Below are 144,179 nucleotides of genomic sequence, written 5' to 3' on the forward strand. Positions count from 1 at the left end.
GTATTTAAATATAAGGTAGTTTAGGAGGGAGGACACTAGCAGCTGGGTGTCAGGAAAGGCTATTATAGAAGTGATACTTGAACTGAGTCTTGAAAAAAGTAAACAACATAATACTTCTATAGTTACCTATATAGAATTTATAAAAGAAAGCTGCAAGTTATGGAAAAATATGACACAGAGAAATGCTGATATCCTTGAGAGGAAATTAATAAACTTATAGAATGTATTACATTTTGCTTATAATCCATTATCCCCCAACGTATCAAATATGTCAGTGTTGAAGCCATTGGCATTTCTTTAACTTACTGTGGTATTAGAGAAATGAAAGTTAACCATTTAGTGCTGAAATATTATAATGTAATTTTTGACTTCTCAGGGCTACATTTCCCTCACTTTTCAGATGAGGAACCAAGGTTCAGGAGGTGGCATGACTTGCCAAGGTCACCTATCTAACCAATGGCAAAGGTAAGACTCAAACTTGGGTCTCCTAACTCCCATTTTAGTGTTTTCTCCAACACAATGAAGGTGCTTCTCATTTAAAAGGTAGCACTGGGGAGCTTCACCCTTAATGTCATGCTGAGGTACCCAGAGGGAAGCTGCTGCTACTATTATCTCTGGGTTCTTTCTACTAGGTAACCTTGAGAGTAGGTTATATTGGCAAATGTTTAACAACCAGCTTTCTAGGAAGGGGGAGGGGAAACTTACAAGACACTTTAAAATTTAATCTGTATTACTAACATTTTTTCCTATCATTTCCTTAAGTTGAGACAATCAACACAACAATAAATCTAGCACTGATTTGTAGACTTTGCCAATTTCTGGGTTGTAAATGCTCACACTGAAAAATCAGCTTTCTAGAAAAGGTTCTAGCTGACTTCAGTACTACCTGAGGGACTCGGTTTGTATTGTCTCTCAATAGCTTCAAAAAGTCACAGTGAATAGAGCACTGGCCCTGGAGTCAGGAGGACCTGAGTTCAAATCCAGCCTCAGACACATAACAGTTACTAGCCATGTGACCTTGGGCAAGTCACTTAACCCCAATTGCCCTGCCTTCCCCCCTCCAAAAAGTAAAAAGCAAAAAAAAAAAAAAAGAATGCCTTGGACTGTTACTTAATTGATGTGAGAATATGTTTTAGCATTATAGATTTGAGGATTGGAAGGGATCTTAAAAGATCTAGTTAGCCATCATTTTACAATTACATTTTAACCCAAAGAGATTAAATGAGTTGCCTAAAGTCACACAGTTAGTCACAGGGCTACACCAGATATACAGGTCTCTGAATTTCTCCATTGGGATTCTCATTGTTCTTTCCATTATGCTATACTGCTTCTTACATACATGCTGTACTTAAATATATATTCTAATTAGACTATAAGCACTAGAGAATGGTCACCAAGCTTTTTTGATCACACAACTTACCAGTAAATAATTTTTTGAGCACACACCTTTTATATATATACTCATTTATAAATACATATTACTATTGTACTAATATATACATTTTAAAAATACATAATTGCTATTAAAAAGAAGATATAAAGAAAAAACTTTCAAAATATTTATTTACTTTTAAGAATATAGAATTCTTTTTCCTCTCTTATTTATACTATTCTTTTTAAGAGCAATGTAATTGAATGTTTCATTATTTTTACAAATCTTGGTTTAACAGTTTGTGATAGTGATTTGAAGATCTGTTTCAAGGTTCTAAGTTTAATATTTTCAGAAGTAGGAAGATAGGATTCACCCTGATTGGTGAGAACCCCTCAAATCTAGCAGGTCCCCCTCTACTATTTAGTATTCTGAATATCTTTCTGATATGCACACTTTCCCTCATTTTTCTTTTCTCAAATTAAGAAACATTTATTAAGAGTTTCCCATATGCTAGGCACCATGCTAAGCACTGAAAATACAAGTATAAACAAAAAGAAATACAGTCCTTGCCCTCAAGGAGCTTACCTTCTTTTTTAAAAAATTAATTATTATGGGGTGGCCAGGTAGCACAGCAAGTAAGAGCACTGGCCCCAGAGTTGGGATGACCTGGGATCGAATCTGGGCTCAGACACTTAACCCCCACCCAGAAACACCTGGCCGTGTAAACTTGAGCAAGTTACTTAGCCCCAATTGCTTTAAAAAAAATTTATTATTATTAGTTTTCAACATTCACTTTTTTAAGATTTTAAGTTCCAAATTTTTCCTTTCCCCTTATCCTCCCCCCTCCCCAAACTGGCATGCAATCTGATATAGACTATACATGTACAATCATATTAAACATATTTCCAGATTAGTTATGTTGTGAAAGAAGAATCAGAACGAAAGGGGAAAACCATAAGAAGAAAAAAACAAAAAAAGAGAAAACAGTATGCCTTGACCTGCATTCAGACACCTAGTTCTTTCAATGGACGTGGATAGTATTTTCCATCATGAGTCTTTTGGAATTGTCTTAGATCGTTGCATTGTTAAGAAGAGCTAAGTCTAACAATGTTGGACATTGAACAGTGCTGCTGTATACAGTGTAACACTGTATACAGTGTTCTCCTGGCTCTGCTCACTTCACTAAGCATGGAAGTCTTTCCAGTTTTTTCTGAAATCTGTCTGCTCACCATTTCTTATGAAACAATAGTATTCCGTTACATTCATATACCACAACTTGTTCAGCCAGTCCCCAATTGATGGGCATCCCCTTGATTTTCAATTCTTTGCCACCACAAAAAGAGAAGGAACTTACCTTCTAATGGAGGGAGACAAGATATAAAAGGAAGTTGAAAAGATGGGGAGGGAGAAGAGGAGAAGTCCAGAGAGGAGCAAGAGTTAAGCATAAAGAAGAATGAAGGGATGAATATGGTTGGCCTGGGCACTTCCTTAAAATGGAGGTACCAGGAAGAACTGACCAATCAGAGGAAAAGGGCTATAGGAGTTATTTCAAGATGCGAAGGTTAGAGGAATAGAGGCATCTTCCAGAGTGAGGAGGCTTTTTATGTTTCTCTTGAATCCTATGTTTGTATTTTAAAGTTTCTACACAGTTGTTTAGTCAGAAATACTTGGAAGTCTTTTGTTTCACTAAAAGTCAATTTCCCCCCTATAAGATTATGTTCAGATATTCTGGATAAGTTATTCTTGGTTGTAAGTTTATATTGCCTTCTTGAATATCATCCCATGCTTTCCACATCTTTATCATCGTGGCTGCTAAATCTTCTGTGATCTTGACTATTTGTCCCTTAGTACTTGAATTCTTTCTTTCTGACTATTTGCAGTATTTTTTTCTTTGACCTGAAAGTTCTGGATATGGGGTATAATGTTTCTGGGAATTTTTATTTAGTGTTTCTTTTGGGAAGTGACTAGTGAATTAATCTTTCACTTTGCCCTATGGTTCTAAGAGATCCAGGAAGTTTTATGATTTCTTGATAGGCTCTCCTTTTGGTTAAGATTTTAGGCAATCCAGTGATTTTTAAATGTTCTTTCCTTGATCTGTTTTTCAAGTCAAGTGTTTTTAATATGAGATGTCTAATATTTTTTCAGTGCTTTCATTCTTTTTTTTTTTAACATTTCTTATCACTTTGTGGAATCCTTAACTTTTATTTGGTCCATTCTAATTTTCAAGCAGTGTTGTTTTAAGGTTTTTTTAATCTCTTATGCTAAATTGTTAATTCTCTTTCAATTCTTTCTTCTATAGCTTTCTTCTATTTCCCCCTTAGTGCTCTCATTTCTTTTCCAATTATTTACTCTAGCATTGTCATGTCATTTATAAAATTATTTTTAGTTCTTTTGAAAAGATTATTAATATGTCTCTTCCAAGAATTCTAGTTGAACTTCTGCACCTTTCTCATTTCTCTTCCCAATTTTCCCTCCACTTCTCTTATTTTCTTCTTAAGGTCCTCTATGGCCTGTAACCAGCTTGTATTTTTCTTGGAATCTTTTGGTGCAGGAGTTCTGACTTCACTGTCTTCCTCCTGTTCCATGCTTTGATCCTTTTTGTCGCCAAAATAAGAGTGTAAAGTTTGAGTACTCTGTTTGTTTTGCTTCCTTTGCCTGCTCATGTCACCACCCAGTCTCTTGACCCCTGGGCTTTTTGACACAGTAGGATTCTGCCACAAGACAGGGGAGCTTCATTCCAAACACTGGGGTTTTCTCAGCTGCCGAAGGTATTAGTTGGGTGCCCTCTCTGAAGCCTACACACACTCTGGCAACCTGGACACACACCCCAGGAACTCCACCCTAGACCGAAATCCAGATCCAAGCAGGTTAAAGCAAGAGTGATTACCCCTCAGACTGGTTACTTGGTCCCCCTACACTCTGTAGGCCAGGAGCTGAAGCTGCCACGTGGTGGCGGCTGCAGCTTTTCAGTGGCTTCTCACCCCAGGGGAAGAGGCCTAGGCACTCCCAGCTACTGGATTCCCAAAGTCCACACTGCACTGACCTCTCACTTTGTCCTTAGCATCTATGTGTTGATTATTCTGGAAACCGCCACAGCTGCTGGTGATCTGAAATCCTTCCAGTTGCTGGTTGGTCAGGTCACCCTGGGGCTAAAACCTTGGGATGGGGCTGGGCTCGGCTCCCAGAGCTCTGTGCTTCCTGCCAGCCTGCTGGGCTGTCCTCAGAGGGAGGTTAGCTTCTTTGTGTCATTTTGTGGGTTCTATAGCTCCAAAGTTTGTTCAGAGTCCCCTTTAACATGAATTGGGGGAGGTAGAAGCCTGGAAGCCAGAGCCCCACAGAAGTCCTGTTTCTGTTCCACCATCTTGACTCTGCCCCCTCTCTAGTTGAACTTCTGAACTTGTACTGAAGCAATGTTTTTTCTCTGAGGTTTTCCCTGTAGATGTTTTGAAGTCATTCTCTTTTTCCAAATTTGTGCCTTGAAGGTCTCTGTCATTATAATAGTTCCTTATGGTGGGATTTTTTTTTTCCTATGTTCACTCACTCTTTAAGCTTAACTTCAGACTTTGTGTTAAGGCCAGGCTTTGTGCACTTCTGGAGAGAATGGTTAGGCTATGCTTGTTTTTGTTTTATTGTCTTCTTTTTTTTTTTTTTGATCATGGTTTTCAAGTACTCCAATAATTCTTAAATTACCTCTCCTGGATCTATTTTCCAGATCGGTTGTTTTTTTCCAACAAGGTATTTCACCTTGTCTTCTATTTTCTTTTTCTTTTTTTTCTTTTTGGAGGGGGGGAAGGTAGGGCAATTGGGGTTAAGTGACTTGCCCAAGGTCACACAGCTAGTAACTGTTAAGTATCTGAGGCTGCATTTGAACTCAGGTCCTCCTGACTCCAGTGTAGGTGCTCTACTCACTGCACCACCTAGCCACCCCTGTTTTATTGTCTTCTTGGGTCCAACTTCTGCTTTCTTAGATTGTTGAATATTGTATTAATCCAAGATCTCAGGGAAAATTTAGGCTAGAAACTTGCAAGCTTTGAATGTACCCAAAGTGGTCTAATCCAGGACAAAAGTGTGATTTTTATCTTTCTGTTCCAAGTTCCTGATTTGAGCGTGTCAGTTGACTATGGAACCACTCTCTGGATACACTCACAATCCCTGTGACTTCCCAGAGCAAATCACCTTTGTCTCTTCACCAGTCTCTTATATATACATATTGTCTCCCCCTTTTGGTACATAAGCTTCCTCAATATGGGAACTGTCTCTTTTTATTTTATACATTCTTTTTTTTTATTTTGAGTTCCAAATTCTCTCCCTCTTTCTAGACCCTCTCTTACCCATTGAGAAGGCAAGCAACATGATACCCATTATATGAGAAGTCATGCAAAACATGTTGGAAATATGTTTTGCACGATTATACATGTATAATCTATATCAAATTGCTTGCCTTCTCAATGAGGAGGGTAGGAAGGGAGGGAGAGAATTTGGGACTCAATTTTAAAAATCAATGTTGAAAATTTCTTTTACATGTAATTGGGGAAAAATAAAATATTAAATTTTAAAACTTCCATATTAGTCATGTTGCAAAAAAAAAGCAAGAAAAATAAAATTAAAAAATATGCTTCAGTCTACATTGAGTTCATCAGTTTTCTCTCTGGAGGTGGATAGCATTTATCAGTCAGGAGTCCTTTGATACTGTTGTGGATCATTGTATTGATCCAAGTAGCTAAGTTTGAGTTGATCATTATATAATTTTGCTGTCACTGAATACTACTGTATTAGTATTAGTATTATAGAACCTCCTGGTTCTGCTTACTGAACTTAGATACAGTTTATATAGGTCTTTCCAGCTTTTTCTAAAAGCATCCTGCTCATCCTTTCTTATAGTACAACCATTGTTTAGATCTGTCTTTATTTGTATGGAAAGTGTTTTGTAATTGTATTCATATAGTTCCTGGGTATGTTTTGGCAGGCAGATTCCCAAATATTTTATATTGTCTGTATTTGGTTTTTTAGTTGATTGTCTTGAGGTCTTTAAATATACCATCATGTCATCTGCAAAGAGTGATAGTTTTGTTTCCTCATTCCCTATTCTTATTCCTTCAATTTCTTTTCCTTTTCTTATTGATATAGCTGGCACGTCTAGTACAATATCTAATAATAATGTTGATAATGGACATTCACTTTTGATCTTACTGGGAAGGCTTCTATTTTATCCCCATTATATTACAGATAATGTTTGCTCCTGGTTTTTGATAGATACTACTTATCATGTTAAGAAAAGTTCCACTGATTCCTATGCTTCCCAGTGTTTCTATTAGGAAAGGGAGTTGTATTTTGTCAAAAGCTTTTCCCACATCTATTGAGATATTTTTAAATTATATGATTTTTATTGCTTTTGTTATTGATATGTAAATCCTGCTTATAAGTTTCCCAATATTGAATCAGCCCTGGTTTTGAGGTAATCTTTAATTTATACATTTTGCTAACCTTGTCAGCCTTTAAAGAAATGTTGATGTTTAACCTGTGAATTACATACAGTTTCTCAAAAGCAAATGACATTCACACTGATATTAATGAGTATGCAGGCTTGTAATGGGGACATTATATAAATATTATTTATTTTAAATCACAAACTTATACAAAGTGTTCCCAGAGGATGCAGCATGAACTGGGATTACAAAATGTATGTCTATATAGCAATCATTTGGAGAGAAATTAAGTTCCTTTATTTAAAAAAAGTTATTCTGTTATGCATTTTTCATATTTTATGATTTAAAAAATCTTAATCTCTAAATCCAAACAATAGCCAGTGGGTTATTTACCACCCTTTCCTTAAGGACTTTATTTTGTTTTTGGTTCTGATCTGTGATTTTGTCTGTGTAAGGAACTCCCAGTACAAGACAGCTAGCTCCCTCTATGAATGCAGATATGCACATGTTCTGCAACTTAAATCTTCATAAAGAGCTGTCCTGGGCACTGAGAGGTTAAGCAGTGGTCCAGAGTCATTTAAATTGGCAGTGAACTCAATTAAATTTTCAAAGGGTAATGGGAGGTGACAGAATATTTTATCTATGTTAACTTTTCCACATAGTTAGGTCCTGTGGCACTTTTACTGATATAACAGAAGCAACAACAAATAATTCCCCCCAAACCTCACCCATTCCTTCTCTACTCCCATCCCTCCTCCATTGCTGTCTTTTTGGCAATATTTGAAAATCCTGAAAGCAAAAGAGTTTGCTCAAGTAGAACAAAGAAGGATGTACAACAATTTTAAGATTTGCAATACAGCCTCAACCTGTACATTGAGGAAGAGAAACTCACAGGGAAAATTGAATGGTTTATATCAATCTGCTCACAAGGTAAAACAGCAAGAATTAGAAACCAGCTAGTAGGGATCTATTTCACTCCTTTGACTTTTTCTTCCCATCTCTTTGTTTAGAGAGGGTTGAGGCAAAGACATTTCTACCTCTGAAAGGTGGTGATTCAGAAGGAAATGGAGGAAATTGTAGATGAAAGAATTCCCAGATGAAGGCAGCAGCAATATCTTTAGCTGTCAATGAGTTTCTTTGCTCTTGCATTAGCAATGTCAATACAATTTTTGTTAATGTCAGTCTTCGCAGAAATTCTATTGGCTTGTTCTAGGAGTCAATCTCATTGCCCTTCTCTATGGCCATGTTTTTCAAGTTCCCCAGGATACTGCTCACCTTAGTCTAATTTTCTTCCTTTTTGTCTTCTCTGGCAACAATAGTTATCTGTTTAATGTTTCTACCATTGGCTCCTTCTTCAGCCCTTTGCTAAGGCTGACTGTCATACCACTTGTAGTCTCTGCCTTCAGTTCATGTTGCCTTACTAGACTCAAAACTTGTTGACTTATTCCAAGGGCAAACACAGAGGCCACAATACTTGCTGAGCTCTGTTAAGGTTTTCTTCATCTCTCATGTCTTTGTTTATTTGGTCCATACCTCCTTCTATGTGGTTCAGTTTTTCCCTATTTTCATCCAGTATAGTGATGGCCTGCATCCTGAGACTCAATGATTAAACCTGGGATTCTCCTTCTGCTTTCAAGGGATTCATCAATCATCTGGTGAGCCTTAGCTGAAGTTGTTCTATTGACAGATTATCCATGATGGATCAAAATTCTTGGAAAGCAAAGAAATAGAAACTGGTATATTCAGGTGGATTCCATGCTTTTCCCTTTCCTTCCTTAACCAGCACTTTCTGAAAGATGAGACCCATCAGGGTTTAATTTTTTCAGTTTAAACAGAAGATGTTTTCAATCAATCAATCAAGCATTTATTAAGTGTTTTCTATGTGCCAGGCATTATGTTAAGCACTGGGGATACAGGAGCTTACATTCTAATGGGGGAGACAGCAGGAAAACAAATATATGCAAAGCAAGTTATATACGGGATGAATAGGAAATAACCAACAGGGACAGCAGTAGAATTAAAGAGGGTTGGGAAAGACTTCCAGTAAAAGGAATTTTTAGTTGGGACAAGGAAATGAGGTAAGGAAGGTCCGAAGTAGGTAGAGATAAGGGGGAAGAGCATTCCAGCTATGGGGGACAGCCAGAGAAAATGCCTGGAGCGGAGAGATAGAGTGTTATTAATGAAACACCAAAGAGGCCAGAGTCACTGGATTGAAGAGTAGAAGTCTGGGAAAAAGGTATAAGGAGACTGAAAAGGCTGGTGGCAGGGGAGCTAGGTTATTGAGATCTTTGAATGCCAAACAAAGCATTTTGTATTTGCTCCTGGGAGCTACAGGCAGCCAAATGCCTGGATTATCAGAAAAAGCACTGGATTTGGAGTCAAAAGGACCAAGTGTGGTCTTAGATAAGGCACTTCATCTCTTTAGGCTCCAATTTTTTCATTTGTAAAAATAAGGGGATTGGAATAGATGACCTCTAAGACAGAGGGAGAACTAGGGCAGGGACCTAAGGCTGGGAAATTTGCCCCAGACCAGGAAATTTAAAGAGCAACTAATATAGCTCTTGTACTTCTCTAAGAATAAAGGTACCTGCCCTGAGCTGACGGCAAAGAAGGAACCAGTCCCCTCACTGCTATTAGCAATGGTGCTTCAGGGATGACCTCAAAGCACATTCTGCCTGGGTAGGAAGGACAACAAAGCCTGCCAGCTGATTCAGGGCAGCAGCACCCTTGGACATGTTGCACCCAAGAAGAGGGAAGCTCTTTGTGGGGTAAGGGAGTGAGAAGGGAGAACAGTGCCTTAGCTCTAATGGAGGACCATGGGGATGCCTTTGGTTCCCCCCATCCTTTTTTTTTCCCTCTTCCTACTTTTCTTCCCGTGGGACCTTGGAAGCTCCATAAACTTCCAGTGATGGTATGACCAAAAAGGCCTAAACACAGAGGTGGGGAACCTGTGGCCTTGAGACCACATATGGCCTGCTAGGTCCTCGGGTAAAACCTTTTGATTGAGCCCAAGTTTTACAGAACAAATCCTTTTGGGGTTTGTTCTGTTGAAGAGGGTATCCACTAAGAGGGTTAGGGTTGCTCTGGAGACCCCAAAATACCAACATTCCGGGTCCTGCTGAATGAATTTGACTCGAGTCTTCTCAACCAAAGAAAAGTAAAATTTATTAAAAGTTCACCTGCTTTAGGCACAGAGTAAGTCTGTGCTAGGTCATTCTATGGCGCTCTCCCTCTTCTATGGCATCATGTGGTGTGAGATGGGGTTTTATATACCGAAGTGGTGGTCTAGAGGAGGAGTTTGGGGAAAATCTTCAGGAGGAGTTAATGAGGTCAATGAGTGATTAAGGGTGGGCAGCCACCTGGAGACCACAAACAATGATGGGCTAGACCAGTTCAAGGGTGGGAAATCTAGTAACAGACTTGCCTCATCAAATGGAATGATTTATTTAATCAAGAGTCCAAGGGAGGTTCCCAGAGCCTGTACCTCAAGGACTCAAGGAGAGCTCGAGGGGGCTCCCAGACCCCATACTTAATCACTGTGAAGTTTGGATTCAAAGGACTGCACTTGAAGACCTACAGGGCTACATGTAGACTTGATGCCACAGGTTCCTCACCCCTGGTAGGGATTCCTTCTCAATTCTGCCTAGCAAATTGTTCTTTCTGAATAACTACAGCAGAAAGAGGGGCTACTCTGGAATCAATGATCAATTTGTTAATTCCTTACTATGTGCTAGGCACAAAGCTAAGTACGGAGAATAAAAGGCAAAAGCAAAAATAGTTACTGCTCTTAAAGTAGGCATGAATAAATCAATGACTGAAAGCAGTTGAATTTGAGAATTAGAAAGGACCTTAGTGTCCATCTATCTAATCTGACCCATACACAAAATGAATTCCCACTAGAATATCCCCTTCAAGTGATTGGTTAGTCTGTCATTTTTTGGCAAATATGACAGATAAAAACTTGACATCTAAAATATATAAGGAACTATAAAAAGCAACTAGGTAACTGGTTCAACAGATAAATGAACAAAGGACATGAACATATAATATTCAAAAGAAGTATCAGAAAATATTAACCACTTGAAAAAATATTCAACTTTACTAACAATCAAATAAGCATTAATAGATTAATACAACTTTTAAGGTACCACCACACATACCCATCATGTTGGCAAGAAGAAAGTGTGGGAAACATCCTTTGGGGATTATAGGACTTCCCAGGCAGGGTCAGGGAGGTAGCCTAGGATGAACTTCCATTGCTTACTACTTCCCTTCTTTATCCTTTAAAACAGGAAACCCCTTCTCACAAAAAGAAATCAGAAACAGTATGCAGAAAAAAAAGGTTTTTTAATGCTTCTGGCAAGGGAGAAGGTGTAGTACTCAGTAGGTACACACCCACATTGATAACAAGTACATACCTACACTGATAACAGAAGCAGGAATGAAAGTCTACAGGTTCTGTCTTTCCTGGTAGTCAGAGGGTTAAATTCCTCAAATTCCTTACTTTATCTCTCTCCCTCTCGCTCTATACACCCATATATAGCCAAATTCCTCAAAGGCTCCTCAAATTTCTCACTTGATTTTCCTCTATATGTTCTACATTCCCTTAATATATGCAGATGATATGCATATTACAGAGGTGTGGTAGTGAGGATACTTGAGACCTGACCAGGATCTGACCTCTTCTAAGGTCAGAGCTGTGTGCCAAACCTCCACCTTTCTAGTTCCCTCTGGCCATTGTCATAATTTCTCAGAATGCCAGGGTTTTAGTAAAATAAGATAAATGAGAGCTTCCCCACAGCTACTGATTATCTTCCAATAACTTTTGTGGGAGCAAAACAAGATACCATTATATCCCCTCTTACTACTGTAAGAACATAATTAGTCCTACTTTTCTGGAGAAATAGATGCACTGCTGGTAGAAATGTAAACTTGCAAAATCTTTTTGGAGAATACTCTGGCAGTACCCAATAAAAGTTACAAATAATACTCTGACCCAAAAATTGTAATGTTGGGAATGCACCCTGAAAGTGTTATAAAAAACAACAAAGAGCAAAATGTTAAAAGATTTTCAAAACAGCTTTTTAATTGTGAAAAACTGGAAGCAACTTAAATGCTCGACAACCAGGAATGGTTAAATTGTAGTACATTTATAAAAGAATAGTACAACCCAATTAAATAAAAATAAATATGGAAAGACCCTTATAAAATAATGCAAAGTAAAAAAAGCAGCATAAGACTGGAGTACATTAAAATCATATGAAGAACAAATGAGAATGAACAAAAAATTTTGATTGAGATTTAGAATGACTAGAAAGTGTTTTGCTATTTCATGTTGTAAAATTGTTCATTTAAATATAAAGAGACACTAAGCAATTTTAATTTAATTAATTTTAATGTTAGGCTTTTAAGACAATGTTTAAAAAACCCCTACCAATTTGGATTGTTTTTTCCTCAATTAGATTAAACTAATGAACTTTCTATTTTGTCTAGTCCACATGGTGTGGAGGCTAGGGAGGTGGTCTTGGAGTCACCTACTCAGTTTGTAACCCTGGGCAAGTCACCTAACTTCTCAGTCCCCCTAGGCAACTCTTAGAAGTAGTTCCCTCAGGGCAGCCAGGTGGCTCAGTGAGTAAGAGCACCTGCCCCAGAGTCAGGATGACCAGGGATCCAATCTGGGTTCTGATACTTAGCACCACACCCAGAAATAAATGGCCGTGTAACCTTGAGCAAGTTACTTAACCCCAATTGCTTTAAAAAAAAAAAAAGTAGTTCTCTCACCAGGGAACTCTTTCCACTGATAAAATTGCAGGTGAGGACAAAAAAAAGGGTTTTTGATATTACATTTTATTTTTGTAAATGGTATTTTATTTTTTCCAGTTATATGTAAAGATAGTCTTCAAAATTCATTTTAAAATAAGATTTGAGTTCCAATTTTTTCTCCCTTCTACCTCCCCCGCCCCCGAAAGCAATCTGATGTTATACATGTACAATCATGTTAAATATAAACATTAGTCATGCTGTAAAAGAAGAAACAGAACAAAAGGGAAAAACCACAAAAGAATAAAACCACCTCAAAAAGTTAAATAGTATGCTTCGATATGCATTCAGGTTCCATAGTTCTTTCTTTGGATGTGGATGGCATTTTTCATCATGAGTCTTTTGGAATTGTCTTGGATCATTGTATTGCTCAAGAGAGCTAAGTCTACCATAGTTGGTCATCGAACAGTGTGGCTGTTACTGGGTACAAAGTTCTCCTGGTTGTGCTTACTTCACTCTGCATCTATTCATATAAGTCTTTCTAAGCTTTTCTGAAATCCACCTACTCATCATTTCTTATAGCACAATGGTATTATTCCATTACATTCATATACCACAACTTGCTCAGCCATTTCTCAACTGATGGACATCACTTCAATTTCCAATTCTTAGCCACCACAAATAGAGCTGCTATAAATATTTTTATACATGTAGGTCTTTTACCCTTTTTTAATGACCTCTTTGGGATTCAGACCTAGTGGTGGTATCACTGGATCAAAGAGTATGTGCAGTTTGATTGCCCTTTGGGCATGGATACTATATTTTAGAACGAAATCCCAAGACTAATTATTTTTGGTAAAATTCAAGGTACTTTTTTTTTTCCCCTTAGAAAACAAATTGAATTGACATAAACTTAAGCTATTATTGGTGACACTTATGCCTTTCTAGTGTTAAGGGATTCTCTCCACCTTTTGGGAGATGTAGGCTTACCTGAGGGGGGAGAGGGGATAAATAGGTTGAGGAGGAAAGATTGCTTGATGGCAGTGGATCAATGATAGAAGGTGGAAATGACAAAAAGATCTATAGTATGCTAAGGAATCTGCTTTAGAATCTAAAGTTTAGATGACAGCAAATTCATATTCCAGGGAGTACAGATAAGGCCTGCTTAGAATAGCTTTTCAAAATGTAAAGCATTTCACATTAGAGGGAGTGGTAAAGAAAGAGGATGATCAAGGAAGAGAAAAAAGGGAAATATTTGTAATGCAGGGGGTCAGGATTTATGAGATGAATAAGAAAACTTTCCTCTTTCTGGAGAGGAGTAGCTGTTAAATAGGTTTGCAATTGTGAAAGCAGTCCTTTCTTACCTAGAGAGAGCAAGTAGCTGTTAACACAGTGGATGAGAGCATGTCTTCTTGCATTTCTAACACAATACAATAATTTCTAATACAAAACACCAGGTGGTTGAGGGTATTTCTACATTGCTAGTCCATCAAGATGATGTGAAATGATAGCATAACCTTAGGGGCTGGACCTACACCCACCTGGAGCAGGTAAATGGATAGTGGGGTGGACTGTGGGGGTGATGCCCTGACTTCACTGAAACCTGCTCGGCTAGATTGGGGTAGAAGTCACTGACGCTGTTCATCTTCGAGCGTCACCTTCCCTGGGGACTATTCCCAAGCCACCCCAGAACACCAGGCATCATACCTAAAAAAGGTGCTTAACGAGGGCACCGGGGTCCATCGAGGAATGTGCCTGCGGTTTAGAGTCGCAATCTGCCCTCTGCCTCTGTATTACCCTCTCTGGGCCCCAGTTTACTCATTTATAAAAGTGAGGAGAGTGAAAAGAGAAGGGATGCAATAGTTTTATAATACCTTGGAACTATCTGACCCCAAAAGGTTCCTCCCGGCCCTAAATCTACGATTATTAAAGCTTCTTAGCAAGCAGCTACGTGGCTGCAGTGGAGAGTGCCGACCCTGGGCTCAGGAAGACTCGAGTTCAAATTTGGCCTCAGACTCTGGGCAAGTCTTTTAACCCCCTTTGTTCCTCGTCTGTAAAATGATCTGGAAAAGGAAAATGCCAACCCATCTAGTATCTTTTCCAAGAAAACCCCAAATGGAGTAACGAAGAGTCAGACACCATAGAAACTACCGAACAACAAAAAACTTAACCCGACGAGCCCCGGGGGTAACCCGCCCTATCCGACCGAGGTCTGCTCTCGGACTCCTATTAGCCATAGGACTACAAAACAGAGGAGCCTGGGCAAAGGAAGTGACGAAGCGAGAGCGAAGCATGCTGGTCTGAGAGCGGCTGGCGCGTGCGCCCAGCGGGGTCCCGCGCTCTGCCGGCTCGTGCTCCATCGCCTGCCCGCGGCGGGGAGGCCGGGTGAGTGAGAACAGCTTCCGGGAGGCCTGGGGCCCTGCGCAGGATCGGGCGGCTGAGGTCGGAGCGGCTACCACCTCCAGAGGTTGAGTCTTGGGACTCGCGTGGGCTCTCGTGACCGGCGGGGTGGGCAAGATAGCTCCTTTTTATAGCTAGCATTGAGATTCCATTGAAAGTGCTTTACAGATACTGCATTTATCCTCACTCCCCCTCCCCTCAGGTAGGTGCTGTTGTCCCCATTTGATTGACTCGGGACGGAGGCACATAGCGGTTAAATGACTCTCCCAGGGTCACGCAGCCTGTGCCAAGGCTCCCAGGTCTCTGAACTCGGGTGTCTGAGCCGCCACCCGCCTCCCGCTCTCAGCGCCGCCTAGCGGCCTCGCCGCTTGGTGGCACAGGTTTGAGATAGGCGTTCTTTGCCTCGAGCTCTGACTAAAATGGAGCAGGGTCCCGAGGGCTTGGACCTGACCAGGGCCAACGGTCCGAGTGGCCCAAACGCCCCCAGCACCGTGTCCGGCACGTAGCCGGTGCTTAAAAGTGTTCGATGACCGACTGACCGGTGGGCTGGTGTTGGCGGCTTCGAGGCTACTCTGACTGAAGCCACACCTGCCCAGGAGGGCCTCGAGGGCCGCGGCCCCCTCCCTGTTAGTAATAAACGTGGATAAAAGTGCTGCACCTTAGTGTCCACGTAATTAGCCCCCATTCCGATTCTGGTGTCCAGAGAAACCGCAAGGCCTTGGGTTTAGGGCAGAGCGCTTTGCAGGCACTGTCACATTTGATCCCCACCACAGCCATATTTGTGGTATTTGCCCCCACCTTATAGACGAAGAAACAGGTGAAGCAAATTTAGGTGACTTTTCCAGGGTCACACAGCTAGTCCTCTGAGGCAGGATTAGAACTTGGTGCCTCCTTCAAGTTCAACACTATTGGGTCACTGTGGAGTGTATGATACATGAATGACATGATAATATATGACAGCAGGGCGGCCAGGTGGCGCAGTAACAGAACAGCGGCCCTGGAGTCAGGAGGACCTGAGTTCAAGTCCTGCCTCGGATGCTTGACACTTAAGAGCCGTGTGACCTTGGGCAAGTCACTTAACCCCAACTGCCCTCCAAAAAGCCAAAAAAAAAAATAGTACATGATAGCATAGTTGATATTAAGATGTTAGAGCTGGATAGTTGGCTATTATCCCGTCCAACTTCATTTTACTATCAGGCATTTTTAAGTGTGTACTATGTGTTAGCTCTGAAGATACATGTACAAAAAAATTGAAGTGCCCCAGCCTCTGGGGGCTTACATACTTAATGAGTCATATTTATAAATGTATACAAAGTAAATTACAAAAGGTCATTTAGGGGAGGGGGCAGTAGTAGCTGAGGGCATCAGGAAACACAGTTTTAGAAGTTGGCAACTGAGCTGAGATTTGAAGGAAACTAGAAATCGTATAGGGGTCATAGTCTGATGGTGAGATCTGGTTCTAGAGCCCAGGTCTGCTGGACCTGGCTGTGCTGGCTCACAGTGTACTTTTATGATTGTTCTCCAACTTCCTCATGTTTATGTGTTGTCTGCCTCAATTATTTGCAATTTAAGGGCAGAGATTAGACCTCTTCCTCTAGAACAGTGCTGTAGAACCCTTAAGATCTTACCTAATAGTGTCAAAGAAAGAGAAGAAAAATCCAGCAGGCTTCATATGGATTTAAATCACAAATTAATATTACCTGTGCTGTATTTTTAAATTTTGTTAAACATTTCCCAATTATATTTTAATCCAGTTCTGCCAGGAGTTCAGCATCTTGGTTCTTTTTTTTTTTTTTTTTTTGAGGGAGGGAAGGCAGGGCAGTTGGGCAATTGGGATTAAGTGACTTGCCCAAGGTCACTGGGCTAGTAAGTGTTAAATATCTGAGGAGGGATTTGAACTCAGGTCCTTCTGACTCCAGGGCCACGTGTGCTATTTACTGTGCCACCTAGCCACCCCAGCTTTTTAAACTGCTTTAGAACTTATTGTGAATTACTGATGTTCTTGGGGCCTTGAGTGGGCACAATAGGCATACGAAGTCATCTTGCATTGTCTTCATTTCTAAAATCTGAACCAGTTGCTGTTTGAATTGTTCTAGCTCATGACCATGAGTGAGTGGATGAAGAAAAGCCCATTAGAATGGCAAGATTATGTATATAAAGAAGTCAGAGTAACAGCCAGTGAGAAGAATGAATATAAAGGATGGGTTTTAACAACAGATCCAGTCTCTGCCAAGTGAGTATGGCATGGCTCGTTAGCTCTTTGAAATCAAGGTGCTGAATTTTTAAACTTTATTCCTACTCTCCCTCTTCTTCTGATCTATAAGGAATATCAGTATGACAGTATATTAAAATCTAAGCTTAAAAAATTAGAGTGATTATTATCTTTCTTTTCCTGGTGCATTGTACCTTCTGTGACGCAGGCACTATTTAATAAATGTCTGTTATTGAATCACAGGAACATTCATTTCCCTTCTGGGGGAGGGAACCAAACCCATGATTTCTTTGCTTTGAGGAACACCCTGTAAGGTGAAGGTGACTCCCTCTGCTAGTGCAGAGAAGGCCCCTTACCCCCATTGTTGCCTGGGGCAGCGAGAGTTAAGTGAATTGTGCAGAGCTCTGCAGCCTGTGTACTACACATGGCCATAGTGAGATTGAAGGGAGACTTAGGACTGACTAGTGTGCTTTGATGCTGTTCCTGTGAACTTTAGATGCTAGGGGCAGAGAATTGGGCCAAAAATTTTCAGGTAAAGCTTTAGAGATTTCTGACAGCTGACAATCAGAAATCCACATGTAGCAAGCAAGCTTACACTTAATATTCAGCACCTTCTGGCATCCAGACACTCTTCCCGCCATTGGCAATATGAGTACAGAAGTGAGGTTGACCATCCCTGTTCTCAAAAGTTTCCATTCCATCAGAAACAGCTCTCAATATCCAAATGGTACTAAAGCACCTTCAGGATCTATAATCTTGTGGCTATGAATACACCTGCCACCAAAGCAGATGACACTTATTCTGTTACTTAAGAAACAGTCTTTGAGAGTTTCTTTGTCCCCCCAGTTCATCATTTTGTGGTCAAGCTGGTAATGAACTAAGCAATCAGATAATGAATATTTGGATGAGTGATTTGATTTCAGTAGCACATCTGTTGCATAAAACATAGTACACCTGTTGTTTCTTTTGCCCTAAGGCCTTTCCCTCCTCTCCTTCTTCCCTCTTTTATCAGTGAACAGATAGAATTAGGAGATAGTCCAGGGATGGTTAAGAGGAGGAAGCACAGAGCCCATCTACTATTCCTGTCCTACTGGATCAGTGGTGGTAAGAGCCTCCTCCATTCTTTCATTCAGCAGACATTAAGCACCTATATTTTATCCAGCCTTGTGCTTGATAAGCCCAGGCTCCTGTCCTCACGAAGCTTATGGGAGGGGGCAGCAGAGAACAGTAAGACACAATATTATATCCTAAGACACTATAGTTGTAAAATAAAGTGTTGTGTGAAGTGTTAGTAAGATGTGTTAATAAAATGCATACAGTTCCTTTAAAAAATTAGGCAGCAGGGGGTGGCTAGGTGGTACAGTGAATAGAGCACTGGCCCTGGAGTCAGGAGGACTTCAGTTCAAATTTGGCCTCAGACACTGAACATAAAATCTAGCCATGTGACCTTGGGCACGTCACTTAACCCCAATTGCCATCAAAGAAAAAAAAGTTAGGCAGCAAGTTGAAGGAAATAATTCTCAAGTTTTCCTCCTCTATTTCTTTTTATTGGCCTTTCCCCCAGGAATCTGTGGCTTCTGTAGGCAGATTAGTGCTCCATATTCTGCTGTGGGGGACCATATCAAGGAAATAAGTGGTGACTGAGTGGAAGAAAGAAATTGGTCCCTAGCAATTACTTTATACCATCTCGAATATTGATGGCCCTCATAAATTACGAACATTTTTCTCATAATAGATAAGTGGTCTTCATTGATTAGGCATAACTCTCCCAACTTGGGAGAGCTAGGGAAACAGAAGTAGCTAGAACCAGGCTGCCATAGGCTTTCAGAGCAGGGAGACCAGCATATATCTTGTCATTTTGTTTAAAGTTTGTTTTAAAGTGACATACAAAGGTATGTGGAACAAGCAAATCCTATGCTCCTAATCATGTTGAATTATTATATTTATATCCTAAATTACAGAACCTCTTCATAAACATTTATTCCATTTTAAAATAGGCTTAGGAAACTGAGAGTTAATTGTTGAAGGTCATCCATTGAGTTGGATGGAGCCGAGAACAATTCTTGGCTCTCTCTGTCTTTTAAACCCCTGGTTTTGTATCCTATGAACCCCTGGTTAGAGTTTGATTGTGTAAGAGCAGACAATTTGAATACTGCCATGCATATTATAGGCATCGAATTATAAATGCTTGTTGACTGAATAAACTTCTTTGTCATTTAAAAAAATTTATTTTTCTCCAATTACATGTAAGAACAATTTTTAACATTCATTTTTTACAGTTTTGAATTCCAATTCTCTCTCCCCCTCCTTCCTTTCTCCCCTTCCCTGATAGGGTAAACAATTTGATAGATTGCGAAGTCAAGCAAAACATTTCCTTGTTAGTTATGTTGTACAAGAAGACACAGACCCCCCAAAACACACAAAACAGTGAAAACTGTATGCTTCTATCACATTCAGATTCTATTGGTTCTTTCTCTGGATATGGAGAGCATTTTTTGTCATTTGTCCCTTTGGAATTGACTTGGATCATTGTATTGCTCAGAAGAACTAAGTCTTTCACAGTTGATCATTGTTTCTGTGTCATCTTTAAGATAGGAAGCATTCCAACTTTTGTTCTGGTAACAGGTGGTATGTCAGGGATGGTGCAGCTTGCTTCTCTGTCCTCTGCTGTTTAATTCTGGGTTGTTAACTTATATCCTCCCCAGTATAGGAGCCTGTAAGTCTTTGTTCATTCCCCTGCTATGTATTTTCTCTCATCCCAAAAGTATCGTCCTTGTGAATTTTCTCGAAGATGGCACTGTGGCTGTGACTGGAGTCATGGGACATGCTGTGCAGACTGTTGAAACTTTAAATGAAGACAACCAGGAAGTGAGAGAGAAACTGATGCATATGTTCATGCCAGAAGAGAGTAAGGCCTACAACCCTGAAGACCTGGAAAAAAGGAAGATCAGCTTGAAGTCCTGGTTGGAGAAGAATCACATTCCCATCACTGAACAAGGAGAGTCACAAAGCATCCTCTGCATTGCTGGGGTCCTGACCATAGAGCCACCCTATAGACCTGAAGACTGCAGCAGTTCAAATGAAATTATTTTGTCCAGAGTCCAAGATCTTATCCAGGGACATCTTATGGCTTCCCAGTGAGACGCCAAAACCTGTTGCTCAGCTTGCAGAAAGAAAGACTTCATTCTTTTTCCTTGGTAAAACTTATTGAATATGTTAACCCCTTAATCTTCTGGAGTTCTTTGAGTACATTCTGTGCTTTTGAAAACTTTGGTGTTGCAAGTGAACACAGAGATTCACTTGCCAGTGGTATGCTGTCTGTGTTTTGGGTATAGGAGAGCCAGGGAAGGGAGAGACTCACAGGCACAGGGAAACTCCTATTTGTAGGACCTCCTTTTGTGATGTGGATCTATGTTTCTCCTTTGTTAGCCAAGAGATAATGAGTAAGTTCTGGGGGAAATGTCATCTGAACCCATAGAACAAGTTGTCACTGCAGACCACAGTCTATAAATTAATTTTTAGGAGGAGGGGAGGGAAACATTGGGAGCTGTAATTTCATGATGGAACATCATTTCACTGATGTAGAAGAAGAACTCTGCACCTTCAAGCCTTAAGCCTGCAGATTCAGTAGTTAAATGACTTTCCAGGGGTCACATAACTAATATGTGTCAGAGGCAGAATTTGAACCCAGGTCTTCCAGATTTTAGGGTTGGCTCTCTGTCTGCTGTCATGTTGCCTTAAAATGTGCCTATTCACATTGAATATTATTAATATTTTGGCCTTTTATTATCTATATTCTTAGTGTAATGGCCAAATTAGTTATAAAACTTGAATATATTTTTAGGTTGAAGCCCCTCACCTTTGCTTGACCATTAGGAAAATCTTCTGTGCTTGACACTTATAATTCTAGAATTGTTTGGTGCCCTACAGTCATATTCACTGGTTAATAATAGCAGTGGAAATTATTCTTAAAGGAGAGTAAGAACTTGAGTCTAAGAAAAAAGTATCTGGAAGTTACATTCTTTATTTTCAGACTTTATTAGGGTCTGTGTAAAGATTGCTGATAGGCAGTTCTAATGCCTAACCCAGGGGACTGGCAGGTAAGTTTTTATGTTTGGAGATAAATAAACTGAAGACATAATTTCCTGGCAACTACTAAGTAGTTAGGTGGTTTAAATAATCTGTTTGCAAATAAAACCTGAGGGCCCCAGGATGAATGAATTGACTTTACCTTGGAAAGCTGCTTGGCTAGACAATCAAGGGCAGGTCAGTGCTAGAAGTAATTTTTTTGAGATTATTCTCATTTTACTCTCCAATTTCAAGTCTGTAGTGAATCCTGGAATCTTCCTTTTCCCCTATTTTCTCCTGTTTCCAAAAAGAGCATCACACATAAATAACCAATGTCTGGTCTCAGTATCCAAGGTTGTCTTTGAATATCCTTGCATGGTGAGGGAGTGTTGAATGACCTTCAAAACCCCTTGTAAGTCAAAGATTATATGATTCATACAAGAAAAAAACCTTTATTCATTCCTATATCCATCCTTTCTCTTTAGTGTTTCCTGCTATTAGACCAGTGATTTTCAGATTAAGTTTTGACAAGGTCTCTGTTTCTCCAAAATGCTATGTATTTTAAAAAATGAAAATGAATTAAAATTTATTTTGTTTTAAAAATTTGATGACTTCCAACCTTCTTATCCTTTCTACCCTCACCTGATATACAACATAGTGTCTTGACGCACAAGCAGTCAATGAATAAGCATTTATTAAGTACCTGTTATTGTGTTCTAGCCCTGGTTAGGCTGTGGAGATACAAAGACCAAAATGAGGCCCTGCCCTCAAGGAGTGAACTCCCAGGGTATTTTAATATACTGATCACAGTATTTTTTTAAAATTATTCATTAAGGGTTTATAATAACTAAAATGATAACTTTTGTCCCCAAAAGCTCCAAGTTAAAATTTACATTATATAATTATATAAAAAACATAGGTGCCTGAGATGAAAGAATGTATTTGAAACAGTTGGTCATTTATTGCTTAAGGTGCCACTTTGGACTGTCTTTGAGAACTCTTGAGGGATTCTCAAAACTCTAAATGGGAACCACTGATGTAGACAGTAGTGATTCTTCCAAGTTTGAAGGAAACAAAAGATTCTGAAAGATGGAAGTCAAGAGGGTGTGCACTTTAGTCAGGGGGGACAGCCAGTGCAAAGCCACATAGAAGGAAGATGGAAGATTATAGTAGCATTTATATAATACTTTAAAGTTTAAACAGTACTTTGTACATATTATTTCCTTTTTTTTTTTTTAAAGCAATCGGGGTTAAATAACTTGCTCAAGGTTACACAGCCAGTTATTTCTGGGTGTGGTGCTAAGTATCTGAGCCCAGATTTGATCCCCAGGTCATCCCGACACTGGAGCTGGTGCCCTGGCTGAGCCACCTGGCCACCCCTAAGCAATTGGGGTTAAGTAACTTGCTCAAGGTTACACGGCCAGGTGTTTCTGGGTAGGTGCTAAGTGTCTGAGCCCGGGATTCGATCTCCAGGTCATCCTGACACTGGAGCCAGTACCCTTACTTGCTGTGCCACCTGGCCGCCCCATTTCCTTTTATTTTTACAACCCCAGGAAGTAGGTGGTATTATTATCCTCATGTTACAGGTGAAGAAACTGAGGCTGACAGGTTGCACAGTAAGTGTCTAAGGTTAGATTTGAATTCAGCTCTTTCAGCACACTTAAAACTCCTGCATCACTGAGTTGTCTCTGACCATATATAGTCCATAAGGATGAGGAAGATTAGTGTGGCTGGGCTGTAGAACGTGTGAAGTGGAGCAGCGTATAAGGTAAGTGTATAGATGCTTCTTACCATTGGCAAACATCTGTAATAGGGATAAGTGAGAACCCTTCTGAGTAAGATCAGGGATGAAGTAAGGATGCCTCTTATCATGACTTATTAAATATTTTACTAGAAATGCTAACTATAGCAATAAGAAAGAAAATTAAAAAGAAAGAAGGAATTAGAATAGGCAATTAGGAAGCAAAACTAGCATTATTCTTTGTAGGTGATATGATAGTATACCTAGTCCAGTAAAAACTAGTTGAGATGATGAACAGTTTTAGCAGAATTGTAGGATAAAAAACCCACCTGGATCATCTGCATTTCTATGTATTACCAACAAAGTCCAACAGCACCACAAGAGAGAATTTCCATTTATAACTAGACAATATAACATTTGGGAGTCTACCTGACATAACAAATCTAGGAACTACATGAACACAATTACAAAACACTTCACACAAAGTCAGAAATTTGAAAGTTAATTGCCCATGGGTAGGTTGAGCCAATATAATTATATTTCTCCCTAAATTAATCTACTTATTCAGTGCCATACCAATCAAACTACCCAAAAATTAGTTTATAGAACTAGAAAAAAAATAAAATTCATCTGGAAGAACAAAAGGTCAAGAATATCAAGGGAATGAATGAAAAAAAAATGTGAAGGAAGGTGGCCTAGCTGTACGAGATTGCAGACTATTACAAAGCGGTAATCATCAAAACGGTCTGGTACTAGGAGTGGAGAATCAGTGGAATAAAGTAGGTACACAATGCATTGTAGTAAACGACCATAGTAATTTAGTGTTTGGTAAACCTTAAGACTCAAGCTTTTGGGACAAAAAGTGCTGAGAAAACTGGAAAACTATGACAGAAACTAGGTATAGATTGATAACACTGTATACCAAGATAAGGTCAAAATGAGTACATGATTTAGACATAACGAGTGATACCATAAGTGAATTAGAAGAGAATGAAATTGTTTACCTGTTAGATCTATGGATAAGGGAAGAACTTAGGACCAAATGAGAGAGAAGATTATAAAATGTAAAATCGATAATTTTGATTATATAAAATTAAAAAGGTTTGCACAAACAAAACCATTGCAACCAAAATTAGAAGGAAAGCAGAAAATGGGAAAAAGTTTTACTTCAAGTTTCTCTGATAAAGGCCTCACTTCTCAAATATATAGAGAACTGAGTCAGATTTATAAGAATACAAGTCATTCCCTAATTGATAAAAGGTCAGAGGATATCAATAGGCAACAAAGAAATCAAAGCTATGTATAGTCATATGAAAAAAAATGCTCTAAATCACTATTGATAAGGGAAATGGAAATTAAAACAACTCCGAGGTATCACCTCACACCTATCACTTTGGCTAATAATATAAAAGGAAGGGATTTGGGAAAATCTGGACACTAATGCACAGTTGGTGGAGTTGTGAACTAATTCAATTAATCTGGAGAACAATTTGGAACTATGCCCAAAGGGCTATAAAATTGTGATCCAGCAATACCACTACTAGGTCTGAATCCTGAAGAGATTTATGAAGGAAAAGAACCTATTTATACAAAAAAATTTTATAGTGGCTCTTTTTATGGTGGCTAAGGATTAGAAATTGAAGGGGATACACATCAATTGGGGAATGACTGAACATGTGGTATATGATTGTAATGGAATATTGATAATGAGCAGGCTGATGTCAAAAATATGGAAAGACTTAGATGAACTGACACAAAGTGAAGTGAGAAAACCAGGAGAACATTATACGCAGTCACAGCTGTATTATATGATGAACAGCTGTCACTTAGCTCTCAGTGTTCCAAGATAATCCCAAAAGACTCATGATGAAAAATACTATCAGCCTCCAGAGAAAGAACTGATGGAGTCTGAATGCAGACTGAAGCATACTATTTGTCACATTTTTTTTCAATTTTGAGGTTTGTCCCACAAAATGACTAATGGAAATTTTTACGTGATTATATGTGTATAATCTATATCAGATTGCTTACCCTCTCAGAGAGGGGGGGAAGGAAAGGAAATAATTTGGAACTCAAAACTAAAAAACCACAATGTTAAAAATGGTTTTTACATGCATTTTGGGGGAAATAAAATATTTGAGAAAAAATTATATAAATGCTTCTTAACTTGAAGCCATAATTGAGAATTGCTGCCGGAAGACTTCTCAATTTTGGAAGAAGTCAGAGCAGTGTAGGTCACTGTCTCCCAAATGCATTTGGAGGAAGTGCTTCTTTATTAGCAATGAGGTGCTGCTGTGTTGCTAGAGAACAAACACAGAACTGAAATAATTGAGAAGGAAGTTTATTAAGTCATCTGGCAGAGGGGAAGAACAGAAAAGGGGTAGCCCAATCCGCACCCACCCCCACCCCCGTCTGGAAGTTGTACATTACATAGAGTTCAAACAAAGGAAGAAGCACTTGTCTGATCAGCTAGCACAGAGGCAGTTTTCATACATACAATGTGTGAATTGCTTACTTTCCTTGCATCGATCTTTTGCTCCCTGCAAGATTTTTTTTGGTCAGCATAACCTGGAATCCTGAGTGAAGTGTTAAAACATATCTGGTCTCCAAGCAACAGGTTTGGTCTCTCAGCCGTGTAGGGTGAGATTCAGACAAAATAATCAATTTTTTTCTGCAGCCGCAGGCTTTAGAGTTGGCTGTCCTGGGTTCAAATTGCCCTGCTCTGTTATGTCCTACACTTGTGATGTTGGCTGAAGCACTTAACCTTTAGAGTCCTTACTTAAGTTGTCTGTAAAATTGTGTATGTCTGTTGGGGGTAATATGGGGGAAATGGATTATTACTATCTCCAAGGTCCATTGTAGTTCTACATCAAATCAATACCCACTGCTTTGGTGGAGGCTAGCAGAAGTTTTTCTGAAGGCTTGTTCACTGTAGTTGTAACTTGAATGATCCTTTTCCCAGAAAGTATTAGGAAAGAAGCTTAGCTCTCAAACAGAGCAATTTGGTACTTCAGGAAAAGGGGCATTCAGCATTAAAAAAAAAAAAAATGATCAAGTTTTCAGAAGCTTGGAGTAGGATATATAAATTGTGTGGATGGTCAGTTTTATTTAATTAAATTTCCTCCCTTCTCTGCAACGTTTTAGTGGTAAAATATTTACTTTAAAGAGGAAAGTTGTGGATAAATGCGGTATTTTATAATAATTCACATTTTCTTCCCTCACTCCCCCAGACTAGCAATTTGCTACAGAGCCACCACAGTCTAGATAAACAGCCTCCTAATTACCTGTATCCAGATTACATTTCCCCATTTAATCCAGTCTTAGCTGTTTAACCATTAAAAGATTGCATAAATAAAGACTTGTGGGCTAGAAATAATGAGGACAGCTGGTGTTTAAGTGGCCAAGACCAGGTGAGATTTGAGGGGCATAAGATGCTAGCAGTTAACAGAAATTTCTATTCAATCAATGCATGTTTACCCTAGCCTGCAATTAGTTGACTGGCTTTGCCATTGTGTGAGACATTCCCTTTGTGTTTTAAGTGCAGTTGGCCATGGATTTGTATAGACATCTGCCATCTGTTGTGCAGGGAGCATTAAGCAGTCCTTTCTACCCTGTTGTTAGGATAGTCGTTCCAATGACATTAATGAGCACCTGCAGCACACTAATTTTCATAGCATCAAATTAGTTTTGGTGTTTTGTTTTTTTTCAAACTGCAATTCTTTTACTCCAGATTGCTAAAATGATAGAGATTATAAGATACGGTCCTAAATTAGACTCCAAGACGACATTGGACACTTTTTTTATAGCATATTCATTTTTCAGTAGGTATCCCTTTTTTGCTTCATCGTTGTTTGCACCAGGGTCACACAAGCAGCCCTTTAAAGGAACAAGGACTTCCCCCCCTCCCCCATGTGAGTTTTAAGTATGTGAGAACTTCAGCTTCACAGAAGTAAAAGTAAGAAGTTGTTTTGCACCTAAATCATGTTCACAGAAACATGTTTTAGGCTATGATTTCAAAGATTGTCTTCATATTTCCAAAAGAAATGACTTGAAATATTTTTTTGATTTTATGTTTTTGATTTATGTACTTAGAATAGCAACAGCTAGAATGCTTAAGATTTTCAGAGCACTTTACAAATATCTCTTCTTTCTTACAACTCTGAGAGGTAGGTGCCATTATTATCGCTACATAATAGATGAGGAAACTAAGGCAGACAAAGGTTAAGGCTAGGGCCTTAACTGGACCAGGGTCCAGGGTCTAGTAAGGGCCTGAGGTGGAATGTGAACTCTCATTTTCATGGCTACAGGTCCAGTGCTATATCCACAAACCACCTAGCTGCCTCTTTCTTCTATATGACTAGCACTTTTTTTTTTTAGAATTGAAACATTTTTTAAAATTTTTATTTATTTATTTTTAATCTATTTTTGGTTTTCAATATTCATTTCCACATGATTTTGAGTTACAAATTTTCTCCCCGTTGACTAGAACTCTTGATTTAATGAGGCCTTGTAATTTTATTACAGGTTATAGCCACTCATCTTTCACGATAAAAGAGTTTTTAAAAAGTTTACATAGAGGCCACTGATGTTCTGGTACATCTGGTACAATGCAGCATAGACCAAAGTAAAAGTTATTCAAGTGAAAATTTGAGGAAATGGAAAATTTGGGCAATTCTTTTAACCTTTTAACCTTCAGTGCATCCGCTCTAGAGATGTACTCTTGACATGTGGGTCCTGCAACAAATCAAAACCATTTATAGTAAAACCTTGATTAAATTGGGGGGGGGCAAATAAGGATGTTTTATTTAATTGAATTAACTTAATAGGTTCACCCCCAAATCCTTTTCTTTGACCATTATTGTTGAAAAACTTCAAAATGAGTGTATATTTTTAGTTTTGGTAAGCATACTAGCATAAAATAATTCAGGATTTTGTAATACTCGGGGATCTTCATTCCCATTTTATAGCAGTGAGGTTGTAGAAGAGCAAAGAGATTGGACTTTATTTTCTTTCTCTCTCTCTTTTTTTTTTTTTACTAATTGTAGAACATTCCCTGAAGGTTGCTTCTCTTACCCCTCAGCCCCCAAAAGAAAACAGTTTTATGTGTCTATAAGGAACACAAAGGACTTGCTTCTAAACTCATAAAGAGTTGACATCCCCCCCACATCACCGCTCCTTTTCCCCAAAGTTAAAAATGAATCCCGACTTTGGCTTTGGTTATTTGCTTCTTTCTTAAGTTATTTACAACAATAATAATAATAAGGGATAAATAGGCATTGAACCTGTGTTTTCAGTGGTTTTTGGAACTCCCAGTGAGGGACTTCCTCTTCTATTGCAATCTTAGAGCAGAGATTCTTTAATACATTCTGAACATTTTTATATATTTTGACTTTTCAGTATAATTTGTTTCCTTTGTAATTTTCCATATTTTGTGCAATTAAAAGCATTCTGAGAAGGAGTCTTTCAGTTTCATCAGACTGCCTCTGGGGTCTATGACACAAAAGAAAGTTAAGAACCCTTAGAGAGTTTTCTAGAACAGAAGTGTCAAACTTAATACTCATTCCCAATCAGATTGTAATGCAATTGGGAAGCATTTAACAAAAGAAATAAAAATACGGTAGAACATAAAGTTAATACATGGTTTTCTAAGTCAGTTTGCTACCCTTGGGATCCTTATGTACAGTTTGTTACCATTGGCCCTGAGCACTGAAAGGTTAAATAACTTATCCAGGGTTGCACAGCAAGCATTGAGTCAGGACTCAAACTCAGGTGCTCCTGGTGCAATGTCACAAAGCATTCAGTATTCTGAATTCTGTGGTTCAAAATGTTAATTTCTTAATCCTATTTTTTTACTGTGTCTTCGGTATTTAATATGTTTTTGTATTTGTACCTGTAGTGATGTGTTGAGCTCATTAACTTTGAAAAGATGTCTTCTAAATATGCTTTAACTGCAGCCACGCCATTTCACTTGTAGACTTACTCAGGTGTAGAAGATGTTCAGTGAGGAAGACAACTAGCTCTTCTCTCCATTCTGATAGATGAGCAGCAGCTTTGCTTCAGAAAGCCACCCAGTGCCCTAACATCTGTGTGGACTGAGAGTGTGCCCATCTCTGCGTAAAGTGGTCAACAACTGAGACATAGTGAGGCTTATTTCATACAATTAATAATTTTGACAGAATTATCTAGCATGCTTTTAAGTTGTCATGGAATGCTTTTTGAGGCCAAAACTTTTGTGTAGGCTGCAGTATGTCCATACTATATTAGCATTAATTTTTTAACATATGGAAATAATGCCCACAAATATTTTGGTATGTATTTTGATCCATCTGTATATGTTCCAGAAAAGGACTGATTGATTTGTTTTCCTTCAGATATGAATTTATTAGATTAAAAATGTCTTTCCCAATTGTTTATTCTTTTAACTGATGACAAAACAGCATATTCTCTTACATTTTATTCTTTTTTTTTGGAGGGGGGAAGGTAGGGCAATTGAGGTTAAGTGACTTGCCCAAGGTCACACAGCTAATTTTGTGTGTGTGTGTGTGTGTGTGTGTGTGTGTGTGTTAAGTGTCTGAGGCCGAATTTCAACTCAGGTCCTCCAGACACCAGGGCCGATGCTCTATTCACTGTGCCACTTAGCCACCCCTCTTCCATTTTATTCTTATGTAGATATCTTACAAATACAGTAAAAATAGCTAGATTACAAACATCAGTTGTCACATTGTAAGGGTTATGGGATTTAAAGATCTTCCATGCCCCATTGGACTTGCTGACGTAGCAGGAAGGGGCGGAGCAAGAGGAAGCGGAAGCCAAGCTGGAGTTCCTGCGGTGGCTGGCGGTGGCGGCGACGGCGGTGGTAGCAGCAGAGGCAGCGGCAGCGCGAAGCCCTTTTTGAGTTAACCAGAATTTCTGCTAAGGACTCCTGCTGAGGACTGCCAGGGGCCGGAGCTGCTGGGAGTGCGCTTCCCGGACTCTGGGTGGTTGCTGTGAGTGGGGAGAGGAGGACCTTTGCCTGAGGTAGCCTGTTCTGTTTTAAAGGCTTGAAAATGTGGGTGCTTTCTACTTTATCTACCTGTGCCAATATCATAACTACTCTGATGGCTTTCACTTTCTGGTTTTGGGACTCAGTCTTTTGGTATCTTAATAAATTTTCTAGTTTATTTCCCCATATGGCAAGCATGATGTATTTTGTGATGGATAATTATATCAGCATATTTGTAATCTCCATAAGCATTGTGAATATGGCATTGCTGATACACACATCTAATTGCAAAGTGTCAATGTTACTTTTTTTGAACTTTTTCTACAATAACTGATTCAATATCATAAGACATATCATGATCAGTCATGATACCTGACTGAAAAAGGTGTCATCTCTAACTTCTTAATGGAATTGTCTGCAAATATACATTTGATAATTGCTTTTTGGTATAAAGCAAAATTAATTTTTCTGTAGCAGTGTGAACTATGCCAATTTTTTTTGCAATTGATAACTTACTAAATATAAAGCTTCAACTGCTTTTCTGTTATCTTATTTATTTGCAGAAATAAATGAATCAATATTGCATGTTTTCAACAGACTTAGCAACATAGTTTTCATGTTTTGATTCTAAAAGTTGAAACAAAAGAGATGTTAAACTGCTTTTTAAAAATGTGAATAAAAACTCAACAAATTACATATTTTCAAGGAATAAAAAGCAGCTTTGCTGCATTCTTCATTATATTTCTTTTTTTTCACACATGTAATATGGCTATTTTAAACATCTTTGTGTGTTTGAGAATTTTCTGATTTCAGTACACTAATTCTGATTTTAGATTTGGAAATTCCTTTGTTGTTGTTGTTCATTTGTTTCAGTCTTATCTGACTCTTCGTGACCCCATTTGGGGTTTGCTTGTCAAAGATACTGGAGTAGTTTGCTATTTCCTTCTGTAGTTCATTTTACAGATGAAGAAACTGAAGCAAACAGGGTTAAGTGACTTGCCCAAGGTCACTAAACTATTATCTGAAGCCAGATTTGAACTCAGGAAGATGAGTCTTCCTAACTCCAGGACTGGTATGCTTGGACTGGTATGCTTGTCTATTGTGCCACCTAGCTGCCCATGAGATTCCTTATTAACACATTTTTCAACATTTTGGAAGGTGGGTATAATTCTAGCTTTATCTAGCAATCCATTGGGGCTGCTATAACTTTAAAAATATTTCTACAAAATTCCATCTTTATATTCAGCATTCCTTAGGTATATAACAATAATGTTGTTGTTGTGGTTCATTCTTTGTTCTCCAAGAGGACCAATGACATCATGAGAGTGGCGTCTTGACTTGTACATGAATTGGGTTTAAATGAGGTAGAGCCTTACAGAGTCATCAGCCTCACTCTGTCCTCCAGAGTCATTGGAGTCCAATGGTAAGACAAAAGTTAAGACAACTAGGGATGGCCCCAGTGTACCAGTACAATTGAGTAAATATGTATTCCTTTAATCAATTGTGTTTCATAATTATACAGGCATTGAGACACTACACTGCCTCCAGAAGTTATGTCTGTGTAATCCAGGGATGGGGAACATGTGACCCTCTAGGTCTTCAAGTGCGACACTTTGACTGAATCCAAACTTCACACAACAAATCTCCTTTCAATGAAAATAGCTCATTGTGATATAAAATATTTACTGGCTAATGACAAGTGCTGTATCAAATGATAAATATTCTTGAAATTCAGTTGCATACATATTACTTTATTCTTAACAAAGTTTATTTATAAACTAAATTTTGTAAAGAAATGTCTTCAGACATGACTTTATGCTCTTCTATTGGCACACTATTTACCTTCTCACAGAAACTCCACTGAATGAATGACCAATGTTGTTCAATGTTGACTAATGTTGTTGAAAATCCACCAGATAGAATAGTAACATAGGTGGGAAATGATGAGAAAATAGCCTTAATACTTAAATGAGAGGCAATGTAAGGTTTGTTTCTGCAGAGCATCATGTGATGATCTAGGACAGTTTTAAGATGGTTTGTAATACACATGCCCAGCGATCATGGTTTTCTGATAGCCTGACCAAAACTACAAATATTCATGACATCTTGCTTACATGATTACACAGTTGAATAGGTGCATCATAGGGTAAATTAGGGGAATGAGGGAATAATTCTAGAGTAGAATACAAAATGCCAATGAGATTATTTGCATGTTTCTGACCATCTGTTGGTAATCTGCACTTAAATGTCAAACTCTTGTGATAGTTTGGAAACAATTTGGTGAAATTTAGTTGAAAAACAAGAACATGTACTTAGAGGTGATCAGTTTGGAAGAACTTGAAAATCATTGTGCTCACAATCTTGGTGATTTTGAATTGTATAATTTTGATGTTTGCATGAGAGATACCAGTTGAATCAAAAGTCTAATAGTCAACAAGAAGTCAGCATAGTGGGGTCTCATATTCTCTACATTTTTCAGTTAGTTGTGTCTTGGTAAAGGTATGGTCTATTATATTGCTGGCAAAAGCCTGCTTATTCTCTACTAATACTGTCTCATCAAGGATCTGTACATTCTTAGAAATTTAAAAAATGACCAAGTTGGCATATGCATTGGTGGTTGTTGATATACCCTCAGTTGCTTTTTGGGAGATACTTATTAGTAAGTTCTTGCTACCTTGTTAAATGGCTCGACCTCAGAAACAGATATAATTTTTATCAGTGTAAATAACATTGAAGAGCCATTACCCTGCACCCTAAGGACGATGAGACCTTGCAACCTTCTGTGTGTGGTCTCCCCCATTAGAATATGAGCTCCAAAGAGCAGGAACTGCCTTGCTTTTCTATTTGTATCCTCCCCATGTAGCACAGTAAATGCTTCAGTCATTCAAGATTTCTCCCCACTCCCAACCCCCCTCTTTGGTACCTTTCCTGACTTCATGTACTTTGTTTTGTTCCCTTACCACATTCACAATTGTCTCCAGCAAGGATCTTAAGTGATTCTGCCTTCCTTATCTTTTGTTCTCTTTAGTTTTATTTTTATTTTTTCTATGAGTATATCCTGGACTTAACTTTAGAGTCCAAATGTGGAAATTCCTCATTAGTGGTACAAATGTTATAAAATTTTAAATAAAATTTCCTCATATTCTGTTTCTCATCTAGTTTTATACTTAAATGGCCTTGGTATGGTATTGCTTAGTTGTGTCTCCTGACAAATTTTCTTTAAATTGAGTTTATCCATCAACAAGTATTAGGTGATGCTGCTCATAATCTTCCCCCTCTTTTCTCTTAAGATTAAAAAAAACTATTCCCAACTTAAAACCAATGTGAGCATTTTCATTTACATAGAAAACATTGAACACAAAACTGAATCTCTATTCCGTGTCACTTTTCTTCAGCATGTAAATTTCAAAGCTTTCCTGTTTGTCTGTGATTCCTATTGACCTTTCTGTTCTCTACTTTAAAAATGTTTTTTTTTTAAAATTAACACATCTATTTTTATTCTTTCCCATTTCCCCACTTTATTTAAAAAACACTCATAGTAAACATGATTGTCAAACAGAACAAATTCCCACATTGACCATATCCAAAAATGTGAATCTCATTTTGCCTTTTAGTTAATTACTTTTCTGTCAGGAGATGGGTAGATTCTTTATTATCAGATTTCTGGAATTATGATTATAGTTTTTTTCAATTTTATTTTATTAAATTTGTTTATCTACTTTTAGTTTACAACATTCAGTTCCACAATCCCTAGAGTTCCAAATTTTCTCCCCTTCCCCCCAATCCCCCCACTATGGCAGCATGCAATCCAATATGAGCTCTACAAATACCTTTGCATTAAGCATTAATCAGGTTGTAAAGAATAATTATAACCAATGAAGTGAACAATGAGAAAGAACGAAACAAAACTAAAGAGAGAGCAAGCAGTTTGCTTCAGTTTGCATTCAAACTCTAGTTTTTTTCTCTGTATGTTGATATCCTTTCCATCATGAATCTTTTGGAGTTGTCTTATAACCTTGAATTTCTGAGAGGAGCCCAGTCTATCAAAGTTAGTAGTCACAGATATGATGTGTCTGTAATTATGTACAAAGTTCTCCTGGTTCTGCTCTCCTTAGCATCAGTTTATATAAGTCTCTCCAGGTTATTATGAAGTCCATCTGCTCCTCATTTCTTATAGCACAGTAGTATTCCATTACATTCATATACCACAACTTTTTTAGCCATTCCCCAATTTATGGGCATCCCCTTGATTTCCAATTCTTTGCTACCACAAAAAGAGCTGCTATAAATATTTTTGTGCAAATGGGTCTTCCTCCCACTTGTATGATCTCTTTAGGATACAGCCCTAGAAGTGATATTGCTGGGTCAAAGGGTATGCGCTTTTTTTTTTTTATAGCCCTTTGGGCATAGTTACAAATTCCTCTCTAGAATGGTTGGATCACTTCATGACTCCACATGATTAGTGTTCCAATTTTTCCACATACTCTCCAGCATTTATCATTTTCCTGTTGTGTTACATTAGCCAATCTGACCAGTGAAGTGTGGTACCTCAGAGTTGTTTTAATTTGCATTTCTCCAATTAATAGTGATTTAGAGCATTTTTCATGTTTATAGATATCTTTAATTTCTTCCTCTGAAAACTGCCTGTTCATATGTAATTATGATTATATTGGTCAGAGTTAAGTCTTTCAAGATTGTTCTTTTTTAGAATGTTGATGTTATACTATAAATTAGTCTGTTTCTGCACATCATTATACATCAGTCTAGCTTATCCTTCCCAGGTTTCTCTGAAAACTTCATTTCTTACAGCATAATAGTATTCTATTACATCCATAAAACATAATTTGTTCAGTTATTCTCCAGTTGACTGAACACACCTTTATTTTCTAGTTCTTTGCTACCACAAAAATAACTTCTGTATGTTTATGCTTATGGGTACCTTTTTCTCTTTCTTTGATCACTTTAGGTCTAGTTGTGGTATAGCCAGGTCAAGAGATATACACAGCTTAGTAACTTTTTGCAGCAGTTTCAAATGGCTTTCCAGAATGGTTGTACCAATTCATGATGTGCCTGTTTTCCTGCAGCCCTTTCTCACATTTATATTTGTGTAGCAGCAAGCACCCCAAGCGTCCTCAGGGTTTGCAGCTACCACAGGTTCTTGGATCTGCTTTGTTAAAGGAAAGCAACTTAAAATGGGTTAACAAGCTTACTTTAATCAGTCAGACATATATCGTTTACCTTGTTCAGGAGAAAAGGTCAGCACCCTGAACCTCAAAGTATACAGGCATAATTATCAAGACAGAAACATCAAGTAGACAGATTTCCAAACTGTCCAACCATTACATCCATACCCAGTCAACATCTGGGTTTCCACATTCTGGGTTTTTCAAAGCCGGGGGACTCTCAACATCGGCTTCCCAGAATTCAGATCAAATCACAGAACACTTCTCAAAGTGAGTCCCAAAACAAAGCTACACATCAGTGCTTATATAGCCTTCTCCTGGCTCAGAGAATGTAACAATCTTTTTGACCCACTGGCCAATCAAAAAGTATCTTCTGAAAAACAAGCCTCCCTCCCCAGGCTTCTGGTGCACTTTAGCCTAGGGGCAGGGAAGATCTTTAAAATTTACATTCGCATTACAATTTGCCAATCTGATGGGTGTGAGGTGAATCCTGAGTTGCTTTTTCATTTCTCTATTAGTGATTTGGAGTATTTTTTTTGTTTCTATAAATAGCATGGATTTCTTCCCTTAAGAACTGCCTGTTCATTATCCTTTGATCATTTGGGTTTTTAAAAAATTAATTAATTTACTTTTAGTTTACAACCTTTAGTTCCACAGTCCCTTGAGTTTCAAACTTTCTCCCCCTTCCTTTCCTCCCCTCCATGGTGGCATGTAATCAAATATAGGATCTACAAATACCTTCACATTAAACATTAGTGAGGTTGTAAAGAAGGATTATAACCAATGAAATGAACAATGGCAAAGAGGAAACACAACAAGAGACAGAAAGAGAGCAAGTAGTTTGCTCCAATCTGCATTCAGACTCTGTAGTTCTTTCTCTGGATGTGGACAGCCCTTCCATCATGAGTCCTTTGTGGAGTTGTCTTATAATCTTGCATTGCTGAGAGGAGCCCAGTCTATCAAAGTTAGTCATCACTTACATGTTGTGTCTGTAATTGTGTACAAATTTCTCCTGGTTCTGCTCTTCTCAACATCAGTTTATATAAGTTTCTCCAGGCTATTATGAAGTCCGTCTGCTCCTCATTTCTTATAGCACAATGGCATTCCATTACATTCATATACCATAACTTGTTCAGCCATTCCCCAATTGATGGGTATCTCCTTGATTTCCAATTCTTTACCACCACAAAAAGAGCTGCTATATTTTTGTACGTATAGGTCCACTTCCCACTTACATGATGTCTTTGGGATACAACCCTAGAAGTGGTATTGCTACATTGATCATTTGTTAATTGGAGAATGCAGCCTATATTTTACTCATTTTTTTTTAAAGTTCTGCTCCAGCTTTGCTCTAATGGATCAGTGATCTGTGCCTGGACAACTGATTCAGGATGAACTTATCAGTAATAAGTTAATTTTCTGTTTTAAAATGTAATCACTTTTTTTGGTGATATTGCCATTTTGCTATGTCCTGCACTTCCAATTCTCTGTCTCACACACACACACACATGCACATGAGTTGAAGTTTCTATGTAGTCTACAGATCTTTAGCTTCTCATTCTTAATTCCTGATTTATATTTTCCAACATATTTTTTCACCGACCTCATCTATTTCCTCCTTTGTTTTGAAGCCAAGAGCATCAGGTATATGTTGATTTAATTTGAAGTCACAGAGTTCTTCGTAGAATTTTTGCCCATCTTAATGTTTTATTGCCTTTAGAATTACTGTAAAGAAGCAACTTCTATTAGCTCCTTCAGGTTTCCAGGTTGACACTGAACTATTAACTCCCAGTTTTTGTGCCGTTATTTTGATATACAACTTATTACCTTGGGCAAATAACCTCTCTAGGCCTGTTTCCTCATCTATAAAATAAGGGGGTTGGTCTATATGGCCTCTAAAGCTCCTTCAAGTTTCAACTCTATGTTCCTATGAATCTACCTACCTCTTTTATTATACAGCTCATATCTCTCCATCTTATCTGCAAGGATAATATATGAGGCTGTCAAAATGCTTTACTGAAATTTGGGTATGATAATAATAATAATTGACACATAGTGCTTTAAGGTCTGTGAAGTGCTTTACATGATGTCACATTTGAACTTTACAAGAATACTGAACAAAATCTATAAACTTAAGAACCATTCCCAAATCCATAAATGGTCAAAGGATATGAACAGGCAGTTTTCAGAAGGAGAAATCAGAGCTATCAATAGCCATATGAAAAAAATGCTCTCACTATTGAATAGAGAAATGCAATTAAAACATCTCTGAGGTACCACCTCACACCCATAAGATTGGTTAAGTTGAAAAAAAGGAAAATGACAAATGTTAGAAGGGCTGTAGGAAAACAAGTATTATATTACACTGTTGGTGGGGCTGTGAACTGGTCTAATCATTCTAGAAAACAATTTGGAACAATGTCCCAAAAGCTATCAAACTATGCATACACTTTGACCCAGAAACACTCCTACTAGATCTATACCCCAAGGAGCTCAAAGAGGAAAGAGACCCATATGAACAAAAATATTTATAGCAGCTCTTTGTGGTGACAAAGAATTGGAAACTGAGGCACGCTTATCAATTGAGGAATGGTTGAACAAGTTATGGTATATAAATGGGATGGAATACTACTGTACTATAAGAAATGAAAGGGGAAAGTTTCAGAAAACCTGGGAAGACATGTATGAATTGATGCAAAGTGGAGCAGAACCAGAAAAATTTATACAATAACAATGTTGTAAAGATAATCAACTCTGAAAGACTTGGTTTTTTTGATCAAGCCATGATCAGCCACAATTCCAAAGGACTCATAATGAAGTAATGCGGTCCTCTTCCAAAGAGAGACCTCATAGACTCAGTACAGATTGAAGTATGTTTTCTTTCCTTGTTCCTTTTTCTCTTCTGTCCTTCCTTCTTTCAACATGGCTAAGGCAAGAATTTGTTTTGCAAGACTATACATATTAGTAATAGGTTTTACTTTTCTTACCTTCTCAATGGGTGAGGGATGGGGAGGAAGGAAAGAATTGGTAACTGAAAATAAAATTGAATTAAAAAAGAACTCTGTAAGGCAGGTCATTGGATGAAAAGGACCTTAGAGGCAACCAAGTCTGACCTCTTTATTCTACAGATGAGGAACTCAGGGAAAGAGAGATTAAGTGACTTGCCCTGGGTCACACAACTGGTAGGTGGCATTTGAACTCAGTCTTTCCTCACACCAACTCTAGTGTCTTCACCTCCACATCAGTGGTGTCAAACTTAAATAGAAAAGAGACCACTAAACCATATATAAGGATCTCTGTGGGCTGCATATTGACTTATATTTCCCAATTACATTTTAATGTGGTTGGGGCCCCAGGCACTCAAGAGTATTGCAGATAACCTCTGTGATTCCATCGTGCCATCTCTCATATTATAGCACCAGTTATTATCCCTGTTTTGTAAATAAGGAAACTGAGACTCAGAAAGGTTCAGTGAATTGTCCATGATCACACTGGTAGTATGTCAGAACAAACAGTGTAGATGTCTGTTGATTGACTGGGAATGGCTAAAGAAGTTCTGCATCAGTGTAGTGGAGGGAGGTCCACAGGTGTGGTACATTGCATTTATTGTCAGATTTTTTCCAGTATAGTAACTGGTTTTGTGCAATTTTTTTCTTTCCTTCTTTTCTTTTTAAGAAATTCTTTGTTGTAATTGATGGCTTCCTGGAAGGGAGGAAGGAAGGGACAGTGGGGGAAAATCGAGGTATTGTAAAAACAAAAGATATTTTAAAATGTTTTTTTAAATGTCAGAGGTGGGATTCAAATCTTAATTGCTTCCCACTAAACCATTTTGCTATATCTACAGCTCTGCCTTGATTTAGCAATCCAGAAAAACTTTCAAAAAAAGTTAATCTGTTGAACCCATTTTGGTTTTTAGTTATTTCCATTTCCAACTGTACTCATAAATCATACCTTTGTTAAGAAATAGGATTTTGCCAGGAAACTGCATTATACTTCAGTCTACACCTTCCCATTTAGAAATTAATGATATTTGCCCATCTCTAATCTTGTGGTACCTCTCAGAATTTTCATTTCATGATGACAAAGACCTGATTTCAGTAAATTCAGTACCCTAGAATGTAATCCATCAAGTCTGTTGAACTTATTGAGAGAGCTTACAAAATGCCAATTAGGAAACACTGGCTTTATTCCACATGAGAATTACAAATTACAAAATGTACAACTGCACCAAGTTATAGGGATCTTATCTTTGATAATATTTCAGCTTTTTCCAATGTTAAAAGGAAGTTCCAATGGTCTGTCCAAAGTAGTCATAGTAATCTTCTCCCTGAAAGCCTGTTTGAGAACTTTGTATACTCACTCAGAGATTTCTGATCTCAGAAATCTCTTCCCACATCTTCAATGTATTTAGGGTTTCAATTTGCTGTTGATCCTTTTTTTTAATAGTCCCCAGTCTGAAGATCACCTTCCTTGGAGAAAACAAAATCAAAAGAGCAACAGTCCCATCCTTTCTTTGCTTTTCCTTTTGCCTTCAATCCGATATGGAACAGGAGCAGAAAAATGAAGATACCACCTTAACACCCCATGTCCCATAACAACATCCACAAAAGTTTTCAGCCATGTTGAAACTTTCCCATGAGCTGTCTGTATACTATGCATGGCACAAACATCAAGGTATACTAATTAGTGACAAATACTTTATTGTTTTTTAGCTAGATTCCAATAATAGTAAAATAAATATGTGATTTTAATAAACCATTTAGCAAGCACTCCTTAAAACCATACTACTATACCAACTACCTGTCTTGGTGGTGTTTAAAAAAAAAATTAAAATTTCACCTTGAAGTAGTACATAATATTCTAGTATTCATTTGTAAAAGTGTTCCTATATAATTTCTTGTATCATGATTTTAATGTTTAGTCTTAAGAAGATTCATGCTTATAAAAGGCATCACTCAACTTAATAAAATTCCTTACGCCACATAGCAATACTTGTTTCCAGCTATCTACTAAATACCTGTGATAAGTATTATAACAATAGTGCCAGACAGAAGGCCCACATACATACACTGTTAACAATGGCAGTACCAGCTTCCTTGTGCCAAGGTCTAAAGGAGTAATTCAGAATTCCTGGTCATTTTTCTTAAATGTGTCCATCTAGCAGTTTCCTTATTTTGATACTTAGTTCAAGAGGAAGCACAAACTATAATTTAGGTGCTATGATATGGAAATATTTTTGTTTTTATTTAAATGAATTGCATGGAAGTACTTGTACTTTTTATATGGTGACCTAAATAAGCCATTCAAATTTGCCCCTAAAATTTAAACATTTTGATAAGATATGACTGCAAATATGTTGGTAATGATCACTGTGGGATAACCTGTGAAGTTTCCTATAAAGGTAAGTAAAAATGATACAATGAAAATGATCTACCACCATTAATGTGGCTAGCTGATAAGTTTCCAGAGAACACTGATAAAGTTTGAAAGGATTACAATGCTTTGCTAGCTGATGCATAGAAAAATGTAAATATGTTTCTTCCATTCAGCCATTTGACTATTATAGCCACTCTTCTGATAAATGGTTTGAGACATAAAAATCTCTCTACTTTCTCAAATGTTAATGCATCATTAAAATAAGCAGTGATTTAACTGAAGATGCATTTACAGACATAAAATGCTGGAGACTGCTCAGATGTGAGCATACAATCTATTTAACAAACAAACTATCAATTCTGTCTTATTAATTACTATCATGGGTGAAAATGGAATTTTATCATATGAAGCAGTTTAAAACAATTTTAAAAAACCAATACAAATTTCTAAATAGAGAGATAAAGATAGCATTTACACAGGAAGGCAGCCATATTTTGTCTAGCTTCCAGGAAGTGAGTGGTAAATGACTAGACCAGCTCATGCACGTTTCAGCATAAAATTCATTCTCTTTAGCACTGTTTCCTAAGCTGATCTTTAACAAACAAAAAATACTTCATAAATTAAGTTATCCACAATTTTGAGTGGCTCAAAATGGTTCTTCTGTATTCCCCGCTCACGTGATTTGTGCTCAGGCCTGCACAAGCTGTGGCCCATGGGCCACTTCCTGCCAGAATGCCAAAGAATTTCGGGTGGCCCATGAAAAAGGTAGACGATGTTTTCCTCTACCTTTTTCACAGGCTGCCTGAAATCCTTTGGTGGGCTGCAGGTTTTGCAGGCTTGTTCTTACTGATCTGTCAACAAAATCTTTGCCCTGGAAATAAGCATCAGGTACTTTCACGAGGGCTTGTGACAATCACAAGGGCTATGTTGGGAAAAACAAAGACTAAAAGTAAGAAAATATTAAAATTGTGTTTGTGTTACCAGGTGAATCTCATTCACTGTAGCGGTCACAGAAAAAGAAAACAGGCAAAACTGGTTATAGGGTGTCTCATCATTATCACCTCCCCCACATGTGCTGGGATTGTCCATACTTTTGGTCCAAGTACCTCAATACACTGTGGAAACTCTTCAGAAAGGTACAACTTTGCTGATTCAATATTTGTAAACAATGGGTGCCATTACCAAGGCTAAAACCACCATCAAATAATTCCAAAGGTAGAGGAACTGTTATTTCCTAGGAGAATTATAAATAGGTGAAAGGAAAGCATCAAGGTCATGTATTACTGGGTAGTAACAAGCTTTACAATCATGCTGATAATCCGTGATCCTCTTGGGCAAGTGCTAAGATCCATGCTGGGGTTCTTGATTTTATCTTGGAGTAGCTGGTCAAGTTCACAACGAAGTTCCTTAACCAATTCTGCCACCTAAAAAATGGTGCAAAGGTGTGGTCAGTGGCAAGGACAACATTAAGAATACATCATTAAAAGAAGATGCACTAGCCTATGAATGACAAAAAGGTCTAGTGTTTTCATCCCAACCTGAAAAAGAAAAGCAGCACCTTGATTTTGTAAATTGTAAACAATTCACACATGCATGGCTCAATGCAGGTCCTTTATTGCACTGACAAGGCCTATTGTAAAGAACCTACCCCTTAAGAATGCAGCTATCATTCTGCATTTTCAAAACTTAACTACAGTCACCATCACCTGCACTAATATGGACAGAAGCAGTAAAATTAGGTCAAAGCAGAAAATAGTAATTTTTATTTGGTTCTGAGCTACATTATAACTTTTTCAGTAGATTTATATTCTGATTATATTTCAATTAGACTAATGTTGAATTGAGTTTTCCTTCTTTAAATATAAGTTAACTTGTGGTATAGGGAAAAAGCATGTTGGGTTAGCAGGGGTAGTAAGTCAATCTTAGGTTAAATATTTGTCTTATAGAATATATAAAGTAGGGGTGGCTAGGTGGCGCAGTGAGTAAAGAGCTAGCTCTGGAGTCAGGAGGACCCGAGTTTGGTTGCGGCCTCAGACACTTAACAACCACACAAAAAAACTAGCTGTGTAACCTTGGGCAAGTTACTTAACCCCAATTGCCCTCCAAAAGGCAAAAAAAAAAGAATATATAAAGTAAATAACTGAAAACTTATTTAAGAAAGGTAATAGTTCTAGAAATGACAAATGCAGGAGATATGGGAAAAAGACATACTAATAAACTGTTGGTGAAGTTCTGAACTAGTCCAACCAGTCTGGAGAACAATCTGAAACTATGCCCAAAGGGTTGTTTATACAAAATTGTATGTACCCCTTGACCTAGCAATACTATTAGGTCTGTATCCCAAAGAGATAAAAGACAAAGGAAAAAGACCTATAGGTACAAAAATGTTTATAGCAGGTTTTTTTTGAGATGACGAAGTGAAAACTGAGGGGATGTCCATCAATTAGCGAATGGTTGAACAAGTTGTGGTATATAATTGTGATGGAATACTATTGTGCTATAAGAAATGACAAGGGTGATGGTTTCAGAAAAACCTAGAAGACCTATATGAACTGATACAAAGTAGAACAAAAAGATCCAGATCATTGTACACAGTAACAGCAATATTGTAATGAGGATCAGCTGTGAAAGACTTAGTTACTATGATCAATACAGTGAACTAAGACAATTCTAAAGGCCTTATAATGAAAAATGCTCTCTACCTCCGGATAGAAAACTAATGAACTCTGAGTGCAAACTGGAGTATAGTTTTCTCACTTTATTTTTCTTGCTTCTTTTGTATTACATGGCTAACATGGAAATGTTTTGCATAGCTTCACATGCACAGTTGATATATTGCTTGCCTTCTCAGTGGATGAGGGAGGGGCTGAACGGAGAAAGGAAGGAGAAAATTAGGAACTCAAAATAAAAAAAAAGAATACTTAAAATGATTTTTTAAAAGAAAAGATAGTAATCTCAGCACAGAACTCAGAACTATAACCCTTGAATTCTTAGTTCATTAGTTAGCTGTTACCCTTTGCACCTAAAGGAAAGCTTTACTTTATACTTCACATTATCAGAGCCTATGCTGACAATGTGTTTAACATCTCACCAACATCATTACCTGATGGGAGGCAGCTGCAAAACGAATCCAACCATCGTCCAGGGAGACAATAAATTCTCCCCTTTGAAGCCACACATTCACCTGGCCTCCACCAAACAAGAGTAGTGGGTACACAGACACCATGCTACAGTCTCGGATGAACACTCGGCTGGTCTTGATCTTCTCATGGTACACCAGATAGGGGCTATCAAAGTGTCTCATCTGTAACATACAGCCCCAAATGGCATCAGTGAGGTCAATGGCAGTTATCTAGTCCCTACTTCAGTAAACTCGACTCAAAAGAAGCTAAATTCCCATCGTCTCATTCCTTGTTATTCAGGCTGACCCAAAGTGCCAGCCCCTTTTAGTTTCCATTCACTAACACGCCCTCTCCCAACCCCCACCTCAGTCCATATCCACTCTCACTGTTCTACCCTGATAAGGCTTTCCCTTTCTAACATTACAATATCCAGCCCCTTATTCTACTTTAACCCTTTCATTCAACAGCGATACTGACCTGATAGTTCACCGAAGAAGGGTGAATGTGGACATAACCATCATTCTTGGTGACAAACTTCAACTCCTCCACTTTGGGTTGCATTCTAACAGCTCCTCTACTGGTCTTTTGATATTTCCCTTCTGGAGTTTTTACCTAAATGACAAGTAAAACTAAATGCATAATTTACATTTTTGTTTTAGAAGGTTTATTCATGGGCAACAAACATAGCTTTGTTTGAAGGTTCCTGTTCCTGTTCTTTCCCCCTTATTTCCCAGTTAATTTATGTCACATCCTTGTGACTGTACTGGCAATTTACAGCCACATTTTGTTTCTTTTCTACCAAGTCATAAAAAGAAGGGAGGAGATGGGTGTCACTGTGCCACAGAGCTGCCATTGTAAATACTGGATTGTATTCAGGATCCTAGTGACATATTTCCAAATGGCTTTCTAATGATCTTAAAAGCATATCTGCGGTGATCTGAGAAAGTAACCACTAATAACTGAATGTATATGTGCCAAGCACTGAGAAATGGTTTAGAATTTGAGCTGACAAGCTGAAAATTCTCTAGAAATATGAAATGAGAGCCTGTTGCAGCTGGAGTTCCAACACTTGGTTTGAAAGGTTTGAGTTTCCAGAATGCCAAGTGTGCTGGGCACTGCCCATGGCCCCCAAGACTATTTATTCCAATAGAAGGAAGCCATGTCGCCACTAACCCAGGTTTAAAGGATATTTTTACTCCAAAGTAGAGTTAATCAAAGGAAGAAGGTTCCCATAGTATGTCCAAATGTACATCTAGCATTCTTTGTTGGGCTATGGAATCTGCTTTGACACCCAAAGGAGAAAGGCTGGCTGATCTGATAATATTTATTCGGGTAAATTAGAAGGATTAAAGGATTATTTCACTTCATTCAAAGGATTTTCAGAAAAGTCTAAAATGTGTGCTAATTAAAGGAACATTTTAAAGTTGTACAATGAACACCTTGGAAATTCTCCCTTTCATACAGCAAAGTAGTCTAAAAACGGGTAGGTAACAACAATAAACCAGGGAAATATTCCGTTACCTGGACTACATTTGGATACAGAGCAGCACATAAGATTGCTGAAATCAGCTTAGTATTCTCAGCATTTGAGTTTGCCTGTGGAAGAAATACATGATTAAATTGATTATCTCTTAGAGAGCAGCTGACATATTTTTCTTTAATGATTAGAAAATTAGGAAACATTATTAAATTAAATTAAAACATCTGTCTTAATAGTCTTGGTCAATTAGGCTGTGATAAGACACATCTGCTTTTGACCATTGCCTCCTTCAGTCTGCTCTCCTATCAGTCCTCTCCCCTCCTACTTCCCTATAGGGCAAGACAGATTTCTATACTCTACTGAGAGTGTGTATTATTCCTTCTTTGGGCCAAATCTGATGGAAGTAAGGTTCAAGCAATGCTCACCTCACTTCCTTCTTTCCCTCCACTGTAACTGGTCTTTTGTGCCTCTTCATGTGATATAATTCACCCCATTCTCTCTCTCCCTTCCCTCTTCTCCCAGTACAATCTTCTTTTTACCCCTTAATTTTTAAAAATATCATCCCATCAAAGTCAGCTTACACCTACAACCTCTATCTATGTCTACTCCTTGTAACTCCCCTAATAGGGATAGTTCTTAAGAATCACAAGTATCATCCTCCTGTGTAGGGATGTAAACAGTTTAACTTTATTGAATAAAACTTAAGATTTTTTTCCCTTTTTATGTTTCTCTTGAGTGATAGGACACTTCTGAATACACCTAATTTGCACCTATGTTTAAAAAATACTTTTTTTACCTGGGTAAAAGTGAAAATATGTTCTTTGCTACAAATGAGATACAAGGTTGTTCTCACTATGTTCACACCAGCCAAAGAGCTAAAAGCACTTTGTAGACATCCATGAAGTAGTCGTAGAATAAATATTATATTCTGTTTATAAAGCCAGTGGAGGGGGGGTGGGGAGCAGAGGTCTTTTTCATGCATGTTTACATTTTCTATATAAAATGTCTGGCAACATTTGGAGCAAAGTGTCCCAGGGACTGCCTGAGGAAGAGCTTATCTTACAGCTGTCACAAAGGAAGGTGTCGTCCTTTGGCAGAAAAAGGTCAGACTGCTTTGATTGTGCATTTTTGTGAATGATCCTTCATAGGCTTTGTGGGTTTCGGCAGGATCAACAGGAAATTAAATAGCTGTGTCTGCTCCATGAGTAACAGCTAATATGTTATGGAAAGACTAAGAATTCAAGGTAGAGAAATAGCACTGAGCCAGCCCTGGCTGAAGAATGCCTAGTGAGCTATATGTAAAAGGAACACTTTATTCATTTTCTTTCTAATTAAGGAGAAAATGAAGATTTTTTTTTTACCTCCTCTCCTGTGGCATCCAATACACCATCTCCACCCTGGGACCATCTCTTCTCAATATCTCTTGCTCTCAATCCTTCCTTCACAAACCCTATATCTGATAACAATTCAGTGAACTGCCGTTTAAGGCTGGCAATTTCCTAAAAGAAGCAGATGAGATCTTTCAGTGAGGGTATCACTTGATGATTTATGGAAGGACACAGACAAGAAAAGAACACTGTGGGTCAACAATCTGCACCAATGGATGCTTGCAGTTAACAAAATATCACTAGATGACAAATATCAAAAAAGTTATGTGTATAGTTTTACTGTAAAAACCAGTTATCTATGAGTTACTAAGATAAATCAAATCCTGCTTGTAAAAGTTAATAAAGTAATGAAGAGGAACAATAGGAGAAATAATCACAATGGTAGAGGTTCCAAAGCAGTGGATAAAAGATATACAATTTTGCACAGATATTTACATTTTAATTTGAATATTTGCATAGGTCCAAGTTCCAGGGAGTTTGCAGTAATTCACAGTACTGTAGCTTTAGTATTTTGTTTGAAGATCCAAGTCAGGAAGAGTCTGAGAACTTAGGAAGTTCTCTATCCTGTGCCCTAACTACTCCTTGCTCCCCCACTGCATGCTTAGAACAGATAACTTTCTCTTGCAAATGGATGCAAAGCACCAACCTGTCCCATCTTCCACCTTCCTGTTCATTGTTTACCCAGGGCACATATTATGTGTGGACAGGAAGTTCAAGGTATCTCTTCTAGTTGCAGGTAGCTATACAATAACAGAGTAGTTGAAAATAATAACAGAACTGAAAACAAATCAGCACTACTCAAACTCTCTTCCAATTGTTTTCCTGCTACCCAGAAAAAATTACTCAGTAAATCACAAACCCAAGTTGAAAAAAGAAGCCTGAAAGTTTCCTACACATATTTCTTCAAGATCAGCTTTAATTGCGCTTTTTTTTTTTTGCTTTTTGGAGGGCAACTGGGGTTAAGTGACTTGCCCAAGGTCACATGGCTAGTTTTTGTGTTAAGTGTCTGATGCTGGATTTGAATTCAGGTCCTCCTGACTCCAGGGCAGATGCTCTATTCACTGCGCCACCTAGCCGCCCCTATTGCGCTCTTTTTAGAAGGTTCTTTTGGGTTGTTGTTGGATTGTTTCAGTCATGTCCAACTCTTCTCCATTTTGGGGTTTTCTTGGTAAGATACTGGAGTGCTTTGCCATTTCCATCTCTAGCTCATTTTACAGATGAAGAAACTGAGGCAAACAGGGTTAAGGTGACTTGCCCAGGGTCATACAGCTAGTAAGTATCTGAGACTGGGTTTGAATTCATGAAGATCAGTCTTCCTGATTCCAAGCCCAGTGCTCTATCCACCATGCCATCTAGCTGTCCTGTTAAGAAGGTTCCAGTTACTCTAATCTGAACTTGAGTTCAGTAGAAGTTTGGGACTTGGTCATGTGCATAGGGCTGAATCTATTTAACAGAACACATATGCCATATTCAAACCTCTCTGTATGTCTTGCAGGAACCTATATTGTAATGTATATGCTGTAAATGTTCAAAAATGAGTCCTATTATTATTATTTTTTGGAGGGGGGGAAGGTAGGGTAATTGGGATTAAGTGACTTGCTCAAGGCCACACGGCTAGTTTTGAGTTAAGTGTCTGAGGCCGGATTTGAACTCAGGTCCTCTTGACTCCAGGGCCGGTGCTCTATTCACTGAACCACCTAGGCACCCCAACTCAATCCTATTCTAATGTCATATCAGGGTGTGTAGATGACCCTAGGTTTTCAGACAATGACAACTGAAAAAAGTTTCAAATCAACTGGAAACTGACTGCTACTAGCCATGTATGGGGAGACTCTTCAACAGGAGGCTGGCAGACTGACAGGTGAAGAAAAATTTTTTGCCACCACACCCATTCTAGTTTTATCATATCACCAGAAAGCTAGCCACGAGGTGATAGAAACTTTTTCTAGGCACAAAATCTAACAAAATGGTTCACTGATGCCTGAAGAGGTTTCAATTCACCTAAGTCAAGGAAGCACCCACATCAGTGAAACTTGGATCTTCTGAAGCAAGGTGTGGACATGATGCTCCTCAGTCTTAAAGACTAGAGGTAACTTATGTAACTGAATGATAGGAACTTCACAATAACATAGCCTAGGTAGGCAAGAGACTTTGGCTAAAAATATTACTAACTCTCATCAACTATTAAAATGTACACTCATTATTGTCACGTAACAACTTCTATATGGGTGGACGATGCCACCCACATACAGAAAAACTGACATCTAAGTAAATTTACATTGTACACAAATCTAGGTAATTAATTCTTCAATCTTCAAAGCTATCATAGTCTAGTCTAATCATTCATGCAGGACCAAATACCTCTATGTGAAAAGAAGAGAATAAGTAGGACATCAAGGAGGAGAATAATGGGGCTTGTAAGAAGGCTCAGTGAATGCCTAAAATACAAGACTTTGCATAATAATTTTAGACCATGGGGTATATTTGCAGATAAAACTAGGGGTTCCACAAAAACAGCATTTTCATCTGCTAAGGGAGAAGGGTGTGATTTAGCTGTAACAAGTCTCCCCACCTCCCCCCAAGAGTGAAGTAAGGAAGTAAATAAGTGAAGATATGAACCAAGGGAGGGAGCTGCTATTCTGCAGAGGACTGGCTCACCTGCAGAACTCTTCCTGAGAGAAAGTTCTCTCTGCAGTAATTATAACTTGCACGAGCGCCTTCTTTGGTGCAAAGCCTCCAACCCTAAACAATGGAGAAAAAAGCAAACTGAACTTACAGTGTGCATTGTCTTAGGATCAGTGTAGACATTGACAACTCTAAACCTAGGATCCTATAAAAAGTCAGTCACACATGTTTTATGCTCACCTTATATGCCTGGAGAAGGGCCAGATAATCACTGTTGGCTAATGCAAATTCCAGTTTTTTCTGATTTGCTTCTTCTCTTTTATCCCAGGGAGATACCTAAATAGAAATTAAGATTTGAGAGCCACATTTCATCTGAGTTTTTAACTAGCACTGTCCTACTGTGGGTACCAAGTCTTTGGGAAAGCATTTAGTCTAAAACAAAGCATACTTGTTTTGTGGCTGATTAAATGCAATTAGGGTGTTCTTGAGAACTCTATTTTGATCTGCCCTTGTGTTTCTGTCCACCCACAATAAACTATGCTGGATCTTTTATGTCTCACTGGCAAGACTCCACTAAAAAGCCACACTTAAAGGTGGTATCAAATCCTAAATGCTATAAGTTACTAACCCTTTGACATCTTCAGTTTAGCAGATTTTAAGATTCAAGTCTAAAAGTACTTGAATCTCTCCTACTTTCACAGTCATAAGCAGTTAATGCGTTTTTTACTTTCACAATATCCCCTGGTCCCTGATCTTCATCCTTCTCTCTTCTCAAAATCTGAAGCATTAATCCTCTTTGTATTCCATCTAGATTACTTCTTCCAGTTTTGCAGAAGCAGCCTGCTTGTAAAACAATTTTTTTTAAAGTCTAAACTAAATGGACTATTTAATTATATTTTTATCCATTTTAAAAATTAGGCATTTAATCTACTTTTCATTCTCTAATAAAAGAAAACCAAGAGGTAAAGAAAGTCAAAAGGAAAAGGTTAACATTCTGGAAAATAACTTTATTCATACAGTACTAGCAAAATGCCAGTTTAACTATGTGTCCTTAATGTTTGTTGCTGCCAATACAAATGTTTCTAAATGCAATGTAACAGTATTAGAACAAAAGATAATGCAGACACTTAACACAAAACTAGCCATGTGACCTTGGGCAAGTCACTTAACCCCAATTGCCTTACCTTCCCCCCCTCCAACAAGCAAAAATAAAAATAAAAAAAAAAAGAACAAAAGATAATGCTTTACACATGCCAAGTATAGTTGAACTTTGAGATGATGAATTTATGCTATCAGAAGTATCATCTGAGCTGAAAAGAAAGTATTAAATCAGCCTGAATCCCTGTATGCAAACAAGCCTTTGTACCATGTAACAGTATTTAATGAGAAATCTAAGCAATACTTTTTTTGATTACTCAAGGCCACAAACAGAATGTGGATCCTGCCATTTTAGAGAAATCTCATCCAGGCTACAATACTTACAAAAGGGGACTTAAAGGCCAAACTAGCTGCAATTGTTAAGGCAGGATCCAGACAACGGAAGATGGCACCAAACAGCATGAGCTTGCCAATTCTCACATCCACAGGTAAAGAAGCCAAATGATAACCCAGGGGAGTCAACTTTTCATCTGGACTTAAAGCTCCCAAGTCTTGAAGTCGCACTTTAGAGGCCCGGAGAGACTCAATTCGAGGTGGCTCAACAAGTTGAGAGAACACAGACTGAAGGCTGTGATCAGTAAACATCTCCAAGATTTTAATTCTTAAAATGGAAAGAAAATTATTTGTCAGTCCTATGAAGACCATTGTCACGCACAAAATGATGACACCAAAGACTGGAATACTTTTTTCTCCTTAAAGACAAAAACAACATTTAAGTTCCCAGAGCACAAAGCTTCTCACATGTTTTCAATGACCAAATTACCAGCTTCAGAAGCCGCTCTGAGTCCCTGATGAGGCTCTCCGGGAAGGAGTCTATCTAAGCTTCAGGGAACTTCAGATTACGGCGAGGACAATCTTCCCTCTCAGCGTTTCAAATACCTCTGGTCTCCCAATGAGCACAAACATGTACCTGATTCCACATAATTCTCACATTTCTCTTAAAGCAATTATTGTCTACCTAACTAATATAGCAACTCAATCATATCCTTTGTGGAGAGGCAGTGTGACTTAACTGTTAGAGACTTGGACTTAAGTTGAGGAAGACTTAGATTCAAATCTCCTTTCTGCTCTGGGCAACTGTCTAGGACTCTAAGTTGCAGAGAAGGTACTGGTAGAAGAAATTTCATTACCTGGAAATTCCCTATACTGATGAAATCATAGGTCCAAGCCCCTAAACCTATCCCTATATGCCTTGTAACAGACTGTTTTGAATTGTGACTTAAATGATTTGTTGATTTTTAACCTTTCACAAGTTTGGGTCCTGTCTTCTCAAGTAGGCTGTAAGTATCTTAAGTTATTCTCGTATGTGTCTTTGAATCTTCCAAACCACCTTGTTCAAAACAGGTATTCAATAAATTTTTGGTGTTTTGCTTAGCCTTCTAAGAATAAATTAAATCTGACTGACCAAACATTTCAAATTTATGACACTTCAGATGAAAATCCTTGATTTATTCATTTTTTCTTAAGGTCTATTTTAATCCTTTATCCATCAAAGTTCTTTCAAAATGGGTTTCATTTAATATAATCATTTGAAATGAAGTCTGTCATAAATGGGCTACTTGTACAAAACAAGTGACCTTAGTCACTTATACTTAAGAAATATGGCAGAAGCATCCCTGAGGAGCTTCTATATACCTCAGCATGTGCATCTGACACGTGAATTAGTTCTTTTATGCCAATATGGGGCAAAACTACTTCCTTCTGGAAAAAGAATGGATGTAACTAAGTCAATTAGGGGAAACTGAGAAGACTCAGAAGCAGCTCCCAGAAGTTCAGGTATACCTGAGACACAGCTGTTCCAGTGGCACTCTCTGTATTTCTGGCAGCTGCTCTTTTAAAAGCTGATGATTGTAGTGATGACTACTGAATAAATGGAAGCAGACTCCAGAAGCAACACGTCCTGCTCGGCCTTTTCTTTGCAGAGCGTTAGCTCGAGACACAAAAGTATCCTCTAGACTTTCCATCCCTTTGCTCGGATCATACCTATAAGAATAAAATATAAGAGTGACCCTGGGAAAGGAAGACCAAGATTTCACTTGTGGGTAGAAAGGACATGGATATTTTGGCAGCAGGACAGAATTTTCTTTTTGCTGACATGCTGTTAGATCTTGAGGAAGGACCTGTTGTTATGCAGAAATGGTCTCTATCCAGTAATGTCTATATGAATATGTGAAATGATACAAATTTCCATAAACCAGTTAGAGATATCTCATTACTTTGAAGTCACACCATATAAAACCCACTCTTACTCTTAACATCTGGCCTAATTCTGTCCAAGTTTGACAGGTAAAATGGCTTTACATTCTGTATAGCATTTTAAATATTCTATTGATTGCAGAATATTAATGGAATTAACTACACTTTAAATAAGGGAAAAGCACCCCCCCTAAGATTACTGGATGAGAAAATCTGATTTTTACAGATTTTTTTTCCTTAAAGTTCCTATGTTTCTTTAAGTGGTGCTTAAGACATGAGTTAACCCTAAAGATTCAAGCATAGTTACAATTTTTGGCAAGGGCTGGTAAGGTTGCTGAGGTTTTATTTTAGGAGACATAATATAAATATGTCCATAATTAACTTCATCTTGTACACAAAGGCAGGGATAGGTCTGTAGCTAAAGTGAGTAGAGAATAGAGTTGTTCTGGAGTCCTGTACCCCATTCACTCACCAAAATATCTTTGGGCCCTTCACATAACTGTCTCATGTCATTTCGTGCCAACCCCCACCTGAAACCACTGAAGAATACCTCTTTTCTTTCATTTTCCCAGAATCAATTACATAAACAACATCATCGATGGTAATAGATGTCTCTGCAATGTTGGTGGAAATGATAATCTTGGTTACTCCTACTGGAGGTTTAACAAATACAACCTGTTGTTCTTCACTGGACAAAGATGAATGAAGTGGAAGAATGATACACCTGAAAAGAGATGAGAACAGCTATCACTGGATTAAAAGAACCCATCATCATTCACAGACAATTCTTATGAAAAACTAACCACATGGCTCTAACCACCAGCACCTGCCTCTAAACTTGTACAAATCTTTGTGGGAAGCTCTTTTTGATCCCTCAGTATATATCAGTTATTTGAACTCAGTACTTGAGAAATTTACCAAATTAAAGAGCAAAGTATTTCTTATCTACCATAAAACTTCAGAAACAATATAAGCAATTTTTCTCACTCATATCACTAGTTCTGAAAGCTTAAGAAATGCAAATATTGCATTTTTTATATTCAAACATCAACCACCTTTACCTTAGATATTAAAACATATCCAATATAGAATTTTTATTCCTACTGTAATTCAATTCTGTAAACATTAAGTACCTACTGTGTGCCAGGCACTGTGCTAAGTGCTAGAGATACAAATGAGGCAAAAGACAGTACCTGCCCTCAAGGAGGTTACAATCTAATGGGAAAGACAACATGTAAACAAATATATACAAAGCAAGCTATGCACAGGAGAAATTAACAGAGGGAAGGCACTAGAATTAAGAGGGGTTGAGGTAGGCTTCTGTAGAAGGTGGGATTTTAGTTGAGACTTAAAGGAAGTTAGGGAGGTCAATAGGTGTTGAGGAGGGAGAGCATTCCAGGCATGGGGAACAGCCAGGGAAAATTCCTAAAGCCAAAAGATGAAGTGTCTTGTTTGTGGAACAGCCAGGAGGGTAATGTCACTGGAACAAAGAGTACATGTTAAGGAGTAAGAGGGAATCTAGGTGGCAAAGTGGATTGAGTGCTGGGCTTGAAGTCAGGAAGCCTCATCTTCCTGAGTTCAAATCTGGCCTCAGACACATGCTAGTTATGTGATCCTGGGCAAGTCCCTTACCCTGTTTGCCTCAGTTTCCTCATTTGTAAAATGAGTTGGAGAAGGAAATGGCAAACCACTCCAGTATCTTTGCCAAGAACACCCCAAATGGGATCACGGGGAGTTGGACACAACTGAGACAAGTGAACAACAACAAAAAAGTTCAAGACTGGAGAGGTGGGGAGAGTGGAGGGAGGCTAAGTTATGAAGGACTCTGAATGCCAAACAGAGCATTTTGTATTTCTGGCAGCAACAGAAAGCCACTGGAGTTTAATGAACAGGGGACGATCAAATTTGTTTTAGGAAAATCACTTCAGTGGCTGAATGGAGGATGAATTAGAGTGAGGAGAGACTTGAGGCAGGCAGACTCACCAGTAGGCTATCACAGTAGTCCGGGTGTGAGATGATGAGAGCCTTGTACCAGAGTGGTGGCAGTGTCAAAAGAGAGAAGGGCACACATTTGAAAGATGTTTCAAAGGTGAAATCAACAGGCCTTGGCAACAGCTTAGATACTGGGGAGTGGAGATGTGTGTGAGAGATAGTGCAGGATCCAGGATGACTCCTAGCTTCTGAGCCTGAGGGACTGAGAGGGTGGTGTTGCCCTCTACAGCAATAGGGAAGGTAGGAGAGATGGAGGGTTTGGGTGAAAGATGAGTTCTTTTCTGAACATCTTAAATTTAACACGTCTACTGGACATCCAGTTCAAGATGTCAGAATGGTAATTAGAGATGCGAGACTAGAAGTCAGCAGAGAGATTGGGGCAGGAAAGATAGATTTCAGAATCATCAACATAGAGCTGGTAATTGAATCCATGGGAGTTGATGAGGTCACCATAAAGGTAGATGGGAAAATATACTTATCAAAATAGCTCTCTAAAAACTCAATCCTATCTTCTGTAACTGAATCTGGTTTGTCTTTCTCTAGGCAAGGAAGTGCTAATTGAAAGTGCTTATTGAAAGTAGGTTTAGGGGCGGCCAGGTGGCTCAGCGAGTAAGAGCACCGGCCCCAGTGTCAGGATGACCTGGATCAAATCTGGGCTCAGATACTTATCACCACACCCAGAAATAATTGGCCGTGTAAACTTGAGCAAGTTACTTAACCCCTATTGCTTTAAAAAAAAAAAAAAGAAAGTAGGTTTAGCCAATATGTGGAGCAAAGAGATATATTTTATTAACAAAATGGGAAAAAAACTGACTTTCTTGAGTGAAAAGATTTTTTCATTAATATTTGGCTTTTATAAACACACATAGATATATGGAGAGAGGAGGTGTCTAGCAAGAGACTCATCATAGTTTTAAAATTGGAGGGAGCCTCAAAAGCTGTCTAGGCCAACCCTTTCATTTGACAGATGAAGAAACTGAGGTCCACAGTTACTATAAAGTATACATTAAGCATTTACTATGTGCCAGGCATCGTGATAATTCTAAAGAAATAAAAAATACAAGTAAGACAGCTCATGCCCTTAAGAAGCTTACATTCTAACGTGGGAAGACAACACATAAAGGGTAACTGGAAGGGAAACGGGTGTGGGGTGGAACCATGTGTACAGCATGGAGTGGAGTGGGCCTGATAATAATGTGGGTCCTGAGGCCTCAGCAACATAATGTAAAAAGTAACGCAGGGGTGGGGAATCTGAGGCCTCGAGGCCACATGTGGCCTTCTAGGTCCTTGGGTGCTGCCTTCTGACTAAGTCCAAGTTTTATAGAACAAATCCTTTCATTAAGGGAATCTGTTCTGTAAAGTTTAGGTTAGCTGCTAATCTGTCAGGTCCAAAGGACCCAAGGGCAGAGTCCCAGGTATTGGTGGGGAGTGATAGCCTGAATGGAGGCAGAATAGCTAGAACAAGTTGGAGAGGCACATGCTGAAGAACGAGTTCACTGGAATGCCTACTTAGCTACCTACAACGCAGCAGCCACAATTACATTTTCTTCATTTTGCTTTTCCAGTGTGGATAAGTTTGACTGCTCACTCACACTGCTCTGGATTTACCAAAGGGAGGCTTTGGAGTATTTCTGGCTGATTCAGTATGTAGTGGGTCATTTTCAAATTGGAACATTTGCAGAACATGACCAATGATAGGAAATCATTTAGTGATTCTAAAATGAGTTCAACAGACAGAAAACATGTTATCTCACATAAAATATATTTTCATATTTTGATGAAAGCCATAGTTGCCACTTGAGGAAAGGGAGTATATTTTTTTTATTAGTCTCTTCCAATGCCCAGGACACTGCTTTCTCTGGATAGACTAAATGCTGAATGAATAGGTGCTGAAGAACAGAATGGTATGAATGTGTTAACTATTTAGGTCTGTATATTTGTATACCTCTTATTGGAGGCAGAGAAATCTATGAAAAAGAACACTGGGCTTGGAACTGGAAGGTCGGGGGAGTCTATGTTGGCCCTTACTAGCTGTTCAACACTTCATCTTTCTAAACCTCAGTTTCATCATCTCTAAAATGGAGACAAACACTTGCATTGCTGACCTCACAGTGTATTCGTGCTAATCTGATTTTGTAAACCTTACAGTGTCAGTCCCCCATTCAGAAAACATCCAAGTTACACAGGTAATGAGCATCACAGGCAAAATCTGAACCCAGGTTCTTTAACTTCAGAACTTTAAACTTTTTAACTGTTTCTCATTATTTTATCTGGTTGTAGAAATGGCTCAGTATGATGGGAAATAAAAACTTACCGCTTACTACGTCTGTTGTTGAAGAGAGGATTAGACTGTAGCTGTTCATAAAGCATTTTAATTTCTGCTAGTCCTGGTAAAAATACTAATACAGCACCTAAATATAGGAGAATTATTCTGATGAAATGTGAAGGAGCTAAGACCAATTTGTATTGATAAAAAGTTATGAATTTATCAGTTTTAAGCGATAAGTAGTCATAATAAGCATTTTTAAAATCTTATAATTTGTATCCTTTAGATCATTTTTCTCTCACGAGGACTTTGGGAATTTTAAATAACAATCTATAAATCTACATATGATTTCACTTAATAATCATGAATGTTCCCTGGGACAAAATATCTTGTCAAATAAGACCTGGCAGAGACAGCAGAGGCCATCTAGTTGAACCCCCTCATTTCATAGATGAGGAAGCTGAGGTTCTGAAAGGTTAATACCTTGCCCTGGGTCACACAACTAGTAAATGATTTTTTTTTTTGCCTTTTGGAAGGCAATTGGGGTTAAGTAACTTGCCCAAGGTTACACAGCTAGCTTTTTTTTTGTTGTTGTTGTGTGTGTGGGTGTTAAGTGTCTGAGGCCAGAACTGAACTCAGGTCCTCCTGACTCCGGGGCTGGTGCTTTACTCACTGAGCCACCTGGCCGCCCCCGTAAATGATTTCAATACAGGTCTTGCTTACCCCAAGTCTGTTATTCAATTCATTACACTAAGCTGACTCTTTCTATGTAACTGGAAAAACAGGCATGAAAAATATAATGCCCAAGGTTACCCACATCATTAACATGACTGGGAGTCACTGCCAACCCTTCCTTCTAGTCAAATATTTACTGAACAGCTATGGCATTCCTGGTTCCCTGCTAATAATATCTGCCCTCAAGAAAACAATCATCTGTTTGCCACTTCTCCCTAATAGTAAACATGAAAGTGGATTAAGAAAACATAAAGGAATAAAAAGTCAAGACCTCAAAATGCCATAGAACCAATTCTTAGCTACAACTATACTCTTTTATGTGTGTGTGGTTATTCCTCTATCAATTTCTATTCAACTACTATTCAATTTTTCTTAATGATTTTGATAAGAGAGAAGATTTTTAATCCTACCTCCAACTTTTGCTAACTCTACTCTAATACCAACCTCTCTTTTTCATAACAAGTAGTCTAGTGAATTTGATTACTTCAGATCTAACAAATGTACATTATAACGTAGACTATTACCTCTTTTGTCCTGGGCCTATAAATTTTATTAATGCCATCAGAGAATATCACTTTTTCGGGAGTCATGTCACACCATTGATTCAAACTGATGTTGTAATTAACAAAAGGTTGAAGTCTTTCATATTAATATATTGTTAACACTTATTTTCCTCATCCTGTAACTGTACAGTTAATTTTTTTTTAAAACAAAGAGAGGATTTTTAGATTATTTAAAAAACCTTTTCATTGGCAAATATAAGTTTTCCAATATTAAAATGAACAAAAGTGCAAGAAAAAAAAAGAATATTTTTAAAGACTATAAACTGCTGTATTCTTGTCCATAAACTTCTGTTTCTTACTGTTAAACATAGAATAAATCATGTGTATATTGTCTTTAAAACAATGGATACCAAATCAACCTGCTTGTTTCTGTTACCCTTTTTGGATATTTTTTTTTTGGTGTATTTAACATCAATTTGTTGCTGCTATTGTCATTAATTACACAGTTGTCACAGTTATTATTCATTGAGTTTAATTTTTTGTTAGGATTTGTTTCTGGAACTGGACCCTGTCATTCAATATAATATTGATTCCTCTTAGCTATGTGCCATTGGCAAAGCAGAAAGGTATTTAGGTACTAGAGAGTACAAACATGAGCAGAAGGAAGAGCTAGAACCCAAGTTAGCTGATTTAGTTCATGTTAATAATGCTCACATCACCATTCTGTTAGAGGAAGATGCAAAACTTAATGGCTGAAGTAATGTTTTGGGGCCATTGTTAATTCCATTCCTTCCTTCTACATCTATCTCCCATTATGCTACAATGCTACACATTCTTTTGCCATTCTTCTTGTGTGTATGTGTGTTACCATGCATGTAAAAAACAATAATAGAAATTACCTGGTGGGTATGAGTGCATTCCATCCACAATCCACTCTAGTAAGGCCTCTATTAATTCAAGGTTAACTTTTTCTAGATCCATGACTGACATTGTTTTAATTACAGATTTACTAAACCCTGAAAAATAAAGGACAATAGAATAGCACAAATCAGTATTTCAATCTTTATTTCATAAAAGTGCAAAGTGGTCCAGGTCAGAAACAGGAGCTTAAAGCTCCAGTGCTAATCAGTTGCATGATCAGGTCCATGAATAACTATATACATATAAATATATGCATGTATAAAGTATATGTTTATATATATTTTACTTAGTTATAATATGTAAATTTATAATCTACTACATAGACATATTTTTTTTGCTTTTTGGAGGGCAATTGGGGTTAAGTAACTTGCCCAAGGTCACACGGCTAGGTTTTTTGTGTGTGTGTTTTAAATGTCTGAGGCCAGATCCACACTCAGGTCCTCCTGACTCTGGGGCTGGCACTCTACTCACTGTGCCACCTAGCCACCCCTTACATACACATATTTATAATACTTTTTTATATTTGTATATTATCTATCTATCTGCCCAAAAGAGGGACTCACTACTGACACATTGATTTCTTCAGTTAGAAATAAGGAACATCACATAATATTTTAAGTTGGAATTGACATGTTAGCTCATCTAATTGAATTTTTTCATTTTGTTTTTTAAAAATTCCAAACACCAAATAAATGAGCATTTCTATATACATTACAAAACAGGACAGCATTGTATACATGGAATTGCAAACCTCTATTATGTAAAGCTTATAGAGCATATGATAAATCCAACATGAATTTAACGTTTTTTTTTTCTTTCTGATTGTATTTGTATCCCCAGTGCTTCAGTGTAGTGCATGGCACAGGAAGAACTTAATATGGCAGGTTTGCTTATGTGGAACCTTCAAATCTGTTTTACTTATGTGTGATTGATTCCTTCTTGCCTTGTCATTTTTAGGGAGGGAGAAGAACTTTTCCCCTAGTCTCACTCTATCCCTTATCCTCCAAACTGAGAAACAAAACCCTTGTAAGAAAAATGGAAAGTCAAGCAAAACAAATGCCCATATTGGGATGGTTATGTGTGTCTCCTTCTGCGTTTTCAGTCCATCCCTTCCCTCTCTGTCAGACAAACAGCATGTTCCCTTGCAGGTTCTTTGAAATCATGGTTAGTCATTACATTCATCAGAGTTCTTAAGTTGTACAATGTTGTTTGTTTTTGCATTGTTCCAATTGTATAAATTCTCTTGGTTCTGCTCATTTCACTTTGCGTCAATTCATATAAATTTTCCCCAGTTTTTCTAAGACTGTCCCTTTCATCATTTCTTAAGGGATAATAATATACCATTTTATTCAGCCATTCCCTAATCGATGGGTGCTCCCTTAGCTTACAGTTTTTTGCCACAACAAAAAAAGAGCTGCTGTAAATATTTTTGAACATCTAGATCCTCTTTCTTTTTCTTGATCTCTTTGGGGTATGGTTCTGCTATTGGGCATAAGTCCAAATTGATTTCCAGGACGGCAACAACAATTCACAAGTCCACTAACTATGCATTAATATGCTTGTTGTCCTCTGACTCCTCCAACATTTGTCATTTTCAACAATCCTACATGCGGCAGAACCTCAAAACAGATTTTATTTGGATTTCTTGATTAGTGACTTGGAACATTTTTTCATTTGATTGTTGATAGTATGGATTTCTTCTTCAGAAAATTGCCTGTTCATATTCTTTGACAATGGTTTTTGTGCTTATAAATCTTTTTTTTTTTGGGGGGGAGGGCAATTGGGGTTAAGCGACTTGCCCAAGGTCACATGTATAGTTTTTGGGTTAAATGTCTGAGGCCAGATTTGAACTCAGGTCCTCCTGACTCCAGGGCCGGTGCTCTATTCACTGTGTCACCTAGCCGCCCCATAAATAAGAATCTTTATCTTTATGTTTTATCTAATATTGAACCAACTCTGAATGCTGGTTTAAATACATGCTCAAAGTGTATTATCTGTTTTGACATTGTTGTAACTTCTTTGCTAATGTTTTATTTAAAATTTCTATGTCATAACTTATTAGGGATATTGGTCTACAGTTTTCTTTGTTTTGTCTATTCTTGGTTTAGGGGTTTGTATCACAGAAAGAATTTAGTAAATGTCCCTCTTTTCCTATTTTTACAAACATTTTACATAATATTAGCTATTGTTTGAATATTTGCTAGAATTCACTTGTAAATCTACCTGGTCCTGAGGTTTGTTTTTTTCCCCCCTTTTGTGAATTCATTGATGACATGTTCTATTCCTTTTCCCTCCCCCCCCCCACCCAAGACTGGGTTATTTAAGTTCTCTGTTTCTTGTTCTGTTAATCTGGGCATTTCATATTTTTCTTAATATTTGTTAGTTTAATTTGCCAGTTTTATTGGCATACAGTAAAAAATAGTTTCTAATAACCTCCTTTATTTTTGCTTTACTTGTTATAAATTCTCATTTTTTATTTTTGGTACTAAATGATTGTTACAGGAAAAAAATAGGAGAAAGCAACTTTAGAGACTTAAAGTAAGTTAATGAACACTCTGGAAAATATCTTACCTGGATAGCGGGCTGTAAGCTGCTTAAAATTTAGTTGTTGATCTGGCACTGAATCCTTGACAGAGCTCTCATCCAAGAAATGCAAAGAACGCCTCAAGTCTTCCTCTACTTCTTCAAATGCAGTCCTATTGCGTCTTGCTTTTCTTTCCTCTGAACTTAGCTTTGTGGAACGCATATATGGACTACCATCCTCAATCACATACCTGAGGAACAGAAGCAAATTAATTCAATACCATTTTTATTAAATGAATACCAATCACAGTGGCATCCGGCCTGCATGAGCCTCCTGACAATACTAGCTTCCCCAGGAGCAGGAGACTGTAGCTCTGATCTGTGCCATATCTTTTGCCACGCAACTCTTCCAAAGTCCTTTCTGGTTGCCCTCAATTCTGTCAAGAAGCAAGTTGGGCAGGTTCATTCTGCTACCTTTAAAAATTTAATTACATAGCCTGTAGTAAATTTGAAGAGTTTTATGTATGTTAAGAAACACATTGAGTCAAATCTAGCTCTCTCTATGGGGAACAGGCCAATGTGGTGAGGCTGCTAGAATTCACAAACTTTACAACTAGAATCACTGTATTCACATTTAAGACAACTATGTAAAAAGCTACATGTTAACAACTTTGTTTTTGATTTAAACCAAGATACCCCATTACACCACCTCCAAACCTTGAAAGATCTTAATCCTTTAATTAATTTAATATTGCCAAAGTTCAACTGATAAAGCTGTTAAATACTGCTTGTCAAATGCACTGATGAGATGTATGTAATTTAATTAAGGAGTAGAAAATAATGCTGGTAATAACAAATGTTCTTTTTGGTCTAGATTTGTAAAGTCAACCTTGTCCAAATTGGGAGAATACCAAAAAATAGATTTTGATATGTTTTGTAATTACAAATACATGTGTATCCATAAAATTAACATTAAGCAGATACACTCAAACTAAGGGTCTAATCCTGCTTGTGCTTCTTAATTATAATAGTACTTGGATAAGCCACTTCAAAGGCTGCTGTCATAGTTTCCTTTTTTTGGGTCGAGATCTCTGAATTCATTGGTGTAAGGAAGCCCTCAGTTAGAATACTCCTTTCATCAATGCAGATCAACAACTGTTCTTCAACTCATACACACTCTTAGAGTTGTATGGGGAACTAAAGGTGGGACTTTAGGTCTTCTGGACTCTGTAGCTGGGTTGCTAGCCACTAAATGATGCTGTCTCAGTTTTCCTTGTAAACAAACGTGTGACAAAAATCTCTTCCCTTCTTTACATATTGTAATCATTATTTTATTATTAATTATTAAAAATTATTAATTGTTAAATATTAGCATATCACATGTCCCACAATAAATTAAAACTCAAAAAGTTGCATTTAAATAAGTTTAAAATGCACTGGGGAAGCTAGCTATTTACAAAAATCTTACTGTGACTTTAAAAATGATTCTTCATTTTATAAAACTCACTCCCTAATTTATCTTTTGGGTGACTACGGATTTTTACACCAGATTTGCCCAAAGAACTACAGGATATTAAGGAAAAAGCACAAAACAGAATTACATTCATAACATCAACAATAAATTGGAACTGGCCTGAAGACATGATAGATTCTAATATGAGACTACTTAAAATCAAGGAGCACATATAAAAAGGAAGACACTAATCAATAATAACAAATGAATGAAGGATTGGCATACTACTAGATAATGGCCTGTAGAGGAAAAAAAAACCTGGTTTTTTTCACAGGTTTTCAGTGAACCTTATTATATTTCTTACTTAGTCATAGCAATTGCATCTTCCAGAAAAAACTGATCAACAGGAAATGTCCGGCCTACAAAGAGAAAATAAATATGAAAAGAATGCCTCTTGGCCATATTAAGGCTAAATCAACAATAGGCTTAAAATACCTTAAATGGTTTTTGAATGGGTAAATGGATGTGAACATAATTTTCAAAAGAAAAAACACAAACCGTTTATAAGCCCTTAAAGATGTTCAATCTCAATAATAATCAAAGGTATACAAACTAAAACCACTGTGAGGTACCACCTCATATCCATCAAATTGGCAAAAATAACTAAAACCAATGAAACTCAATGGTGTTTGGATTGTGGAACACAAACAGGTACCCTCATTCACTGCTAGTGGTAGTCCAAAGCAAAAAGTAAAAGTTGCAGAAATAACCCCTGACCCAACAGTATCACTGTTAGAAATATATCCTGAAAGTGTAATTTTTAAAAAGATAGCTGTCTGTTCAATTATACCAGCATTATTTGCAATTGCAAAAAAACTAGAAGCAGTCTAAATGTCTGATAGGAGAATGATATAATAAACTGTGGTACATTAATGTTATGGACTACTCAACGACAAACAAGTATGGAGAGTATCAAGGAATCTGGGAAGAATTTTATGAAATAACTCAAATCAAAAAAGTAAAACTTCAGGAACAGAGAACACTAGCTGTGGTCACACAAGAAGAAAAAGGAATGTGACTAGATAAAGAATCTTGATGGAGTTTTAGAAAAAATGACTGAAAAGGTGACATTTTGTTTGTAAAAAGTCATTTATTTACATGTAAACAATTGTAAGGAAAAACTAATTGACTAATATTTAATGTTAAATTTATACGATCATTATTCCATGATTCCATGACTGAATTTTGTAAGAAGATCATTTATTAATTTTTGGCAGGTCAATAGCTGAAGGCTGTGTATCAAGGCACAACAAAAATACTTGAAGGATAAAAAATTGGGGGTATTTATTCCACTGTGATTAATACTTACAAAAGCATACGGCTAACCTTAAGGTACTATGAAAATGTAAGATTATTACTATTCATGATTCTATTCCTTTTCTACTTCTACAGACATTAGCAATTTATCTGTAAATAAAAAATATATTTAGAAATAACATTTACCAGACCCCAAATTACATAATGGCTATAGAAACTCAAGAGAACAACTTTAACCAATTTGATGATTGCAGAGGATGGCTGATGAAGCATGCTATCCATTTTCTGAAAGAGAGGTAGGTGATGCACTCAGGGTGCAAAATAAGAGAGATTTTTTGGACATGGCCAATGTGGGAATTTATTTTGCTTGACTACAAATATTTGTTACATGGGTTTCATTTTTCTTTTCTTTCAGTGGTGCCCCGGAGGGGGGGGTAGGAGTAGGAGGGAGAGAAAACTGATTATTATTCATTGACAAAAAATCATTTAAAAAAAGAACTGTAGGTTGTAACATTTTATTGACATTCAACTGGCTATCTCCTCAGCCTCTGGTATAGTTCCTTTTCTCTTCTCCCTCTATATTATCCTACTTGGTGATTTCATAAACTCCCATGGGTTCAATGATTATCACTATGCCAATGATTCCCATGTCTATACATCTAGCTCTAGTCTCTCTTCTGAGCTCTAGTCCTGGCCACTCCCCTTTTCACTTAACCCTCCTCTTCTTTCCAACTTTCCTATTAATGTGGAAGGCAATATCCCTCTTCTCAATCACCTGGGCTCTAAACTTCAGCTCCTCACACTCACCTACACATCCAAACCAATGTCATATCTACCTTCACAGTACCTCACATGTCCTCTTCTCACACCATCCTAAACCAGGCCCTCGTCATCTCTTGTCTAGACTATCATAGTCTTCTAATTGGCCTCTCTGCCTGGAGTCCTCCCCCACTCTAATTCATCTTCCACTTGGGAGGCATATCCTATGCCAAAGTGATTTTTCTGCAGTGGAAAACTGAACCTGTCATAGTTCCTCCCCAATTTCCCCTAACTCAACTCTGAATACACTTCAGCAGCTCCCTATAGCCTCCAGATTCAAATATAAAATTCTGTTTGACATTTAAAGTCCTTCACAACCTGGCCCATTCCCACATTTCCAGTCTTTTAATAATTTACTCCCCTCTATACCCTCTGAGATCCAGTCTCACCAGCCTCCTTGCTGCTATTGGCACACGCTGCCCCCCCATGCCCAGAATACTATATTGTATACTTGACATGCTCTATCTTTCTCCTAATCCACTACCAATATCTACTTTAGCCAGACAAATACTATTAAGAATTTACCAATTTGTTTTTCCAGACCATTCCTTTGTAAAAAAAATTACAGAGAAGTTAAAACCCAGAGACATTAAGTGATCTGAAGCAAATTAGCACCAAGATATCTAAAAGTATTCTAACTACACTATTTAAGAGTACCACAATAGGGGCAGCTAGGTGGCGCAGTGAATAGAGCACCAGCCCTGGAGTCAGGAGGACCTGAGTTCAAATTTGACCTTAGACACTTAACAGACACAAAAAAAAGTAGCTGTGTGACCTTGGGCAAGTCACTTAACCCCAACTGCCCTGCCCTCTTCCCTCCAAAAAACAAACAAAAAAGAGTACCAGAATATTTACTAAATTCTATGATCTTTATAATTAAAGCACATATTATAATAACAGATAGCTTTTTTCTAAAACCCTGCCATGATAAAACCATATTAGGGTTGCATATTAAACATGATGGGGGAGCCAAGAATTCTAAATAACTGAGAATTTAAATCATAGGTGCAACTAAAAATTTCTAAATTAGGCATAATATTAACATGTCATTTTCATAAAATGCCAATAGTTTGATTTGTTGCTAACATAATCATTTCTTATCCAGAAAAAAGTATTTATTAATATATTTCCTTACTGAAGCACAATTTTAAAATATTTTGCGTGTATTTAGGCATGGATAATAATACAAAATTTAAGGATACATTTTTTCTTACCTGGTATATTAATAACTGGGCAGGAATTAAAGTATTCTGAGAAAAGCTCAGCATTCAAAGTGGCACTCATCAGAACAACACGAAGATCTGGATTCTGCAACATAACATCCTTTAAAACTAGCAGCAAGAAATCACTAAAGGGAAGAAAAAAGATGCCCACGTGGCAACCAAATCCAGCATCAAGTATCATTCAGATTTTCCTCATTTTTTTTATTCATGACTATACTACCTTGCAATAGAAAGAGACTTCCCAATAGGTACTTGTTTTCTTAGGTTCTTTTCCGTTCTTATCACTTTTATTTCCTTAAAAACTTTATAGCCTTTACAAATTCAAACTCTATAATGCAAATTCACAAATGACTCTAAATGAGTTACAAGTTCCAAAGGTGGTTTGATGATTTTTTTAATAGCAACCTTTTAAATTTGTCTCCCACATTTTAATATCTTTGTGTTTTCCTTTCCTTTTTTCTTTTAAGGTCTGCCTCTTTTTCAAACCCACTTGTGTTTTTGACATTGTGGTCATTTAGCTTTTCATGACTGCCTTTTACACATGTATTTCACTAGTTATATTCTTTCAGGAATGAGGATAATAATTTATTTAGATTTTGAGGACATGTGGTATAGTAGGAAGAGTCTGAATTTAAACCCCAACTCTGCTACATTTACTGGGTATGTATTCTTGGGTAAGTTCCTTTACCTACTTGAGTTTCATCTGTAAAATATGAATGATATTCCCATTGAACTACCTGCCTCCCATGGTGGTTTGTTTAGATCAAATGAGAAGCTGTAGGCATAGACTTCTCTGTTTAATGTTTAAAGCTCTTCTCAACCTACAATCCACCTTCCCAATCTAATGATACATTAGTCATTCTGTGGCACAGCTCTCACACACATCCCATCTCTCATCTCTGCCTTTCCACAGGTAGACTCTGTTCTCCTTGGCCTTGTCCACTTCTAGCTCTGTAGAGTTTGTAAAAAACAGCTATGGAAGCTGCCCAGGCCCTGACATTTGTCATCCAAGGACCCTGGGGAATAATATCCCAAGTCAACAGATCTATGGCTAGTCAATTCCCACTCTCATGTTTCCTAATCCCTATAACCAAGATCGCTGTCTGCTGATGCAAAAATCCTTTTGCCTTGCTATGTCTTACTACAAGACTGACCCACCCTCCTCTGTCTCCTCAACTGTGATGAACAAACTACCCTTCCATTCTAGGGCTCTTTCATCTCATTAACCTCCCAAATTAGACATATAGATCTCTTTGAAAGACACTGCATTCCTGGACTCATGGCAGGTTCAGGCTGCTCCCTCCCCACCCAACACAATAAGTCAGGCAGTCAACCTACTCCTCATTCCCCACTGCCCCTTCTATCACTTTGCTGCTTCAGCTCATGCTTCTTCTTCCCAATCTGTGGCCACATCCTTCCATTTTTACCTCTGTAACATCTCTATCTGCTCCCTACTTTTCTGCTCTGACACCAACAGCATCCTAGTGCTGACCTTCAGCACTTCTTGCCTGGACTATTGCTGTAACTTGCTGGCTAACTCCCTGCCTCAGGTCTTTCTCTCCTCACCCATCCTCCTGTGCCTAGCTTCCGCTCAGCTATGCAAATGATCTTTCTTTCCTAATTGGTAGTCAAAGGATAAGGCAGTTTTCAGGGGAAGAAATCCAAGCTATTACATCTCATATGAAAAATACTTTAGATAATTAAAAATTGGAGAAATGTAAATCAAAACAACTCTGAGATTCTTATCATACTCATCAGATTGACAAAAAAGAAAATGACAAATGTTGAAGGGTCTATGGAAAAATAGGTACATTAAGGCATTGCTGGTGAAGCTGTGAACTGGTTTGACCATTCTAGAAAGCATGTCCCCAAAGTTACTAAACTGTGCATACCCTCTGACCCAATGATACTGATACTAGGTCTATACCCCAAAGAAATCAAAGAAAGAGGAGAGGGGCCCATATGTACACAATATTTATATCAGCTCTTTTGTGTGTAAACAAAAAATTGGAAAATGAGGGCATGTCCATCAAAGGGGGAATGGTTAAATAAGTTATAATATGAATGTGATGGAATACTAAATAGCATGGTAGTTTTAGAAAACCCTGGGAAAATCTGTATGAATTGACAGCAAGGTGAAGTAAGCAGAACCAGGAAACAATCTTTACGATAACAACAATATTGTAGAGATAATCAACTTTGAAAGACTTTGGGATTCTTAGCAACACTATAACCAACCACAGTTTCAAAGGACTCATGATGAAGCTACCTCCAGATAGAGATCTGACAGACTCAAGAGTACAGACTGAAACATATTTTTTTGCACACGCTCTCTCTTTTGAACATTCCTAATGTAGGAACTTGTTTTGCATGACAATATATACTAATAATGAGTTTTATTTTTTTCAGTGGGTAGGGGAAGGAAAGGAGGAAAAGAGAGAATTCAAAACTGAAAAGAAAACTGGATGAAAAAAACATGTTAAAAATACTAAGGAGGGGGAAGCAAGGAAGGAGTGGCAGGGATGACCCAGAGGAAGTCATAGAGTTGCACAGTGACAATCACAGGCCAATCTGACTGGAATAGGGAGTTCACAGAGGGAAATAATATGAATTAGGCCTGGAGAGGTAAGTGGGAGGTAAACTGTAGAGGGCTTTAAGTGCTAGTCTGAGGTATTCATATTTTATCCTAGAGGTGAGTACAGAGATGGCATAATCAGATCTGTGTTTCAGGACTATCAATTGAGCAGATAGATGGAGTATGGATTGGAGAGGAGAAAGACTGGAAACAGGGAGACAAGTCAGGTGGACACTGAAATAGTCAAGGCAAGAAATGAAACAGAGTAGAGGCCATGTCTTTAATGGTGCCCTATGGCTTCTGGAATAAAAGATAAACTCCTCAGCCTAGCACTGGAAGCCCTTTACAATTCAGTTCCCATTTACTTCTCCTTGTCTAAGGCTGAGTGGAGAAAAGGGATGAGATATGAGTGATGGTGTGGAGGCAGAATCAACAGGATTCAGTAACTGATTGAATATGGGCTTTTTCTTCGTCCTCAGCCTTCTGCACCATCTCTTCCTCCTGGTTACACTCTTTTCCTTTGGTTTCCATGCCTGGTTCTCCTGATTCTCTTCTAAGCTGCCTGACCATTTCTTTTCAACCTTTTTTCTGGACCATGTTCCATTTCTTTCCTTACAATCATGAGAGCCCTTCAAGGTTTTGTTCTGGGCCCTCTTCTCTCTTTAGATTTCTCCCTTGGTGATATCATCAACTCCTGTGGGGTCAATTAGCATCTCAAAGCAGGTGACTTCTAAAACTGTAAATCCAGTCTTAATCTCTCCACCGAACTCCAGTCCTAAATTGCCAAGTACCTGTTGGACATCTTTCTAATTGGATGCCCTATTAACATCTCAAACTCAACATGTTCAAAACAGAACTGATTACCTTCCCACTCTAAATCTGCCTCTCCTCCAAACTTCTCCATTTCTGTGGAAAGCACCACCATCCTCCCAAACTCTCAGTTTCCTAAATTAAGAGTTATACTGGACTTTTTCTCATCTCCCTCAATCTCATATCCAATCAGTTGCCAAGTTTTGTCTATTCTACCTCTATGAAATCTCTCTGGTCCATCTCCTTATTTCTACTTAAACAGTTACTATCTTATTTCATGCTCCCATTACCTTTCATCTAGATTATCCAGTGGCTTCCTAACTCATTCCCTTGTCTCCAATCTCTCCTCTCTTCATTCCATACAGTTGCCAATACAAACTTCCTAATGCACCGATTTGACTATGCTCTTGTCTACATACAAATCCTCAGTGGCTCCCTATTGTTCTAGGATAAAAGACAAACATCTACAACAGCCTGACCTGGAAACCTGTATTTTTTTCCTTTATTACATTATTCTTTATCTTGTACTCAACTGTCTCTGACTATCTCCAAACTGCAAATACGATTTCCTGCCTCTGTGCATTCATATAAACTGTACCACTCTGCCTGGAAGACACTCTCCTCGTCTCTGCCTCAGACTATGTGCCAACATCTTTGTAAAGTATTGGTGCTCTCTTCCTCCTCCAATTATATTTGATCTTTATATCTGTGTACATGCTACATTTCCTCAGTAGAATATAAGCTCTCTGAGGGACAGGGACATTTCATTTTTGTCTTTGTCTTTCTAGGTCTTCCTCTTCTGATTGTTCATGGTACCACAGAAGTGGCCCTAGGTTTGTTTTGTTTTTTTAATTTAATAGTATTTTATTTTTTCCAATTACATATAAAGACAATTTTTATATCTACTTTTTGAAAGATTTTGAGTTCCAATTTTTTTCCCCTTTCTTCCTTCCCTTCCCCAGATGGCAAGCAATCTGATATAGGTTATACATGTGCAATCATGTAAAACATATTTCCACATTAGTCTTGCTGTGAAAGAAGAAACAGAACAAAAGGAAAAAAACCCATGAAAAAAAACTTTTTAAAGTGAAAATAGTATGCTTTGATTTGCATTCAGAATCAACCATTTCTTTCTCTGGATGTGGACAGTACTTTCTATCATGAATCTCTTGGAATTGTCTTGGCCCTGGGTTCTTGAAAGCTGTGGCAACAGACCCCAAGCTCTGGCAGGCTCTACCATGCTGAAGGGCTTACAGTGTCAGCCTAATGATGTCTCTCATTGAGGACTAGCCTAGCTGACACCGGACAGGATCATCCCCACGTCTCTGGTGGGGTGAAATCACAGATCCATAAAGCAAAGGGCATGAATACTGCAGGCACTTAAATCAATACTTGTTAAAGTGAATGTGTTCAAGATTACCCCTGTCACTAAGTCAGAATAGTCTTGCCATTCCACTCTGCTATGGTACCTCTGTTTTGGTTGCTGAGAGTTACATGACTTCTATTTTGGTGCCTCTCCCCTTTCCCAAATATTTTAAGAGAGCTCTGAAGCATGCCCTGAACCACATCACACAACAGTCCAACTTCTTTCTGTACAACTAGCAACTCTTAAATGATTAAAAGAGATTAAGAGAATTAGTTTGTGATTGGGGCAGAATGAAATGTAGCAGGCATGGCATTATGCCCAAGTAGATTTTTTTTTCATTCTTAAAAAATATATCTATGTATACATACAATATACATTATAAAGATGATGATGACTATGATGTGTAGCTATCTCTACCATCATACCCTGCTATGATGAATGGATCTTGACTAGACAAGAAGCTGCCAGTCCAGCATCTTCAGTCCCACAGAAATGAGATATTAGGTCCTGACATAACCTCCAGCCTGGGGCTTCCTACAGTACTCACTAGTGTGAGTAGAAGTGACTCGAAGTGACTTTCAACTATGTCCTAATCTGATGCAGTTGTGCCTTTTACCTTTCTTCCGTTCTCTCATGAACTTCATCAACAATAATATGGGTGACTCCCTGGAGAGCTGCGTCTCCTTCCAGCCTTCTCAGGAGCACTCCTGCAGTGCAGTATAACAGTCTGGTAGCTGAGGACTTAAATGTAAAAGGACAAAAGGTAGACATTTAGTCAGCTAAAAAAACCAGACATATGCACCACAAGCTCTGCTATTCCACAGTTCTGAATAGGAAGAGATACAAACTAATAAAATAACCAGGATGCAATATGGCATAATAGGAAAAAGCACAGGCGCAGCAGTTTGCACAGGTGAGGTCGAGTCTCCGGCCCTGACACCAACTCTGCAACCCTAGTCAAATGACTAAGTCTCTGGTCTTGGGATTCAGTTTTCTCACCTGTAAAATGGCAATAATGATATTTGAACACAGAGTTATGAGAAAAAACAATTATTAAAACACTAGAGCCTTAAAACAACAAAGAAATATTATTTAATTAAAGTTTGATTAATATTAAGAGTTAATATTATCTGTAAAACAAGGTGATTGAACCTGAAGGTCCCTTTTAAATTTAGAATTCTCTATTATTTTATTCTGTTCATTCAAACCTAAATTTAACTAATACTTTTTTTTTGGAGGGGGGAAGGCAAGGCAATTAGGGTTAAGTGACTTGCCCAAGGTCACACAGATTAACTAATACTCTTGCTGTGAATTCTGTTCTACTTCATAAAACAGTTTCAACAACAACAATAAGAAGTATTATAAAATAGACAAGTGACTATGGCTAGCAAATACAAATCAGAGTTAAATTGCTTCTTGTTTGAATAAGGTCAATAAGTCACTATCCCAACAAAAAGAAAAAAATTAAAATAAAAAAACTAATTGGTAATTTCTGTCAATGAAGATTAAGAAGACTTGCTTCAGGGGTGGCTCAGTGGCGCAGTGAACAGAGCACCAGCCCTGGAATCAGGAGGACCTAAGTTCAAATCTGGCCTCAGACACTTAACACTTACTAGCTGTGTGACCTTGGGCTAGTCACTTAACCCCAAATGCACTCCAAAATACAAAACAAAAAAAAAAGACTTGCTTCAAAATTTCTCTAGAAGCATTTCACACTGTTCTAAGGATCACTGCTTAAAGATTCATCATCCAAATTTTCTGCAGATCTTTAGATCAAAAGTACTCTTTTAGAAGTAATAACAGTAAATATGTTACCAATAAGTGGACAAACTATACATACCTTGACACTCTCTAAGCGGATCTGGTATCCCACAGTAAGACCCATCTTTTCTGCTCTCTCTTTAGCAACACGTTCAGCTACAGAAATAGCAGAGATCCGTCGAGGCTGGGTACAGATGATGTTTGCTACCTTCTCAGGTGGTCCGTGCAGAGTATCATCCAGAATAAACTGAGGGATCTGCGTAGTTTTCCCACATCTGTATCAAAAAAACCCCCATGTCCCCACCCAAAGCAAATTTTATATGAGAAAGTCTTCATTTCTATAGTTTTTCCTAGCTTTTCTTTAGAAAAATCATTAAGTGATCATATGTTGTGGGAAAGGAATAAAACCAGTTATACTATAAGCTGTGTGGCTTCATCTCATTTATGAGAAAAAAGAATCAACTTTTTAATTTACAGTTGCTACACAAAGGATTAGGAATCTTCAAGTTAGAAGATCTCAGGTGAAAAGGCCAACCTCCTGACCAATCTATTTCTTTGTCTATAAAATGAGGGTCATGATCATGATGATGATAACAGCAATAACAATAATAGTAAAAGTAACACTGAGCATCTTTATAGCATTTTCAGGCTTATAAAATGCTTTACAAATATTATTTCATTTGGTCCTCACAACAACCATGAAAAGTGGGTACTATCATTTTCTCCATTTTATAGACAAGGAAGCAGAGGCAGACAAAGGTAAAGGATTTGCCCAGGGTCAAACTATTAAGTGCCTGCAGCTAAATTTGAACTCAGGTCTTCCTGACTCCAGATCCAGCACTCTATGCATGGTGCCACCTAGATGTCTCTCTTTTTGAGTCATAATACTTCTGAGAATTATACTTTTGGCTAAAAGATTAGTTCATGTCTAAATGTACTGGAGACTATAAAGTGCAGCATATGTTTCTACACAACAATATTATATGTAATTATTAAAACACTGGATTTTTTTTCCTTAAAACTCTTTTATATTTTAGGCAGGATGGGGGAAGCCATAGCTACATCAGTATTGCAAATACCTCTGAGTCCTGCTACAATATGCTTCTATGTTAAAAAAAAATATACAAAATTAAATTCACATTTGCTTCTGGGTAGATTTCCCTATTTACCAGAAAAAAGGAGAAACAAGGAAAAGATGTCTTATATTATGCCCAAAATGACAGATCTAGAAACCACAGAAAATCTAAAACTGAATTCTTTTTCAAAATAAATACACTGAAATTATTCTCTTTAAACTCAAATATGAGCCCTCTTAAGGAATCTTATCCTAAAGGTATTTCAATACTTAATGGATTATAAGTGGGCACTCCCTCCACCTATTTATAAGCACTTGTCAGAAAGAAAATGAAAATAGCCCAAATAAATTTTAAAAATCCACCAACCAATATAGTATGAACTACTATTAAAAAACATAACAACAAAAACCAGTTCTACTCTAATGAAAACAAATATTGTTTTCCTAGAATATAGCTGGTCTAGGTTAACCAGGGGTCATACCACAGTCTAACATTTAGATTAAATCTCCATTAATATATCACATGGCAACTAGGTGGCATAGTGGATAGAGTGTTAGCCCTGGAGTCAGGAGGACCTGAGTTCAAAGCTGTCCTCAGACACCTGACACTTACTGGCTGTGTGACCCTGGGCAAGTCACTTAATCCCGACTGCCTTGCCAAAAAACAAAAACCAAATAACAACAACAAAAATGAATACATCACACTCTTACCCAGTCATACCACTCACAACAAGCACTTGGTGCCTGTTCAGCAAATCAAGAATGGTTTCTCTTTCTTCCCAAGCAGGGAGTGATCGTCTCTCTTGCAGAATTGACTGGTATTGTCTGGAAGCCTAATATAATCCAAAGGTATCAAGACAATCAGGTTGTGCAATCATTATCCCACAAAGCCTTGAGGACCTTAAAAAGAGCCTACAAGAGAAACTCACTCCTTGGGTTTAACACTTTTCCTGCTTTACCCAATAATAGTTTCTCCATTACATAAAATGCCCTTTTCAAGCACCAATAATAATAAAATTTCTTCACATAAGGACGGCTCTTGCCCAAGAACCTCATCTGGAGACCCAGCTCAGCATAGAGCAGCCATGGGGCCACTGGAGATCTATTACAATTATGAATAGAGTTTTCCACCATCTAAGAAATTTATAAAACCACATAATTTCCAGCATATCCCACTTGCATATATGTGTGACCTTTGAACAACTGAGATGGTTCTATTCTTATTTTTAAAGGCTTGCTTGCCTGATATTTACAGGGACAAAAAAAAAATCTACTCTGATTCTGAATGTTGATGTCGCCATATACAAGTTATCATTTTCCCTCATAATATAAAATCATAAAGTTTTAGAGCTGAGAGGGACATTAGAGATTATCCAACCCAACTCCTTCACTTTACATATGAAAGGTGGGCCTCAAGCGAGGAAACAATTTTGCCATGGCAGTTTACTTAACAGGTACTGAAATAATCTTTATTTGGATGTCTTTCAGAAATCAATCTTTTTATTAGTAGATATCTAGTTTAGGGCTACAAATTTTGTTCAGAGCATCATTTGGTCTGTTACTGCACTAAAATCACGTGGTTCTGAGAATAAATGGACCTCTGTAGTCACCCATTACTCTGTACTGTGTTCATTACCCTCTGGGTTAATATTCAAAGTCAGAAGAGAACCTGACATACAGGAAAGTTAAACCAAGGCGACAACAGGATGTGGGAAGGGGAATGCCAAGCTCCCTTTCTTCTATCTGTCATGAACTGCTGAGCACTGTTTTACTATACTCTACCTTTTTTATTTGAAACTTCTTGCAAATCTTAGCATTTTCAGCATATACAGACTTAGCCTGCCAATCATATCTCCTGGAAATCTTTTTCTTGAGGTTGACATAGCTTTCATTCTCTACAATAACTGGTGTAAGACCTTCATCCTCATCTTCCTCCTCTTCAGGTTCTGGTTCTTTCTTGACTAGATAATAAAAAGAAAAAAAAATGAAACATTTTCAACATCAAGCTAAACCGACAAAGAACTTTCCAAGGAATAAAACAACTAAATTTATAAAAATGGAGAGGAAGGAGGTAGGTTAAGAGTATCATAAATTTTGAAAGCATATTCAATCAGATGCTTCTTTTCATTTCACTAAAAACTTTTGAAATAGTTTAACTGCCTATAAGCCTTTCTTTGAACATATCTGCTAAAATAAGAGTTTAAACCTGATAGAAAAAGAAAAAAATCAAGGTACTGCTTCCGTTGGAATTTTGGTAGCATAGAGACATACTGCTTTAAAAAAATGTATGAACAGTCACATGAAACCATGTGAAATAAAACTTATGTGAAAAGGTCAGTTATAAAGAATATACTCTTGAGGAGTCCACAGGGCCAGCAAAATAAGTGTGGCAAACATATAACTATACAATAGCATATAACTATACAATAGCAGTTCCCTTTAGGGATGGTTACTAGAGCTAGCAATAAGAACAGAGGATTGAAGGTTTCGCTTCAAGCAATGGAAATTTTGCAGTGACCTGCAAAAAACATTCTACTTCTTCCTTGACACAGCACTGTTGGGAAATTTTTCCTTGTCTCTTTGTAATTTCTCCTTGTTCCATTCACTAGGGAAAAGCAGAATAAATCTAAGGTCACTTCCATGTGACAGCTTGTTAGACACTTGAAAACAGCTATTATGCCCCCCTAAAGTATTCTTTCCTACAGTCAGCTCCTTCAACTGATCCTCATGTGGCCTAAAAATTTAAGGCCCTTCACTTTTCTGGTTACTCTTCTTTGAACACTCCCTAGTTTTAGTCTTTCCTAAAAATGGTGCCCAGAATTGAGCGCAATACTCCAGATGTGACAGGATGCTCACCCTCTTTGTCCTGGACACTATACTTTTCTACAGAGCCTAAGACTGCTTGAGTTTTCTTGACTGCTATCTCACATCTCTTGCAATTCTTTAGTGTGGTGTCCTCTTTCTTCTTCTATACCATCTCAGTGGGTAACCTTGTCAGCTCCCCTGGGTTTAATGATCATCTCCAAACAGGTGATTCTCACATCTATACACCCTGCCCAATCTTTCTCCTAAGCTTCAATTCCACATTTCCAGTCAGCTATTGGACATTTTGAACTGGATATTCTATAGGCAGCCGAAATTCTACATATCCCAAACAGAACTCATCTTTTTTCTCCAAACCCAATCCCCTTTTGAATTTCCTTATTTGCATCAAACACCCTTCCAGTCACTCAGATAGGCAACCTTAGTATCATACTCAATTCTTTATTCTTTCCTACCACACACATCTAATCAGTAGCCAAATCGCATTGTTTCTACCTCTATAGTATCTCTCAAAATAGTCTGTAGCAGACCAGCTTTATATTTTAAATGACTAAAATGTTCAGAGAATACAAGATCCCACTGTGCTTTTTGGTTGAGTATAAAAAAAGTAATCAATTCAAAAAAGCAATATGTAGCATTAAAGACTATTGCAACAGGCTGTCTCCCATGCATATGTTAAGATCATACAAGATTCCTGTGAGTCTATAATAAATCAAATAGAACTTTGGGGCAAATAAAGTAAGTTCATTTAAAAATTAGATACTTCTCACAAACGACTCAAGTAATTTTCTTTACAAGTATAGGAGGCAGTAGGAACCATTTTCACTTTCTGCTTGTGACTGGCTCTAGGGGCAGAAAAGGTAAATGCTTTGCCCATCATCACGGGCAGAAGCACACAGAAGGTCTAACTTCTAAATTCAATATGGATTTTCTCTGCCCATTACCCAAAGAATAATACTTTTGATAGTTTACAAACCTTCTGGCACAAGACTGGACACAAAGGAACTATTTGGAACCATTGGTTTACGACTGGCAGTATAATTTGTTCTGTTCACTGAAGGAATTGGCAACAAGTTTACAGGAGGAACACTATACTTGTGATGGGTATTTGTTAATAATTCAGCAATTTCTTTTTCATCCTCCAAAAGGGTTATCAAAGAATATACTACGGGTTCAGCAGTCTCAGCAAATGTCAATGCTTTCCCATAAAGAAACTCAGAAATGTGTAAACGACAAGCCAGAGGTAGATTTTCATTGGTGGAATAAAATGCCACCAGGGGTGCTTGGAAGGGATATTTGCTACCTTCAGAAAATCTAATTTCAAGTTCGTATAAAAAAGAGACATCTCCATTAGATCTAAGATGCGAATCATCTATGGATCTCTCTGCTTTTCTTGAAAGTTGTCTTGAGGGATTTTCATGCCTAAATTTGCATTTTGGTCCAAATCTACAATTTCCTTGGAGATAGAATTGACAGATTTCACGTGAAGTCTGTACATTTTTGGCACTTTTCTTCTGTTTGGATTTGCAGAGTTTATTTGTTAGGTGTTCCAGCTCCAATCCAATTGTCCAGACTCTGTTCTGAATCCTTTCTACAAATTTTTCTCCACAGATTGACCGGAGAGCAAAAGCTTCTTCTTGTCTTTGCTCCATACACTCTTCCCGACTGACGCGGGATGCTGCTGCAGAGATATCCATCCTCTCTCCATATCTTTCTGAAAAGCACCGAGACAGCAAATGTTCCAGGGAGGCCCCAACATCACCATCACAGGACTTCAACGCTGCCTGGCAATATTCAGTATTAAAACCATACCTACATTAAAACAGGTCTGGAATCAGTGAAAATTTACTCCGGTAATAAGAAATAACTGAAATTTAATTCTGCTAAATATGCTAATGTGGAATCATGGGGACCTCTAGTTTTTGTGTAATTATGTGTTTAAAATTACTAAGGGATAATGGCTTTGAGCAGATGTCAGTGGCATCTCTAGCCATAAAGATCTTCTGTTCTTTTTCAGAACAGGGCGGGCATGATACAAACTCCCTGACTCCTTTTGGTTATGACACCGCAAATTTAATACAAAGAATTAGGCTCTCAAGCTATGGGCATTTGATTCCCAAGTCTGTTTAACCACTAACTGCCTACTGTGATCACAAATAGGCACTAGGGGCCCAGTAAATAGAGCACTGGGCCTAAAGTTTGGCTTTAGACATTTCCCAGCTGTGTGGCCCTGGGCTAGTCATTTAATCTCTCAGCCTCAGTTTCTTCATCAGTAAAGGGGGAATGATAATAATAGTACCTACCTGTTCTTTTGAGGGTCAAATGAGTTAACATATATAAAGAACTTTCTAAACCTTAAAGCAGCACATAAATTCTGGCTGATCTAATATTAGACTTACTTTCATTTTTACTTCAATAAACTATACTGTATACAATGTACAAAGTACCATAAAGGGTATTTTAGGGACAAGATCCCTCAAAGAACTCAGAGTTTAACCGGAAGATAAGACAAGTATCCAATTCTCTAACACAATGTTGAAAGAGACAATGATGTAAGAAGACACGCAGTGAAACAGGAGTATCCATTCTAAATTAATCAATTAAACCTGGCATTTTAAGGGGAGATGGTCATACTTGCCTGTAACAGAAATAAAACCTCTATTACTAACAGCCATAAGCTGAAATAGACTGAATTTCTTCTTTCTCTGGTTGTATCTGATCATTGGGCATGGATTCCAAAGGCCTTAGACATTTTCAGTTAGACAAACTTTCCAGTTGTCTTAAACTTGCTCATTTGTAGTTAAAAGAAGGGCTGACTGATAACCAAGACATGAGCTAGGTCTCTGGGAACATAAGATACTCTGGTTCACATAGCACTGGGCCAGGAGTAAGGAAAGCCTGAGTTCAAATCTGGCCTCAGACACTTACTAGCTGTGTGACCCTGGGCAAGTCATTTCACGTTTGTCTTAGCTTCCTCAGTTGTAAAATGGGGGTGATAACAGCATCTCCCCTTCCAAGGTTGTTGTGAGCACCAAATGAGATAATAATTGTAAAGTGCTTAGCGCAGCGCTTGGCACATATTGCTATATAAATGCTTATTCCCTCCTGTCCCCCTCCTTCCCTCCTGAGTAATTGTTTATTTTTAAATTTCTGAGTTAATCCAACTTCCAGAAGATGCCAGAGTGATTTTGGCCATAAGGATTCTCTGTTCCTTTATTGAGCAGGCCTAACAAAATTGTGAGAGCGTCTTTTATCTCCAAGGACTTGGAGATGAAAATACCAAAGTGGCTTTAGCAATGCTCTAGATACAGGGCCCCCAGCCTTGAGGCCATACGTAGCCCTCTAGGTCTTCAAGTGTGGCCCTTTGACTGAATCTAAACTTCACAGAACAAATACCCTTAATAAAAGGATTTGTTCTGTGCAGTTTGGATTCAGTTAAAGGGTTACACTTGAGGACTTAAGAGGGCCACATGTGGCCTTGAGGCTGCAGGTTCCCCACCCCTGCTCTAGGATCTAGACTATAATCTCACTGGTGTAGGGAGTTCCCCAGCAAGAATATCTTCTCTACCCCTCCCCCACCCCATGCCCAGAACGTACAGCCTCCTTACTTCTGCCTCACACAATGCCACTGTTACTTCAACAAGATGGTCAAGTCCCAATCAGTCAGCCAATCAATCAATAAGCATTTATTAAGCATCTACTATGTACCAGGCACTGTGCTAAGTGGTGAGGATACAAAAAGAGGTGAAAGACAGTGCCTGCCCTCAAGGAGCTTACAATCTAATGGGGGAGACAACGCATACATAAATATACACAAAGCAAGCTATATATTGCATAAATAGGAATTAACAGAGGGAAGGCACTAGAATTTGGAAGGGCTGGGAAGGCTTCCTGTAGAAAGTGGGATTTTAGTGGGAGGCCAATAGGTGAAGATGAGGAGAGAGTGTTCCAGGAATGGAAGACAGAGATAATGCCGGAACTGAGAGATTGCTTTTTGTTCATGGAACCACGAAGAGGCCAAGGCCACTGCATTGAAGAGTATACAGTATATGTCAGGTAGTAAGATGTAAGAAGACTGAAAAGAAAGGTAGGAGGGGGCCGGGTTATGAAGGGCTTTGAATGCCAAACACAGAATTTTGCGTCTGATCTTGGAAGACACAGGAAGCCACTGGAGTTGGGGGAGGGGAGGGACGGTGGAAAAGTGTGTGTGACATGACCAGATTTACATTTTGAGAAAATCACTTTAGTGGCTGAATAGAGGATGGACTGGAGGAAGGAGAAACTTGAGGCAGGCAGACCCTAGAGAGCAGGTGATTATAAACTGTGAAGCTTTGCTGATCCCCGCAATCGCCCTCCTTCCCAAACCACACAGTATTTCATTACTTTGTATTTATTCACTTCACAGTTATGTAGTTATCCTTATACATAAAATAATATGTTGTAGATAGACTTCTTGTCTCTCCCATTAGAATGTAAGAGCCCTGTGAACGTAGGATTGCTTCATTCTTTATACGTGGATCCTGAGTGCCTACCACAGCTTCTGGCACATAGTAAGGGCTTAATGCTTGCTGATTGATCAAAAGATTGCCTGAAATGTATAATCTAAACTAACTACATTTTTCTGATTACCCTCCTCTGTACACTTCCCAGTTTATCAATGTCCTTCCTAAAAAAAAGTGGTGCCTAGAATTGAACATAACACTCCAGACATGACCAAAGCACAGAAGGACTCTCACCTTCCTTGTCCTGAACACTATGCTTCTCCGTACAGCCCAAGATTGCATGAGTTTTCTTGGCTGCCATATCATACTCCTTGCCACTCTTAGCATTCCCAGAACTTAAACACTGTGTTTGAATCTAAATCTTCCTGTCTATGAGCTGGGTCTCCACTTTCATATGTGAGGGAGGGACAGAGAGAGGGAGAAAGATAAGGAAAGGGAGGAGGAGACATACATACACAGAGAGAGGAAGAGAGCAGGGCATGCAGGCACCCAAGCAAAAACACTTACCTGGAGAGTTTCTGGACTGCAAATGGAGATACCTCAAATTCAGGAATGTGAGGTTTCACAAGTGCTGAGCCTGCATATTCCACAGGTCCATGGTTACGAACAAGGGAAGCCTCCTGACTGGCAGACCAGTACTGCTCATCATCACAATAATCAGCCTCTTCTTCCTCCCCAGAAGCACCTCCTCTGACAAAAGAGACATTAATATATTACTGAAGTAATAACATAATTTGAATTTATTTCAAAGAGGAATCTAATCAAGTTTCTAACAATTTAGTTCAAAAATCCTTAGGACACACAGATCATGACCACTCCAAGGTCAATAAAGCATTAGCTGACTTGTCATTTTAGTATGACCCATAGAAATAACTCAGCTACCACCCACTCTATTCTTTTAAAAGACCCTTCTAGAAGAACCACTGAAATCCTTATTCCTCCCCACCCCAAAAAAAATTCCCTTCTCTTTAATTTGGAACAGATACTGATGACTGAATTAGAAGGAAAAGGAGCTGTCCATAATTAACTATACATTAATTCTTGGGATGTTGAGCAACTTCTCTATCTGAAGATGGGAGTCTTAAGTCCTTTAAAAAAACATGAAAAATAACCAAGGTTACAGTGAAAGCCTATGGTGTCAGGAAGATTGTTATGTTATAGGAGGCAGGATGGTATGGTGGAAAGACTGTTGCATTGGAAGCCATAAGATGGGGGCTCGATTCCCAGGATCTGCTTCCTACAACCTAGATGATTATAAGACATTTTACTTCTGTGGGTCTCAGTGAGACTGGGGGCTGGATGACTGACATGGGTACCTTGAAGTTTTATTTCTATGACTGCTGTGATCCTATATTTAATGTTCAGAGACTCAAATTTTCCTACTTAAAGATCAAACTTACTTGTTCCCACCACAACTTTCTTTTCAAAGAGGGACACGGAAGCAATTATTGACACACAAAAAAGCAGTGGATGAGAAGAAATAATTGAATAGAGTCTGCAAAGGACTTGGCATAGTCAGATAAAACAACTAACTCGAATCCAGCCTCTGGCTCCTGTCCTTGGAGTTCTCGAAGAAGAGCTTTGACTTTCTCCTGATTCTCAGAAGTCATATGGAGAGTCTGTAAGGGCACTCTGGTTTCAGGCCTCCGTTTGGGCTGTGCTCCTCCCTTGCTAGTGCTGCTGCTAGGCCTAAAAAGGAAATCAGACCAAAATTCTACATTTAGCCATGATCTGAGGTTACCTATTCCCTGGAGTCACTCACCACACTTTGCATTAAATGTACTGTCAAGCAGCTTACTAAAGAAGACAAAGAAAATAAAGATATGGATAGACATGTATCTTCCTGGAGTATCCATCAGCTCATTATATTGCCTACAAAAACCTGACTAGAGCCTGAACAGTTAAACAGCTGTTTCATGGTTGTTTTCACTAACCCAATGGGCACAAAGGAAAACACAATAGTGATTCACTCTAAGGTAAGACATTTTGGAAGTAGGAGGTATCATCACTGTTGTTCACCCTTAGTTCTCAGAGGACCAACGACATCATATGGGGATGTCTTGACTTGCATGTGAATTGGATGTGTGAGGCAGACCTGTGCAAAGTTGTCAGATCATCATTAGTTCATTCTCTAAGGCAGTGGCACAATCTGAAAACAATTAATAGTCTCTCCCTATTTGTCAATGTTAGGTATAACTTGTTATGTGCAGGGCATTGTAGGATATAAAGGTAAGACTCAGTCTTTGCCCTCAAGGAATTTGCAATCTAAATGAAGAAAAAAGAGGAAAAGGCAAATACACAAAATAACTGTAAAACAAGAGAGAATAAAAGTACCATAAATGAAGTGCTTATAAGATACTATAAGGATCTAGGGAAGGAAATCATTCCACTGGGGTGAGCTGAAAAGACTTTATGGAATGTTACTTAAACTGACTCTTGAAAAACAGGATGGATTTCAATAAATGGTAATGTAGAGGGAGAGTATTTCAGGCAGAAGGAAGAACATAAGCAAAGGTGTAGAGATGGGAAAACAGGAAATATTCTAGGAATAGTGAGTAGTCTAGTTTGCTTATGTATAGGGAAACAGTGGAACTTAGGACTGGAAAGATAATGTGAAGGGTTTAGACTTCATTTTATAAGTCACTTGAATTTTCATAATGATTCATATTCCTATAGTCCTGTAAAAGTTTACAAAGTGCTTTCTAAACAATAACCCTAGGAGTATCATTATTTCCATTTTTGAGTCTCAGATAAGCAGCAGTTTGTCCACTCTCCTACAGCTGGCATTAAGAGCTAGCACTGTCTGAATCCAGATCTTCTTGGTCTTGGCTTAACTTTGTGTTCACTATAGCAGGCTGCCTCTCAGGTTTTGAGCATTAGGGAAACTTTAATTTCAGGACTATTCTGGCAGTAATGTGCTGGATAGATTGGAGGAAGGATAAGTTACAAATAGAAAAATGTTAGGACCCTATTATAAGAGCCCAGATAAATGGTGATGAGAGCTAAAAGCTGGTGATGGCAGTGATAATCAATAGGAGGTAAAAGACATCAGAGATGTATTAATATTAGCAGAACTGATTTCTTATGGTTCACAGAAAACATAAGTAGGATATTCTGGACCTACTGTAGTATATTAGATGAGTCTGGAAGGAGATGAATGAATCCTGAAGGCACAAATAAAAAACATTCTGATGAGAAAGAAAAAGGGAAATTGTCTAAAGAGACTGCTATAGGTAAAAAGATAAGTTATCAACCAGCCTAGATAGTGATATGGTATAAACAGAAGAGAGAAGCAAGGGCAAGTGAACAAGGGTAAAATACAAAAGCATAACATAGTTCTGTAAGTTCAAAACAAGCTGACATAGGCAAGGAAATCTAAGGACAACAAAGAGGGAATTATTTAGCTCTAATGGGAAAAAAAGTAAAATCAAAGAAGGGACAGGATTACTGCTTAGAGCAAATGGAATGATGGTAACAGAAGATGAGAAGGTAGAACTAATAAATAATTATTTTGCTTCCATTTCTCTGCCAGGAGAATTAAAAAAAAAAAACAAAACAAGCCAAAAACCAAAACCCAGAAGATGGCTAATAAAGGAAGGATTCCTTAAAATTTCTTGGAAGATGGTAAAGTGATTGGTTTCCTAGAGGTAGCTCTTCTCTATCACATCAAATAATACAAATACCACCACCCTCCCCCCAAATTCAGAAAAGTAAACAATGATAAATGAAAGAATCTGGGACAAAAATAATTCTTACATGAAAAACAACAAAAAGCTAATTCATTAGTTTGTCCCTCTAGGTACTCCAGCTGTTCTGGGTTCCCCTTCCTGATCTGAGAACTATCAGGATTATAGGTAGGTGGACGAAATGAATTAGGATTTCAAAGGAAAAAAGTCTCAACCTTTCATTAAGCAATGTTATTGGTTATAGGAAAGCCTTTTGGATGAGGGGAAGAAATGGCAGAATCACTAATGACTGGTCAGAGTTGTAGGAGAGGGGGTAGGCCTTCAATTTCGTCCCTGGCCTTTAGGTGGTGGTAGACTAAGGATAGAACACTGGAAGGCAGCTCATGGAGGGCGCAGTGGGAATTGGATAGAGCCAGAAGAAAGGGATTGATCTGGTAGTCAGGTGAAGTGATTGACTGAGGGTGGGGTTCAGGGAGAAGAAAGGTAAGACAAAGATCTTTCAATGAAATCTCCAAGTAGAAGTGATCTCTTCATCCTTAAATTTCTCATAGCATTTTGTTTGGATCTCTTTGTGATGATAGTTGTTTGTGAATGTGTCTTATCCCTTCTATTAAGCTACATGACTGTTGAGGGTAAGGACTGTTCTTTATTTCTTTTTTTTTGTAGTTCAAATACCTAGAAGGAGCCTAACAAACATTTCTTGAACAGAAATATTTATTGAAATTCAACAATACCTAAAAAACAACTCCCAAACCCTCTTGCCAGCCTGTCTCAGAAATGTACTGTTCCCCAAACACAGCATTTCAATTTACCAACACCCAAGTATTTTTTTTGCAAAAAAAGATAACTGCAGTTTTATACTTCAACCAATCAATTAATAATCATTTATTAGGCACCTAGTGCATGCCAGGCAGTGGAGCGGAGGAAGGGATGACGGGGACAGGGATGGGAAGGAACAACACATGATGGGACATAGAGATGAAATAGGGACAAAAATAAAACAGTCCCTGCTCTCAAGGAGCTTACATTCTATCAAATTAATTTAAATAGACTCTTAGGTTGAGGCTTTTCTCTATTTACATAAATTTAAGAAAACATTAACTTATAGCAGTATTTGTTGATACTTTCTCACACATCTGTACTTTATATAAATTGCTTTATACTCATGCAACTGAAATTGCTCCCAGATTTAAAACTCCAAAAGGATAATGACCTGGATGAAACTCCTGATTCACCGAAGACACAAAAATCATCTCCATCATCCCAAATTTTACTTGAGCCTTTTCTACTGCCACTGGTTTGGGATTTATTAGCATGACTCTTGCCACCTCGTCCTCCTCCTCCACCTTTTCCACCACCTCTTCCACCTCCTTTGTTTGGCTTTCCTTTTCTTCTCACAAAAGAGCTCATTTTTACCTAAGAAGAGGGGAAACAAAATAAGAATTATTTCAAGGCTTCTTATTTTAAGGGTTTGCTTAATGTTTAGCTAAATTACACGTATAGTGTTTTATTCAAACCTGAAACAGGATTCACCAAATGATTCCTATTTAGAAAGCTACCCTAAAATACTTTTAAAAATTGGATTTTACAAACTTTAATTTCCATATAACTTCTGAGAAACAGAAAAGCAAAATGGCTTTGCAGACATAGAGATGGCTTTGGTGTCTGGAAGACCCGAGTGCAAATCCCATCTCTGACATATACTGGCTATGTGATCACAGGGTAAGTTACTTACCCTCCTGATGTTCAAGGCAGCTAAGACTAGAAGGTGTCAATTTGCATTGGTAGAAAGAGTTTTCTTATTTGAGAGTTCCCTGTACCAAAGCAATTGCTGGTTCATTCCGCATACCTTTTCATAAACATAATTACTGTATGAAAGATGTATGTAAAGTAGACATTCTCCCAAAATTGGAAATAAATTAGAAGTAAATTTCATAAGGATATTTTTATCATTTCCTACTTTGAAAATTATTTTATTCCAACATTAGCTTAAAGAGTCTGCTGAACTTCAAGACAGCCATCTCACTGTGTTTAAGGTCTACTGACAGTAACAAAATCACACTGTATGGACAAAAACACTCTCATCTGCCTATTGTTGCCATATTTATACCCACTGTATTCCTAATCTCAAAGTTTTAAAATGTCATAACTAAAGGAAAATAAAGTCATCCACATTTAAGACACAAGATAATTTTCTGCTGCAGAGCAATAACCCTAAGCAATCCAAGTGAAAATTCCTGTTACAAGAGACTTCTGGCTCCAGTTTACAGAGTTGGTCCAAGAACAACACGAGGGTGGAGTAAAATTCCCTCACCTTCTTTGCAAAGAGATAGATATATACAAATTACCCAAAGGTAAGTTCAGGAAAAGCTCCAAAGCAGGAAGCACTGGACAATGGGATACTCTGATTTCTGTAAAGACAATTTATCAATCCCCTAGAATTTATTCTTTTGTTAAAAAAAAAAAGCCTTCTGAAATGGACTAATCAGCTCTATACCTCAAGAATCCCTCTACTGTCTACTTGTATTTAAACATAAAAAAGCATTAAGTAAAGCAAACAGCTGCTATACGATAATATGGACAAGGAACACAATCAAAGGGGATCATAGAATATGTTAGAATTATATGTAGAAAAATACTCCATTTGCAACCTAAACTGAGATCTCATTTGAGCATTGTCAATCATGGATAATACGCCACCAGTTTCTGTCCTTATTCAGTCAGTACATCAGTTGAGTTTTTATCCTAATAGAAGGTTAACACTGACCATAAGTTTTGATAAAAACCATCAGATTGAAGAATAAGGCCAGTGGGAAGTGTGTGCTTTCCTTCTGTGAGGCCTACAGATTTATCAGTTATGTGGATTTCCATTTCTGTGGTACATGGATTGCTGCTAGGCAAGCTGGTTGTGAAGGGGATAGAATGCTAGGTGTCAGGAAGATCTGAGTTCAAATATGGCCTCAGACTTACACTAGCTAGTGTGACTCTGGGCAAGTCATTTATACTGTTTGCCTCACTTTCCTCAACTGTAAAATGGGGATAATAATAATAGTACTGACCTCCCAGGATTGTTGTGGGAATCAAATGAGATAATACTTGTAACAATGTTGACCAATGTCTGGCACATAGTAGGCACTATATAAATACTTGTTTCCTTCCCTCCTACCCCAATCCTTTTACTGTTGCTAAAGTTAACACAGTAAAAGGGGTGAGATCTCAGGATCAATGAGCTCCTTCAGCATTATCAGTTGCAGAGTGTTGTGGTAGCACTAATCTGTATACTACCTGACTATTGCTTCCAAACAAGATCCTAGACTTATCATAGGATGAAAAGACTATAGATTCTGAAATGTAAGGGCCCTTGGAAGTCATTAAGTAAAATCCCTCATTTTGCAAATGAGGAAACTGAGACTGAGGGAGGTGAAATGGCCACACAGCTCATAAGCATCTGAGACAGGATTCAGATCTTGCTGATTTCAGGTCCATACTCTATTCAATTTTCTACCTGCTGCTCCAAAAGCTCTGCCCACTCTGTCACCCTGATGGCAGGCACTACCTGCATTACCTTTTCAAGATCAGGGTGATTTTGTTTGAAGTCCCCTCAGCTCTCCAGCGCCCCCCTCCACCCCCCCATGATTTTTGTTGTAAGCAACCTCCGGGTATAGTGCCTCAGGGCTACCAGAGCTTGAGTCTTGGATAAGTGTCCCTAGAACCACAGTGACTAAAGAATGGCAGTATCTGCATTGGGATTCAAGGACACTGCTAGCCAGGACACTGATGGAAGCCCACATTTCAGCCTTTTGAAATTCACAAAGTCATCCTCTGATGGAGTGTTAGGAGTAGGAAAGTGAACCTCCCACCCCCAAGTGAATCCCTTTCAGGGGCGTGGCTGAAGCTGGGCCACCACTAGGACTGTATACTATTGGAGTGCCCAACTCCAAGTTAGGTGGCTGTTATATCTAAAGCTTCACAGGTGTGTGATTAGTTCTCTTCAATCAGCCACAAAACAATTCTTATGTAGTGCCATTTGCTTTCATTCAATGACTCAAATTTTCATTTTCCCCAAATTAATGCTTTGTCTACAGTAGTTTACACCACTGAGGGGTTCAAAAGAAGTGTCCAAGAATTATTCATACCTTGTTCACACTGCTGATTGATTCTCTCTCTCTATATATATAATATTATATATACTATATATATTTATTCACTGAATAAAGTGAGTTAATCAGGGTATAGAGCATCTTGTTAGTGCATTAATTGGAGTTTTGAGGTGTCACAGTCTCCTTACACTGTACAGAACTGCCCACACATTACCTTCTCGTATCATTCCTAGACTCGGAAATAAAAGGCTATAAATATGCCCTACAACTCACATATAGATACTATCTTATCCAATCTATTTTAATCAGAGTATCAGATTCTCTTTACATTTCTTACATTCTAGACACAAGAAGAAAAGATTTTCTAGCCCTCAGGGTTTAGCATTAGAAATTAACCCCTTAAAATGTGTTCTGCATGACCTCACACACATAATGGTCATCCTATTGCCCGCCTCCTCAATGGGTGGGGGAGGAAGAAAATCTGGAACTCCAAATTGTAAAAATGAATGTTGGGAAAAAAAGACATCACCCCTTAGCTCTTACCTAGGCTTGGTTTACCATTATCCTTAACCCGGGTGGGGATGGAGGGTGGCTAAATGTTTTTTAAACCAATCCCTTAATTTTAAAGACAAAGAAGCTAAGGCTCGGGTGCCGTGTGTGAAGTCGTCCAGTGAGTGGCAGAACTGGTATTCGAGCCTAGGTTTACCGACTCTAACCCAACGTTCTTTGGCACTGCACCTACACCCTTCTGGTCTTCCCTCCATTCCTCGTAATGTCCCAATATTTCCAGCACGTGGTGGAATGCCTTCCATATCTGCCTCCCCTCCCCTTCCCTCTCTCCCTCCCAGGAGCCCATTTCTACTCTTTTCGGGATGGAGATGACCGTCCATAAAGCCGAGGTTTTCCTTAAATCTGCCCGGGGAATCCCAGCCAGTCGGCAGATACCCTCGGTTCCCCTCCATCCCTCACCACCGAGATTCCAGCCCCTCCCCGCATCCCCTCCTGGAAAGGGACGCGCCCCCCTTCCCCCAAGACCGGCAGCGACTGCCCGCGACCAAGCGCAGGCTCAGACCCGACAGTCTTCGGCCCTCCCGAGGTCGAGCGGCCGTGCACACGGCCTGAGGGCTGCTGCAGCGGCAGGAGTCGTGCTCTCCCCATCCACTTACCTCGACCCGGGAGAGGGAGGAGGTCGACAACTCGATCTCTGAGGCAGTCCAGGGCCAGGACCGGCCTCGGATAGGCCGCTGTCTCCGGGCGGTGCTGGTCCAGCCCCCTCACGACCCCTCCGCCTCCTGATTGGTTCCTCCGCGGGGGGCCGGCGCCTCGGCACTTCCACTTCCGGGTCAGAAGGGGGGGGGGAAAGGGGCGGGGCCCGTCTCCCTGACGACCGGGGCGCGCGTTTGGCCGTATTTCTCCCTGGAGCTTAGACAGTTTGAGCCCGCACCAGCGGCGGCTCGGTGGGCGTGTGGGTACGGGGAGTGGGAGTGGGAGGGGGGGTGATCTAGTAGCCGCTGCCGCCGTCGCCGCCGCCGAGCGTCCAGAGATTTGTGCCCCTCCTGAAAATGGACGAGGTGTCAGCAGAAGAGTTTAAAGGTGGCCGGGGTGGGGCGGGGGCTGCGCCTACCTCCAACCTTGTCCCTATTTACCGCGGGACACAGTGGACGAATAGCTACACCGCCCTGGGCCTCAGTTTCCCCAACTGTTAAATTGAGGCAGGTGAAGTTGGGCTAGATGAGGGAACCCTTCCCTGCTACAGATTCCGCGACCCCTCCGGCCTCAGTTGCCACATGTGCAAAACCGAGCCCGTTGGATCCACCCGTGGGTCCTGCAACTGCTGTCACCACCCCTCCGTGGGCTCCCTCTTTGCTGGTGTGCCGGTGGGGTAGCCAGGAAAGGGGGTGCCAAGGCTGAGTGCCCGCAGCGCCGCCAGAGCAGGACTGGCTTTGTCCCGAGGGGTGCCATGGAGTCATAGACGTGGAGCCAGAAGGGCATCTAGTCCAGTCTCCCCGTTTTCAGAGGAGGTAACTGAGGCCCAGAAAGGTTGAGCCATCTTGCCAAGGTCACCCTGTAACCGGCAGGGGAGCAGACTGGAATTAATCCACAGTTTACCTCTAAATCCATCCTTCACTGTTATGCCACGACATCTCCAAAACACAATCCCTTTAATTTTAAAAAGAAATTATGAGGTTGGACTAGAAGTCCTCTCAGATCTCTTGCAGCTCTACATTCAATAAAATAGTTGGGGAAAGGGAGTTGTGTTCAGAACGTTCCCATATATGTATATCCACCCATCTACTGACACAAGCCTCTGTCTCTAATATTCTCCACTCTACCTCCCAGTCGAATCAGGAGGACACTTTGCAGGTGGTTTTGTGATAGATCCCAAATGGAGCTTTGAAATTGTGTTGTTATCAAGAGACGTGAAATAGCTTGAGGAATGACTGGAACCTTGGTGAATTTGTTGCATTATTTCTCTGAGCTGACCAAGTAGATATTGAAAAGACTCCCAAGTCATTTCGACATTGCTGTGTTGAGATATAGTGGGTCAATTTGTGCTGATTGTGATATATCTTCTGATAAGGAAATCTTCAAGCTTAAATGACATTTATTTTTTTTTAAAACAGACCCAGAAGTATACAAAATATGCTTTATATTTCCAAATGGAGACAAATATGGTAAGAATTTTTTAAAATTATTTTTGTATAAGTAAATATTAAATAACAAGTAAAAACTGAGACTTTTTTTTGCAAAGCTTTTATTAAACATTTTAATTCTTAAATGTAATGAATTTCACCTAGAGCCAACCTTTTGGAACATAAAGCACAGAAGTCAAAGTAAAAGATTAAAGTTTTTTTCCCCTAGGCTTGGGAGTTGAATTATTACAACTGGTCCACAAATCTAGATATGTACCAAAAATTATAATTTTATCATATATTGGCACAGTGATTAGAACAAAACACTTGAAATAAGAAAAGACCTGAGTTTGAATACTGCCTCAAACTCTAGCTGTGTGTGACCATGGGCAAGTCAGTATCTCAGTGTCTTACTTTCCTCATCTGTAAAATGTGGATAATAATAGCCACTATCTCGCAGGATTATTGGGAGTATCAAATGAGTTCATATTTGTAAAGTGCCTTGTAAACCTTAAAGCCACATATAAGTACTACACCGGTAATACGATGTGAAGGTTTAAAAGGTTTTTGTCATTAAAAGGGGTGTACCCAAATAGGAACTGCTTAGGGAGAAATTACTGGGCTTCCAGAACATGAGCCTTAGCCTCTGACACTGACCTTATGACGGACAGATCACTTCATTCATCTCAGACCCATGGGACTGAGAGGGCTAGATGGTACAAAATGCATATTCTGCTAAAATACATTTCACTTTTGCATCCAATCTTGGATATTTTTTCTTGTTTTAGAGGGTGATTGTACAAGAATATCTCCTGGAGTCTTTGAAAGAAATGGTGCAGGGGTTCATACCACCCCCAATGGAATAACCTATGTAGGGGCCTGGAAAGATGACAAAGTAATACAAGTTCTTTTCACTTTTTATCAGTATGCTATTTTTTTCATTATTTAGAGAATATTTTATTAGTTTCTGTAATCAAACCCATGTAAATAAGACCTTACATATTTAATACAGTGTGTTACTCCTGTACAAATGGAAAAAAAATGAAGTTTAACATTTCTAGACCGATATGGCTGTTAATTTCTGTACAATGCCAACTCAACACAGTACAAGTGGGATACTTAGTATGTTATTATTAGTATAGTAGTCAGAATGGGTAAATAATCCTAGTGTGTGGAATGTTGCATGTGATAGCTAAAGCTTAAAGACAATTGAACTTGTATAGTATTTGGCCAGAGGTACATATGAAGGCTAGCAGGAAAGGGATTGGTCTGTTTTTGTGAGAGATAAAATAGATCTAGAATAATCTGTTAATATGACTATTGAAATTAAACGCAAACTAGATTAAATTAGGACACTTGAGTGGATGACAGACATGGATCTGTACATGTAGCACCCCTTCTTGGGATACTCCCCCAGCCTATACCGACAAATGGCTGGCCAAGTCTGAAGAGAGCAGCTGCTCCTTACTGCTTTCCGGGTTCTATCCAGTAACCCTGATGGCGTGTGGTTTCTAACTGTGTCCTGAACTTTCCCCTTTTGTGTGCTCTTCATTATCATTCAACCAATTGAAACTCCATTAGCTTTTAGAAAAGGGACATAGCGAGAGGGTATATAACAGAGCAATCAATGCAGAACATTCCCTTTAAACCTGAGGCACGCCCTTCCTTTGCATCCATAAAGTCCTGCTGGAAATACAGATTCAGACTTGAGATGCAGTGTTACTGGGTGCGTGTATTACAGAACACTTGTGACCCATGTGTATTGGCCTAGACCAGGACATCCCTTTCTCCCTTGTGGAGTTCTCATGAAATTTCCTCTAGGTCTAGTTCTCTGTTGGTCTCTGATGGTCAGTTCCTTGATAAAATTCACAGCTACTACTTGTTTCCCTAACTAAGAGTCACAGTCTGTCTCTTTTTGCAGTCAGCCACTGCCACTCCAGGGGTTACTGCTACCGTCTTTGGTTGTAGGTGAGATCTCTGATGGGACCTCTCCGTCTCTGGAACTCACTAGGTCACTTGGCTAGTCCCATTTCAGAATATTCCTAAAACCAGGAAAGAATAAAACAACAAATGGACCCAAGGCAATGACATATGACATTCAGGCTGAGGAATGAGGCCAGATGCCCCTCCCCCACCTGGCACCTCAAAGTAGTTGTCGTCCTAGGAAAAGAGATTGGGAAAGGCCTGGATCACAGCTTTTTTATAGTTTTGAATTGGTTCCTGAATCATCCGTTTTTCTAATTCTGAGGCCAATGAGGAGACTTGACTGAAAACAAGCTCCCCAAAGTTCTCATGTGGTTTCATTTGAAGCAGACAGAGAGTACCTGAGCATGCTCTAAGAAACTTAGAAGGGCAGCAGCCAGGTAGCACAGTGAGTAAGAGCACCGGCCCCAGTGTCGGGATAACCTGGGGATCAAACCTGGCCTCAGATACTCAGCACCACACCCAGAAATAACTGGCCGTGTAACCTTGAGCAAGTTTCTTAATCCCGATTACTTAAAAAAAAAAAAAAAAGAAGAAACTTAGAAGACAGGCAGGGGTTATGTAGGCAGGCTTCAGGATAGGGATTCTTCACCTGGATCCCTGGATACATTTTTTTTTAATAAAAATGTTATTTGTCGTTCAATATAATTGTTTTCCTTTGTAATTCTATGCATTTTATGTATCTAAAAGCATTATTCTGAGAAGGATCCATAGACTTCAGCAGACTGCTAAAGAGGACCCTAACACAAAGAAAGTTAAGAACCGCTATTTTAAGGACTGAAACCAGGCAGGGAATATCTGCAAATGCTTTAAGGACTGGCCCGCATTAGCCAGTCCCCCTCATAGTTATATAAGATCTGGGAATGCCTATGAAAACAAGTCACCAGTTTTCCTTTTTATCTGAACAGATGAATGGAGTTGGAAGACTTGAACACTTTTCAGGAGCGGTATATGAAGGAGAGTTCAAGGACAACATGTATCATGGAACAGGGACTTACACATTTCCAAATGGAGCAAAATACACTGGAAGTTTCGTAGAAAACAGGTGAAATTTTAAAAAATCAAATACTTTAGTTAAACCATATTATTATTGCTTTTTCCTTTCAGAGTTTTTGTTGTTCAGTTGTCTGACTCTTTGTGACTCCATGGACTATGTAGCATGCCAATACTCTCTATGGGGTTTTCTTGGCAAAGATACTGGCTGGAGTGTTTGCTATTTCCTTCTCCAGTGGATTAAGCAAACAGGTCAAGTGACTTACCCAGGGTCACACAGTAAGTGTTTGAGTCCAGATTTGAATTCAGGTATTCCTGAATCCAGGCCCAGCCCTCTATTCACTGAGCTGCCTATCTGCATTCCAGAGTAGTTTGTTTAAATATCATACCTACATAAAATACAATTTTTAAAAATTGGTTTCCAAGTATTGATAGTCTTATTTGAAAGAAGACCAGAGAGGGAAAGACCAAAACAGGAATTATTCTTTGGGTTGCCAAAAGGAAATGCACTTTAAGTTCAATTTCTTTTCATTTTAATTTCTTTTCTTATTTATTTGTTCATGCCTCCCATGTTAGTGCAGAACTTTTTCATTATGAATCTGACCTGACTTTTTTTCCTTCTTTTGCATCGATGCTTGAGTCTGGAGTAAAGTGATAGCCTTACTTCCAACTCCTTTCATGACATCAGGAAAATTACTTTAAGCTTTCTGTACCTTAATTTCTTCATCTATAAAATGGAGGTAATAATACTTAATCTACCAGGGGAGTATTATGGAAATCAAATGAGAAAATATCAAGAGAACACACTGAAAAAATGAAAAATCCCTGTGTTGATCACACAGTATATTGAATACTAAAGATGATACTTAAAAGTTAAAGGCAGTTTAACTGTATATAGCTGTCTATACATAGACATAGAATGTGGGAATTGGAGTCAAGGAGAACTGGGTTCAAATTCCACCTCTGACACTTACTTGCCAGGTGACTATGAACAGGGCACTTAACCTCTCAATCTCAGTTTCCTCACCTGTAAAATGAGGGAGTTGGACTCAATGACCTTCCATCTCTAAGTATATGGTTGTATGATCCATAGGAGGGCTATTTGCAGAGGGATTGTTCTATTCTTATGGAAGCAGAGTGAGATAAAAAAAGATGTATAATGTGCCAGTAATGCTATGGAAAGTAGGAGCAGAAGAGGTTGGACCAGCCCACTTGGGCAAGTGACAGACTCGCCATGTAAACAGCATGGGAAGAACACATAAAATCAGCAATGCCCGTTGGTGAGATGTAGATCAATTCCGTTTGTTTGACATTCCTGTATGTTTCATGTACGTTCCCTAGAGTGGAGCAGCATAAGAGATATTCGTTAGAATATAATTAATGATTTTGTTCTGTCACATGTAGCTTTTCAGGAACAGTTCCCTGCCAAGCTCTTCTTCTGTTGGTTGTGCCTGTGTGTACACCTGATATGAAATAGAAGATCCGTGCAATTTTCTGAGTAATTAAGCTAAAAAACTTTCACCAAAAATATTCTGATAATTGAGGTCAAACTGAATTTGGGGGGTTTCTACAAATTTTTCAGATAATTGCCCCCATTTTACTTTAATCAGGTTCCTGTGTAGCTGTGGCAGGTGATGGCATTTTTTAATCTGTTGAAAAGATATGAGCAAAATAAGTTAGATTACAAGTTATCAAAATGGAACCTTTCTAAATAAATATTTTCATATGGAAAAATAACAGTAAATTTTAAAAGAGCAGGGTTCTGCAAGGCAAACTCTTGCCTTCAATCTCATGGTGACCTATTCACCAAGCCAGCTTTGGTGAAACCAAATGAAAAGAATCTTAAAAAAAATATTTTTTTAAGAAAATCCCAATAAATGTTTTAGTAATGAAAAGAATATTTAGGCGAACCCATGGCCCAGGGACTGTTTTTTCATGAACCAGGTTAAATCTTGGGAACATCTCTCATATAAATCTCTATTTGGCTCATGTGCCCATGTCAGGATTTCCCTTGGGAGCATCATTATCTGGCTCATGACTAGGTCACTATGACAAAAGGAAAAAGTCACCTAGGGCCTTGGCAGCACTCCAGCTGCATTAAATATGGTGTAAGCTTTATTTAACTTGACAAAAGCCCACAAAAGAAGGGACTTGCACTCAAGCCCACAAACAGTTAAAACCACTTTTCTTAGCTCTGTGGTGAGGCCCCATTCTCTAACTTCCACAGCCCCCAAGATTTAGCATTCTATCCAGGGACTGAGGGCCCCCGCACAGGGGAAGCACCCAGGTCACTAGAAAGTCAGGCGGCCCACCCCAGGGTGTAGTGGCAAGCACCCCAGTGTCCCCAGGGTGCCTGCTCACACAGGTTCTTGGATCTGCTTTGTTAAAGGAAAGCAACTCAAAATGGGTTAACAAGCTTACTTTAATCAGTAAGACATATATTGTTTACCTTGTTCAGGAGAAAAGGTCAGCACCCTGAACCTCAAAGCATACAGGCAGAATTATCAAGACAGAAACAGATCAAGTAGACAGCTTTCCAAACTGTCCAACCATTACATCCATACCCAGTCAACATCTGGGTTTCCACATTCTGGGTTTTTCAAAGCCGGGGTACTCTCAACAACGGCTTCCCAGAATTCAGATCAAATCACAGAACACTTCTCAAAGTGAGTCCCAAAAACAAAGCTACACATCAGGGCTTATATAGCCTTCTCCTGGCTCAGAGAATGTAACAACCTTATTGACTCACTGGCCAATCAAGAAGTATCTACTGAAAAACAAGCCTCCCCCACCCCAGGCTTCAGGTGCACATTAGCCTAGGGGCAGGGAAGATCTTTAAAATTTACATTCTTATTACACAGGGTAAGCCCCAAGGGATCCTCCAGGGACTGACACAGTCCCCCAGACTTAACACAGATGTTTAAGACTCCCAACAAGAGGGTAGCATCTGGCTTTGCAAGAGGGTCTGTTCCTTTCTCCTGGATCCTCCCAGAGAAGGGTTCGTTCCTCCATAGGGAGTCTCCTCAACTCCACCTGGGCTGCTTTGCTCCAGCACTCAATTCCTCCCTTGGTCTGGGGCTCCTCCTGTTCTCAACAGGAAGTTTGTAGTCCAGGAACTCCCTTGCTGGAGCCAGAAGACTTGCTGCCCAGGAATTCCTCTCCACTTCTACCAGCTTTCCGTAGTTTCTGTAGCTCCTGGCTCAGTCAGAGAACTCCTTTCCTTCTTACTGTCTCCACCAGGTGGGCTGCCAGGGTCTCTCTTCCCTGGGATTATGTGGCTCCTTAGAGATGGGCCAATGTCAGGTGGCCATGCAGGCTTTCCCCCCAGGAAACCAGTCTGTGTATCACTGACTTCTTTTCTGATTGGTTCAGCTCTGATTCTCTGTTTCTGTCCATAGCTTTCTAGACCTCATTTCAGAGACTAGTCCAAGGGTATGCGACCAGCCATAACTCAATCTCATCCTCATATGTGATGTTAAAGAACCCAGAATACCCAGGACAAATTCAGTTTATACTTTACCATGAGTTAGATGAGTTCATATCATCAAAAGGATTTTACCACTTGTTAAGGAGACACAAGGAGGATTCAGAATTTTCTCTTCTCCACCTGCCCCTACCTTCCCATTAGGTGGCCAAGTTACCAGCTACAGACTCAAGAGAGAGCTAACCTTGAGTTCCCAGGGTCTGTTCCTTTCTACAGCTCTCTGTTGCCAGAGTCTTCCTTTTTCTTTTGCCAGAGATGCTGCTCCTAGAAACTGTATTCTTATTCTGTATTTTTGTCTGTCTGTAGTGTTCCTTGAACTGTCTCTAGCTGACTCTTCCTCCAGCTGAGTCTCTTGATGAATCGTTTCTTGGATGAATAGCTCTGATGCTACGTGCCTTTGGGGGGTGGGACAGGGAAGGAGAAAGAGGGGAGAAAACCCTATCTTCCCCCAAAGAGGTGAAGAGCTTACAGCTACTGGCTCCTGCCTCCATTCACCCAAATTGCTGATTTTTCCAGGGTTTGGCTATTTGAAATCCTACAAGGATTTGTCCCATTTTTTGATCATTTAATGAAATCTTTTCCTTCTGACTTAATCAGAGCTATGTTCATACTTTAAAGGATAATAAGATATTAACACATCAAAAACTCATTAGCTGTCTATATCCCACAGATCAGCTATGCTTAACGACAAGAGACTGGCTGGAATAAAATCCTTCCTGGAAATCTACACTAACCCCACACTTTGATATCAGGCCAAGGTTTGAAACAGGAAAGAAACAAGCATCTAGGGGCCAGAGTGCATCAGTTATCCCGGCAGTGCTTTATTGGTCAGGGAAACAGATACTTCTGAACAGAGTACATCATATTAACCACCTTACATTTTTACTGTTTCAGGGTGGAAGGTAAAGGAGAATATACTGACATTCGTGGATTGGAATGGAGTGGTACCTTTCATTACACAGCTGCGCCGGGGCTGAAACTAAAGCTACAGATGTAGAAGATCTCGAAACTGAAGTAATAACGTTCAAATTGATGTTAATTGTAAGCAATTATGGTCAAGCATTTCCCTTAAAAGTTTCATACACTACTTACTGTATTGTGAGTTATCCAATAAAATCATCCATCTGTTTCTCCATTTGCAACTTCATTTTCAGAATCTTAGAGAGTTTAAATAAGTTCTTAGAGGGTTCCCATCAGTTTGGGAATGGCTGAACAAATTGTGGCATAAAAATGCGAGAGAATATTGCACTATAAAAATTGACAGATATGAGCAATTCAGAGAACCCTTGGAAAACGTAGATGAATTAACAAAGAGCAGAGAAATAGAAATGAGAACAGCATGTTCAATGGCTACATTAACGTAAAGGAAAATAACCCAAGTACTGCTGTACTTCAGTGAATGGGGCACAGATTGGGAAGTGATTCTGATATGTATATACGTACCTACATATGTACATATATATCTTAAAAGGTATGAGTGAAAAAAATATTAATTGGGAGAAGCATTTTTAAAAGTTGCAAGAAGCCCAACCTGGAAGCAGCACATTCTAATAAACCAAACACACAATGCATAGGGGAGAGCTATTTCTTAAAATTTCGTGTGATCTTGGGAAAGGCAGTTACCAGCATGGGGCTTTTGATTTCTCCTCTGAAAAGAAGGGCACATTGGGACAGCTAGGTGGCGCAGTGAATAGAGCACCAACCTAGAGTCAGGAGGACCTGAGTTCAAATTCGGCCTCAGACACTTGACCCACTAGCTGTGTGACCTTGGGCAAGTCATTTAGCCCCAATTGCCTTGCCTCCCCCGCCTCCAAAAAAGAAAAGAGAAGACGGGCATATGTATCCTTTCTATAACATGCAACCATAGAGAAATTTTGAAGAATAAGAACTGAAAAGGTCTTTTATGTCTCAAAATTGTGTTTGTATGTACATATGCATGTATATATATATAAAATAATAGAATTTTAAAATGAAAACCACTTGCACTCACACTGTAAGGCTGAGCTCCCAGAGCAGGGCTGCCCCATATCCCCTCAGGATTCTAAGGGTAGCCCTGAAGAGTTTTAGCACAGATTGTCACATATAGTAGGTGTTTAATAAATGTTGTCACATATGCCTGGCATATAGTAGGTGTTTAATAAATGCTGATTGACTAACAAGTGAGGAGAAATGATGGATTAGTTCGAACAACCTGAACCCTTACATTTACTACAAGAGAAAAGCACATTAGTAAACTATACTTACTCTCTGATGATTAAGTGGATTTGTGTCCATTTTTGTCCATCGGTACAAATAATAGCCTATGTGAACATTTTTGTGTGATTCTTATGCTTTTCTTTCTGTAAATCCTTCACATATGCCAAGAGGAATCTGACAAGCAGGACAGCTTTGGAATTCATGTGTTGGATGTATGTATTTAAAAAGAAAAGTAGTTTTGTGTATAATCAATTTTTTCTCTTGTATGTATATATATATAGATGTTCATTTTATTTGACATTTGTAAAGTTCATAATAAAAAAATTCTAAAAAACAAGTACCCTTCATATATCATCTTACCTTGTTGTAGATCTTCCTATATTTTAATATTTTGTGGATATGAATACAACATTTCAGCTGTCCTTCCATTATCTTTTACTTTATTAGGTAACCTGTTCATATCTTCCCTCTCCCCCTCCCCCCATTATACATGTTATTGATGATATGTTACACTTCTTTTTGGTAAAATCCTTGATCCTACTTAAACCAACCTTTCATGTTTCTGTTGTACTTTGGGTCACCTGTAATTTTGAGACTTTGTAGATCATGATGTTTCATGATTCACAGTCATAGAGCACTACTGTGAAAATATTAGTGTTTAAAAGATGAGATATTGTGACCCAACAGTTGCTTGGGATCATTGAGAATGCTGTGAAGTTGGCCAAGTATGATCCAGTCCAATTTCCCCCACCTATTCAGTTCTGTGCCTAGTGGAAAATCCCTCTTCAGCAACTGTCCAAGATAACTGTCTGGATGGACTAACAGTGCCTAACCACATGTCATAAAAACTGGGTAATAAATTTTTTTTAACACTCATTCTATGTTCCCAATGTTAGTGTTTAGTCTATGAACATAGATCTCACTGAGGAAATTCAGCAGTACTATGGACCAGAAAACAATCGACACAATTATATCTGTCAATAAAAGCCTCCAAAGAGCCTCATAATTGATAAGGAATGCCCTTCCTATATAGAAATTACATGTAATTATGTTTTGAAAAAAAGCTAGGGATTCTAAAAGACAAAGATGAGGAAAGCATTTATACTAGATACTGGAGGGCCCCAAGTATAACTGAAATGGTAGATGGAATTTTGTGGGGGTATTATTTATTATTTATTCTTAACATTAATTTAAAAAAATTTTAAGTTTCAAATTCTCTCCAGCGCTCTCCCTACCCATTGAAAGGGCAATTAATAATATAGGAGAGATGGAGGAACAGTTAAGAGGCCAGTTTAGCTGAAATATATAGAATAGGTGGTGGGGCGTGTATATGGGGGTTAATATGAAATAAACTGAAAATTAGGTGGAAGTCATGTGTCATATATTTTATCTTTGAGGCAAAAATGAGTCACTCAGGATTTTTGAATGGGAGAATGACATGGTCCAATTAGTTTTTATTAATATCAATTTGATTATTATGTGGAGAATGGTTTGGAGAGGAGACCAGAAGCAGGGAGTCAGCTTGCAAGGTATGGAGAGGAGAATGGGGCTTGATGAAATGGTGGCAGAGTGTAGGTTTTGTTTTGTTTTGTTTTTAGCAGTTTGGCTGTGAAATAGAGGAGTAATATAGAAAAATAGCTCTAGGGGATAGCTGAATCATGTAAGGGCTTTTGGTCTTTTTTTCTTTTGCTTTGTTTTTGGATAGAGGGGTATGAATATATTTATATGTAGGTGGTAGAGAAAGAGCCAGCAGCTAAGGAAGGATTGATGATATGAGAGAGGGGAAGAACTCCAGAAGACATGGGAGGGGATGAGATCAAGAACACAGTTGTAGCAGTTGAGACCTTGGCAAGGAGAAAAACCACTTCCTTCTCAGAGCCTAGAGCAAAAGGGAAGAGACTTATGTGGCAGGACCAACGAAACTTCAACTGTTACAATCCTTTCCATTTCTTTGTATTTCTATAATTCTTATTATGTGTATAAGTACATGGTTTTGTTTCCTAGAATTCTGTAACGGCAAGTACCATCCTTCTTCACTTTATAATCCCCAAATATAAATAAATAAGTTATTATCCCTTGATATAGAATATATACATGCATATATGTAGTTCTACTAATAAATCAGACCATAGTACCTTTGTTAGAATCTTTGTGTATTGGAAGTTTACTTCCTTTCTTCTCTGGAATCTGAGTGAAAGTTACTTCACGTATGGAATTCTAAAAGGAAAAAAAATGAAACATTAACACCTCAATAAATCCTTTAGTTTTTTTTTTTTTTAAAGCAATTGGGGTTAAGTAACTTGCTCAAGGTTACATGGCCAGTTATTGCTGGGTGTGGTGCTGAGTATCTGGGCCCAGATTTGATCCAGGTCATCCTGACACTGGAGCCGGTGCTCTTACTTGCTGTGCTACCTGGCCGCCAGTTCTTTAGTTCTTGAGAGAATAACCCAAGACCCATCAAATTACGGGTGATAGAGATAACATTCTTTTGGTATTTGCTAGACAACTGGTATTTATAATGAGTTATTTGTCTCTTACTTTTTGGTTATCACCCTTAAAACCAGCTGAGGGGTCGGCTAGGTGGCACAGTGAATAGAGCACTGGCCCTGGAACCCAGGAGGACCTGAGGTCAAATCCATCCTCAGACACTTAACACTTACTAGTTATGTGACCTTGGGCAAGTCACAACTCCAATTGCCCTGCATTCCCCCCTCCAAAAAGGAAAAAACAAAAAAACCAGCTGAGGTCTCTCTCTTTTTTCCTACTAATTTAACAGTGTCAAATGGACCCATGACATCACATATAAGGCCTTGGTGCTCCCCTTCTTAGAAAAATCAGGAGGCATTTCAGTCCCGTGTTGTCATCCCATTCCACCAATATTATGCTCCAATGCCATGCCCAAAGCATTGATCTGAAAGCTACAATCACCATCCTATAAATGTCATCTCTAATATAGATTAGAAATTAGACTTTTCCTCCATATAAAGGGAAAACTGGTAAGCCATTTTGGATCTATCACACTGCCCCAATCTGGAAAAATGCCCCATGCTCTCCCCAGTTTTGACGCAGAATTGGAGGGCCCTTTCCCACCATAGCAGCAAGCACCCTAGCATACCCAGGATGGCTGCTGGCACAAGTTCTTTGATCTGCTTTTCTAAAGGACAGCAACTTTAAAGGGGTCAATTACATACACGCACACACACACATATATAAATACACACATAAACGCATATACACATATACCATTCACTTAGTTCAGGGGAAAAAGTCAGCACCCCGAACTTCAGAGAAAATACAAATCACAAAGAGAAAAAAAAACAGAGAAAATAACACAAATCAACAGACAGGGCTTGTAGCTATCTGATCAAAGTTATACATACAGTTACCAGAAAAATAAGTGCCAACATCTCGGTTTTCAAAGCCAGCGAGCTCCTTTACAGCTACCCAGAGTCTCATCTGGCTATATCACTCAAACACTCTTCCCATAAGTAAGCCCCAAAGCAAAATGCTAACCTCAGAGTATATATACACTTCTTCAGGGTCAGAGGGCATCACAACCCTCCTGATCTACAGCCTAATGACAAAGTGACAAAAAGTATGGGCTTTCCTGAAAAACAAGGCCTCCCTCTCCCCGCCCCCCACCCTAAGCATCCTGTAATGGGCTCCACCTGAGGCCTACCAGGAAAGATCTTCAACTCCTATTACCATTTAAACCCCCCGACCCCCATTGTCAGATGATTATAAAGAATTTCTTTGAACAAACCTCATTAAAACACAAAACTCTTAAGCCTTGTGTGTGAGTTTCTTTTTATTCTCCCTGGTGATGCCTGGATTACTACATAATCTCTCAATTTTTAGAGTCATTTGTGACAGATAAAGGAATTGAAATGAACTAATGAGTAACTAATAATCTCCTTGTTTTTATGACAGTTGCTATTGAGAGCAGTTCTGATTTAGGCTGTGGAATGACAAAGATGAGTTTTGAGGTGTGGAGTAGAGAAAATAAGGAAACCACAAGACATGACTTCCTTTCCTATCCTCACTCCCCTACCGGTAAGGTAGCAGGAAAGGTCCTATGCTAAGAGGGAGAGTGGATGAATGAGTATAGGAGAAGGGAGAAAGTTTGGCATAGCTGCTAAGGTTAGAGTCAATCAGGAAAGAAGCTGATTGCTGGATAGCAGTGAGAGCCCAGTTAAAATTAGACAGCATGAACTTGAAGTGAATCCAGTTGGCACAATTGTATATTCAGCAGTATTCTGTAGCAGGTAAGTATGGATGGGGAAGGCAGATTGGGGATGGGGGGAGAGCAAACCTGGGTAGGAGGCTGACAAAGCAAGATTGGTGATAGTACAATGTGGCAGGAGGCAGGATATTCAAGGGTAGCTGTTAGTATATACCTGAATCATTCAGTAATAGTTGAGACGGTAAAAGGAAAGCTAGCTGGGTGATGAATAGGTAGAGTGCTAAACTTGGACATGGAAGGACCTGAATTAAAATCCTGACTCAGACACTAACTATGTAATCTCGGGCAAGCCTCTTCCTCTCTAAGTCACAGTTTCTTGGTCTATAAAATGGGAATAATAATAATACTTATTTTATATTGTTGGTGTGAAAATCAAATGAGATAATATATGTAAAGGTCTTTGCTGCAAACCTTAAAGCAATATATGTGTTAGCTATCATTATTATTATTAAGTATTTAATGAGAGCAATGCAGGGGTGATGGACTGGGTTACCAGGGGTGAGTGAAATCACAATGAGGAAGAATAGGTTCAGGAGTAGTGGGACAGAGGTCAAAATAGAAAGATAGGTGGTTATGACAGAAAAGAAGAGTTTCAGAGTTCTGAATCCTGGAAGTGGAATAACTATGGGTACTGATTAAATCAAGGTCATTGGGTGGCCAATGTCAAGGGAAGATGGAAATCATTAGAGTTTAAGAGGTTGATGGACCTGGTTGTTTTAGGTGATATTAATGTATTCTTCCCAAATTCTTCATCTTCATCATTAGCATCAAAATATAATATTCGTTTAATTCATATATCACAAGGGTAGTATGTTTGCACATAAGACCTGACCCCATCACTCATACTATACTCTGCCATGCAATTCGCTCAGTCATTTTCCAATTATTAGGCACATAGCTTTTTACCTATTTAAATAGAGCAGTTATGAATATATATGCACATATATTTGTGTGTATTTGCATATATATATTGTGTACACACAAGCACACACGTATCTTTTCCTCTTGTCAATTATCTCCTTGGGTTATAAACCCAGTAATTAGATTTCTGGGTCCAAGGATATGAACTATTTCTTGAAGAATTCTACATTATTTTCCAGAATAGTCGGACCGATTCACAGCCTCACCAGCAGTGAATTAGCATGCCTGTCATTTCACAAGTCTTCCAACATTAAATTTTTCCATCTTTGATGGGTGTGAATAGATTCCTCAGAGTTACTTTAATTCTCATTTATCTGCTTACTAGTGCTTTTAAACAATTTTTTCAGATGGTTTGATAGATCGTGCTTTTTCCTTTGAAAACTATTCATGTACTTTGTCCACATATCACTTAGGGAATAGTTCTTAATTAGTAAAGCAAATCTTTATGAAAACTTAGCAGTGTTTAAGATTTCTTTGTAAGAAAATATAAGCCGTTACAGTATCATTATCAGTTAAAGCTTATTTCCTCTGGGAGATAAAGCGCATTATTAGGTGTTAATAGAATCATAGTCTTTGCACAGAAATTGATCTTGGAAATTATCTTATGGACCCTTCTTCCCTTTCCCCATTTTGTAAATATGGGAAACCTGGGCCCAGAGAGTTGAAATGACTTGCCCAAAGTTACATAGGTAGTGGGTAGTTCAGGCTCCACATCTAAGACTAATTTCTATTATACCACAGTATGGATATTAATATTAGATATTATCATTGTGGTAAGCACTCCAAGGGAACAAAGTCAAGGTGACTAAAAGAAAGTATAAGAAAACTCAAAGAGATATAAAGACATAAAGAATAGTATCAACATTTTAAAATAAGGATTTTTAGGGAAATAGCTACGTTGAAACGTTTCATTTTTTTCTTTGTATTTTGCTTGTGTCACTTTTTCAAATTGACTTTTCCCTGAAAATACCATCTTATCAAAGTAGTTGATTTATCCAAGGGCACCAGAGGGGGGAAATATATTTTCAAAGTTTACTCTTCAAGCATTAACTTTTTAATGCTATAAAGTGATTTTAAAATACAAATTTTCCACTTTTATTATTATTTTTTTAAAGATCAAAGTCATTAACTTTTTTTTATAGGTCTCTTTTTGTTCTATGAAATTCAACATAGTTCAGTTTTATGATCAGTTGATGCTAGGATTTGACCTAGAGATTACATAATGAGAAGAGACATTAGTTATCCCTGCATTTAAAGTCACTGATTGGTATGTGACAGTCTCATTCCAGGGTAAGTCAAACAAGCTAGCTCTCTGCTGCAGCTCCTTTTTATTTTTACATTAATTTCTCACTCATATAAGCTCTGATCCTGAGAAGAATTTAATCATAGCAACTATTGTAGGGGTAAGTGGAAATGCTATTTATGTGCTTTGAATGATTTAAAATGAAGAATTTTTTTTTTTTACAAAAAAAGAAAAATCAGGTGTCTATTGGACTGTTTGCTGATTTAAATTCAAAATATCTCAACTGATATTTCAGGTTGTCATTTATGAGTCAGATGTCTAATTAAATTGTAGCAATGTTAATCGTTTCATGGGCTGAGAATTTATGGGAGGACATGGGCAAGAGTCAAGCAGGATGAGAAGGTCTGTGTGATTTCTGATTTCTGTGGTTGGAAAAAGCACCTACATCAATGAGACCACAGATCTAAGAAGGTATAAAATTGTTATTCCTATTATCCCTTGCTAAAATGCTGCACTATTTTTTTCTGTTAACTTCTGCAATCTTAATTGAATGTTTAGGGACTGGAACTTTATACATATATCCATGATCGTGAATAGGGGCAGGGTGACATAGGGAGATCACAAAGAAAACCTCACCTTTGTAGCATGATAGCAAGTCAAATACAAGCTATATCTGTGCCATCTCATAGTGTTCTCTGAATGCAATTTCCATATATGCAGAGATTTAGAAAACTTCTTTAGATTTACATCTGATTAAAGAAGGAGAAATGAAATAGATGATTGAAGAGACTGTGCTAGTAGACACCCTCACTTAAAGCAGCAAACAGTTTAAGGATTTTGGATAGCTTACTTGAGAATCCCCAGCACAAAGCTATTTGTTACTGGGAAGAAACTGGATGAAGGGTTGGATGGATAGAATTAACTCAACTTGCTACCATATTCAAAGTAGCTTTATCAATGAATGCCAATGCAAAGCACATTCTAGGAGAAAGTCAGGAAACAACTACAAACTACATATTCTCTCATTCAGGGAAAAGAAGTCTTTATCACATAAATAGTACTGGAATCTGGGTATCCGAATTTATGGTTATCAACTGACAGTAAATATATTTTAAGTATCTAGTAAGTAGTTCAGTTCATTTTTATATCTTGTGGGCTATTTTGCAAATGTCCCTTTATGTCTCTAAATGTTGACCATTATAATTAGGAAGTAGAGATTGCCTGGGTCCAGACTGGAAGCAGGAAGATCTGGAGAACTCAAGTTCTGGGCTTTGACATATACTAGCTGTGTGGCCAAGGTCAAGTCACAAGTTGTGGGCTAATGCCTCAGTGATCTCTCTATGTCTTTGTTATTGATCTGCAACTGTGGATAGAATTCCCACACCAGGAGTTTCCCCACATAGACTAAATGATTGAGAGGTACAAAAAGGGACCATATTGTTGCAACAAATTCCCCGGCTCTTTTGGCCACAGCTGGTTTTGGAGAGTGCAGCATCAGTGAAGAGAAAATAATTTGTTTCTGTTTTATGTGCACTGGTAATTCTACTGATACCCACAAGTTTACTCTTGTTAAATAATCCTTAAGCCCAGATGATGCATAATCAGTGATAACTAAACAAATCAGAAAACCTACAGTATTTGAAAGGAGCAAAATCATCAATCTTTCTTCATTTTAAATGAGACAATATTAACTCCCTTTGAAATAAATGAAGAAATAAAGGGGAGATGTTTTGAGGTTACTGAAGATAGTTTTATGCTTGTAGCATAGCATCTTGCACACAGTAGGGGCTCAAGGGATAGTCGGTTTCTATCCCATTCCACACCTCCCTCTAACCCCACCCCCATTTCCCCATAGTTATCCACGAGTGAGAGTGGAAGGTACATTTAATCTCTCAGATCACTAGAATTAATATTTCTCTCCAGCAAGGTCCAGGAATAAGCAGCCCCCCAAAATGGTCACATTATTTGAATATGCGCCACCTATTTCCATTGGGCTACAAGCCAATGACCTTGTTTTACATAGACATAACTTTAAATAGTGCAAATTTGAATACATGGGATCACTTCAGGGGATGGATTATTCTCTAGAATTAGGACCTAGTTTAGTCGTTTCCCTTTCCTAATGCTTTCAGTCTTACATACTAGGATAAAACAAAAACCCATTTCTATAGAACATTACAGGTTATAGAACCAGCCTCAAAACCATGTGAGGCAGGTAATATATCATCTTTTTATTTATTTATTTTTTGCTTTTTGGAGGGGGGGCAATTGGGGTTAGGTAACTTGCCCAAGGTCACACAGCTAGTTTTTTTTGTGTGTGTGTCAAGTGTCTGAAGCCAGATCCGAACCCAGTTCCTCCTGACTCCAGGGCCAGTGCTCTACTCACTGCGCCACCTAGCCGCCCCCCATCCTTATTTTACAAATGAAGAAAATGAAGTAAATTAACTACTGAAGTGGTAGAGCTGATATTCAAAAATCGGTCCCCTGGATTTGGAATCGCTTTTCTTTCCACATCCATGACTCATCCACTGTTGTTATTTCTTGGAATTTTTTTAAAATTAAGAAGATGTTAAAGGTAATCCCTGTGCACCTTACTTCCTGCCCCCACCCCTACTGGATTCACATCCCAAAAGAAAAAACCATGCCTTCCTTACTTGAGCACCTAACACCTTACTGCTATGGAGGGATTTAGGTGTCGGTAGGGGACAAAACTTGATTATTTAATTTGTAAGTTAATTTTAGAATCTCTGATAAAGTGAGTCAAAGAAAGTATGTCGGATTAAGGAGCAGAAAGTAATAGGAAATATAAAATTAATTTCCTTTAAAATAAATAGTAATAGTAGGAGCAGACAGATATGGCCATGCTGAGGCAGTATTTGTAAGGATAAGACTTGAAGCTTGGTACAGAGGAAAGAAAGGGCACTGACTGGAGGCAGAGGTGGTTACTGTTGTTCAGTCATTTTTCAGTCGCACCCAACTCTCCATGACCCCATTTGGGGTTTTCTTGACAAACATACTGGAGGGGTTTGCCTTTCCCTTGTCCAGCTCATTTTACAGATGAGGAAACTGAGGTCAACAAGGTGAAGTGACTTGCCCAAGATCACACAGGCAGTAAGTGTTTGAGGCCAGATTTGAACTCAGGAAGATGAATCTTCCTCACCCAGGCCTGGCACTTGATCCATTGCATTACCTAGCCCACCTCTAATGCTTTCTTACCTGTATAACATTGGGCATGCTACTTCACTGCCTTGGGCCTCAGTTTCCTCATCTGTAAAATAAAGGGGTTGGCCTAGAGAGCCTCTAAGCTCCCTTCCAGCCTGACACCTATGGTTAAAGACCAGTGGGTCAGAAGACCTGCATTCAAATCCTGGTTTTAACTCTTGCTACCTATGTGACCTTGGGCAAAGCACATCCCCCTCTGTGCCTCTGTGTCTCCTCAAGTGTGAAAGAAGAGGAGAAGGTTATTTCTAAACCACTTTCCAACTTTGAATCCTAAGGCAGATTCAGGATTTTCAGTCTTTACTCTTTTTCTTAGTTAAATGGAGAATTAGCAAAGGTGTTTAGAGGCTAATGAGGGCAACTAGGTGGCCCAGTGAACAAAGCACCAGGCCTGGAATCAGGAAGACTCATCTTCTTGAGTTCAAATCTTATCTCAGACACTTACTAGCTGTGTGGCCCTGGGTAAGTCATTTAACCCTGTTTTCCTCAGTCTTCTCATCTATAAAATGAGCTAGTGAGGGAAATGGCAAACCACTCCATTATCTTTGCCAAGAAAACCCCAAATGGGGTCATGACTGATCAACAACAACAAAATATTAGAGCCTATTATCTAATTGAGGTTTTTTTCTCCATCTCTTTTTTTTTTTTTTAAAGCAAGTGGGGTTAAGTAACTTGCTCAAGGTTACACGGCCAGTTATTTCTGGGTGTGGTGCTAAGTATCTGAGCCCGGATTCAATCCCCAGGTCATCCCGACACTGGGGCCGGTGCTCTTACTCTCCATCTCTTTTTTTGATCATACAACTCTCTAATGATATCCTTTATACTACTTTGGCACATTTCTTTGTTAGCTAGTTGTGTCTTGTGTCAACTAGGTATTCTTTGAGGAAATTGAGACTAAGCGAGGTAAACAATTTGTTCGAGGGCACACAAATAATAAGTGGCAGCATGTAGGTTTGAACCGAGGTCCTCTGACCCACAGCCCACTGCTCTTTCACCTACACCACACTGCCCATCGCCTTTTTGGAGCAGTAGTGTTTCCCACGACCGGTAGGCCCAATCACTGCACATGGCAGGCTTCATCTCTTAAATACCCAAGCTGAATCCCTGCCTCTTAGAATCTAATTTATGACAGTGTGTGTAACCTTTTAGCTTTCTAAGTTGTTGAGTAATTAAAAAAATATGTATGTATGCTTTAATTTCTCCTTTTAAATATGCATCTTCTCATTTTCATACTTAAAACATCCATTTCTGAAACAACATGGAAATTTATCTCGTGCTATCATCTCTCAATTATCAAAGGTATTAAAGGTCAGAAGTAGCTTAGACAAATGAAATCTGTCAAAAAAAAACCAATGAATTTTTGTCTCTTTATTTTTAATTTATTGATACATTTTGTTTTTCTACAGCAGATACTTCCAAAAAACCACTCAAAGGAAACTTTTCAAAGTATATCCTGAACCCTCCCCCAAAAAAACTTTGTTGTTATTTATAGAAAGGAGGGATATGGCCTTTAACTTTGATGGGAGTATACTAATAATGGCCAGTAAAGCCTCATTTGGGCCAAACTTTTAATTAAGAACTCAGAATCCAAAAGACGGAGGTGGGAGGGATCTCATAGGCCACATAGGCCAAGTCATAGCTGGCCAAGATCTCCTCTACAACATGTCTGAGCAGCGGTCACTCATGAAGCCTTTACTTGAAATACCTCTAGGGACAGGAAGGTCCCCAAGCAGCTGCTAACACTTTAGTGCTTTAATGATTCATGATTTTGTTGTAGTAGGTACTTTCTTTATTATGTGTAACTCACAACTTCTTCATAAATTAGTTGATGGCCTTTGAGGATTGCTGTGGTTGAAAAATTCATCATGTTACGGTCAATCTGACGATGAGTCTCATTGAATGTATCTAGCCTGGTGTTTGGACAATAGTATATATTCCCATGCTGGGCAATAAATTCCTATTTCAATGTCTCCTTAAAGCATGGGGGTGGGGGTAGCCAGGTAGCACAGTGAGTAAAAGCACCGGCTCCAGTGTCGGGATGACCTGGGGATTGAATCCGGGCTCAGACACTTAGCACCCACCCAGAAACACCCTACCTTGTAACCTTGAGCAAGTTACTTAACCCCAATTGCTTAAAAAAAAAAGCATGGGGGTGGCCCTGGATTCTTGAAGGCTGTGGCTGTGAAGTTCAATCTCTGGACCTGCTAAGTTGGAAAGACCTTAACAATGGGCCCAGTGAAAAGCCGATACTCAGTTAGCAAAATTTACGGATTTGCTTCTGATATCTCTTTGGTTTTGTGACATTTAGAAAAGTTTGAGAGACATAGTTTCTGGTTAATTGAATCACTTTATTAATAAGACCAGCAAGTTATTAATAAAAGGCTAGTCATTTTGCAATCTCTCTTAGACCAAAGACAATCTTGGCAGAGGGGGCTCACAGTTTAAATACCATTTTCAATGAGGGGCTGAGGTCACCTATCATCATTTCACTCTGGGACAGAGAAAATATCTCTGTATCAGACCACGCCCAGTCTTGGGCTATCTAAATAAAAGGATCTGTCTTCACCGATGCCTGAATATTACAGAATGGGCTTCCCCACCTAAGATTAAATTCTTTATAAAACTGGGTAGAATCTGACCCAAATCAGAAGAGTTCATTCAACTTCATTCTGTGATGTCTCTGAAGAGACAGAGCTTTCAGGACTTTGGAAGAAAGGGAGAGAACTGAGTATTCCCAAGATATTGGCTATTAATAATCATTTCTATCCAGTGGTGAAACATCTGGAAAATGGGCAATAGAAAGGAGAAAGTCAATAAAGGAAGGCAATGGATAGCCCACCAAGTATGTAAGAGTAATGCTGAAATACAGAATAGTTTCCTAGATATGGGTTCTCCCCTGACAAATCACAATCTCTTTCCACTATGCCTTAATAAGTGTTTTTTTGTGAATTGCAAGGGGTTACAGATTCTGTTTGTCCTATAGACAGCCAGCCTAGTGATAAATATCTCTAGTCTCGGCTAAGCTGGTCCTCAAATTGTTGCTGGTGTCGGTCCTTCTTTCTCAAAGAGGACCGTGTCATCAGGAAGGTGATGCCATGGATTGGATTGAAGTGAGGGAGGGCTGTGCAAAGTCACCAGTCTTACTCTCTCCTATGGAGCCATGTGGTCCCAATGGCAAGATGGAGATCAGGACAATTGGACATGGCCCCAGATGCAGGGAGATGGCCCTGTTCATCACTGAGCCCATGCCTGAAGACTTTCCAGCTTGGTAGGAGCTGCCATTGCCTTCACTCCACTGGCATAACTTTCAGGAACTCAAGGCTGCCATCTTTGCCTCAAGGACTCATCAGAGGAGGACAAATTCTTATCTCACAAGTGTTTAGATGGGAAATAAAAATAATAGCTCGTGTTAATATAGAGTAGGTTATTATCCTCAAATTTCATTTCATGCATGGGTTCACAACACTTGTTGCCAGGTCATTTCAGTTATTTGGGCCTCTCCTTTCTCCTTTTTCAAATGGAAGGGTTTCCAGAGAGTGGAAACGCCTTAGAGTCAGGGACTGTTTCATTTGAGGCTTTCTATCTCCTTGTAGAGTGCCTTACACTTGGTGAACATTTCATATCTGTTGAATTGAATATTCTTGTGATGCAAAAAGAAACTATACACAGTTGCATAGGTTCAAAGGATCTAGGTTTGCAGGATTTGTTTCTGGAAGGGATCTTATACCATCTTGGTCCTTAAGCAGATGAGAAAGCTGAGACCCAGAGACGTTAACTAATTAACAGCTAATACTTATATATTGTTTTAAGGTTTATGAATATATATATATATACATATACATATATATACACACACATACATACATATGTATATATTTATAAATCATTTCATTGTCACAATAACCTTGCTATTATTCCCATTTACAGAGGAGGAAACTGCAACTTGCCTCCACCCTCCTAAAAATCAGTTTAGGCTGATTCCCTAAAGGAGGGCTGTGTCCTTTGACTTTGACAAGAGTTGACCAATGATGACCAGCAAAGCCTCATTTGGACCAGACTTTTAATTCATGAACTGATGGAATCCAAAAAAATCTCAGAGGTGGAAGGGATCTCATGGGCCATGTAAGCCAAGTCCCATCTGGCCAAGATTCCCCCTACACTTTATTTGAGCAGAGTTCACTCATTCAGTACTTTTTTGAAAGACCGCTAGAGACAGGAAGGTCCCCAGGCAGCTGCTACCCAGGTCACCCAGCTAGTAAGTGCTTAAGGCAGAATTTGAACTCAGGTCTTCCTGATAAGATGCCTTATGTTACCTAGCTGCCTTATGACCCTTGGTCACAGAGCTAGTGAATAGCAGGGTCAGGATTCAGTTCTAGGTCTCCACTATAGAACCAAATGCCCTTTTCCACACACTCACCAATGTTGCCTCTACCTTCATATGAGCAGAAAGGATAATGCTGCTGTTGGTAATAATTTCTATAGAACTCAAGGGTATACATGATTTATCCTTATACATTATGCCAGATAACAATGAGCTCTAATATAACAGGATTTTTCTGGACTGAATTTCCAAAAAAGCTTCCCCCAAAACAACCATGACTTTCAGCTACAGGCCAGAAGCAAAGATCTCATCCATGGTCCTGAGGGTATAGTGACAAAACATTTGGTAATGCATCTTCAATGTCATTTCCACATCTGGAAGGTGGTCACATATCTGCAAAGTTTGCTCCCCTGGACATGGCTGGGGGTTGGGAGAGTCTGATAGTCAGTCAATTCACTTCTATTAAGTACCTCCTATGTTCCAGGCACTGTGCCAAGTGCTAGGGATAAAAAAAGGTAAAAGATGGTTGCAGGATTGGGGATGGTGGGTGGTACTGCTATTCTTGGGTCTCTGGGGCTTAAGTGACTATCATTAGTGGTTGGTCAGTGGTTACTGTTGGTAGGGACGGGGATGTTGGGCCCTTCTCCAGGAGTGCTCCCCTTTAGTGATGACTATGGGGGCTGGATTGGAAGCAAGACTAGTGGTCTGGGGGACAATGAAGTTTCTGGAGATTTTTTTTTAAGCAATTGGGGTTAAGTAACTTGCTGGTTATTTCTGGGTGTGGTGCTAAGTGTCTGATGGAGATTTTCTTTAAAGGAGAAAGAAAAAAACTGTTCTATAAAACTACCATGTTTCCCCGATAATAAGACCTATCCCGAAAATAAGCCCTCCCCTTACTGTGTAAGATTCCTCTAAAATAAGCCCTCCCCCGAAAATAAGCCCTATTTAGATTGCTACTGTAGTGAAAGTGATCCCCTGCACTACACGCTACATTACGGTACCCTCTGTATGCACCATGCCCCCCCCCCTGTGAAACGCACACCGCATTCCCAGCTGCATCCAATCAGAGCTGCAGCAGTGAGCGTGTCATCTTGTTCTTCCCCAGTGATTTGTTTATTGAATAAAGGTACATTTTTTTGTTCACATTTACCTGTTTATTAAAATTGCTGTCAATGTTCATTAAAATAAGCCCTCCCCTGAAAATAAGCCCTCTGGTGTTTTTCTGTCCAAAAAAATAATAAGACAGTGTCTTATTATTGGGGAAACATGGTAACACATCAATGAAGTCTGAGAGTGTATGACAAGTTCTATAGTCATAGTCTGCCCTTCCTCCCGTCCCCCCCGCAAATGAGAAGGAGATACATTTTCTTCTCTCTTTTTGGGGGTGCTTCAAGAGAATTTTTTTTTTTGCTCTTTGGAAAGGCAACTGGGGTTAAGTGACTTGCCCAAGGTCATATGGCTAGTTTTTGTGTTAAGTGTCTGAGGCTGGATTTGAACTCAGGTCCTCCTGACTCCAGGGCTGGTGCTCTCCTCACTGTGCCACCTAGCTGCTCTAAGGAGAATTAAAAAAAGAATTATGCATTTCATTATTTTTTTTTTACAAAGCAGATACTTCCTAACAAACTCTTAAATAAAACTTTTTACAAAGCGTATTTCTTGGAAAAGTGTATCAATTGTTAAAAGAAAGGAGGACTGAAGCTATTTTTAAGGATAATGAGCTAGCGTTGAAGTAACCTGGTAAAATTTTGCAGAGGACCTTAAGCTTAAATTATTTTAGAGATAAACACTTTTAGGCCATGAGAATCGTAGATAATCCATCAGCAAAAAGTTTCTGGTCTTTATTCTGCTGACTGGTGATGGTTCCTGTTTTGGGGCCTTCTCCAATCAAGAAGTATCTACTGAAGGCAATGACCAGTACTGTCCCTGGAGACTCTGGAAGTCTGATGAAATAGATGCCTCTCCCCTGAATAAAGAGGTGGAAGACAGCAAGTTCCAAATAATATAAATGTTCTTCACGCGATCAATGTATTGGATAGTTTTAACTGTTTGTTATTAAAGATGAGTTTGTGGGAACAGATGTGTGCTTGTACATGTGTGTGTATTGTGTGTGTGTATTTATGATGACATCAGGACATGCACAGGGGAAAAATTAAAGTTTCAACAAATATTTTTAAGATTAGTGTGCTCAGCTCTCTACTAAATTCTGTGGAAAGTATAAAAATGTAAAAAAAGTTTCTGCCCTTACAAAATTAACAATTTGGCCTCTAAGGAGTACCCATGCCCCTTTCCCTTCTTACCTGTTCTCTGGGGAGAGTTATAGACCAAGAACAGACTTTAAGGACAACCCCAAACAAAATTCTCAAGTACTCAACCCTTGTCTTTGGTACCCTCTTAATTCCTTTCTTCCCACCTGTCCCTTTCCTTCAAGTTCTTTCCATGTACATATCCATCCATTCACCTATCCATCCATTCATCCTTCTGTCCGTCCATCCATCCATCCATCCATCCATCCATCCATCCATCCATCCATCTATCCATCCATCCATCCATCCGTCCGTCCATCCATCCGTCCGTCCGTCCATCCATCCATCCATCTGTCCGTCCATCCACCCATCCATCCGTCTGTCCATCCACCCGTCCACCCGTCCATCCCTTCATCATCCATCCATCCATCCATCCGTTCGTCCGTTCGTCCATCCATCCGTTCGTCCATTAGTCCATCCATCCGTTCGTCCGTTCGTCCATCCATCCATTCATCCATTCGTCCATCCATCCGTTCATCCATCCATCCGTTCGTCCATCCATCCGTTCGTCCGTTCGTCCATCCATCCATCCGTCCGTCCGTCCATTCAGCCTCCGTTCGTCCGTTCGTCCATCCATCCATCCATCCGTCCGTCCGTCCATTCAGCCACCCATCTGTCTGTCCATCTGTCCATTCCTCCATCCATCCATCCATCCATCCATCCATCCATCCATCCGTCCATCCGTCCATCCATCCATCCATTCATTCATATGTGTGCATTCCATTCTTGTTTTCAATTCTCTTGGGCACTAATATCTGAAAAGGTGTTATTAACTGATAAATATTAACTCATGACATCCTCCACCCCCATTATTTATATCTGAATAGGGAATACTTGAATTTCTGAGATGCAAGTAAGCTATAATGTTATAATGAACAGTAGCTCTAGAATGAAATGTAAAATCCTTTCTTTGATATTTAAAGCCCTTCACAACCTAGCACCTTCCTCTTGGACACACTGGCTTACTTGTTGTCACACACACAGCCACACAGACCCCCCCCCCCACATGAACGACACCCCATTTCAGTGAGTCTGTGCCCTTCATTGCGTGGGCTGCCCCCTCTCCATACCTGGAATGCTCTTCTTCTTCCCTCCCACTTGGATTCTCTGGCTTCCTCTATTCCCACATGCTGCTTTCCCAGTCTTCATTCTTTCCCATTCTTTCTCACTGCCAGTGTCTTCCTTCTGAGATCGCCTTCCATCAGCCCTGTATATATCTTGTATGGACATAGTTTCCCCCACATTTTCTCCTTCATTAAAATGTGAGTTCCTTGAGGGCAGGGATTACTTTTGCCTTCCTGGTAGCCCCAGTGTTTAAGTGCAGTGCCTAGCACACAGAAAGTACTCTTTGTGTTAATAAAAGCTTGTTGACTGCCTGACAGAGAAGTGGGCCCTAGACAGGAGTCTTACCCCGAGATCTGTGGACCTGTTTTAAAAATATTTTGAAAAGTGCTCTTCTAGAATCCTCCCTTGCTTTCCCCGTCCCATCCCTCCACATAAATCTGTTGCTGAGGCTTATTAATTTAATCCTTATAGCATCTCTCCCATATACCTTCTTCTCTTCTTGGACCCTGCCACCACCTGGGGACGTGCTCTCATCACCTCATTATAGTTGGTGTCCTTTGGAATCTTATGTATTTTATGCACTTTTTCTGAGCAGGGCTCCACAGGCTTCACCAGGGGTACATGACATAAGGAAAAGCTAAGAACCCCTGCCTAGAGGGATGCCTAGATTTTAAGTTGCTGCCTTTTCCCAACCTTGTGTTCCCAGTTGCCTTCCTAGATGAAGTATCCAGATTTTCTCTGCCTCTTGAGAATGACTGATTTCCACTGGCAACTTTTATCTAATTTTCAATTGTTTTTTTATTTCTCAAGGAAGGGGTTAAATTTTTCAAAAAAATTATGATGCCGTTTTACACATGCAACTAGGTAGTACAGTTAAGAGTGCAGGATTTGGAGTTAGGAAGACTCATCTTCCTGAGTTCAAATTCAGTCTCAGACACCTACTAGCTGTGTGACCCTGGACAAGTCACTTAACCCTATTTACCTCAGTTTCCTCATCTGTAAAATGATCTGGAGAAAGAAATGGCAAACCACTCTAGTATCTTTGCCAAGAAAACTCCAAGTGGGGTCACAAAGAATCAGATAGGACTGAAAACAATGGAACAATAACAATAACATTGCTGTTTTACATGTAAAATTCAAATCTGGTTTTCGATCATATTTTGATTTGTCCAATAAATATGGATTTTTGTGGGCAAATCATTGCCTCTTTCTGGACCTAAATCAACAAACATTTATTAAAAGCCTACTAGGCAGCATGGCAGCATGATGTATGGAAAGATGCCTGGAAAGTCAGGAGGACTGAGGTTTGGACCTTTCTCTGCTGTGCAGTAGGTATATGGCACAGGGCAAGCCATTGCACTGTGGGTATTTTAGGTCATTCCATAAGACTCTAAATCACAGAGAGGGTGCAGGTCTGCCTTGGTAGAGGAAGTTATCTCATTAGACATTCCTTACATTCATGAAATCCCAGGTCTAGTAAAAAAAAGTTGCACTACACCTTGAAGATACAGCGACAAAAATAAACCTCTGGTACCTTGAAGGAGCTAATATTCTTTTCTATTTTTTGATTTTTGGAGGGGGGAAGGTAGGACAATTGGGGTTAAGTGACTTACCAAAGGTCACATGGCTAGGTTTTTTTTGTGTGTGTGTGAGTGTGTTAAGTGTCTGAGGCTGGATATGAACTCAGGTCCTCCTGACTCCAGGGACGGTATTCTATTCACTATGCCAGCTAGCTGCCCCATGGAGCTAATATTCTACCAGAGGGAAAAACAACCCCCACACAAGTAAATATGAAGTGTATACCAAGTGATGTCAGGGGAAATAGGTGACGTCTCAAGTACCTTCCAACTCTATGATCCTATGTCCTACACTGTGGCAGTCTATTCCTCATTGCAAAGGTGAACTCATTGCATTGAAGCCAGGAGATCAGAAGACATTCCCTGCCCCCAGTCCAGGGGCTTACACCAGGGACATGAAGCCCAAGTGTATTTGGTGTAAAAGCATGGGGTCACTGGGGAAGATCCATACCCTAGGAGTAGGGGAGGGCAAGGGAGGAAGTTGGAAGACTGCAGAAAACTGGGTATTTAAAGTAGGTGCTGATGAAGGAGGGAAATGGCATTTTGGCTAGGCCTGATCCTGTCTTTAATTAAAAATAAAACATGTGAGAGAATCCAATATCAAATTGTCAAATCATATACTATTTTCTTTATTTGTCTTTGGAACCTCCCCACATTCCCCTGCACACAATCAGCCACTCATATTAACTCGAACACTTCTCTATGACTGAAAGAAACCCTCTGCTTAGAGACATGAAGTATAAGCTTAATTATCCTTATTGTATACATTTATATTCCATAATAGCAAGTTTCCTTCCCCAAAGTCCTATTCCAATGACTCATTGGAGTGCAGAGTTGACCCTGCGTTCTGGAAGGTTATTCTAGAGGAATACAAGCTATGGTAGGTTCTACCAACCAGGAAAGGCTACAAGTCAGGGCCTAATGACAGATTGACTCTAGGTTTACTGTTGGAGGACTAGACTATCTGAACTGGGTTGATGAAATTTTTGGTCACAGCAGTTCCTAAAGTCTGTCTCCTAAGGCATGGATGGGTTCTGATCTGCACTGATAAAGGGATCAACCACATCAAGGAAATCATAGAAATTTTGAAATACTGAAGCATAACCCACAGCCTAGAACCCTTCTCTCTGTTAGCTATTTCCCATTTATCCTCTGTATAGCTTGCTTTGTACATATATGTCCATTATCTCCCTCATTAGATTAGAAGCTTCTCAAAGGAAGGAACTGCCTTTTGCCTTTTTTTTTTTTGGTATCCCCAGGACTTAGTTCCTGGCACACAGTAGGTGCTTAATAAATGTTTGTTTAACTGAATTGAAATTGAATTCTGTTAGACCAAGTTCAATTTTGGGATTTTAAATCTCTTTTTAATTCATGCTCTTGCCTAGGGTTTCCCCTGGAAATATCAGAATCTAGTTAATGTCTAGATCACCCCCAAAAAGGGGAAAGGACCCTCAACTCTCACACAAACTCTTAGGATAATAATATGGGTTTAATTTAACTGCCAACCCCCCCAAAATAAACTATGAAAAGACAGAGACAGAAAGGACTTGAAACTGGGTTCATCAAGATAGGATCCCAGCTCTGCATCTACCAGCGTTACTCTGGTCAAGTCACTTGACTATTCTGGGTTCATTTTCCATCTGTGACATGAGGAGGTTGGAAAACATAATTTCTATGATCGTGTGAAGTCTCACATGATTCCAAAGGACCTTCCAACATACATGTATATATACATATATATACACATACATGCATAAGGCCCTCCAAAAGTCAATAGGAATCTATACAGCCCTCCATATACACACATAAGCCACTAGGTGGTGCCATAGTGCATAGAATCAAACAGGCCTGGGTTCAAACTGGAGAATCAGACATTTACTAGTTGTGTGACCCTGAGCAAGTCACTTAATCTTGTTTGCTTCAGTCTCCTCATCTGTAAAATGAACTGGAGAAGGGAATGGCAAGCCATTCCAGTAACTTTTCCAAGAAACCCCAAATGGGGTCATGAAGAGTTGAATACAATCGAAATGACTGAACAACAAAAGCACACACACACACACACACACACACACACACACACACAGATTCAGGGGTTGAATTTCTCCCTTATCCTGAGTCTTCTCCAGCAAAAGCAAAGCACTCTTCTACCCTAAAAGCTGCCTCCTTTTAGGCCTACCTTCCTTCTATATAATTATCAGTTGCACTAACCTGACGGAGGCTTCCTTGGAAGGGGAGAGTTAAGCAACCCACTCACGTCTCCCTATCAGAAGCATTAGGATTCTACCCCAAGGTCCAGCTATGGAATCCACCCACACTAGTCGCTCTCTCTTTGCTCTTTCCAGGTGCTCTGGGAGTTCACAAGTCATCAAGAGGTGTTAGCAATGATCCTTTCCCAAAGACCTTATCTTGGATATTCATTTTGTTAACAAGGTGTTAACATGGACAGGCACCTAACTCAGTCCAGGGATTAATGCCTCTCAAGAAAATTGTGTGTTGGTCCCACTGAGGATTATTGGACTTCAGTTGGAGGCATACAGAACATAGCTGAAACACACTGGATTTGGAATCAGAAAGATGAAATTCACACTCTCAGCTCTGCTACTTACTACTTGGGAGAGTTGGGCACTTCTGACCTCAGTTTCCTTATCTGTAAACTCAACGATCAATCAAGTGCCTAATAAGATCTAGGCTATGCTAAGCACTGGGAATTTTCTCTTCAGTTGAGTCTGACTCTTCTTGACCCCATTTTCTTGGTAAACATATTAGAGTGGTTTGTGATTTCCTTCTCCCATTCATTTTCCAGATGACAAATGATGAAGTGACTTGTCCAAGGTCACACAGCTAGTAAGTGGCTGAGGCCAGATTTGAACTCAGGAAGATGAGTCTTCCTGATTCCAAACATTCTAAATTTAATAAATACCAAATAAAATGGGTATTTCCATAAACATTGTAGAACAGAAAAAAGGATAATACATGAAACTGCTGACCTTTACTATGTATGAATTTTTTTTTTTTGCTTTTTAGAGGGCAATTGGGGTTAAGTGACTTGCCCAAGGTCACACGGCTAGTTTTTGTGTTAAGTGTCTGAGGCTGGATCCAGACCCAGGTCCTCCTGACTCCAGGGCTGGTGCTCTATTCACTGCGCCACCTAGCTGTCCCCTTATGTATGACTTTTAAGTATAAGTTTGACCTGGAGCTTTCAAAGATGTCCTGTTTGTATTTCTTTCTGATCTTCCTTTTGCTCTTCCTTCCATTTTTTATTTATTTAAATATTCATTTCCAATTCTCTCAGGAAAAGAAAAAAAGAAAAAGAAAGCCATGTAACCAATATGCACACCGAAGTAAAACAAATTCCCATATTGCCCCAGCCTTGAGTTTCTCTAGTTGTGCCATGAATTGTACAGAACTTGCAATCCAGTTTCCCCATTTTCCCCATTGTATTCTCTCCAATCTCCTGATTGCTCATGGCAAGAAATAATTTTATGCTCTGAGCAAAAAAAAATAAAAATAAAAAAATTAGGAACTATTTTGTCAAATTGTCCAAACAGGATCAATTCTAGCATAATGATGTGTATCATTAATAAATAAATAAACATTTATTGAACTCCTACTACATGCAAGGGGCCGACTAGATGGTGCAATGGATGGGGTACTGGGCCTGGAGTCAGGAAAATTCATCTTCCTGAGTTAAAATATGACCTCATACACTTGCTAGCTGTGTGACCCTGGGAAAGTCACTTCACCCTCAGTTACCTAATCTGTAAACTGAGCTGGAGAAGGAAATGACAAACCACTCAGGTGTCTTTGCCAAGAAAACCTTAAATAGGGTCAGAAAGAGTAAGACAGGACTGAAATGACTGAACAACAATAAAAACTACACACAAGGAACTAGGTATTTTAGGGGTTACTTCCCCAATAACAGTAATAAAACATGCCTGCTGTCTTAAGGAACTTGCAATCTAGTTGGCAAGAGTTATTATATAAACATCAGTTTTAGGTCATACATATTATTTTGATAAAGATATGGATCTGTGATCTCATTCACATCTTATTCGCGTTCCCTCCATCAAAAGCCAGTCATATCTCATCCTAGGCAATTGTCATCCATGTCCCCCCATTAAATTACTACAGGGCTCTAGCTTTCCTGATCATCAAAGAAAGTTTTCTTTGTTGTTCCATCTTTCAAGGAATCTTACATCATTTTAACATGCACATGAAAGATACTTTGTTGGCGGTGAGTCTTTAAAACAGCACTTTATCAAGTTAAATGCTTTTTAAAAATAGTAATATAGTGAGTTCTTGTATTGTCTATACAGTTCAGTTAATTGTGTTACAGTAAAGATATGGTCTGCTTAAGAGAAGTGTGAAAATAGCAGCTAAGAAGGAAAAGCTACATGATACAAAATAGCACCATAGGTAATAAAATTATAAAGATATCAAATTTTACCTCCATATCTGTTTTTTTTAAAAGCTTGCCCAGTAAAGATAACATACTTGTTTGTTTGTCTGCAGGGGGGAAGTTAGGGCAATTGGGGTTAAGTGACTTACCCAAGGTCACACGGCTAGTTTTGTGTAAAGTGTCTGAGACTGGATTTGAACTCAGGTCCTCCTGAGTCCAGGGTTGGTGCTCTATTCACTGAGCCACTTAGCAGTCCCCAGATAATATACATTAATTAGTGTTTAGACATTTTAATAAAGTTATGCTTTTATACACACTTGGACATGCAAAAGCAATCTGCTGTTCAATATCACTGGTGAAAACATGTCTGTTCAGCAAGGTGTGCAAAGATAATTCCCACATTTAGTAGAAACAAGAAAGTAGGTATATAGGTCAGTAGTTACTAACATTTTCTTTTTTTGTTGAGGGAGGGTAGTCATAGTAAAGTCCAATTTTTTCCCCTCATGTTTCATATTCTTCTTTTTTTTTGGAGGGGGGAAGGCAAGGCAATTGAGGTTAACTGACTTTCCCAAAGTCACACAGCTAGTATCAAGTATCTGAGGCCGGATTTGAATTCAGGTCCTCCTGACTCCAGAGCCAGTGCTCTATTCACTATGCCACCTAGCTGTCCCAATATTCTTCTTTCTTTCAAATACATTGAGAATTGATTTCTCAACACCCTTGAAATAGTGCTCCTTCTAACACAGAAGTCCTCTATGTATTTTTGGATCAGGTAATCCAAAAGGGGGGGGGGTCCCATCTATGGTTTGGTGGTTAAACATTCTGCCCTCCAGCTGGCTAGCTGTTGTGGTCCTGTCTTGGGCGAGATGGATGATGTGATTGTGACTGAATACCATAATAACTGTTTTTGTGGGAATGGGTCTGGGGGCAGTGACCAGGTAGAGGCAGTAGCTGGGTTTCCATCACACGGACACACCTGCTGTTTCTGTGGGAAGAGTTCAGGGACACACCTGTTGTTCCAGTGAGCAGTGAGGCATATACAAAGAAGTTAGGACATTGGGGAAGGGGCGGGTGTGCTGTTATGCACAGTGGGCCTGCTGGTAAGTGGAGCCTATAGTGAAGTTAGGATACTGGGGCTACAGGCCGCTTTATTAGGATTCCATCACAAGGGACTCTCAAAAGTCTTCTCCCAAGACCACAATTCAATTCTATAGTGTTCTGCTTCCCTTATAGTCCAACTCTCACAGTCCTACATCACTATAGCTTTGACTATATAGACCTTTGTCATCAAAGGTGCCATATAAATGCTTATTTCTGTCTCCTCTACAAATACTATCTCCTATGATTCTGAGAACAACTGGGTGGGGGGGGGGGGAGCAGCTAGGTAGCACAGTGAATATAGCACCAGCCCTGGAGTCAAGAGGACCTGAGTTCAAATTATACTTCAGACACTTGACACACTAGCTGTGTGACCTTGGGCAAGTCACTTAATCCCAATTGCCCTGCCTTCCCCCTGCCAAAAAAAAAAAACCAACTCTGGGAGGTAGATGCTAATATCATCCCCATTTTACATTTGAAGAACTGAGGCAGCCAGTGACTTGCCCAGGTTCACACTGCTAGGAACTGTCTGAGACTGGATTTGAACTTGGGTCTTCCAGGCTCTAGACCCAGCATTCTGCTCCCTCTACCCCTTAGCTGCCTAGAAGAGAACAGCAGGCTTCTCCCCACCTAAAACAAACTTACAAACAAACAAATTCAGCCCTTGGGGGCCAGGGGAAGGGTTCCTGGTCCACATTTGTCAAGGCTGAGTGCTCTTTTTTCTGGGCTGTGTGCAGACCTGGTCACAGGGAAATGGTTTTCCATCATTCAGGCCTTCAACAAGCATTTCTTTCTTTTTTTTTTTTTTAAAGCAATCGGGGTTAAGTAACTTGCTCAAGGTTACATGGCCAGTTATTTCTGGGTGTGGTGCTGAGTATGCCCGGGATTTGATCCAGGTCATCCTGAAACTGGAGTCAGTGCTCTTACTCGCTGAGCCACCTGGCCGCCCCTAAGCAACTGGGGTTAAGTAACGTGCTCAAGGTTACACAGCCAGGTGTTTCTGGGTGGGTGCTAAGTGTCTGAGCCCAGGATTCGATCTCCAGGTCTTCTCAACACTGGAGTCAGTGCTCTTACTCGCTGAGCCACCTGGATGCCCCTAAGCAATTGGGGTTAAGTAACGTGCTCAAGGTTACACAGACGGGTGTTTCTGGGTGGGTGCTAAGTGTCTGAGCCCGGGATTCGATCTCCAGGTCAGTCTGACACTGGAGCCGGTGCTCTTACTTGCTGTGCTACCTGGCCGCCCCTCAACAAGCATTTCTGATAATATGCAACACTTAGATTGCACTTTAAAGTTTATAAAGAGCTTTACGAATATTATTTCATTTGAATCTCACAAGAGAGGATCCCTCTCCATTTTACAGATGAGGAAACTGAGGCAGACAGATGCCCAGGGCTACACACCCAGGAAGTGCCTGAGGCTGGATTTGAACTCGTCTTCCTGATTCCTGGGCTTTATCCATTGCACCACCAACCAACTCTCCCACTGAGGCTCTTCTATCCAGTATTGTACTATGTATACTCTTTAAAGTCAAGCACTGTCTCTTAACGTCTTTCCTGGTACCTTTTTTGTACACAGTAGTCATTTAATAAATATTATTTCTGCCTTGAAAGGATTCATAATTTATTTGGGAAGATATTATTAAGCAGGAGAACATCCAGATGAGGCTGACTCTCAGGATGAAGAGTCATGATCGTGTCCATTGGTCATACCATTGGAGCAGTGATTGGAGGGACTGAGACTGGGTAGCTGGGAAAAAAGAAGACTTAATGGGGTCTGCCATGTTGTCTTCCAGCATTTGAAGATTAGCATGCAGAAAAGACACTGGATTTGACTCCAGAGGACTGACTGAGAAGCTTTAGGCTTGATGTAAAGGAGAACTTCCTAACAATTAAAGTTTAAAAAAAAAATGGCTGTCTTAGGAGGCAGTGGATTCCCCTTTCTCCCTAGAGGTCCTTAAGCAAAACCTGGATCACCACTTGTTAGGTATATGGGAAGAGGGGTTTCTTGGTCAGGTAGGGGGTAGAGTACATGGTCCTCTGAAGGTCCATTTAAACTTGGAAGTTCTGTGATTCTGTATATGGACAAAGCCAACACATTAAAAGATAGGTAATGCCAAATAAAGGTAAAGACAAATTGCTCCAGGAGTTCAGTGGAGCAGGGAGACCACTGTGGGCTGCGGTGGGGAGGAAGAACATTGCAGAGGGACTGGAACATGGCTAGATTTTGATGTATCTATCGAAGCTGGAAGGGAGCTCAGGAATTAGGTTCTAGTGTGACACCCTCATTTTATAGATGAGAAATCTGAGACCCAGAAAGGTTATATGATTTGCCCAAAGGTAGTAAAGAACAGAGTTGGGATTTTAACCCAGGCCCTCTGGCTTCAAATACAAATGGATTTTGATAGGGATAGAGGAGAAAGTGAGCTGTTAATAGAGAACTGAGTGAGCAAAAATGTAGGTGTATTTCAAGAAATGAGCAGAAAGAATGCTCTCTTTGAATAGGAAAATAGTACTATTTTCATGCAGGGGTACTGAGAGATTGATTATGATGGATCTGCATTTTCCTTTCTACAAGGGTCTTTGTTAAGAGATTCTTAACAGGGAGGTGGATATACTTGGGGAAATTTATACTCATTTCAAAGTACCTTGGCTGGATTCTGGATTTCACATTATTTTCCTTTCGAGTAGATAGTAAGTGGTCCATTTCAATTTAGAGAGTGCCAAAGGCTGTACCTAATTGAATAGCACTTTAGCTGAATTAGTTAGAAAATTCTCTCAGGACAGGCAGCAATAACCTGGTTTTCCTTCCTACCCCAAAATAGACTTCGGTGACTGCTGGTCTATTTCACAAGGTACCTGATAAAGCATGCCCCAAGGATATCTCTCTAGAGTGCCACAAATGTCCTGTCTCTTGTAGGAATCATAGTTCATGGGAGGAATCTAGTGTTATTGTATTGGTCACTCTGTGTCTTTAGCTCCTGACATGCTTACTGAAAATCTAATGCAAACCACTTAGCTACACCAGGTTTTGTTTATTTCTGCAAATCAGGGAAAAGAATTGTGAGTAGGAAAGCCATCATTTTGTAGTACCTCTTCTCTTTCCTTTCTTCAATCTGCCCATACTTTGTCTTCTTTTCTGTTTTCCTCTTCTCCTAGTACAAAAGAAAGAAGAGAATCAATTCACCTTTTTTAAAAAAAAACATTTCCTGAACCCAAATATGGGGTCTATTTTGTATGTGCATCTGTCTCTCACACAGTAAGACAAAAAGAGAACTTTTAATCAGATACAGATGGAATTATCAGCAGGAGCCCCCTCCAGCAGATCCAAGGGACAGGAGGATATGGTGGTGAAAGAAAGTCAAATCTAGCTTAAAAATCCCCCATGCAGAGACCAAGCTAAGAAATTCTTCAAAGCATGGTGTTCGCACAGCTGTAACTAGGGCAGGGTGAATTGGGCTTTGCCTCAGGAAGCCAATATCTAGAAGTAGTGTGGTGGGGAAGCATACTTTGTCCTCATGGTACAGATTGGCACATCTTACTTTATATGCCTTTGATGGAGCACAGAGCAACTGTTCCTGGGATCCCACCATCATGTTGGCTATTTCACCCCTTTCCTCCAACCACAATGAGAACTAAGACTCTCTGTGGAGTGAACCATCCCCACTCTCTGTATGTCTACACCCATGATCAGGCTGTCCTCTCTACTGCCACCATCTTGCTCCCCTCCCTCTTTCACCATTTGAACTTGACCTACATGCAATGATGACTAGTTATGGCTATGAGTACGTGAATGACTATATTCATATGAATTTATAAAAAACCTAAACCTCCCTCCAGAAATAGAGGTAACAAAATATACCTCTTTATTGGATTATAGGTAACATTTCCTTTCTTTCCTCACTGATTTCAAGTCCTAATAATAATAGCTACCATATAGTCTAAAGTTCAATGATTTCAAAGCAACTCCATTTGTATAAAAGTTTAAGAAGAGCAGAATAGTAGTATTGTACTAGGTAACATGGCATAGTAGAAAGGTTACTGGGGTGGCCAGGTAGCACAGCGAGTAAGAGCACCGGCTCCAGTGTTGGGATGACCTGGAGATCGAATCCCAGGCTCAGACACTTAGCACCCACCCAGAAACACCTGGCCGTGTAACCTTGAGCAAATTACTTAACCCCAATTGCTTAGGGGTAGCCAGGTGGCTCAGCAAGTAAGAGTACCAGCTCCAGTGTCAGGATGACCTGGGGATCAAATCTGGGCTCTGATACTCAGCACCACACCCAGAAATAACTGGCCATGTAACCTTGAGCAAGTTACTTAACCCCGATTGCTTTAAAAAAAAAAAAAAAAGAAAGGTTACTGACTTTGGAGTCAAAGAACTTGTATGCATAATCTTGCTTCTTCTACTTTGCTGTATCACTTTGGACAAGACATTTCCTACCTCTGTGTCCCAGCTTCCTTGTGTATAAATTGAATAGGTGGATCGAAAGGTCTTTAAAGCCCCTGTTAGCTCTAAATCTCTGATCCTATTAGTTTGAAATTTCAGGCTATTTGATCTATTTTTCAGTTGATTTCTATCTTAAGAAATCCTAATAAATGGAATCAATGAAAGCTACCAACTTGAGACCTTCTAACAGGAAACTTTTAACTTGACTTTTATACATAACTAGACACACTTACTGAGATGAGGGGCTATTTTGATAAGGAAAAGAAAAACCTCAAAATATTTCCACCAATCTTCATGCCCTCCCTACCCCCAGTCACTGATTTGCCTAATAAAGGTTGTGTAGAATTCTCTCTTCCAAAATGTTGGCAGAATTTGCCCAGATGAACTATTCTAGTCCCAGGGAGAAATATCTCCTCACCCTCTTAAAAAAGTTCTCATTTTATACTAAATTGAAAATGTGCAACTAAGTCCCATTCAATAAAGAACATTGAAAAGGAAATTAACTGAACTCTGCTTTCAATTAATTTCTATTCCCAGAGGCACCAAACTTTCATTTTGTGTCACAGTAGTAACTGAAAAGTCTCCCACAGTCCTGCTATTTGTGGTTGTGTGTATATATGAGAGTGAGGTATAACTGGCAGGTAGTCCGTATAACAAAGGGTTTGTGTGAGTAGGTGTGTTCTGGGTCAGCTTATGGGAGAAATATTTTTGGTAATGAATAGTTACTGAAATTTTCATGAATTTTAAAGAATCTGGTTATCTTATTCAGGAAAAATTGTACTCTCACCATTTTCTTTATGGCATTTTTAAAAAAGCAATTGGGGTTAAGTAACTTGTTCAAGGTTACATAGCCAGTTATTTTGTGTGGGTGCCAAGTATCTGAGGCCGGAACCGCTCCCGGGTCTCCCAACGCCGGGACCGGCGCTCTTACTGCACCACCTGGCCGCCCCCTTTATAGAATTTTTTAGATAATTACCAGCTAAAATATATGGATTTATTCAGTCTATCATAATAAGTATAGTAAGACAATAGATTCTGAGCAGAAAGGGACTTCAGAGGTGATCTAGTCCACTTTCCCAATTTTAGAGATAAGGAAATGGAGGCTTACAGAGTAATTCACTAAAGTAACTCACCAAAAGTCATACATGCAGTGTGTCATAACCATAACTCAGACCCAGAGCCTCTAGCCCCAAAGCCAGCCCTCTTCCTACAATGCCATTAGCCCCCTAGTATCAACTTTTTTGAGGTGGCTAGTGGTTAGGCACAAGCAGGATTGAATGTCGGAGATACGAATGACCTCCAGAGATTAGTTAATTCCACCTTGACATCTATGCAAGCTGGACCCTAAACCATACAATCTATTTAGCTGTGCATTCTATTTTTAGAGTTCTCCAGGGAAGACAAGCCCACTTCTCACTCTGTAGTCTGTTCCATGTATCACTCTTGTCCTAACCTAAATCTCTTTTTTGTTTCAGTGTGAAATCATTTCTTATTTTAACCTCAGTTGGTTGAAGCACAGTGATAATGAGGTTAAGGTCATAGATTTGATCTCCACAGAATGCTGCTTCACTCAGTTTTTATATCATGGTTGCAAACTACTCATTCTATCCTGACTCCAACAGTTTGTTTTATATGTAGTATTTCTATTAATGTGGATGTGGAAGGAACAGTACAAATCCTTCATTACTCCCGAGAGGTTATTTTCTAGACTTTTTGACAGTTTATTTCCAATGGTAATTAGATTTCTCTGGGGTTCTGGCATGGGCTGTCTCTAGGGATAGAAGCTGCTTCCATGGAGAAAGACAGAAAATATGAGCAGGGGAGGAGAAGGAAAGATACAGAAGTAATGAGCAGATACTACAAGTTATTAGAATGAGAGATAGTCAGGGTGGATCTAGAAAAAGGTAAAGAAGAATTCACTGTGGCGTATGAGGGGAATTCACGGACCATGATGGAGGCTGAGTGTGTGAATATGAATAAGATGATAAAGGCATGTATATAACATGTAATCTAATGGGGAGAAAAGTCATTTCCCCCTCTACTCTCCAAATTCCTGTTATTTAGGTATTAGGTAATGAGAATTTATGTTCCAACTACTCTACTTTCCTGTAAGTTACAGTTACTATTGTTTTCTCTCCTCTAGAACACCTAGTCTATTTGCCTTCTGTTGATCATGAAGGCTTTAAAAAAAAGACCTTTTTAAAATCAGTGGACGTATGGGCTTAATGATGCCTTAATAATGAAAGACTGCAGAACTTTATTTCCCATATAAGCTATGAAGATTTCTTGCCTGTTTTTTGCCTTAGCTGTATGGCCTTGGACAAATCCTTTAAACTCCTGGAGATTGTTTCCTCATCTGTAAAATGGGCATGATAATAATACCTGTAGTTGCTCCCTTAAGAGTTATCATAAGGTTCAAATGAGAAAGTACATGTCAAACACTCTGTAAACTTTATAACACTTTATACATGTCTGCTCTTTCTAAGTCCCAGGGCTACGGCAGTCAATGTTTAATGAATGCCACCTATGTCCAAAAAGACTATACTGGGTGTGGAGTGGGAGACAAAATAGACAAGATTTAGAGAAAAAGATGGTGTTGTGACTTTGAAGAGACCTTGTTTTTCCTCAAAGAGACTGTGGCACATTAAACCAAACTATCAAAGGTGGGGACAAGGTGATTCATTTTTTTTGGTTGTAGTAGCCTGTGAAGGCATCTGGGAAGGTGCAGAGGGGCTGTTTTGATGAAGAGAGCACTTAGAACAATGCAACCACAGAGTTGATATATATATATTTGCTTTTTGGAGGGCAATTGGGGTTAAGTAACTTGCCCAAGGTTACACGGCTAGTATTTTTGTGTGGGTGTTAAGTGCCTGAGGCCGGAACTGAACTCGGGTCCTCCTGACTCTGGGGCCGATGCTTTACTCACTGCGCCACCTAGCCACCCCCAGAGTTGATATTCTTAAAGTGTTCTTTACTCGATGCAGTTAAACTTATTCAACATACAGTTTGCCTTTCTCCTCTAGAATCTCAAAGCACCTTGTTTAAGCCTCATAGGTACTCCTTTAATTGAGAGGGAACTTGGCAGTGTGGCCAGGGAAATGTTCTTGAAGTCAAAAAACTCTGGATTCGAGTCACATCACTGATACATACTGGTTATATCTGGGCAAGTCACTTAATTTCTCAGTGTTCCTGGTAACTTTAACACTGTAAATTGCAAGGAAAGGTACTGACTTATGTTAGTAGAGTTTCATAGCCTGGAAATGAAATTATAGGTCCAGGCCCTATCTCATTTAAATATTAATATATATCATTTTCCTACTAGATTATAAAATAATGTAATGTAGGAACAGTCTTGTTTATATGGTTGTCCCTCCAATATCTAGTATACTTACCACCTTGGACCTCCATTTTTTTTGGGTGGGGGGAAAGGATCAGTATTTTTTTGTATGAATCAGTCATTTCATTGCTATAGGGAACATCCTGTGTAGAAACTCCCTTTGGTAAAGCAGATTGGCAATTTATCTGCAATTCATAATCTTGGAGGGTTATACCTTACATACCCCTGCTAACTATGAGTGAAGCTTTGTCTTGGGCCCTAATTATCACTTGGGCATCTCATTTGCTCCTCTGCTTTTTATCTTGGTAACTTCCATATCTATGTATCCATCCCTAGTCTTTTCCCTAAACTGTGATCTTGCATTTGTTGTTGTTCAATTGTGTCCAACTTTCTATGACCCTGTTTGGGGTTTTCCTGGCATAGATACTAGAACACTTTGCCATTCCTTCTCTAGATCATTTTACAGATGAGGAAACTGAGACAAACAGGGTTAAGTGACTTGCCCAAGGTCATATAGTTAGTAAGTATCTGAGGTAAGATTTGAACTCATAAAGATGAATTTTGCTGATTCCAAGCTTTAACCACTTTGCTACCTAAGTGCCCTGACCTTGCATTACTAGCTATACATGAGCGTCTTAAACTCAACATGTCTAAAATATAATTCATCTTCCTCTCCCAAGTCTTCAAGCCTATCTCTCTTCCTTAACTGCCCTATTTGTGTTGAGGATGCCACCATTCTTCAAGGTTTGTGACCATGGGATCATTCCTCACTCTTGCTCACTGTATTCAATCAGTTGCCAAATTACTTCCACGACCACTCTTATATCTGTCACCTTCTTTCTACTTTAACAGCCACCAGAGTAGCTCTGATTTTCATTACCTGTTTCCTAGAACACTGCAATAGCCTTCTTTGTCCCTTTGACTTAAGTCTCTCCCCACTGCAATCCTCTCTCCATGCATTGTCAATGCACTTCTAACTCAGGCTTCTAACTACCCCAGTGTTTTCCATGCGTCTGGTATGTGGGTAAAGACATGATTGGTGGAAAGAATGCTGAAGTCATGTTGCATATTTACGTAAAGGGCAGAAGTGGCTCCAGAGACTCTTTGGGAACACCACAGGTAGGAAAGGACAGACTTGGAAACTGTGGACATTTAGGGGAAACCAGTTCCTCAACATATCCACAGTTTTCAGGCTGCCTCCCTAGAGACCGTGGAGACTTTCCCTTGAATGAGATCAGAGACACTCTCTTGGGTGGAGTAGATCTCATCTTGCTGTCAGCTAAAGAACTCATTTATTCATGTATTTTCTGATATATTCTAAGCTGTAGAACTTTTCTAATTTCTGTTTGACATTTACTTGGATAAGTGACTTTACTATTTGTGTAAGTGGGAAGGAGTCAAACTGGTGAATGTAAGCTAAAGGTTACTTTTACCCTTTTAAAAAATTAATTGCTTAATTTATTTTTAGTTTTCATCATTCACTTTTATAATATTTTGAGTTACAAATTTCCCCCCTCTCTCTTCCTTTCCCCCCTCCTCAAGATGGCATACAGTCTGATATAGGCTATACGTGCACAATCATATTAAATATTTCCACATTAGTCACATTACTTTTACCATTACAAGTGACCAGGGAAGCAGCTTTTCTCTTACACCTCTGAATGTCATATCCCAAGACTAACAATATTTGAGTGGGTGGTTCAGATTCCAGAGATATTTCTCCATGCCATCCATGAGTCATATCCAAACATTTAGACAACCTATGTGGGCCTATCTTATCTATCTTATATGGATATATCACAGGTCTGACACTGTTAACTCATCTATTTGATATGCTTTTGTGGCTCTCAGTTACCTTGAGAGGTAGATACAGATGCTTTGGGGTATTGAAAAGCCCCTCACAGCATGACCCCAATATCCCTTTCCAGTCTTATTCCATATCACTTCCCTTCTACATTCCAGTCAAACTGACCTTTTTACTATTTCTTATACATGGCACTCTGACATTTTAATGCTTTTGCACTCGTTGTTTCCTGTGTCTAGAATGCATTCACTCTTTGCCTCCAAATCCCTTGGTTCCTTCAAGATTCAGCTCAAGTATCTCCTTCTACATGGTTCTTTTCCTGATTTTCGTAGCAGCTCTTTCCTCCCCCCCTCCATATATAGGTATGTCACACATGTATCGATATCTATAGCCATACCCATGTCTATATGCCTGTATTTATCTATACGTCTCATCTGATAGTATGTAAGTTTCTTGAGGGTAGTGCCTATTTCACCTTCATTTCTGTGCTCTCATCATTCAACACAGGCTTGAAACTTAATAAATGTTTGTCTATCGATCAGACTGATTTTGGGATTAAGCGACATATTTGCCTAGGTCACATTGCTGAGATGTATTGTAGATAGGACTTTTTTCTGGGTCTTACTAATTCCAAGGTTGCATCTTTAGCCATCGTGCCTCTCTGTCTCATGGAATTCAGTTTACTTTTCTGTAATATTAAAGAATTAAATAATTTCTAAGGTCCCTTCCAACTCTAAAATGATTTTAGTAGGCACTTAATGTTTTTTAATCAATAAATGTTTGTTGAATTGATGCTTAAGCCCTATCTTCAAATATATATACATATATATGTATATATATATATATATATATATATATAATTTTACTCTCCCATCTCACTCAACTTAATGGAGAAGCAACACAATGTAGTAGAAAGGGTATAGAATCTAGAGTTAGGAGATCTGGATTCCAATCCTAACTTTACTGTCTATTATTGGCTGTTTGACTTTGGGTTGGTCCCTTCTCCTTTATGGATCCTCTTTCCTCAAAGGCTTGGACTAGATGATCTTTAAGGATCCTAACAGCTTTGCCTATAATCCTATTATTAACATCTTTGGATTCCCAAATGTTGGGGATTTGGAAAAGATATTTTATAGATAAAAACATTCCCATATTTGGAAAAGATCACTCATAAAGTGAATTCGGTCACTCCCTCCTCCCTCTTAAATTTTTCCTGCTGTCACTGATGGTTGGTTTCAACTAATAGGTCCAGTCTGAGGGACGTGACCTGATCATGGGGGTGACCATACAATACTAAAGAATCATCTGGACTCAGGGAAGCCACAGGCAAGATGGAAAAAACAAAACAAGGTCAGAATCCTCCCACTTTCTATTTTCTACTTAGGAGTTGAGAGATGTGTGATCTAGTACTGTTTTTACAAATAGCTCAGATGTGTGCCAGTAGAACAGGTCATGACTATTCCAGCCATATTCTCATCTCTAAAATGGGGAGAAAATAATTGTCATCAGATGATGACAATAAAGTACTTTGAAATGCTTAAAGAATGCTATATAAATAAGAAACATAACGTGATTCATACCAAGAAGTAATATTTTTCTTTGTAATAATGGCTTCCGAATAAGTAGAGTGTTCCTGTGAAAAAAAGTCCAGAATTTTACCCAAATACTCCTTAAATAGATTTGTGCTGGGATTAGTGTTTAATTGCAAATCATCTGGATCTGATAAGGGACATTTTCTCCTTGAAGATTTGGGTGTCTACTTCTTAAAATATTGTCTAACTTATACAGGGATCTTAGTTTTACATTGAAAAACTAATATATAGTTATATTAAAATGTATATATTTTATATGTAAAAATATATAAAAACCTAAAATATAGCTGATAATTTAGGGACTGATCATGTCAGGATTGATCCAACTGAAATGTTCACCTGCATCAGCATGACTCTAAATAAGGCTGAAGTTAGAAGACACTGGACATGTCCCCACATTTGAACATCACTTATCTGACTTACACAACTCTATTTTGTGCTACAAACCGGCTGTTACACACAATTCTGCAAACTAAACGGAGGGTTTGCATGGATAGCCTTGTCTTCATTAGCTGAAGTGGTTCAAGAAGGCATATATTACAAACCTATCTTTACTCTCCCCAAGGATAATAGAAATAGTTCATATTTATAGAACTTTTGGGCTTTCAGATCATATCCTGTCCTTCACTATCCCCATTGCTCTCCATATCCCTCCTGTCCATGTTATTATTAGAATGTATTCCCTCTCCTTCCCTCACTCCCTTCCCAGTACCTTTGCTGGTTTCCCATATTCCCTGAGTATTGAGAATCTTCCTTTCCACTTAACTAGTTTTTGCAGGGGGCGGTAGAGTAAAGTGTGAAGACTCATTGATCTGGACAGAGTTACAGTTATAGAAAACAAAGCAAGGAGAGAAGGATAGTAGATAGGAGAAAGAAGACAAAGATTTTTTAAGCAAAAGAAAGGGACAGACCCATTGGTTCTGCAATCTATTTGTCGGTCAAGATTTCAGCCAATTTCAGGGAATGTATTAGAACATGAGAGGAGAGGCCACATGGTGTTCCAAATAAGCACTAGTCAATGGAGCTAGCTGAGAAACTTCCTTTAAGGTGGGAGATTGCCATTTCAGCCATGTGCCATATTAGTTGGTTATGGTTTAGTCATCAAGATGCCTAGAACCACATGAATCATCTCATTCCATTCAGAAGCATTTGTTTTCTTGTCATGTAGTAATGGGTAGAGTGTCCTGCAGGTTGTCTCATTCCATATACATAGATAGTAAAATGATCATCACAGAGTAATTTTTAATTGACTGAAGTTCTTTATCCCTACAGGAGAGAATGAGATTATGCCAGTGAACAGCCCATCTACGCAGATTTACCAGGTAAAGATCATTAATTTTTTTTCTGGTGATTCCATATACAAATTAGTTGTTGATTATTCAGTTCAATAAACATTTATTTAATATCTACTGTGTACAAGACTCTGGAGATACAAAGCAAAAAAAGTAAAAAAAAGTTCTTTAAAAAGATTATTAAATAATGCATAAATTCCCAATTAAAGTTACTGAATTAATCAGTATCTGAGTAATTAATGCAGGTCATTCCACTGAAAGGCTTTTACTTTATCTCTGATATGTTTAGTTTATTTGGCCACCAATTGTTTTCCTTCTTTGACCCCCTTTCTCACTCTAACTATGAGGTAAAAATGATGTCAAAACACTCTTGCCTCTCTTCGGCCCTCATGATCTTTTATACTTTTGTATTTTAGTTTCCTTACTAGAATGTAAGCCCCTGAAGGCAGGAATTATGTCTTATTTCATCTTTGTATCTCCCATTAATACTTAGCACAGAGTTCTGTACATACCAGAAACTTAATAAATGTTTGTTGGATGTTGCCTGGCTGAATGAAACAAAGACATTTTTCTGTACTTAAAAACCATCTAGATTAATTCAGTCCTCCTTTCCCTAGGATAGACACATCATTAGAGGGGTTGAAGAAATGAAGTCTTCCTAGAGACAATACAATATTCTTTTTATTGTATACTTTCTTATTATTTCTCAAAAGCATAGGTTCCCAGCTGGGAGCTGGTCCAGCTGGTGGGAGAGTTGGAGTTGTCTGTGATCTTTCATGAAAAGTCTACTAGCAGGGCTGGCACTAGGCAAAATTGGATAGTACATAAGGTTGGTCCTTATCACTCCTGCACCTTCCATTTCATAAAGTAAATACCAATTGCCTATTGCATACATGAAAATCTCTGTGCAAGAATATAAAGAAATATTCAGATGCTGTCCCTGCACTCTAGAGGCTTTCAGTCTTTTGGGGAAGATGCCCTAGATTCCTAGAGTTCCAATGCAAGACAGTATATGACAAGTAACATATGAATAATTCAGATGATAAGTGGTATCAGAGTCTAGCAAAGCAAGAGATTGCTTCTAGGTAGAATAATGCAGGGACAGCTGGGTTGCTCAGTGGACAGAGCACTGAACCTGGAGTCAGGAAGACCTGAATTGAGAGCACTTACTGGCTGTGTGACTCTGGACAAGTCACTTAACCCTCTTTGCCTCAGTTTCCTCATCTGTAAAATGATCTGGAGAAGGAAATGGTAAACCACTCCAGTATCATTGCCAAGAAAACCCCAAATGCAGTCATGGAAAGTCAGACATGACTGAACAATAAGAATTTGGGATAATGATAAGAACACATTTATATTTGGCTTTAAGGTTTGCATGGTGCTGATTCATATGAAATAGGTAGTATTATTATCTTCATTTTACAGAAAAGGAAATCAAGGCTCTTAGAGACTACTACTAATAATATATAATGTTAATAGCTAGCATTTATTCAAAGTTTGTGAAGCATTTTACATACGTCATTTCACTTATCTATGGTCATAGATAATAAATACCTGAGGCAAGATTTGAACCTGGGTTTGAATCAACACTATGTGTTCTATGTCTGAGTAGAGGTTTCCTTTAGGAGGAGTGACTGGAAATATAGGTTGGGATCAGGTTATTGAGGATGCTGAGTGTCAAGCTGATATGCTTATACTTTATGGCAAAAGATTTTATTTTAAGTAAGGGAGTGATATGGTGAAAGCAAAAGTTTTGTGAGATTAATTTGTGTAGGAAGGGAGAGGTACTAGAAGCTTTTAGCAAGCTATTGTAGGGGTCCCAGGGAGGAGTTTGAACCCAAGAGAGGGCTGGGCTGGAGAGGAGAGGAGACAGTGGAGAATTAGAAAGGAAGGGAAATATCTGAGACTCATCATGAAGGAAGAATAAATAGAGTTTGGTTCCTGGATGGCACTGGGGGCGGGGAGGAAGATGAAGGAATTGAGAAATGACTGAGGTTCTGAGTGGGAAAATAGTGACATTAACAAAAATAGGGAAGCCAAGAGGATGACCTAGTTTTGAGAGAAATGTAATGAGTTTGGTTTTAGTTATATTGGACAGTTGGGTGGCACAGAGGATAGAGCGCTGGGCCTGGAGTCAGGAAGACCTAAGTTAAAATCTGACCTCAGACACTTCCTAGTTGTATGACCCTGGGCAAGTCCCTTAACTCTGTTTGCCTCAATTTCCTTATCTGTCAAATGAGCTGGAGAAGGAAATGGCAAGCTACTTCATTATTTCTGCCAAGAAAACTCCAAACAGGGTCATGAAAAAGTCAGACACGACTGTAGATGACTGAACAGCAACAACAAGAACATATCGGCGTGATATAAAGGTGGAAATGTCCAGTAGAGAATTGGAAATGAGGAAGCTTAGGACAAAGGCAGGGATAGAAATATGAGAACTGGTCCTCTTGCATTGAAAGCTGTGGGAGTGGATGAGAATGTCAAGGAAGAGGGGTTAAAGAGTAAAGAAGAGAAAGGAAGGAATGCTTTTGGTGCAAGCCCATATTTAAGAAATATGGAGAGGAAAAAGAAGATCTGGTGAAGGAGACAAACCAGCAGAGGCACAGTGAAAGACAACTGATTTTGGATTGGCGGATCTGAGTTCAATCTTACCTGTTGACCTTGGCAAGTAACTTAAACTTTCTGGGCTTTAGTTTCCTTAATTGTAGATGGAGAAGGTTAGTCTAGGCAGCCTGTAAGGTCCCTTCCAGCTCTAAATTTGTGATAAGAAGAATCAGAAGAATGCTTGCTGAATCATCAAAGTCAAAGGAAGAGCTAAGTTAAAGAGAGGGGGGAGCAGTTAATTTTGTAGGCCCCCTCCCTTCTGGCCTCTTCCAGGCTTAGACACCTGTCCTGTTGTTGTGAAGATCAAATTTGAGCTTCACAAATCTTAAAGCGCTTTATAAGGGGGGCTGCTAGGTGGTGTAGAAAATAGAGTACCAGTCCTAGAGTCAGGAGGACCTGAGTTCAAATCTGGCCTCAGACACACTTACTAGCTGTGTGACCTTGGGCAAGTCACTTAACCCCAATTGCCCTGCCTTCCCCCCTCCAAAAAAAAAAGCACTATATAAATGCCAGTTATTAACATTAATAGCCTATAGTCACCAGACCTCCTGTCTGGTGATAAGGTCATCACTCCCTAAGCCTTCTACTGCCTTGTTTATAGAATGGAGGTGTGCTGGTAAATGTTTAACAACCAGGCCTGGGGATAGGTGGGAAAGAGGGAGAGGAATATATAGATATAGATTAGATATAGATAGATAGATAGATAGATAGATAGATAGATAGATAGATAGATAGATAGATATAGCATGTGTATATATAGTTACACACATATATATACTTTCCTTATATATGCACTTACTTTCAGATATTACTTTCAAGTTTTTTTCTTTGTTGTTCCGTTGATTCAATCATGTTCAATTCTTCATGACCCCATTTGGGATTTTCTTGACAAAGATTTTGGAGTGGTTTGCCATTTCCTTCTCTAGCTCATTTTTACAGATAAGGAAACTGAAGCAGAGTTACTTGACTTATCCAGGGTCACACAGCTGTCTGAGGTTAAACTTGAACTTGAATTCAGTTCTTCCTGATTCCAGGTCCAGCGCTCTATCCACTGTGCCACCTAGCTGCCCATTTTGACCAAGAGTACTTGTCTAATGCATAATTCCATTTCATTAAACCACACCCTAGTAGTTGCAAACAAATACCTGAATAATCTCAGAATTACAGAGTGGGAAGTTAAGTACAAGCCACACCTGAACCAAAGGCCCAGAACTGAACACAAGCTTCAGGTGTGGTCTGGACAGTCTAGCTGAGTCTAAATGCAGAATCTGAGTGCTGGCAGGTCATCCAGGTGGAGAGTAAGGAGGGATTGAGATTTGAGAGAGAGGTAAGGGAAGGAAATAAGGATGTCATTCCCATTGGGTTGATAGTTTAAGTTGTTGAAATGGATGATGAGAATAATGAATGAAGAGCTAAGGGCATGCTATTGGTATAAACCTACATTTAAGGAGTTCTTGCAAGTTTCTAGGATAATTATCTTAGACATGTGCAAAGAAATCACAAGATACCTGGGTCTTGAATCCAGACAAGTGATGTACTTCAATAATGACAACCACTCTAAGAAATGCGGCAATAGCCAGGGAGGGTCAGGCAGCCCAGAGAGTCACTGGATATTTGCCTGGGTTTTGAGGAGTGGGCTGGGAGTTTGAGGCTTACTGTTTCTGAAAACTGACCTGGCATTTAGGTATTTGATAGGCTTGCCTTTGGGGGGGGGCATTCAGTTTTACTACCAGCCCAGAATATTGGCATCCAAACATTGTATCAATGGGGTATCACACACTCAACATCAGATCTCTCCATTAGCATTTATCGAGTGCTAACTGTATGCCCAGCTCTGCTTGATGCTGGTTTATAGAGACAAAATGAAACAGTCTCTATATTCAGGGAATTCACTACCTTATCTTTCAATGGGCCTAGTGGATCTCTGCTTAGGTCAGATAATTTTCTCTTCCTACTGAAGCTCCTTTAAAATTTTTGGTAATGTAGTAAGGATGATTGAGTCTGGATACCTATGCTTAGGGATCTGAATTGTTTAAAAAAAGGTTTTGAGAGCTAAGAGATATTGCTGGAATTGGAGTTAGAAGCAGAAAATGGAGGGTATATTTTAAGCAAAAGGGAAGTAGGACCTGTTTGCTACTGTGGTCAAGAGTATATGAAAAGGAAGAATAGCATGTCTCCAGAGATGATATAAATAGAATTCTTACTGTGTACCTGATCAGGGTGAGCTAATGTGATCCTCTGAACATTATTCTAATCAGTATAGCAAAGGGTAATGAGCAGACTCCCTGCCAACTTGACGTCTCATTTGCCCACCAGTGTGTATGCACTGTAATCTCAGATATTATTATTATTGTTATTTTACCTTTTGGAGGGCAATTGGGGTTAAGTGACTTGCCCAAGGTCACACGGCTAGTTTTTGTGTTAAGTGTCTGAGGCCAGATCCGAACCCAGGTCCTCCTGACTCCAGGGCTGGTGCTCTATTCACCGTGCCACCTAGCTGCCCCAATCTCAGATATTATTAAATTAGCTTTAAAAGTCAGCTACAGATTTCACTCCATACTGTGGCTATTAGATTTAATATAACTTGACAGAGTCTGCTATTTTGGTTTTATTATAAATATAGATGTAAATCCTGGAGAGAAGCTCAACTCATACCTTGCTGGACTATTGAGGGGTCGGAGTTTGTAGACACTGGCTTACTAGCACTTGGGCTTAGGGGAGGCAGGAGTGTTTTCCTAGAAAGACATTAACATCACACTGTGCCAGTGTCTGATTGACCAAGGACTTTGAGGAAGCTGACCTGGAGGGATGCAGGCAGTAAGATGGTGGATTCCCTGTCAATTAAGAGTACAGAAACAAAAACTCCCTGAACATCTGTTAGTGATGTAGTAGAAAAGGATTTCCATATTGGGAGGGAAGTTTCATTAGATAAATCTCTGAGACTTCTTCCAATTCCTATGAGTCTATGAAATTCAGCAAACAATAAGAGAGCTCTATTTACGTACTATTTACATACACACACACACAACTTCCAAGATTTCCCCTTATTTCAAGCAATAATGGCTGTAATAAGATTCCAGGACAATGAAAGAACACAGATAGTTTTTCAGGGTTACCTGGGACAGGATTTGATCTGTGCTAGAAGAATAAAAATTTTAATTCATTACGCAAATTCATTTAAAATAGAGCTCATATTTTATATGTCACTTTCAAGCTAGGAGACCTGACATTACATAAAAAACTAAAGTATTCTGGAAATATTACAATCTCAGAGCAGAGGTCTGCAAAATTCAGTCAGGTGGTAAAGGGCTTACTGATTGAAAAACTCGGGGGACCACTGCATTAGAGCCACTATCAGAATTCCTGTTCCGTTTATGTGGAGATACTTTTTAAGGCACCACTGATGTAGTTTGATGAGTTCTGTTACACCAATAGTCAAGATGCAAATCAATCTGGAACTCACCGGCTCTCAGATTCACTCTCTTTTTGCTTTTAAGATTTGATATTCTTTTGCGTGTGTGAATTTAATGTTTTCCTTAACTAATTAAGAACATAATCAAGTAGTGTCTTGTGATGAGCCCCTGAGTTTCAAACCAGTTATAGGAAGGTTTCTTAACCCTTTTTCTTTCAGAGACCCTGCTTTGTAAAGGCCTACAGATCCCCCTTCTCAGAATAATGGTTTTTAAACAATTGAAGGAAATGATACATTTTAGTTGTAGGTGAGTGAAAATAAAGATGTAATTTTTTCCCCATCCAAGTTCACAGCCCACTGAAATCTTTAAACAGACATTTTGGGGGTCTGTGGACTTCAGGGTAAGAACCCCTGAACTAAAAAGTGCCGTCCTAAGAAAAAGAATCAAATGACTGGCTCCTTTTGGGGGCAAGAAATGGGGCATAGGGAAAAGTAATCTGGGAAACATCCTTGACTGTTTCAATCCTTTTCCCCAAAACACACACACACACACACACACACACACACACACACACACACACCTTAAAACAAACCAATGAATCCCTGGGTGATGGTAGTGAGATTCTGGCAAGGAGAAGGTAGTCATTGTTTTGTGTTCTGCCCTTTGCAGGGTTCTTGAGTCAGGAAGAATATACATCAATGACTTAGATGGGGGTGGGCTGCTGGGGTCATCTTCCAGGTAAAATGTCTGGCAATTTTCCTGGTGTCCCATGTGGTAAGTGACACCATTTGTGGAGAAGTAAACCGTTATCCTCGGAAATACTGCCTAGGGCCCTGGCTTCATGGGAATTTGCCTAGCCTTCTTCGTTATGGTCATCCAACCCCGTTCATATGTGGCTTTGCAAGATATCCTGGGACATTGCCCTTGTCCCCTGAGTCTGTCTCATCTCAGCCTCCTGACAAAGGGGGGGAGACCTCTTGATAGAAGGGAAGGGAAAATAGGTATTACAAACCTAATGAGAGTCTATAAAATTGAATCTGAGATGTTAGGGATCCTTGGTGCAAAAAAAGTTT

General features: G+C 39.0%; 4 protein-coding genes and 1 pseudogene across 9 annotated transcripts in view; 3 read left to right on the plus strand and 2 right to left on the minus strand.

Annotated features, from left to right (window-relative positions):
- Positions 1-7,064: 7,064 nt before the first annotated feature.
- On the minus strand, positions 7,065-8,494 carry LOC138177401 (synaptosomal-associated protein 23 pseudogene; annotated as a pseudogene).
- A 6,298-nt stretch (positions 8,495-14,792) lies between these two features.
- On the plus strand, positions 14,793-21,841 carry GEMIN6 (gem nuclear organelle associated protein 6). 4 transcript variants are annotated; one of them, XM_069108608.1, is made up of 3 exons: positions 14,793-14,943; positions 17,055-17,191; positions 19,936-21,841. In XM_069108608.1, the coding sequence occupies exons 2-3, from the start codon at positions 17,058-17,060 to the stop codon at positions 20,309-20,311; spliced, it is 510 nt and encodes a 169-aa protein (XP_068964709.1). In that variant the 5' UTR covers positions 14,793-14,943; positions 17,055-17,057; the 3' UTR covers positions 20,312-21,841. The 4 variants fall into 4 exon arrangements, with proteins under 4 accessions (XP_068964709.1, XP_068964710.1, XP_068964707.1 ...); XM_069108609.1 differs by having other exon boundaries at positions 14,860-15,066; XM_069108606.1 differs by having other exon boundaries at positions 14,861-15,025.
- Positions 21,842-39,312: 17,471 nt separating this feature from the next.
- Positions 39,313-90,260, minus strand: DHX57 (DExH-box helicase 57). Its single transcript, XM_069108611.1, has 24 exons — positions 90,106-90,260; positions 86,053-86,255; positions 82,687-82,842; positions 81,661-81,843; positions 77,628-78,463; positions 75,611-75,789; positions 74,540-74,661; positions 72,833-73,028; positions 71,609-71,733; positions 66,233-66,366; positions 63,247-63,301; positions 61,478-61,680; positions 58,885-59,001; positions 56,796-56,892; positions 53,040-53,213; positions 52,076-52,276; positions 50,618-50,894; positions 49,376-49,471; positions 49,169-49,252; positions 46,484-46,621; positions 45,164-45,238; positions 44,120-44,254; positions 43,624-43,824; positions 39,313-41,944 (listed from the first exon to the last, which is right to left on the minus strand). The coding sequence occupies exons 2-24, from the start codon at positions 86,247-86,249 to the stop codon at positions 41,801-41,803; spliced, it is 4,125 nt and encodes a 1,374-aa protein (XP_068964712.1). The 5' UTR covers positions 86,250-86,255; positions 90,106-90,260; the 3' UTR covers positions 39,313-41,800.
- Positions 90,261-90,290: 30 nt separating this feature from the next.
- Positions 90,291-99,860, plus strand: MORN2 (MORN repeat containing 2). Of its 3 annotated transcripts, none has more exons than XM_069108613.1 (5): positions 90,291-90,532; positions 91,564-91,614; positions 92,361-92,467; positions 94,464-94,600; positions 98,927-99,860. In XM_069108613.1, exons 1-5 carry the CDS (start codon positions 90,502-90,504, stop codon positions 99,027-99,029), a joined length of 429 nt encoding a protein of 142 aa, XP_068964714.1. In that variant the 5' UTR covers positions 90,291-90,501; the 3' UTR covers positions 99,030-99,860. The 3 variants fall into 3 exon arrangements, with proteins under 3 accessions (XP_068964714.1, XP_068964716.1, XP_068964715.1); XM_069108615.1 differs by having other exon boundaries at positions 90,341-90,396; XM_069108614.1 differs by having other exon boundaries at positions 90,356-90,408.
- Positions 99,861-137,083: 37,223 nt separating this feature from the next.
- Positions 137,084-144,179, plus strand: part of ARHGEF33 (Rho guanine nucleotide exchange factor 33) — a 63,003-nt gene continuing 55,907 nt past the window's right edge. The window contains exon 1 of the mRNA XM_069108580.1: positions 137,084-137,119. Coding sequence (XP_068964681.1) covers positions 137,084-137,119 — 36 coding nt within the window. The remainder of the gene's footprint in view (positions 137,120-144,179) is intronic.

Source organism: Petaurus breviceps, unplaced genomic scaffold (assembly GCF_028583685.1).
Source record: "Petaurus breviceps papuanus isolate PSGF00001 unplaced genomic scaffold, PetGlider_PUasm1.0 90407, whole genome shotgun sequence".
NCBI classification, from domain to species: Eukaryota; Metazoa; Chordata; class Mammalia; order Diprotodontia; family Petauridae; genus Petaurus; species Petaurus breviceps.

Excerpts from the sequence above, each read along its gene's own strand:
- MORN2 (XM_069108613.1), top strand. The coding sequence starts at position 90,502 with ATGGACGAGGTGTCAGCAGAAGAGTTTAAAG. Across the intron at positions 90,533-91,563 it reads GTCAGCAGAAGAGTTTAAAG|ACCCAGAAGTATACAAAATA; the intron begins GTGGCCGGGGTG and ends TTTTTAAAACAG. Across the intron at positions 92,468-94,463 it reads GGGCCTGGAAAGATGACAAA|ATGAATGGAGTTGGAAGACT; the intron begins GTAATACAAGTT and ends TTATCTGAACAG.
- DHX57 (XM_069108611.1), bottom strand. The coding sequence starts at position 86,249 with ATGAGCTCTTTTGTGAGAAGAAAAGGAAAGCCAAACAAAGGAGGTGGA. Across the intron at positions 63,302-66,232 it reads CCCAGTTATTAATATACCAG|GCCGGACATTTCCTGTTGAT; the intron begins GTAAGAAAAAAT and ends TTCTCTTTGTAG. Across the intron at positions 53,214-56,795 it reads AACAACAGACGTAGTAAGCG|GTGTATCATTCTTCCACTTC; the intron begins GTAAGTTTTTAT and ends ATCTCTTTTCAG.
- GEMIN6 (XM_069108608.1), top strand. The coding sequence starts at position 17,058 with ATGACCATGAGTGAGTGGATGAAGAAAAGCCCATTAGAATGGCAAGAT. Across the intron at positions 17,192-19,935 it reads ACAGATCCAGTCTCTGCCAA|TATCGTCCTTGTGAATTTTC; the intron begins GTGAGTATGGCA and ends TCATCCCAAAAG.